The 144179-nt window shown below is 47.2% G+C and overlaps 3 protein-coding genes and 2 non-coding genes across 5 annotated transcripts in view; 2 read left to right on the top strand and 3 right to left on the bottom strand.

Moving 5' to 3' along the window:
* LOC142573203 (solute carrier family 22 member 7-like) overlaps nt 1–144 on the top strand; it is an 11828-nt gene extending 11684 nt beyond the window's left edge. The window contains exon 4 of the mRNA XM_075682825.1: nt 1–144. This exon is cut by the window's left edge and continues 468 nt beyond it. Coding sequence (XP_075538940.1) covers nt 1–144 — 144 coding nt within the window.
* Nucleotides 145–6714: 6570 nt separating this feature from the next.
* TRNAT-AGU (transfer RNA threonine (anticodon AGU)) lies at nt 6715–6788 on the bottom strand. Its single transcript has one exon. It is a non-coding gene; the product is annotated as a tRNA-Thr (tRNA).
* Nucleotides 6789–9491: 2703 nt separating this feature from the next.
* Nucleotides 9492–9565, bottom strand: TRNAT-AGU (transfer RNA threonine (anticodon AGU)). The gene has a single exon. It is a non-coding gene; the product is annotated as a tRNA-Thr (tRNA).
* Nucleotides 9566–32487: 22922 nt separating this feature from the next.
* Nucleotides 32488–103335, top strand: LOC142573140 (neprilysin-1-like). The gene is made up of 3 exons (XM_075682714.1): nt 32488–32757; nt 33229–34227; nt 103292–103335. Exons 1-3 carry the CDS (start codon nt 32488–32490, stop codon nt 103325–103327), a joined length of 1305 nt encoding a protein of 434 aa, XP_075538829.1. The 3' UTR covers nt 103328–103335.
* Nucleotides 44282–89387, bottom strand: LOC142577324 (uncharacterized). Its single transcript, XM_075687090.1, has 8 exons — nt 89083–89387; nt 53589–53789; nt 52344–52709; nt 50998–51275; nt 48792–48895; nt 47261–47505; nt 45737–45900; nt 44282–44773 (listed from the first exon to the last, which is right to left on the bottom strand). Exons 1-8 carry the CDS (start codon nt 89204–89206, stop codon nt 44609–44611), a joined length of 1647 nt encoding a protein of 548 aa, XP_075543205.1. The 5' UTR covers nt 89207–89387; the 3' UTR covers nt 44282–44608.
* Nucleotides 103336–144179: the final 40844 nt, after the last annotated feature.

The raw sequence follows: 144179 nt of genomic DNA, 5'->3' as shown, positions 1-144179 counted from the left end.
GCTATTCGCCTCGTCGGCCTTCGGCGAGTCATTGTCGGCTCGGCGCTCATTTTCACTATAATTTCACTGTGTCTGGCCACCACGTACCGCATACAGACGCCGTTGAGCGAAAGCATCGTAGTCGTCGCGTTACGGCTTATGTGAAATTTGGCACGACAACGGCACGGTGTACCGGCTTGGTCTTTGCGATCTCCGTGGGCAGTCTGGCCGGTAGCTGCGGCGAAATTATGTTTCACTTCGCACCCGTACAACGCAAGGACTACCCTATCACTGCCACGACAATCGTGATGGCGACGGTTGCGGTTGCCGCTAAGCACTTACCCGACATCGCCTTTAGCTCACCATCCTCGGTGAATCCTGTGGGACCGTCTCAGAAGTCCAGCGTCGCCGTCAGCCCTGTGCGAACCATGCAGGACACGCTGGACCTCATGGCAAAGAGACCTGTCGGAAGGGCCCGCGGCAGGAGAGCTCTCAGGAGCCAAAAGAGGGACTCGGAAGTTGAGCAGCCTGAACAAAGCGAACAGCCTCGCTTGTAGATTCCGTGTTTCCTCAAGAACACGGCCGGGACAGTCGTCCAGACGTTCCTCGGCCGGCGCCAGCAGCTCAGCGCACTGCTAGCACCTTCGCTTCGGATAAGCGCCTTGTTCCGGAGACATTAAACAAGGCACGTCATGAAAATTTGGTTTTGTTGTGGTTACGTGTCATTCGTGCTAGTGCATGTGCCTTTTGCAACTACTTTTCCCATGCATCCTTTAAGCGACTTTGGCTTGAAGCGGCGCTACTTTATATGTATTACGTTGTGGATCGCTTAAAGAGCAAGCACCTGCTTGGAAAGATCGCGACAACAGTATACACATGATTCTGGCTTAGATCTACGCCATCTGCATAGAGAAGCAAGATGGAAAGATGGGACTTAGCATTTGAAATGTCGAGGGCTATAGATGCTGATGTTACAACTTTGGTGAAGCCTACGTGAAACGGCGTCAAGGGGAGAGAAAAACGCCCGTGAACCGTTTAAACTGCGTCATCCTGAGCTAATTGTAGGCATTAGAAATATAGGAATAATTTAGAATTTTGAATTGTTCGGAGACCAGCCGCATTAGTATATCCTATGTGCCAAAGTGATGCGCTGTGTGAACTTCTCGCGTGTGACAGGCTTTACTTCAATGGAGGGACATCAGAGTGGTATGGGGAAAGCTATATTGAAGGCTGAGAGCCCTCGCTCCATGTGTGTGCACGCTGTTTACCGCTGACGCTCCAGGCGGACTTGTCTGTGAGCGGTGCTACACAAATAAATGTATACATGCTTGTAATACATGCACGGAACGGTTCTTTCACCACGAAGTTGTTAATGCAACTATAGAATCGAACTAAAACGTGTAGAGAACTAAAAGATGTGAACATCAAGCGTCTGCGACCAGTGCAAGAGAACTGAATGTTGGATCAGGACGAAACAGTCCAAGTAAATACAAGGCATTAACTACTATTGTGAGCATTATATTACCCCTTGATCTTCATCTGTCTATATTCATCATCATGGTCAGCGTCATCGTCTTCAGCGCGCGACCTGCGCAATAAACAAGGAGAAAACCGCCTTCGCCACACCCGATGGACTTCGCGAATTTAACGTAATGCCTTTCGGCCTGTGTAATGCTCCCGCCACATTTGAGCGGATGATTGACACCGTACTACGGGGCCTAAAGTGGAAGACTTGCTTATGTTACCTTGACGACATCATCATATTTTCCTCGACCTTCCACCAGCACTTGCAGCGCCTCGACGAAGTCCTGACATGCCTCTCAGCTGCTGGCCTTCAGCTCAATACAAAAAAGTGCCACTTCGCCAGCAAAACCATTAAAGTGCTCGGACACCTTGTCAGCAAGGAGGGCCTTCGACCCGACCCCGACAAGATTACCGCTGTCCTCCGCATTCCCAGGCCTCAACGCGCCAAAGACTTGCGTAGCTTCCTTGGCCTATATAGCTTCGTATTTCCGGCGCTTCATACGTAACTTTGCCACCATTGCGGCGCCGCTCCATCAACTCCTTCTTCTGGAGCTCCCTACGTATGGTCGGACGAATTCCAAACTGCTTTTGACGCCCTCAAGCGTGCCCTCATGTCCGAACCTGTGCTTTGTCATTTCGACAACACCACACCCACTGTTCTACACACTGACGCCAGCGGACACGGTATCGGCGCTGTTCTTCTGCAACAAAATTCTGAAGAACGTGTGGTTGCATACGCAAGTCGCACGCTAACAGCTGCAGAGAAAAATGATACCATTACCGAGCAAGAGTGTCTCGCCGTTGTTTGGTGCGTCCAAAAATTTCGGCCTTATCTGCAAGGCCGCCACTTTACGGTCGTTACTGATCACCACGCCTTGTGCTGGTTGGCGACGCTAAAGAATTTAACGGGACGTATCGGCCATTGGATACTCCGTTTACAAGGATACTACTTCGACGTCACCTACAAGTCTGGAAAGAAACACCAGGATGCCGATGCTCTCTCTCGTTGTCCCTTACCACCGTCTTCAAACGCTGCTTGCTTACCACCTTCCGTGAGGAAACCGCAGGGCGCGTCGCCTGCATTCCCTTCGCTCGCAGCTCTCGACCAGCTCCCATCCAGCCATTCTTATACGTTTGCCTCTAGCCAACGTAATGTGACTCCTACTGCCACTCCGTCATGGAATGTATTCGCGGATCATCTCGCACACCTAACGCTCGGCTCCGTCGGCAGTTGAAGAACTTCAAGATCGAAAATTCGATATTATACCGGCACGTGTAATTCATCCCGAAGGGCACCGTTGGGTTCCTGTCGTTCCCCGATCACTTCGGGCCCAGATATTGGAGACCTTTCACGACGATCCCACTGCCGGTCACTTTGGTTTCCATAAAACCTACGAGCGATTTCGCAGCCGCTTCTCTTCGCCTGGACTTGCAACCAGCGTAGCGAAATACGTGGCTTCCTGTTCGCTCTGCCAACACCGCAAACGACTGACCTCACCTCCGGCTGGACTGCTCCAACCTATCCCGTGTCCTGAAGCTCCTTTCGCAGTCGTTGGTATCGACCTCTATGTACCGCTACCCTTAACCACTGGCGGTAAACGATGGATCGTCACAGCTGTAGACCACTTGACACGGTACGCTGAAACAGCCGCACTATCTTCGGGATCCGCAGAGGAGGTTGCAGCCTTTTTCTTGGAAGCCGTCTTTTTACGGCACGGAGCCCCACGTGTCCTTTTGAGTGACCGCGGCAGGACCTTTCTCTCTAAACTTCTCGACGATGTCCTCCGTGCGTGCAATACCATCCATAAAATGACTTCCTGCTACCACCCTCAAACTGATGGTCTCACAGAGCGCTTTCATCGCACGCTGTCCGACATGATATCTATGTACATCAACCCTGACCACACCAATTGGGATGTCATTTTACCATTCGTCACTTTCGCATAGAACACGGCCGTCCAGCGCACAACGGGGTACTCGCCCTTTTTCCTCGTGTATGGTCGCCAAGCTCACTATCCTCGACGCTTCTTTCTTCGGTGTCCCCGTGCCTTTGTTCACATCAGTGTGTGAGCAGTTCGTTTCGCGCATTGCCCGGTGTCGCCAACGTGCCCGCCTGAACACCGACGCCAGTCAACAAGACCGCAAAATTCGCTATGGTTCACCTCACCGTGTCGTTTCCTTCCACCCTGGAGACGAAGTGTTACTGTGGACCCCAGTTCGCGCTCCTGGATTGTGCGAGAAATTTCAGTCCCGTTTTATCGGGCCCTACATTGTTCGGGAACAGACTTCGCCAGTTAACTATCGTGTCACTCCAGTTGTTCCACCTTTGGACGGCCGCTGCCGTTCCACAGAGATTGTGCATGTTTCGCGTTTAAAACCTTGCATACGGCGTTTCCCGCCATAACCAGCGGCCAGGTTGGCCGCTTCCACGCGCGGGGGAAATTGTGTGAGCATTATATTACCCCTTCATCTTCTCCATCTGTATATATTCATCATCATGGCCAGCGTCATCGACTTCAGCGCGCGACCTGCGCAATAAACCGTTGAGGCTTAACAGCTGTCTCGCACTATATTAATGCGAACTTCTAGAGGTCTGGGCCTGTATGCACAAAAATGTTAGGGTGAATCTGTTAAGAGCAGATGCCACGAAGCCCACCATGACGTTGGGCACATTGAGTCGACTCCCGTGAATGCGACCTCCGTTAAATAGACTTTTCGCTTAATTAGAATGCACTGGAATGGTGGGCGAGAAACCGTGCAATGCTATGGAATAAAAACTCGTTTAGTTCGAACTCGGAAGCATGCAGCAACGGGTAATTCGACCCCTGCCGGCGTTCTCTCACCACCCGCAGCGGTTACTAAGGCTTGAGAAAGCACGAAATTCGGCAGATAGTGCTGCTGCTACCGTAGGCGCGCCCCGCTTGTTAGTTTACACATGCTTTTATTTTCAGAACTTTCAGAACTTTTTCTCGCGCTTTAAGATCAAGGAGCAGCAAGACATTATAGACAACTCTGAGCAAGAACAAACATTCGAATTCGTTAATTTTGCCACTGTTTGTTAATTCGACCAAATCGTGGGGTCCCGCAAGAGTCAAATTATAATGGAACTTATAGCGGCAAACACCACGAAAAAACTGTGAATTCGGTCCCTGTTTTATTGCCCGAGTCGCAAGAGATTCTCAAAAGTTATTTGCAAATAACACCTCCTATATATATATATATATATATATATATATATATATATATATATATATATATATATATATATATGAAATATTTTCGTCCACATTCATTTCCATTTTCTTATGTACATTTCAATTTCCACCACACAGAGGCTCTCTGCAGGTGAGTGAGGGAGTGAAAAAACTGTATTGGAGTTCCGGCGAGGACGCGAACTCGTCGCGCACCCGGCTAGACCCACGTCGGGACCGGCAGGTTTAGCCCACCGGCCCGGTCGCGGGCACGCCGGACAGCCCGGATTTGCGTGTCTAGAGCGGGGCTACGTAGAAGCGCGCCCCACTCCTCCTTGCTGAACTTCGAGTATCTCGACCCGCACTCCCAGAGCATGTGCGCTAGAGTGCATGGAGGCCTGCCCGCAGGACGGACAGGCGTCGTCGCGGTAAACGTCAGGGTAAACTTCGTGTAGAACGGCCAGACATGGATATGTGCCGGTCTGTAACAGTCTCAGAGAAACGGCTTGCGCCCTATTCAACTTGGGGTGAGTGCGTGGAAATACCCTTCTAGAGACGTAGAAGAATTTCATAACCTCGTTGTGAGTAGCGGGAGCGTCCCTGTGGCCGTAGGGGGGAGGGGAGTCGGCGCTCTTTACAGAGGAAGACTGTCTGTGAGGTCGCGCGCAGCCTCGTGAGCACCCTCGAACGACCGTATACTTGAGCGGGAAACCAGCGAATCGAATGATGCGTGAGACCATACGGACTCGAGCTGCTAAGAAGACGAGCAGCTTGCTTGGCGATGCAACCCTTCTGAAAAGCCCTAACTGCCGTTTTGGAATCGCTATAGATCCTCGGACCCACGACCGTCTAGCAGGGCGAGGGTGGCGGCGGCTTGCTCGCCGACTTCGGGGTCTAAAGTGCGAATTGAGGCGCTATTGGAAATCTTGCCGCTGGAGTCGACGGCGACAACGGCAAACGTCTTCCCATCGCTGCAGGTAATACAACGTACGGAGTATGCGCGCTCCCCAGATTAAAGATTCTGGAATAAGCCAGGAATAAGGATCTCAGAATAAAGATGGAGTAGGCGGGTGGCAGTGCCCTTTTAAACGTAATTTCCAAAGCGCCAGTTAACAACGCCGCCGCTATCAGTGGCGACAGATATACTTCGACGCCCTCGCCACACGCACGAGCGCGCAAAACGGCCCGGCACAGATTAGAAGATTTATCAGCGAGAGCTAGGCGCCCCCCTCTTGCTCGCTGTTTTCCCGCCGGTCTTTCTGCAAGATTTTGTTCAACTCGACACCTTTCTTTACTCTTCTTTTTCTTCCATGACAGGAAAGAGAAGCGTGCTTTACGATCGGTCCTCGCATTGCCGCATTTAGAGGGCAGTATGAATGACAAGCCGAGATATGCCTTTATTCGCATCTGTATTTTTGCAATCATCGAGCAGTGGTTGAAATATGGGACTTCTGTTCCGGGTTCCGGGTTTTACAGGGACTAGTGCGCAATTCCAAATGCATTGGTGTGCCGCTTCTGCTATCGGTGCATCAGCTTCTCGGAGTTTGAAGGGAACATGATGACGTCGGCAGCAATGTGCTTGGGAGTGTTCTTAACCCCCGGCACTTCGCATACTTGATCGATCAGTATACTCGCCTGCACACGGATGTTTCTATCTACCAATAAGAGATCGCGGTCATAAAGTTTTTTTTTTGGCAAGAGCTCTTTGTCATAAACAAGCTATTTTGCTATCGTTAGATGCTCTTTCGAGATTGACCCGTTACTCATTCCTGTGGCAGCTGTCCTCCGCGCACTAAAATAACACTGAATTCAGACCCGCGCAGCTCCTTTCCGTTAGTAGTATACGCGGGGCCTGCAGAAAAAAAAAGAAGAAAAAGAAACACTGAAGAATAAGGAAAAGCGGGAGAGGTTGCTCTTCTAATATGCAAGTTAACAAAAAAGTCATGACATTTTCTAGAGATGCTGTGTTGCGCACCCTGCAATTGCACTTCACTAACAACCCGGGAAAAAAATGGAGGAAAGGCACCGGCGAGATTCGAACTCGCGATCTCCTGTTTACTAGACAGGCGCTTTAACCAACTAAGCCACGGCGCCGCCGACGCCAAGGCAAGCTGCCCAGCTGATGCGCCGATGCTGACGCCAAGCTGAGGAAGCTGAAACCCTCGGCTTCCTGTTGTTCTAGTGCGTAAATCGGATAATGCAATATTCAGCGCTTTATTACCTTGCAGCTGACACGCTTTCCACTTCCCCTTTTTGCAAGCCTCGAAGGTCACCCCGCTCAGAGGCTAATTCTGTACCAAGAGTGTTCGTGTGTTCTTGAGTAACGCTCTCTCTGTTCCGTCACTTGAAAAGTTATTGTCACCCCTTCATTTTCTTTCTTCTATCTTAAGTTCATTTGTAACGTCGTATTTTGTGGGATAAAAATTTCCCTTGCTAAAATAAAAAGAAAAGTAAAAAGTAAAAGAAAAAAGGAAACCGAAGTATTGATGTTTGTTGCCGGAAAATGACACACACGCATTTACATTTGCTCATGTCGAAGCTTGGAGAAAAAAAGTCGTAATGCCTAGCTTTTTTTCTCGTCACCGTACAAGTTAATCTCTCACATTCGCATATTATCACAAACTGATGTTTTGCAGCGCTGTCACTGTCAAGTGTAAGCAGTATATTTGCAAGATTTCACAAGAAGGCATCGGTTCATTGCAATACGCAGTTTTTCTTTTTAGCCCTGATGCCTGGCGACGGTGGAGACATCCGTTTCAACGCCTGGAATATTATCCATTAAGAGATACGCGCGATAAGCCCACATTCTTTGGACATTTCGGAGGTGTGGCGGCTCGGAGAGGTGGGAGTTCTGTGCAAGTCGTCAATTGTACTGTGAATTGCTGAGTTGCTTGTGGTAGCCATAGCGCGACAGACACAGACAGAGGGAATAGAAGAGGGCAGAGTACGGCGCTAAGAACTGAAGTTTAATAGAAGAAAACAAACAACCAATATATAACACGCATCACATGATCAACACCCCCTCCCCCGGCATACGCAGATACAATATAAAAACAACAACCTTCATATCACAGAATGCGCATACTTCGGCGGTGATACAGATGTCATGGCTCATTAACCAATGTAACAAAGAAATTACTAATGCACGAGACAACTCAGTGGCTTTACTAAAGATCTAACGAGGCAACCTCGCTATCTTGCAGCGAAATGAAAGGTGGATAACACATAGTGAGCCTTTCTTTCTAATCTGATAAGACTCCATTAATTCACGTGAGATTTTCGCGGTGTCTGAAAGAAGCACAATAGTGCTTCTGAAAACCGGATTACACCCACTGTCACGACGATGCATAGAAAGGTGCGAATGCGCAAAGCCCTTCAAAGAACTGCGGTTTTCCCTTAGTCGAATGTTCAAGCATCTTCCAGTATGACCGATATAGTGTAGGCCGCAAGAAGGAGGAATCGAATAAACAACATTTTGTGTGCAAGGGGCAAACTGTCTGCCATGTTTCACTTTGCAGTCCTCCCTATTCAGACATTGTTACGTTGGTTAATCAGCCGTGACATGTGTGTCACCGTTGAAACATGCGAAACTGCTCTAGCTATACCATTACTTACACGCCTGTTTTCGACTACAGCACTCGTCTTTGCAGCGGCGGGCATCGCAAGCTTGCTGATCTTACGAACAGCTCTAGCTTTGTGAATACGCTTTTATCGTAACATTTTTCTTACGCCAAAATTTGTTCGTAATCTTGCTTAGTGAATTCCGCCCAAGTGCTTAATAATAGATCAGTACGCAAGAACTGATCTAGTTTTCTTGTTCTCTAGGACTCTTGTTCCGGATATTACGGCGCTTAGTGCGCGGCCTCCAGTGCTAGCCCGGGCCCCCTGCCGACGGGATGACGCTGTTGTGCGCCTGCGCTCCAAGCATTCACATTCACATATTCACATGCACATTCAAGGTGTATTACGAAGACCTTTCGGTTTGACTCAGCGGAGTGTTCTGTCGCGAAGCGCGAGTTGCGGGTGTGGCTCCCGGCTGTGGCGGTCACCTTCCAACGGCGGCAAAACGAAAACATTTTCGTGGCTCAGGTGCCCCTTAGAAGAGCACTGAACTGACTTAATTTTGAATAATAGGAGCCCCCACCCCTCCCCTTTACTAAAGAAAAAAATGCTGCCATAAAACCGTTATATAAAGCAAAAAAAAAAAAGTTGAAACTATCATGTCAGAACTCCTTTAGAGAACTTCATGCGTCCGCAATTGATCGAGAACTCGCAATAGTGAAACTCTGGCTGGGGTGCGTAAAAACTTATAAACATTTAAGTTGATTTTTCGAGTAACGCCCATTATACCTAGAATTTATTTCACAGCCCTTTTTGTGCCAGAAGATGGCTACTAGAGGATCAAGTAGCGGGTCAGTCATGATAGAAAATGTAAAGGTAGTGAAGCTGTTACTTAGTGTTGTCAACTCTAGTGAAATAACAGCCCTGTAAAAGCAACCACTGCTTCGTATAACCATGCGAACCACCATGCGAAGTGCTGAGTGTTTGAACTCGAGGAGCTTTGCTGCCATGATTGTTATACGCTTACTCTCGAAAACTCGGGCATCGATGCGAAAGCCGGCACGCTAATGCGCTGACTTCACAATAAAAAAGAAAAACAGAAAAGCGAAGTTTCCGAAACATAAATAACAAAAGACACTGCAGGTAGTTCTTTAGCACTTGTTCTTCTTACCTGCGTCCTGCAATTTCATTGCAATAACATCAGCGCAGAAAGGAAGTAAAACAAGCGTTTGCCCCAGGCACCGGCGAGATTCGAACTCGCGATCTCCTGTTTACTAGACAGGCGCTTTAACCAACTAAGCCACGGCGCCGCCGACGCCAAGCTGACACCCCCAGCTTCTGGTTTCCTGCACTGGGCTAAAATCGGATGACCCAATTTTCACCACTTTATTCCGTTGCAGCTCACGCGCTTTCCGCCTCCGCTGCCCTGACTGGAAGTCTCGAAGGTCACCTCGCGCGGACGCCAATTCTGTGCCAAGAGTCTCCGGGTGTTCTTGCGCAACACTCTCTCGGTTTGTTCCGTCGCTTGAAAACCGAGTGCCGCAATACACGGCTGACTTCTTATATCGATTTGTAGCGTCGCATTTTACAGAAATGCGCGCGCGCGAGAGAAAGAGACAGCTTGCCCTGGTGTGTTGAAAACTAATAAGCACGCATGTATTAACAACTTGTAGTATTTCTTCCTTACTCGATCTACTAACGAGTGAAACAATTCACCTATCCAGGCACTTCCCCGGAAAACCCTATGGGGTTGCCTTGTAATATGTGTAATTTTTCTTTTATTTTTCAATTAGTAAACGTCCCTCTCTCTCTCTCTCTTTCTCTCTCGCTCTCTCTCTATCCTTGCGAGGAAACCATTAAGCCTAGTTCTATCGAGTCATTGCACTATTTCATTTCGCACATTCGTATATTACCACAAACTGATGTTATGACGCATACCCAGGTAGCACAAAAGAGATACGTAACGTTTTCGTAGCGTTTATCCAAGACGATAAAAACGGGTTAAAGAAGACACGAATGAGAGAACTTCGGCGGCAAAACGTCGGATATATCTGCTAATGTCCGGCTTAATTACTTTCTTGAGACGATCTAGAACAGGTCTGCAAGACGTATTCGAAAAGCTGGTCTAGAAATAGGATTGGGAAAGACACAAGTAATCCCTTTGCCAAAACTATTCGTAACCAATTTCTAAACGTTTTTAGGACGTTATCAAAAAGCTGGTCTAGAAGCGGTCTTGAAAGGTTTACGATCATCTGAAGCTAATTTTCGCGGGTGACGGGCGCGATCAGACATCGTTGTTCAAAACACGCGTTTATAGTTTCGCCTCACGCGACTGGCCTATGCCGCGCAGACGTCGTCAGCCGCACCCGTTGGTACGGCCTAGGCCAATCGCGTGAGGTGAAACTGATCGGGCGTTTCGAACAACGATCTCCAATCGCGCCCCAGATGAGTAGAAGCGTCGGTGTTGACTGTAAGAGCCATGGCGCAGTGCCAAGCACTGCTCCCCGCATGGCCGGCGCATCCTCTACCAAGTCGCACGAAAATGAGCCTGTTAGGAATAATAAATCCTTAATACCGCCTTTAGTAAGCTACGATGCTTACAACCACAATGGGAATGACATCCTGCAAAGAACAAATGGCCACGTCTTGGCAGGTGGCCAGACCAAGCCCTTCATGCCAAGAGTGCATGAAATGAGAACATTGTGACAAAGCAAGAACACCTTTATTAAAATGTAATGCTTATGCAAGGTTCGAACAAACTGTGTGAGAAATGCAAATAGAAATAAAAGTACATCAACAATGACAAAAGTCGCAGAAAGGATTCGTAATGAACTCGAAAGTGAACATTCACTAGCACATAAACAAAATTCCAAGTACACATACAAAAATGAACAGAAAAACCTGGAGTGTACTAAAGTGTCTAATTTATCATAGTAAAGTGGGCGTGCTATTAGATGGACTAGAGTTATGCAGAAGTGACATCGGAGCGAATGGAAGAAGTAGACTGACAAATGCAAGAGTATGAATTGGATGGTAACTGCCTCCAAGCAATGTTACCAATCATCTAGAAGCTTGAAAAGAGCACAAAAAGAAATACCACCGCATACCATCATAAAACAATCCTGTGACAGAAATAAAACAAAATGGGAACAATGCAAAATTGGAAATATTGCCTTTAGGATATATCAAAGAAGGTAATGGCGAGAAAAAATAACCATACAACAAAAAAGCAATAAAGTGAAATTAGTACAGAATACTTAAACGGGGGATTCAGTGTAACAAGTGAACACTACTGTAGTACAGCGAACGATGAGACAGTAATGCTGCATCTTGCCACTCCAGAACGTGAGAAATGAATATGCAAGCCTCATATTAGAAACTTACATAAACATGGAAATAAACTGGAATGCACTGGAAGCTGCATTTGTGTAACAAAGGAAGTAATGGTCATAATAAATGGTAAGTGTTTTATCTAAAGAGCCCTTTACAAGAGGCAAAGTTGTACCTCTCTGGCAAAAATAAAGTTGCAACGAATAATTTGCAAACCAGCAAATACATTAATTAGTACACTGACATGTCACACTTTGCGCACATCTCCAGTCTCCTAAAGTAAAAAAAAGCACTCTGAATGAGAAAAACGTTTAACACATGTAGCCCAGAGCAAATTCTTTGCCAGTTCACTCACACTTTCACATTCAAAAACATTTGCTACAAAGTCCAGGCACAGTTACACTGATGTTTACCAATTCACCCCCACTTTCACGTCCAAAAATATTTGGCACAAAGTCCAGGCAGAGCTTCATAGATAAACAGCTTGAGAGCACCCTACTGATTATTGTGCAGTCCCGCTGCTGGAAATAGAACTGCCGCACATGCTGGTAGTGGTTTCAATCTAGACACACTTGCTGCCCTGGACAGGTATGTTCAGATATCTGCATTGGTGCTCCATTTTGTCGAAGTAGACACATTGATGCACTACGCTGATAATTGAAATGTTTTGAATGCACAAGTATTGGCTTCACCAGAAAGACTTGCCCACATACCACCACTGGCATATATATGCACTTGCTCTTCACTCAGTAGCATTGAACTTAAAGTGTTCCCTATGTGGGAGCCATGTGTAAAACCGGTGTCACACGACCACTCTCGATCGCGATCAAGCCCGATCCGGATCGAAATTATCGATGTGGCTGGCTCACTCTCGTAGCTTGCGCAGAGGAGCCATCACGACCGAGAAATTCGATTTGTAACGGACTGGATAGCGGCCAAAAAAGCCACGTGTGAAACCGGTATCAAATAATGCACAGACGTACGCTAGGAAAATGTGTTGCACAAGGACAAAGAACTGCGACATGCCCTGTTGTGCGAAGCGCGCGAACAGAACACATGTGCATATATATTAAAAAAAAACTGCGAGAGCGCTTCGCGAACTCCATGCGCACACATGGCACCCGCACGAACTCGGCAGGCCGCCGTAAAGCGCGAAGGGCGCACAGCGTACATTCCGACACATGTCCCAAACTGCAAACAATGGTACTACCTAAAGGATACAAGTTATTTTATACCAAGGGCTTACTCGGCTCACGTATGCAGTATGCACAAGCGAGTTATGCAGCGTACATGCTGTATCCATTCGCCAAATAGTAAAATTGATAACAAGCACAAAGCTACAAGGGACTCAACACATTACTACCATTTGAGGCGTCAAATAAAATCGAATTTGGCCGTTTCATATATTGGACACAATATATGGACACATGTGGTACCCGGTAATACCATGAAATACCCATCACGTGGGTAAAGGGGGCGAAAACACAATCGAGAACCTGAAGCGCAAACGATAAAAGCACGGTATGGTGCACGCAAAATTCTGTCAGTGCGCTGTAGCGCGAGGGAAGAAAATAGGGCGAGCACTTGACCTCACCTTTTGGGATACCGCACTAGTAGTGAATCATTAAAGAAAAAGCCTGTTTGAACCAGTTCCCTTGTCTGCAACACTCTTGCTAAACGGGAGACTAAAATACCACGATGATGGCTCTATTGCTGCGATCGGCAAGGTGCGCACAGACAGAAATTTTGCCGCCTTTCTTCGCATTCTGCAAAATGCTTTCTTGTTAGGATCACGCATAGCGGCCGACCCCGACGCTAGGGACACACAGGCACGATTTTGTCCCTCTAACTTTCGTCCTCATACTGCCCTTAACGCCTTAATTACAGCGTCAGTGAAAAGGCGCCTCACATAACATGACAATGAACTTGAAGAGCTGATTAGTGCCCTCCACTCCGCGCCCTCCAATTGAAAACACTACTGATTTCCAAATTAAACTACATAAACAGATCGCACAACCCAAACTAATCATAGAACGTCGTTTTCTTGACGGCAAAACCCTGCAACACTTACATGACAAAGGGCAGCGGCAGCACATTCAGAACAGCCGCTATCATACCACAGCGCAATGCAAGTGCGATAACGTTATTATGCCCGGCTCAAACAGATCGCACAACCCAAACTAATCACAGAATGTCGTTTTCTTGACAGCAAAGCACTGCAACACTTACACGACAAAGGGCAGCGGCAGCACATTCAGAACAGTCGCAAACAGACCATAGTGCCATGCGAGTGCGATAACGTAACTATGCCCGGCTTCACGAATAACGTGGCCGCCTTGATCACATAACAATTGAAAACACTACTGATTTCCAAATTAAAACCACAAAAACATATCGCACAACCCAAACTGATCACAGAATATCGTTTTCTTGACAGCAAAACACTGCAACACTTACATAGCAAAGGGCAGCGGCAGCACGTTCAGAACAGCCGCAAACACACCACAGCGCAATGCGAGTGCGGTGACGCGACGACGCCATGACGACGCGACTATGCCCCGGCTCGCCCGGCTGCCCGGCATCACGAATCACGTGGCCACCTTGGTCACATGATTTGACGACGGTATCGCCACCTTGCGCAAGGTTGGATCGCGTTGATGGGTTGTTGAATATTGTAGAAGCCGCTAAAGAGGCTGACGCGCCGTGGCGTGGCGGTGGCGTTTTGAGTCGTTTGCAAAACGTATTCACCCCTCGTTTTTAAGCTGTCTGGCTTCCAACGTTATCAAAACGTATTCACCCCTCGTTTTTAAGCTATCTTGTTTGGAACGTCCTTCACGTGTCGATTTTGGTCAAAAATCCGTTTGAGACGTTGAATCCCTTAATACGACGTTTTCAAGACTTTGTGTGCTACCTGGGTAGACACGTTGCTATAGGTACAGAAAGTATATCTTTATGATTTCATCATCTGCAGTCTTATCTTTATACCTACCTCGCCCCCGTTCCACAGTAGGGTAGCAAACCAGATTTTCTGTTCTGGTTAACCCTCTGTCTTCTTTTCTTCTTTATCTCTCTCTATGACAAACGGCATTTACGATCCAAGAACTTTGTGAATTCAGCCCTTGATTTCCTGTGCATGATAGATCGGGAAAGCACTGTCAAAAGTGGGGGTCGGAATCGCTGCGCGTGCAGTTCGACGACAAAGACAGCCCAGAATTCAGCGCACTGAACTAGGGTGCCTCGTTGTCCTCCTGGCAAGCGGGGGGAGGACGTGCGCCTTGAGGCACCCTACAGTGGACGACTCCGCGCCCAGAGCAGCAGGAGCGGATTTCCATGACCAGTTCGAACGTTGTGCGTTACTGACAGGGAAACGAGAGAAGGGGAACGGTATTAAAAGAATTATGCAGACCCCAAGCACTGTGGAAATCGACGTTATGCGAAGCATTTCGCGGGTACCTGCAGCTATCCAACATTGTTTGGGGTACCGCAAAGCGTGGACCAACGTGCTTGTGAAAATTGAGTAGTTGTGTGTGTGGGTCGTGAACGAACGTGCCTGTGACGACTGCAGCATGACGACCACGTTGAACACGATCGTATGGTGGCAGTGGCATGACTTCGAGGCCGGCCGTTCGACGCGAGCTTACATGAAAATTGTGGGTTTTTGCATGGGTAGTGGAAGAGCGTGAACGAGAGAAACACAGATTGTGACGTCGTCGGCGACTACGTGTTATGCAATCGTGCGTATATATGGCTACGTCATGCGGTGCATCCAAAACGACGATGACGTGCGCACCGCAGCGAAGAAATATTAAAGCATGATTGTATTGGGCGATCATGGATTCAGCACAACGCTGCGCAATTTCTACGTAGCGTAAGAAATGCGTGGGTCGGCCCAGGAGTCCGTGCAGTCTAAATTGACGCCTCAGAGCGCGGGAATCCACAAGGAAAAAAAAGACGAGGAAATGGCACGGAGTGCACGCGCCGAGTGTTTCAAAGAGCTGGCTGGCTTTGGAAGGAGAGAGGTATACGCAGGTGATCGTGGCCTAATGGGAAGATGCAAGACCTCTGCCGCCGGCTGTGCTCGGCGGCAGAGGTCTGATTCCACTATCGGTGTCACGTTACTTGCCTTTTTATTAAAGCGAGGCGAGACAGGAATCTTACTTGACCCGCGCACGCTTTTCGTGCGCGGGTCAAGTAAGCGTGCACAAGGCCCGCACCAATAGAGCACTTACACCGGATGTAATATTTGCACGCTGGCGTGCATGCCTTCCTGACAACACGGCGGAAGAGCTAGCATACATACGAACAGGTTGTCCGGTTTTGTGCTAGAGCTCCCAACAAAAGTTCGCTTTACCGGCATGCGGCTGAAGCCGGGCGCCGAGCGAATTGGCCGGGTCCGACGGCGAGTCATGTTCGGGTTACATCCGGTGGCGCCGCCGGAGCGGCGCCGATGAACCACTTCACCAGGATCGCCTGATGCAGGTGCCTCTCTTCCATTTGTCGGAATTCGCACAGCAACCCGCGGATGGTCCTGATTGGAGGAGTTCGAACCGCTGACAACTGCAACGACTCCTGGGGTTATAAAAGCCCGAACCACGGGATGCCGGCCGGACGACGACGACGACAGCGAGCAGAGGCGTGCTGCCGTTTCTCGCCGCACGCTTTTGTGCGAGTCAGTTATGCTCCAGGCCTCTGAGCCGTTCTGAGCCCTTGTACATACTGCATATAAATGTTTCGTTTAATCACCGTCGCCTTGGATCCTCCTTCGCAACAGTGGCGGCAGCGTTGAGACGTCTCCGTCACAACACCGGCATGCAAAACGGCAGGTGTGCCAGCCTTCAGGCACTTGCTGTGAGAGTGTCTAGAGTATGCAGCCCTTCGGCGGAAGCACCAGGGGCAAGTGGGCAGCTTCGAGGAACGTATCCGTCCCTCGGCAAAGGCCGACAGTGTCCTGCGAAGCGCTGTTCGCCTTTGTTGCGGAATCGGGCATTCTCCGCATGGTGTAACCATGCGGGGAAGCATTCATCGGTGGCTTACCCTGTCCTCAGCTCCCAATTCCCCAACTACATTACCCTTAATAGGCCGATGAGTGATCCCTCTTTTAATAAAGCTGTACCATCATCATCACTAGATATGATGCACGTGTCTGCTGTTCTGTTCATTCATTCATTCATCTACGTTATGCATCGTCAGTAATGCATAAATATTCGTATTTGGCGATGCGACTAACCATACAGGGCCATTTAACGCGGTTGTGCCTCGCATCTTTCGAGTCATTTCTTATTGATGGCGTTGCTTACTTGTCGCAACGGTGGTAAATGTTTCGTGCGTCAAGAAATATGAGATGCAGCGAGCAACGTTAAACATATCGATTCCACGTGTCTCTCACTGTCGGTTTAATGTAGCCATTCTATTTCAAGTTCTTTTCCTTTTAACCGTTCGTCAGTGCTCCACGAAGCACTCCATCTGCGTCCTCACCTGAATCGGCCGGTCAGGAGTGGTGGATGATAAGAATGTTATAGAATCGAGTGATAGAAATTGCTACGTTGTATCCATCCCGTGATAGTCACGTTCCTCACTGCCGATGACCGTCAAGCGTCATTGCTCTGCTTCGCGTTTACGGGTCGGTGAATGCTTACATTCTGCACCACGCTTCGCAGCGTAACGAAGACGTTCTTGTTACTCTCGACGCTCCTTTTGGGCCTCCTTCTCTTCCACACTAAATGTTGTTGTTGTTGTTGTTGTTGTTGTTGTTGTTGTTCAGTGACCTTGCACAACCAACTTTGGAATATTCGCCATGAATCGGGGGGTGCAAGGCTTTCAAAGAATTAGTACTAATTTTGAGAAATGTAATTACAATAAAAACTGGTTACTGAAACTTCTGCAAATAAAAAAATTACCTTACATATATATATGGGAACTATATTGTATGTACATGTTACAGAATATTTAAAAAAATGTGAATTACAAAAGAAAAACGACACGGAGAATTTTAGCATATCATTATTTTTGTCTCGCACAGGAAATTGCAGAGGGCGTCACAAACATACATCTGGCTAAAACCCAGTTTGGTAATACCAAAGCAAAGGACCACGGGAAGAGGCAATGTCAAGTGAAGCTTACGTAATGGTTATTCCAACAATATTTTCCTTTCAGCCATAAAACGTCGACATGCTAATTGAAGATAAATGTTCTGGAGATTCATTGCAGAGATGACTCAATGGTGATATCGCCAGACCAGACTTGTGTAGGTAACGGTTTGGTGGGGTGGCCTCGACAACGTAGTCTCGTAAGTGACACCGCAGCCTTTCTAGTGGAGCACCGTTGATTGTTCCAAGAAAAAAATTAAAATTCAGAGGCAGTCAATGAAGACTTGTGAAAGTTATTTAATGTTGCGAATTTTCTGGATCGCACCGCTGTTACAAACGCAGACGGCGGTAAAATAAATATTACCGGGCCATCATGTGATGCTGCGGCGAGTTCATCAGCAGATTCATCTAGTATTTCCATACATCTAGTACTAAGCCTTCGTGTCCAGGCACCCAGACCAAACGAACGAGGCGTAAATGTCTTGGCATGGACGAATTAAACACTCCTAGGCGTTTCATGGAGTAGGTGTGTTTAGAGAAGAAAAACAGAGAGACAATCTGTTAAAGTTACGGCATCTGACAAAGATGAAGGTAACTTACATAAGGCTAAAACTATTTACAAATTTCGTTTAGAGTTATAATTCCTTTTTCTTATTATATGGAACTACCCGGTTCTTGGCCAATCCCCCAGAGTAGGTATGTGCCACTAACGTCTAGGATCTACATCTACATCTACAACAATTGCCAATAATTCGGCCTGATAAACAGGCGTGAAGTCAGGTAGTCGGATTGAAAAAGAACATTTCAGAGATGGGGATACATTGCCCACACCTGTTTTCTCTTCACAGACGGAAACGACAGTCACTATCACGGTCTGTATTTCTAGTTGTGCAAGGTGATCTTCTAACATACCACTTAGGAATTGATAGGGCAAAAAATGTAGCATTATTTGGAGAAATTTCATCAAACTCAATCTGAACGATCGGAGCAGAGCTGCTTAACAAGTCTGAACTTGAAAGGGGTCTAGTAGAGTTCGAAAAAAAAAATAACAATTTGAGGGCACTGTGAACGAGACGACTGAAAAAAAAAAAAGAGCCCGACTCATGAATGAAAACATACCGAGATCTCCTCTGCGACGACGCATAGATCTTTAGAAAGGTTTGCGCTGATAGCATGCGGAACCGAATGAGAAGAGAAGGCAAGCGCGCTTTTTGATACCAGATATTATTCGCTACAAATTTAAGGACACCAAGACAAACGCAATGATTATCGTTCTAAAAGAACAACGGGCTAAATTTTGCAAGCAGGTCCGTCAGAGAACAAAACGCAGCCGAACTCTAATACACGGCAGAACATACGCGTAATAAATAATTACAAGGACATCCCTGTGCTTTCCGTAGCGATAGTTGCTAAGTACGCAGCATGCGTATACTGTGCGTGCTCCCTTGGGTGCAATGTGTTCTATATGTGTGGGTTCCAGTTAAGCTTTTCGTTGTACTGTACATAACTTCCAAATATTTATGTGACTCCACTTGTGGTATACCCTCGTGTCGGTAGACCAGCGAAATGTGTACGGAATGGTTTTAGGAAAAACTAGGAACGCACCTTTGCTGATATTAAGAGATGTTTAATGCCATTAAACCACTTTTCAAGGCTACTCATGTATAGTACAGCAGTGTTTTGTGTAGTGTATGTATGTCTACTGATGCAGCAAAATATGCTATGTTATTGGCGTAAGCATACACGTGCACATCCTGTTGACATGGTACAGAGCTTAATGAAACATTAAACGAAAATAGTGACAGGTCTGAACCTCGGGTGAGGCCTCTAGTTTGTTTACATTTTGAATCCGCATCGGGAGCAGTAACACTTCCTGACGTCCGTATACCCACGCTATGGAATACTTTGGAAGCCCTCATTTCTGACGTGCCTTTATTAAAATGTTCTACAACCTCATAAGCTTTAGCAATATCTAAGGTGACTAAGGCGGTATACTGTTCCCGGCATCGAGCAAGCTGTATTAGGCTTTCTAGCTCAAGGTGCACACACCAAATGGAGCGCCTACGTTTGAATCAAATTTGGCACCGGCTTAAAATCATATTTTTTGTCGACCAATGATCCATGTCGCCGTGTAATGTTCTTTCTATCAGTTTTAGAAGAATGGATGTAAAAGATATTGGCCTAATATTTTCTAGGGCGCAACCAGCGCCTCACGCAGAAAGATGCCGAGGGCTTCGCAAACGTTCCGGTGGCAGTCACCTAGTGCGGTAGCCCCAAAGGAAAGAATTACAAGAGGAGTCAAATTCAAGCCAAGCTTTTGGAAGGGATCTTCTAAAAATTTTTTCCGTTGAATAATGAAACGGCGACATGCCAAAAAGAAGTGTTCAAGAGATTCCCTCTCATTGCATAAAGGGCACAAGGGCGATATAAGCCAGACCAGACCTGTGGAGCTAAACATTCAGTGGGGGGACTCGGCACCGTAGTCTTGTAATCGTTACTTGAACTTTTCTAGTGGCGCACCATTTGTTGTTCCAAGGAAAATTGAGATGCGGGAAATCAGATGCTGAGAACGATAATTGCGCGAAGTTATTTGCAGTAGTACATTTTCTGAATCGCGCCGCAGTGATGAAGGCTGACGTAGGTAAAATGGGGATTATAGGACCATCGTGAGATGCTACTGCGAGTGGATCTGCTTATTCGTTTAAGGCTATACCTTTGTGACCTGGCACTGTTGTGATCGGCCGTTCGCCACGCGACGCTCTTTGGTCACGGTTCGCACGACTATGGGGAACGGGCCAACGGCCTCGCCAAAATGGTTCTCGACACAGATGATTTATGACCAGCGCGGGAGTACCTCGTTCAGGAGAGGTTTAAGTAATTAGCATGATACGGCCATCACCCATCAGCCGCACAAATTGGCATGTCCAATCCGGAGACGCGGTCAGTGCGATGATACGGCCATCACCTGTCAGCCGCACAAATTGGCATGTCCAAGCCGGAGACGCGGTCAGTGCGATGATACGGCCATCACCTGTCAGCCGCACAAATTGGCATGTCCAAGCCGGAGACGCGGTCAGTGCGATGATACGGCCATCACCTGTCAGAATACGAAAGTAGAATAGAAAGTTTCTAATGAATCTGACAATTTGAATGTGGTTAGTGAAGAACAGACAGATAGGCAATCCGCTAAGATTACGGCTGATGCCAGACATGATGGTAATTTGCATAAAGCGAAGATGGCACGAAAAGGATAACATACACGTGACGACGACAACTGCGATGGCGGCAGGACGACTATGACGGCATCAAGACGACGATGACACATCGACGAAGATGACACAACGACACAATGAAGACGACTGTAAAGCGTTATAACCACGACATCGTCATGACGACAGCGATCTCATGACGACGATGGCATGACGATGACGACTCCGACAACGGCGAAGATGACTGCATGCTTCCGAAGTGAAAAAAAGAAACAAGAAAAGGAAGTGTGCCCACAACATCTATCCCTTAAGATGATATACAAAATAATTAAGATGTGTGAGAATGCGCTATAAATAATATTTAAATAATAAGATATTGCGAATAAATGAGTATTAAGGAACACAAGATAATCAATAGATCGTACAACTAAATGTGCCACATACAGGACGTTTTTTTAGACACTTACACATACTTTTTTTATAAAGAGGAAATGAGCTCAGCGAAGGCGGCATTTTTGCAAAGCAGTTCAAAGGCGAGGTGTACAAACTTTACCGCTTGAGCTTCAAAAGAAGAATGAGTAAAAATGTATTTTTAACTTTTTTATTATAGCCTTGGGGGCCGTTGATTAAATAGCGAATTTGAAGGCAATCACAGTATTAAGCACCCTCATCTTTTTTAAATCTGAAAAGACCCACCTAATTCCGTACATTTATCATCAGATTTCGACGGAAAATCTAAATAATATCAAAATCTAGTGCGCCGTAACGCAGGAAAGGTGGCCCCACCATCATATTAGACGAAAACGCCCCGTGACGACAAGCACGAGGAAGCTTAGAAGCGATCGTCTCGGTCAGTCGCGGCAGTTACTGATACGGCGCGCTTTGACTGGCCAACATATGCGGCTGTGTGTAGGGTAAGGATTTGTCGCGGGATGGTGTCATTCAAACATCGCCCCACACTTCCTTACGGGGCGCTGTAGTCTCACGCTAAGCGGGACACGCTCGGTCTCGATTGAGCTTTGGAATTTGACAATGAATATCTCGAATCAAGTGCGACTTTCAAGGTTTTGCAAAAAAAAAAAGTGTGCATGAAAATGTGATTTCCTCCGAATTTGTCATTTATACAACCGGCCCCAATGCACTAACAAAAAAGTTCAGCGATGCATTTTTGTTAATTTGTCATTTTAAGCTCTCGTTATGAGTTTCAAAGTATTTTTACCTCGCCTAGGAACTCGTCTGCAAAATGCCACGTTCGCTGCGCTCATTGCTTTTTTATATAAAAGGTGTAGGGGGTATAAAAAATACAGTATATTATGACAGAGGAAAGTGAATGACGAAGAAGATGTGCGTTCACGAGGCAGAGAAAAAAGACGTATGCCACGGGAAACCTCATTATTATTACTAGGTCGCAATATTTTCCTAATCTAGTATCTTCGTCGAAATTGGCATTACAACTTTTCTAGAAAAGAAAAAAAATGTTATAATCTGTATTAATTAAATATACCTAGTGCTGATCAATTAGTTAAGACGAAGCAATAACTTCATGTGTTTGCATTGCGAACACTGGCCAATCTCCCCCTCGTGAGTAGGTTCCATATGATGAAGGAAGAAGAAGCTAAGCCGAACCAATGCCGGGTTTCGTCCCTTTCTCCACAGGACCTAATGAAACGTGTCTCGGAGAAAGCTATGCCTCTCGTGTGCAATTCCTGGTTGAGTTTTCATCGAGGTCCATCGCCAGCACCCGGTCGAGCTGCTGTGTAGCTGCTGGAGCCTCTGCTGCTGCATCGGCACGCTCGCCTTTCCAACCGCTCTCGGACTCCACAAGCTGGCGTGGTTCGTGCACAGCTGTGATCCGGACTCCATCGTTGCCCTCTCTCAAGTCTTCGTCGGCCCAGCCAGAATGCATAGCATGGCTGGCCCTGCTCCAGCCCGACTCTGTTGTCGCAACATTCGGGCAGCCAACTGTAACTCAACCAAAGACGCCGGTAAGCGTCGGGCTGGGGATGTCCACACTGTCACCACAGCGCGGCGCACCAGGCCGCCCTGCGCTCGGAGGTTGTCGAACCCGCCCTCTTTGCACCACGGCCACGATCCAGCCCAATGACACCGGTCGTAAAGGACGTTAATGCTTCTACCATCAAGCATCGGCAGGATTGTGACACCAGCGTTTCAGCTGACAGGAGCAAGTCCCTCTGCAGGAGCGGTAGCTGCTGTTGAGGAATTCTTAATTCGAGCTTGTTGATGGGTGACTTGCATCGGTTGCAATGTTGACATCAATCAGATAGTGCCGGTTCGCGTCGGTGACTACATCGTGTGTTCCGGTCATCGCCTTGTGTTGCGAGAGAGGACGACCTGCTTGCCACCGATGCAATGTGATCTTTGCGTCTTTTTATTGCTTTCAAGTTTGTTGCATAACTATAATTACTAATGTGCATAATTAAATGTTACGTAACGAATTCTGTTGATCTTGTCTTTGTGAATATCGCACCGGCAAACTGCATCCACTCGTAGATGCGCTATACATTGGTTTGTATATACGGTGCTACTGTTTTCTTTCAACAAGAATATGGGAGGTTTATAACTTCGAGCCCCCCGTATACGCGTATAGTTTGCCAGAAAGCCCTCATTTTCAGCTACAGAACTCACTCGAAGCCAAACGATGGCCTTTGATGTTGTTAGACTCTCTATGCACGTCTCTGCAGTCTTCTGAGCCATTTACGATCACAGTTTACTGTAGCAGCGTTACCTAAAAGCCAGCAGATTGAAAGGGTGAGCAGCATTTAATTGTAGGAGGGGGAGGTCACGTTTCATATGCATCAAGCATAGTGTTTTAAGAATCCGAAGTGGATGAAGGCTGAACCCAATCAGTGCATCACCATATATTTTAGAAAAAGTGAATCTTAAGAAAAGATATATGTGTTTGCGTCTGCTATAGATACCAGGGACGCTTCTATTATTTTATTTTGTTACACAATGCTCTGTACATTAATGCAATAGTTCTACGGAAACCCGCAAAGTGGAGAGAAGTAATTAAGGAAAAATCAGACATCCACCCGTTCGTTGCAATTGCTACAAAGGAAACCCATACGGGTTCCTCGAAAGAAAAGCCTCACAGTTGAAGAAAAATTCGCCCTGGTCAGGGACTCGAGCCCGGGACCACAGCCTTTCCGGGGCAGCCGCTCTACCATCTGAGCTAACCAGGCGGCTAGCAGATAGTAGGGTGGTAGATGGCGGTGCATTGCACGAGCACTTATGCATCTGCCCAGATAAGGTTCTCTCCGTGAGTGCGGATGATATTAGTTTTGATTTAACTGCTCCACCATCTTGAGCTCTAAGAAGAACGTTGTTCTAGTCTTGCATGCAGTGGCGTCGCAATGACGAAGCAAATTTGACGTGCCAAACACGTACAAAGTGTTGCAGTATTTGCAAAAATTTGGTGCAATTTAATTCATTGTTCTTTATGGGCCTAGTGGCTATTACATAAGGGGAGGGTAAGAGCATGTGTTAATTTTGTGGTATGTGACGACAACTACTGGGCACTGAAACAACACAAAACCTATTAGACACACCATATCCATAGCAGTTAGTGAGAAAACGATGGGAAAATTCCTAATTTGCTATGCACATTTGTGGACGGTTTATCAGTTTCTCCGCTGCTGGCCTGGAACTCTTCGTACCCGCGCCTTGTTGCATTTTACTCATTCCGTCTCTTTTCGCGTACTCAATGTACTTATCGTATTTTTTCTCTTCTTTTTGTAGTATTCCTTCGCCATAAATGCACACAGAACGCGCAAGCGTCTATAGAGGCTGTGCAACAGGGTTTTTAGTTTCACACAACGCTGATAACGCCGTTAAGACGATGAAAAGTTCCATTAACGGCCTAACGTCAGCAAAAGAACATGCCTAAGGTCAGTGAAAGATGCTAGTGACACTCTTTCTCGGTTATGAGGTACTGCAACATCCCCAAACATAGAAGCAACGACAGAAGTCAAGCTCTCCAAAATGGAGACCGCAGAGCCATTCTAGGAAGCTAGCATATGCGAATTAGTTATTTCATTTATAAATAGGCTGTATTCTCACCGAATTCGCAGTAAATAAAAAAATCCGAGGACACCTAAGCACTTCTTAGGAGTTGTGATTCCGAAAGCATTTTTGTCCAATCGAACATCGCTTCGCGGTCCTTCGAGTTATGGACTCATCGCGGGCAAGCGAGTGCATGGAGAGGCTTGGCGCAATTTGCTTTGACCTTGCCGAGGCGTAGTTTGGAAACAAGCGAGAGCTTGCGTGAACAAAGAACGCGCTGATAAGGCAGGCTTCCGAGAGCGAGAGCGGTCGTGACGTAGCGTTGCCCGGCGATGTCCTTTCCCCTCACGCAACACCTGGCGCGCCAGCAATCCAGGAGGGGTTCCCTGTCGCTGGCTCTGCTCCGCCGAGGCGCGCTCGTGCCGTGGCGTGGCAGCCAATGGTAATTTAGGCGCCATTTCGCTGCTACAGACGCTGGATTTCTCGCTCAGCGAGCTATTTGACGCTTGCGCACCACTAAATTGCACAGCGATGTTTTATAGAATATTGGAACACTTGTTGAGCACACGAACATCTGCTTACACAGCGGCAGGGCTACAGGACGTTGCCGTCCAGCTGTTCGTGCGGCAAGGTATAGGAGGCGTTGAATACTTCCATGGTTGGAACCCGAGATACATCTCCGAAAGGCGGATAGAGAGTGAGAGAGAGAAGTTGTAGCAGAAACGGGCACTTCCACGTACATGTGCACCACCACTACAGTGTTTCCGGAAAGAGCCCCTGAGGCTAGGAAGGATGTATCGCGCTTACTCGTCGCGGTGTCGTGAACGCCTGGTGACTGGCGTTTGTGTCTCACTTGCGCGGAGCGCTTTCCGGTCTAGGAAATTGCTTGGCCGAATCCACCTACCACCAACATTAAATTTAACGACCGTTCCGACGTGCTCCTTTACACTTTTGCGACAGGCTGTACATTTGTACACATCGATTCAGTGGATCTATGCTTACGTGTAGATTTCGTAAAATTTCATGCCATTTGCATAAACATATACAGATGAATTCGCTAACACGTATCTCTCTGTAAAACTATAATCCCAAGAAGAAAACCTTAATGTTTGAATATGAGTGTGTGACGGAATCCGATCGGGTCGGAATGGAACATGGGGAAAGGAAAACGAGACACCGGCAACAAAAGATTTGATAGGGTTAGCCTTATTCACAAATGACACTAAAAGTGATAAAACAGTGTTAAATAAGCTTACCTTTGAGCAATCAAACGCTGGCATTATGCCCTATATAAAATGGGGAAAGAAAAGAAGATGAAGAAAAAAAAAAGACTATTGTGCATTCCGGTCTCGCAGGATGGGTATGTGCCACTTTTGCAGAGGAACAACAACACCAACGCCAGCATTCCGACAGCGTCGCTATTCTCAGGTGTCATCGGTTCCGTTCATCGATTCGGAATCAGTCAACTCGATGCCACCTCGAATCGTAAGTTTGGGCATTCAGCAAATTTGTTGTCAACTTTATTCCTACTAATGAGTTAGGCACGAATGCGAAAACGCTGTGCAGGAAAATCGACAATAATGAAGTCCTATTCAACCAGTTTCACTTTATATAACTCCTCATTACACAAGGAGATGTGATGGAACGCCTGAAATTTACGTTCTACTTGAGTTAATGTGAGCTTCATCGATGTGTAAACGGTGCTCCGCGGCAATCGCTTCTTTCAGACCGGAGATCGACATTTTGTTGCGGAAAAGAGCGGTGGAAACCGCCTGAACACGACTGTCCACGGTAATGCGTTTATCATTGACTAAACATAGCCAGCATAGAAACTAGATTCGTACGAGGCGTGTTCTGCAGGGGATTCCACTTTCTCGATTCCCTAAGAACACTCGGCGACACACAGCCGCTGCGAAACCTGCGCGGGGCCTGCGAAATGTATGGCGCGCCGTTGCGTGCGAACCCTGAGAAACGCGTCGTGCTGCAACCGGGTTCGTCGCTCGCGCTTCTTTCAGGGCGCGCTGTGCCATTTAGGGGCATTGCCCAAAAACCTGCGCGTGACCTCCGATACGAGTAGGGCGGCGCACCGGTGCCTGCGATCGCTGAGAATTGTTCCCTCGCTTGCCGCACACTCAGTGGCACATACTCAGTGACCCAAGGTGGCGAGAGGTTCATTGAAGAGTGGCACACGCCCACTGCATTCATAGCACAGCTCGCTAAAGCTCTGGCGTGAAATGCCTTGATTGAAAGCGGCACATAGCCGGTGCATTTGTGGCGCAGCCTGCTAAGGCGTCGGGTTGCTGTCCTCGAGGAATGCTTGTGACGTGGGCTCGATTCCGCTCAGCATGGGAGAAATTTAAGGGATCTTTTTTCGTCATTGTGGAGCTGCACATTTCCGTGCAGTGGTGCACACCTAGTTACCCAAGTGGGCGTGGAAGAGGTTAATTGTAGACCAGCAAAGATCGAGTGGCACAGATCCAGTGCACCAAGTCGGTGTCAGAGTTCCATCGAACAGCCTCTACTGCGACTCATCTTGGCAGTTAAATATGTTTCTTGAAGAGCGGCACTTATGTGCACACCGGCACACACTTAGTGACCCAAGTTGGTCTGATGGTTGGCCTCCAACCTTGTTACGTCAGCACAGCAGCGCGATGCGCTAACCATTCCACCACGGACTACGCTGTGACCCAGGTTGGCGGGGAAGCGATGAGATACAAAAATACACACATACACACATACATAAATACAAATATAAATATATAGATCTATATATAGGTACATAGCCTCTTGATATTGCGTGAAGTACCCTAAGAATGCTAACGCATTAATAATCAATTCTTCTAGAAGCTAGTTCTGTTGGCTAGATATCACGTACAGCAACAAAGCAAGCTACGCGCGCGCACGCACACACGCGAACGTCTTTGGTCATTCCCAGGAACCTTCAAATTACTGTGAGGGATTTTAAATTATTTTGGAGGGCTAGAAGAAAGTACCATGTTCGCCCACAATCTCTATAGAGCGTTGGAGCACCGCAAGCAGTGCATACACCATAGAAGGTGGCTCTTCAAAAGTTATGGTTGCGCCGCCGCCCACTGACTTAGCAACATCCAAACTTTCACTGCTTCGACACATCCAGCGAACATTTGCTCCCCAGCATTATCGCGGTAGTTCATCGCCCGTAATACCGGCGTCTGAAGGCGCGAACAGTTCAGTATTTCTCTCAGTAATATTGTGAATTTTGAAGAGCACAGCATAGCACAATTACGTAAGCAAAAAAAAAAAAAAACGCACACGGTGCCCTTGTGTGCCTTTGTGCTGTGTCACCATGTTCATAATCCAAGATTATCAACGAACAAGCTCAAATTCTGACTATAACATTTGTATGAAACGCCTTGCTTACAACCCTAACAATTGCGTTAAGTTTAGGAAGCAAAGAGCAACGTAGCGGTTGGTGCGCGCAGCATTTCCAGGCGACGAACGCGGTGGGCGCGGTCAGCGCCAGGGCTACGTCACACATCTTGGAGCTGCGTCGCAAATGGCGCCGAGAGGGCTACACCGTGGCTGGATCCGTCGCTTGCGCCGTTACCATAGTTGGCTGCATGCTTCTCGTTGTGGCCATCCTAGCGGTCACCAGGACAAAGCCCGTGCGTTTGAAGGGCTGCGACACAGGTGAGAGCAGTCTGGCTGTGCTAGCTGACGGCCTGTTCATTTTGTAAGCCTTAACAAATCTGAATTCCAATGCCAGATTGTGAGCACTTCTGATGTGCCCTATTGCGCTAATTTTTCTTCTTGAAAAAGGGAGAATTAAAGAAAGCAGCATTTGGGGGTCAAGCAGTGAGGACTCCTGCTGAGATGACGACATCGCACCTAACGTTCACAAGAGCGCGTTTGAGGATTTCTTTGCTAGCCAACTCACGAGGCGGGAACTTGTGGTCCTCGCTGAGGTATTTCACTCCCGCCAGCTAAAACAAGCAAAAAGATAAGTTGCACATCGATAGCAGTAGCGACCGTGTCATTTACTGATGCAAGCAAGCACATTGAGAAGCACTTCATGTAGTGCGTGTTCGGTTCGGTGTGTGGTGTGCGATCTAGAAACTCTGGTTTCTGTCGGACGTGTCTGCAGTGTTGAAGTGCCACTAGTTTACGTTGAGCGAGGCGTTTCCCATTAAAAGCTTGTCAAACTTCGTCGTGCGTCCTATTCACCTTAAAATTTTTGCTAAACAAGAACAGCGTACTTCGGAACAAGACAGAAAGCGCTGCTTAAAGCGATTTCTGAAGTGCTTGGAATCTGCAGAATAATTATTTCCCAAAATGACCAGAGTTCCGCAATCCATTTAGCATGCTACGACAGTGTCAGGCTCTGGCGCTGAGGACCAATTGGCAACCATGCACGCTTGCTGCATGTCTGAAAGAAATGTTGATTCAAAATGTGGACGATAAGCCCAGGTGTGGCGTGAAGATAGCCTCTTCGTGTCGTGTTGTAGCAATAGCCTACCGCTTGCTTTGGCTCAAGAGTTAGTGTTCCAAACGCAGATTCGGAGCGAGTAATCTCCGTGGAGGAACGGCGCTTCTTGATAAAGATGGCAGGTATTTCTGGATCTGCCATTGCATGTATCTAAGATGTATCTTCGATACTATCTTAGATATTCTTTGGGTATCTTGTATCTGTATCATGATACGTCTGGTAAGACGTGTATCAGTATCCGCATTTCCGATACACGAAAAAAATTGGTCGTGCATATTAAGATACAAGATACTGCTGTCACAGCATCACCGTGCAAAACTACAAAAGTTGGCTGAACTCCGCTTCTCAAGCTGGCACTGCTGCCACTAAGCCACCTGAATAAAGCTAAAGGCAGCGACATTCTTTTATGTTTCCACCACAACCCTCCAGCGAGGCTAGTCGATGAGGCCAGGATGAGATAATGAGTTTATGAAAGGTCATGGCCACTTTATGTGCTCTGTGTATACAGGATGCGTCACGTCAGGATGCGTCACTACCAGCGTTGTTGGTGTTGTACACCTGCCCAGTGATCCGCTATTGCGCAAACGGTAATACGTTTGCGGACAAGGTAAAACACCACAACGGTATTTGCGCCATTGTGCAGAGGCTTCGTATTGACGGTCCTGTAGTTAGATGGCCACGCGCTAGCTGATCGGCAAGCAGAGCAGCGACTCCCATCAATTATAAAAGCGACAAGCAAAATCGGCTGACAGCGCAGTGTATAAAGAGCTTTCATGTTAAGCATAAAGCAACTCCAATAAATTGGGTCGGAAGGAAAATATACTTCGAGCAAGAAAGACAAAAAATTTGAGATACTAAGAGACATTTCATTCAAGCGGAACGAGGTTGGTCGGAATTAAGAAATTTCTAAGAAGCAGTTGTGTGCATACGCTTTTGCTGCTACATTACATAGATCGATAAAGAGAAATTTGTGAATGAATCGAAGTATCTTAAGATACAAATGTATAGAAAAGTATCGTATGGGATACAATAATTGCGGCAGTATCTTGTATTTGCATCTCAAATACACGTTGAACGAGTATCTTGTATCGTATCGTGATACAATTGCAAAAGTATCTTTGCCCAGCCCTGGCCGTAAACACTTTATTATCCTGCTTTGACCAATTCGCTGCTATACTTTCTGCACATAATGAATTTACGGGAGTGTAACTTGGTTTTGCGATTCTTTCTATTTCTTTCTAATTAATTTTCTTACCTGAAATAAGAGGTGACGCGCAAAAAGTTACAGTGACGTTTCACTTCGTGAAAGCGAGTTACGCTAAAGTACGAGTGACGTTTTGGAGTTTCTAAGCTATGCCATCTTGCCTGACACACACATTCTCGCAAGCCACCTAGCACGTTCTTCGCGAGTCTCCTGAGCACGCCGACGACTTCAGGTATGGTCGACTCGCGCTCGGTCTGCCACCGCTTTCGCTGCTGCTGTCGTGTCAGAAGGCTGGCGTGATGAGCGCGCCAGTAGCGTTGCAGGCGTCGCGCCTCCATGGCGCACGAGATGGGATCAACGGGAAACGCACAGACGCTGCTTGGCGCCGTCGGCACTCTGTGCGTTCCAATCTGACCGTACCTGAGCTTGAAGGTCAGATTTACAGAACCAGTCGTTTTCTGGGTTTGTACCTGGAGTAGTAGAGCTATTGGTCTAATAACGACAAGACAGCGCGAATGCTTTACTCTCGGCATGAGATGAGACGGAGCGATGGCAGATTTTACTATATATTTTTTTGCTGTTACGGCAGAGAGCGCGCTGCAAGAGCAAATTCAGATTGAGGGCTCTATTCTAGACACGCATGGCGGCTGCACCAACGTTTAAACACCGCGCCAACGGCCGCCCTTATCCGCCATATTGACTCTATGATTGGCTGCCGAAAGCTCATGTGTTTTGAAATTTGTGGCGGGAAGCGGAAGTTATACAAAATGAAATTTCGCTTTTTCATCAAAATGACGAAATTTGACGAGAAGCTACAAATTCTATCGAATAATAATTTTTTCTGGTGCTTGGCAGCTATGTTGCGACGTTAGCGCTTTAAAAAGAAAATGAACGGTATTGCGCAGAAGCCCGTGCAGTGCATCTGCAATTTCGCGAACATGCGGTGGCGGTCCAAGATGGCGGCCATGTCAGCTTGTTGATGGGCTGAAGTGATATCACTGGTGCAGCGTCACAGGAAGGGCCGGTTCGTAAACGTCACTTTGGACCGACATTGCGCATATTTTCCGCCATAACTTGTGGTGCGACGAGCCGCGCGAATTATGCTAATGAGCGGCCATATATGCAATGGCGGCCGAGAAGCATGTATCGCTGCATTTTCCCCGTCGTTTAGGGCCACGAAAATGTTTTGTTCATAGCATCTGCATCGCTCTCGGGGGGTTCTGGTATTTGTATTTTGGACCATCATTCATTATAAAAAACGCGTTTATTTGAAATAATATTGGTTGAACGTTGTAAACCTTCTGCGACCGTTTGCACTTTTCACTGTTGCTTTCCTATTGTAATCAAGATTATTAATTTTTCGCCCCATCAGAGGTTATGACAACGGCGGCTTTTTAATTTATAAAAAAAATATGTACGCCAAGCAGTGCCTTGAAGTTTCCTCACGCGGTGCGAGTAAGCAGCGTAAGTAACGAGAGATAGCAGCGCCGCCGTGGCGTCGCACAAGCGCGGTCACCTGTGGCGCGCACATCGCTATAGCTGATGAAGCGGCCGAGTTGGACTAAGTCACTTGCTTTTCACGAGGCGCTGGAAACGCGGCCCAGAACGGATCACCCTCCGCGACGGCAAAACCTGTTGCGCTGTCGGTCGAAAATCGCGTGCGTGCGCTCGCGCCTTTCGGGTCGGAATAACCGAGCTTTTTGTTTGCAAGTGCTGTTTACCATTCGCCGGCCGCCTTCGCTAATGATATGTGCGACATCGCGATTTCCTAAAATCTGCTCTGGTGAACAGCTTTAGAGTAAGGGCTCTTTTGTGAGCGTACGGTCAGTTATACGCCTTCTTTAGAGCGCAGGCACCACATATGAAAGACGAACACGCGTAGTAGACTGACCGCGAAGCTGCCATTCTGCCCCCTATGACAGCCACATGCAAACTGTATGCCGACCTGGTGAAATTCAGCCTGGAGCCAGCGGTGGAACCGTGCCACGACTACTACCGCCACGTGTGCGGCGGCTGGCTGCGCCGGCGTCGCGACACCGTACTCGAGGACGTGTTGCGCACGTTCACAGAACGTTCCACGCAGCTGGTGCGACGTCTCAGCGTGCCGGCTCACTTCCAGACCCCCCAGGAACGCGCCGCTAGGGCGTACACGGCCTGTGTCGACGTTCAGTCCAAGGTCAAGAAGGTGCGGTATAAGCACTCACTCGCTCGCTCGCTCGCTCACTCACTCACTCACTCACTCACTGCCGGGTATGGTCACGTCATCATCATCATCATCATCATCAGAGTCGAGGTGGGTGTTGAGTGGAGGAACGTTCTTTCATGCGGGTGATTGTTAGCCATCACTATTGGATATCAGTGGAATTCACGTAGTAGACTAAATTTGTGCTGCTCACCGTTAACTGAAGACAGCTCCTATGTATAAAGACCGTGAGCTCATGAAAAACTTGTGGCCCACGGAAAAAGCGATAGGCCATTAGTCGCACATTGGGCCTCGCGTTCGCCTCGCAAAGTCACTTTAGTTTCGATGTATTCCTAAATAAGTTACACTGACATGCCGGACGTAGCGCCATTTTGGTTGTCATTGCTGATAAATAAACAAACAAATAAATAAATAAATGGAATGTCTAATCACACGAAACCATGAAACACGCAGGAGGACGATGACGTGAAAAGTGCCCTGCAGCTTGCTGGGCTGTTCTGGCCCCGCCGCGGCGCAACTGCGAACCCTCTCGTCACGCTACTCTCCCTGACCCGAAACTGGGGTCTGGCTTTCCTCATTCGCTTGCACAAGGGGAGAAAGCGACGCTACGTGATACAGCCAACTGACCGGTACCGCGATCTTGTGCAAATCTGGCAGAGGGCCCACGAGCAAGCGCTTCACGAGAGCCTGTTCAACGAGCTGCGAGCCCGCTACAACAGGCCCGGGGCAGCGCTCGTGCACTACGGCATGCAGGCGTCTCTCGAGAACAAGACCTTGCTCGCGCTGCGGGAGCCATTCCGGGACGTGGACGCGCCGGACCTGGAGCTGGACGGCAGCACCGTGTGGCATTCGCTCGTCGAGCAGAACGCCGCGAACGTGAGCCGCGACGCGTGGAGGGTCGCCTTGGCCGAGCTGTTCGCCATCGGCCCCGACTCCGACGTGCAAATGGTGATCAGGAGGCCGGACTTTGTCAGGCAGGTTTTTCACCTGCCCTCCCTGCTGGGCGACGAGGGGTTTGCGCTGTCGGTGGGATGGATGATGGTGCAGATCCTCTCCTTCGTTGCCAACCAAGAGGTCGTGGTGCGGGTCCTCAGCGGCGGTTATCGCGAGGACGCCAAAGCCGCGCAGCTGACGGCCTGCTTCGATCTCGTGCAGATGACCATGGGGTTCGCCCTCAACGCGGACTACGTCAAGCAAGTGGCGACGCGAGCGACGCTCGACGACGTGGCCATTATCGTGCGCCGAGTGAGCCAGAATATTCGTGAGCAGATACGCCTGTCGCCGGACTTTGGGGACGTCAAGGTGCCATCGTACGACAACCAAACGGGCGCTGTGTTTCGCTACTTGGAAAAATCGACCGACACCCATCTGGGCAGCGAGTTCAGTGCCTTCACGGACATGTCGCCGGTCCTGCTCAAGTCGCTGCACATTCTGAGCCGAGGTTTCACTCAGGTACTGAGAGTTGATCAATTTATTCATGGCGTTTAAGGAGCCTTCGGCTGCGTGTGGGTTGTGAGAGATACTGCAGTGGAGGGCTCTGGAGCTAACTATACCTGGGGGTTCCTTACAGCATACAGAAATCATGCAACATATAGAAGAATTCTTTTAAGTTATTTTTTATTTCGACTTTCTTACGATGCTGACGCCGTTGCGGGAAGGAAACTTGTGACGTACCAGCTGGACATCAGAGCCGCGGCGCTGCAGCGTACAATAAGAGACAATTGTTGGGATGGTAATGATGCTAACAATGATAACAACAAACATTTCAAATGACTTACCAAACACAATTTGCGGCTGCGGATGTAAAATTCTGCTTGCTATTTTATTGGACGGCATTATTTTTTTAACTTCTGGTAAGAATCAACGGTCAAAACGCGTAAAATCTATGTTAAGCCTTAAATTAGATTACATTAAGCTTTAGATTACTTGAATTCCCGTGTCTGAAAAGGTAGCTTATGTGCAAAGCGTTGGCTCTTGCAAATTTGAGCATATTAGAATGATAATCCCAGCTCGTAGAGCACTTGCCTTTAAATATTTGCCCTATATTGCTGCCGAACACGTTGGAGAGCTCACTAATAAAAAAAAAAAAAGGTTTGCGGGGCTTATTGCCGTAACCTACAAATGAAGTTTTAGAAGCTGCATCTCTGCGGGTGCTCGCGCGTCTCTTCTTTCGCCACTAGCGGTCGTATCGCCTGCTTTACGACATCACTACGCCTCTACAAGGCGCCGCCATCGTCATCAGCGTTCAGCATGCGGCGCGCGCACCATACTCTGTATCGGGAGACATTGTATTCGAAAGGTACTGAAATCGATACCCAAGATCTTCGCAAGATCCGATTGTGTTACTTGGCGAGCTATGTTGTCGACTATAAAAGAGCGCAGCTGCAGGTAAGGTAGAAGTTTCTCTTCTGCGATGCCATCATCCGTGTCCCCTTGTTTAGCACTGATTGTTTCTCAGATTCTTGAGTGCCTGATCGTTTTTGCTACATTTCTATTATGATGACGCGCACACTTTCTATGGTAACGGGATCGTTTACACGCGCGCAAAAATAAGCGCTTCCAATATACAGACCATGATCTAACGAATGTCGAGAATGTCTGAAGGTGACTTCTCCCACTAGGTAATCTTATTGCGGAGAAGCCAGCTTCGACAGGTGCTTCTTAGTGAGTATTAGGAACGCACTCTCATTGACGCTGGTAAGTGTTTTCTGTTCCGATCAAGTTGACACGGACGGCTCAGAGCGCCTGTGTGGTTCACAGTGGCGTTAACGCGCGCACTAATTGTCTCGGCAGCCGCCTGCTTTCTTAGACCGCCACTTGTGGCAAAATTTTGTGCAGTTCTGATGTGGTTGTGAACATCGCGTTTGCTGGACTAAAATGCCCAGTATATAAACTATATCGCTGAGCATGCAACATTGCAATTTCCATATCCGTTGAACGGTCTGACGTGGCAGATCCCACGTCGATGGGATTCGGCACGTGGGAAAAGCTGCTTTTCTCGGTAACTGCAAACAAGGGTACCGTATAACTCCGATAGCCGAAAGGGATCGCGTTAAGAAGTGGAAAGAGAGTTCTACACTTGTCCAAAAACACGATCACGAGGAAGGGACGCGGCGCGATTACATATGCACTAATTCGGGCAGAGGGCTTCCCGGAGGTGTTTACTGGCATGCATGTCAACACCTGTTAGAGAGCAGAGAGCCTCGAATCTCCGAGCAGCGACATCTCAATAGCGAAATATGAAAGACCATCGCACATTCATACAAAAATACTGACCAGTGAGCCGCGAGAATATCATTGAATTTATTCGTGCATGCGTGGTAGACAAATTAGCCTAATAACATCTCATAACAGCATAACAGTGGCATGGTGGCGGATGTAGTGCGGCGCTCAGTCGCCTCAAGCACCCGTAACGCCTTTATAACCTTTTATTCCTAAAAAAGTAATCCACGTGGTACGTTTACCGAAGAGTGCCCTGTAACCACCGGTACGTTGCCAAATTTGCGGCTGCAAGTATCTTAGGAACCCCTTCAAGTCATACAGGAGTACGCCACGCGTATGGCGTAAACGATCACAAGATGTATTCGCCTTGGCGCGCCTAGGTGGTGCCGGAGGACGTCAGTCCGTGGCCGTACGTTGTCAAGATGACTGCAGATGCCAAAAAGGTGACACCTCTCCTTGCCCGCGTCTACAGGGAGGAGCTGGACTTCGCGCTCATGCCGTATGCGCTCGCGTTTCCCGTCTATGAGCCAGACGCTCCCCTAAGCGTCAAGTACGGCGCCCTCGGCTCCGTCGTCGGCACCAGTCTCGCCGAGTTGTTCTTCGCCAACGGCTCGTGGACCGGGGCTGCCGAGGAGAGGCTGCACCAAGAGATCACGTGCTTCTTAAGCCACAAAGAGAACGCGAGCTCCCTGAGCTTGCTGGAGTGGGAGCTGATGTTCAGGTTAACCTCTGTTCAAGCAACCTGGCGGGCGTACCGCGTGGCGCAGGCTGACGACGACGACCTCGAGTACATAGAGAACTTGCCGGACATTCGCGGCGACAGGCTCTTCTTCTTTGCCTGGTGTTACCTGAAGTGCGGTGACACGTTCGGTAAGGACGCCTGCAACGGGCCACTGAGCCACTCGCTCGCCTTCGCCGAGGCTTACAACTGTACCAGCGGGGCGCCCATGAAGAAAGAATGGCGGTGCGGAATGTTGGACAACGCCGACTGACTTAACGCTCCTAAACGACGCAGCTATGCGCTCGTGAAGCGCCCTTTCTTGACGTTTGGCGCGAATGCCTGGCTTGGTCTCTTTTCCAGTGAGATGCTTTACGATATAACTGCAACAATGATAATCGGCCTATCGTAGAAATCTATATAATATACATTGGTCTCTTATCTACTATAAGCTATTGTTATAAAATGTGTTTAACAGTATTATTGGTAATTTTTTGGCATATTTTATCATATGTGTGTTTGAAAACCTACTCAGCAAATGATCTGGCATTAGTTGGCACGTAGTTTAACATGAAAGTGCAATTACGTATGGTTGTTTAGATTATGTGAGAACTCCAGGTTCCTGGTGACTTACAAAGACGACCGACCACGACGCAGTCCCACAAATGTCAAAGAAAGTGCGCTGGGCTGCGTTGTAATTTGAACAAAGGACATACTTAAGAAAAAGAAGTATACTTTGCACAAGAATACATTAAACTTTTAAGAAAGTTTGTTGAAATACAGATGTTTCAGTATACCAGAAGCCGGCGAGTTCGCTGCTGAGAAGTGTTTGTATTGCATATAGTATATCGCGAAGGAAGCGCATGCATTGTACCGGAGCGCATAAGCTACAGACCTCCTCTGGCGCTGTTAAAACCATGATGGCACCTGCCTTGACGCATGAGTTCCCGCTAATCTTTGAGCTGTAGTGATGCGCTTGAAGAGCATCACAAAGTAGAAACAACGACCTCCTTTCTAATACCTACCGAAAACTACGGTCAAAACCGGAGGAATGGGAGTGTTGTGACTTGTATAATATATATATATATATATATATATATATATATATATATATATATATATATATATATATATATATATATATATATATATATTAGCTTGTTGCAGGTCACACGGGAACGACATTAGGGGAAATGGGAAGCTTACTTGGCGCTCAGGGAACATATGGTACGGATAAGCCTTTGACACTCAAAAGGGCCCCATGGACCGCAGAACAGATTTCTACATCCTCTTTTCGACCCGCAGCATTCTTTAAACCAATAGTACACTTTGCGGGTGGCTGCTGCCGTGAAGTATCTCGCCTCACGGGGGTTGCGTGCCGCTAGATGGCGTAGCTTGTCCAGAGGACAGCAGGTGGGTTGTCAGCAGTGGCAGCGGGTGCGCGGTTTTGCCTCTGCGATAACGACTCGTCCAACAGATATCGCAATGCTCTCCATACACTGCGCTCCGCCCGCCGCCGCGCCGCTAAACACGAGGTCGCGGAATCAAATCCCGGCCACGGCGGCCGCATTTCGATGGGGGCGAAATGCAAAAACGCCCATGTCCCGTGCATTGGGGTCATCTTAAAGATCCCCTGATGGTCAAAATTAATCCGGACTACGGCTTACCGGATGATCAAATCGTGGTTCTGGCGCGTGAGACCACACAAATCAATCCGGCACGCTGCGCTCTATGGAGTTAGCTGCAATAACGTATTAGAAAGGACGTGCCTTTGCTGCCAGCTTTCTTGCGGAACCTTCACCAGTTTTCCTGGGAGGGCAACCTTAAGCCAGAGTTGCGCCACTATATTTCGTGCCACTCGCACCGCCATTCACCGAGCGCCATTAAAGGGAAGCTGAAACGGTTTTCAATTTCCATGAATTGCTGGGATTGGGAAGAACAGACCTAATAATTTACGGTTCCGAATTTTTTTTCTTCGTTTTGTTAGTACAAGGGGCGGAAATCGCTTTCTAAATCACCCCCGCGGACACGCCCCCATCGCTTCCCGGAGCGCCGGGTGAGGTGGTTGCCAGAGGAGAGAACCGGCGAGAGTGACGTCATTCGCGGGGACCGAGCTGCCGGACCGGCGTGCTGGCATGTACTGGCATGCCTCTTTCCGTCCTGCGCTTTACTGAACGACGCTACGAGAGATCTGCCGCCGCCGCCGCTCAAGTTTGTTTTCTTTTGCGATTTTCGTAAACTTTTCTTTCCTTCTGTGCTGCGTGAGTGCCTACAGCCAAGGGCACCCAACATGCCCTCGTTCTGTGCAGCATTCGGCTGCGCGAACACAGGCTGGCGAGACGATGTGGTGTTTCACAGATTCCCGAAGGACAAGAAGCTTGCAGCGCAGTGGGTCCGTGCGGTGAGGAGAGATAAGTTCGTGCCGACGAAATCAACTGTGCTGTGCACCGACCATTTCCGCGATAGCCGAATAGCCTTACGACAAATGCGGAAACGCGTTGTTGCTAGCGTTGCTACACTCCGTTTCATACATTAGGTGCAACGCTGTGGAGGCTTGAGATACTTCTTCCAGTGGCTGAGTTCGCACTTAGAAAAAGTTCGGTGTTTCTTGACCCGATTTTTGAGAAAATTTTCTATATATAAGCTCAGTTCTGAATGAAAAAAAAAAGAGTTTACCCATAGAAACAATCCGTGTACTTATATGGCTGCTAACACGTTCTTTTAAATCAATTTCCTTTTCGGCATTTTTTTATTGCAGCCCGTCGCGGCAGCTTCACGTGCATGCTCGCGCGAGCAAACGCCGCTGGCACGCTGCGAAGCATAGACGGAAACGCGCGCAGTAATAAATTTTGGTGACCGGACTTCGCGCGTAGCTTCCACAGCGTTGCACCTGAGGTATGAAATGGAGTATAGGCTTGCCTAGTGACATTCGACGTACGGTTGCAGTTATCGTGTTTACCACACGGCGGTGCGAAAACTGCCTAATATCTTTATGTCAACACTAGCATGGAGCACGCATACCGATTCTTAATCGAGTCACAATCGCAAAGTCGTCGAACTATAGTGTGAATATTGCACATATAATACCTCTGGCCATCTCTGGATGTCTATGATAAGCAACTTCCATGACTATACCTCGCAGCACTGCATGTGCGCGCTTTGAAACGCGGCACTTATGTTCGCGATCGTGTATCAACACTCAAAAAACCACGGGACTTTAGACAAGCAGCGGCAAGGGCTTGACATCGCGGAATTGCACCCGTGTTTACAATCTAATGAGAAGTTAGTGCGTCGGCATTCTTCCAGCAGCATGTTCCCAGTGACACTTTAGCGCATTTTTCTCCCGTCATTGGAACGTGCAGCTATATGAAAAAAAAAAACCATACGTACCAGCTAAGATTTCCAACGCACGAGAAGGTGCACACATCGCTCTCGCTGTTGGCACACTCTACATCGTCGTTGCCGCCGTTGCCGCCATCGTTTTCCGTATCGGCTGTCGGTTCGAACATGCACGGCGAAAATACAAGCTGCCCGAGACAGCGAGAACGTTCCATAATGCTTACAACTCAGCTATGAAGCCAGAACAGAACAGCGTGCTACGCTCTGAAACGGCGGCGCCGACCGGCGACTGCCGCGAATGACGTCACAGCGGCCCCGACCAATCACGGGCAACAGCGGCGTTCGCGCGATGCCTTGAGGCGCTCGTGCGCGTTTTCATAAAAAAAAAAAAAGCCGCTTGCGTTTGTTTCTGCCCTTTTTGAACCAGATATTCGTGTTCAGGGGACTCAAAACTGTAGAATGCAGCAGAGAACTCATTTTTTTCGAAAAGTGTTTCAGCTTCCCTTTAATGTGTCAAAAATGGGCTCTGCTGAGCTGCGGAGAAGCCGACTTGTTGGGAGTCATAAACACCTGACCTGGCTTAATGGAAATAAAAGAAGGACGTCTTCTCCATTATTACCGGTCTGAGCTCCCTTTGAACATGATAATTCGCCAAAGGCCTGATTCATTTGAAGGGTCCGTCGCCAACATTATTTTTAATGCATGCTTCTCACCAAGAGGAAAACGTCGGCGGGAACTAGCAATTTTCGCGGCATTGAAGACTTCTTAATTTTTCTCGTACTTCTAGAATATCGTCTACCTGGGTTTGCTCTCTAATGGATGCTGTCGTCTTTTTTTTCTAAGAGAGTTCCATGAGCTTTGAACCTCAAGCCTTTATTTTTTGTGCGCACTGTTACGTTCAAGTACAGTTTCTTTCTGAGAATCAGTAATAATCATTGGGATTCATTATTAGCTGACAGGCGTACCTTACTACTGGAGCAGTTTATATAATGCATTAACCATATTTAAAGGGACACTAAAGGCAAGCATTAAGTCAAGCTAAAGTGATAGATTAGCGCTCAAGGATCTCAAAGGCGTCAATATTATCGCGAACGCAGCCCCAATCATCGAGAAATCGAGGTAAGTGCAGGACATGGTTAGAGACTCCCCCGGGACATACAAGTACTTGCCCGATAACGAAAGCGCTCCCCAGTTAAATTGTGTCACTAGTACTCAACTATTTGTTGCAAAAGATATCCTTGTATTGTATTATAAGACGAAACAAAATCCTACTTGTCTGGCTCTCTCTCATTTAAAAAAAATTAACTAATTGAAATCACCCTTGACAACGACGCGGGCAGCCGAAAGGTTTCGTTTTCGCTCGCCTACGTGCCGCCCACGCTTTCGGGTTTCTCTAGTTTCGTTATCGCGTAGTGCTGCGCTGGTCTTTCTGGCTCGCGAAACTCGCACAAACTGCAAGTAGCAGAGAATTCAACTTCCATGTGATGTCGCGGGATACCCGAACGGTCTACGCCACTTCACCAAAAGGCAGCTGCAGCGGCGAATCCTCCGCTCTGTCTTGGCTCGGTGCTGCCGTCTGTCGGGCGCCGTTTTACTCACCGACGGCAGCAACACCACTCACCCCGGTTGGCTGGCGGGAGACATGAATTTCAAAAAAAGGCATTCGGACCCTTCAGATGCAATCTTCTCGTAAACTAAGTCTTTTCTTGGCTCGAAACAAGCGCTGCGAGGTTTCTCGAATGGTATTTCAACAGTCCACATCAACTTATCTTTTGCCTTTACTGTCCCTTTAATGAGCCATTTTTGGAGTGATTTGTATTCGGCTATGTCTTGATTTCATGCGTGTACAAGTCTAACTATTCTTTTTTTTTCTGTATATGTGTTCCCGTCATGCCACAACCCCAGTAGGTATGTATGTATGTATGGATGGATGGATGCATGCATGCATGAAAGCGTGCGCGTGTGTTTTCTGCTCCATCGCTTTTTGCGCGGCTCCCACATAACGTTCAAGTTGCTTTGTGGTTCTGTATGTTTCGGCCCCAAGGTTAATACAGTCGGTATGCTCTGATTACATACCTTTTTTTAAGAATATCGCCTAGCTATACCTTTACGACTTGAGAATACCTGTCCATTTTTATTCTTCTGGATATGTCCTTCTCGTGATCAGGATCTGATGCGACTACTTGGCCTAGATAAACGAATTCCTGCACAGCTTCAAGAGGACGGCTACCAAACGCGAACTCTCGCTCTGTTGCCAAGCTATTGAGCATTGTGCAGCTTCCTGCATATTGACTTTAGAATCTACTCTTACACTTTTCTGATTCAAGTTCTGAATCATTTGTTGCAAGCCATCTCCTTCTGCTTATGCCGAGGTCATCTTCACGCGCTTATGTCAAAGAGACACTTAACTCACTCTAGAGATATGCGTATGAAGGTTCCGTAGTGAGTCATACAGGCCTCATACCCATTTCCCCTAATAGCTGCCTCAAGAAATCATTTAGATATGCTATGCTCTCTGCTCCGCCAAACCTGCGTCGAATGCGAAGAGGCACTCGCTGACTGAGTCAAATGCTCATTAATGTTTTGGAACTCCAATGTATCGTATGTAGAACTGTCATTAGTTGACTCGTGCAAGACGTGAAGTAATGAGCCGTAATGGTTTTGAGGCATTGCGTTATCCGTCTGTTTCATAATCTTAGGCTCGTTGAAACAAAATCTAGCTATCACGGTGGTCACTCTACACAGTGCCACTCCCAACGATTGACAACCGGCAATGGAAGAAATGATGTACACAGCGGGTAAGTGGGAGGAAAAAAAAGGGGGAAAGGTGGGTGGGTAGGTCGAGTTTCAAGGTAGCTTCAGTTTACTGAAACAAGAGTTCTTGGGCAAATCAGTGTATCGCCATTTTTTCGTGAAACGAAGAATTGGCGATACATTGTTTTCATTCTTTTCTTTTTGTGTACAGCTTGCATTCAAGGGAGAGGCACACAGCCCGACAACACAGGTCCGTTTTATTTACATAAGAGAAAATAAATAAACTGCCAGCAGCACCAACTGTTCACTTTCATCACCAGCCGTCAACAGCATCAACAGCAGCATTCACTCCACCGTTCATCATTTTGCGGTCCCACCCTGGCCACTCACAGCATCACTGGCGTTACAGAGTCACGCCGAAGGGTCAGCGGTCCAGCCAAATGCGACCACGACGGCGCGGCATGGGGCGATTGTACGAAGGCGGTGCGCGGGGCTTCTCTCCCGAGGAGGGCAACAAAAGGCCTCTGCATTGCGTCTGACATCCTTCACATGCTGGAAGCCCGTTAGAACTCGTTTCTAGTACGAATCACATTGATGCTTGAAATTAAATTGAATGGATACTTTAGTCACGAACTACGATGATATGCGGAGTCCTTATTGCATTCCTGGAACACAAACTCCAACGTGCACCTACAAGTGCAATCTACGAATGATTATTAAATAATCAAGCATTGGCAATGCTTCAAAGCAACGTCCTATGGCAACGTCTTTCGAGAATGGGACCAAAAAAGATAACGATAATTAACGAAGACGAACCTGGGTACGCATTCGAAAAAAATATACGCTAGAATATTTCGCAAGAGTAGGTGCCAGACAATCGTGATGCTGTCCATACTGTTAGCGAAGGTGACCGGCCAACGCCAAGGAGCACTTGCGAACAAAATATTTCGAGAATTAGATCTTAGAAAAACCTTTTCGGACTCTGAATATTCTTGTTAGCGCTTATTAAAGAGCGAGAAGAGCGCTGGTACGTGAACGATTGTGGACGAGCCTGCGTCCGACCGTAAGTCCGTATAGGTATGCGCTAGCGCCCAACGTATGCCACGTGCCTCTTCGTTAGAGCATTATACGGGCAGCTAATTCTCTAGGCTTCCCGGGAGCTTCCTGCAATGCGGCTCTATTGTTGCGCTGGCCTACAGTCAATTAATTGTATACAGAACTAGGAAAGGCGTTTGAACGAGAAATCCGGCAACTAAAGTCTGCTCGTACCGTCGGCGCTAGGTTCATTTGGTAACCGATCAGAAGTTTCTCGAAATTACTGGGCAAATGACAGTAGTGTAAAAAAAAAAAGTTGCCATTTGTAGGACGCATTGCTTCCACCGAGTTCCAATTCATGTATCCGCCCTTTTCGTTACCGTTTAATCTGCGGCCACTAGTACTTGAATGGCATGCACGGCCTAGCATGAACTAAATATCGCGAGACAATGCAAATATTCCATACTTTAGCATATTTTTTCACGGCAGCCTTTATTTAACGCGGTAAGTTCAACCATTGTTTCCGTGCGTTGTTAAAGCTGCTACCCGCTACCCGACACCGCAACTTCAGCGGAGCGCCGATCTGAGCTATTCGACGCTCGGCGCCAACGAAACCGTACAACCCATTCCCGAACTGTCCAGCGTGTGACACGAACGTTAGCATAGTTGCCCACGGGGCACCCGTCTGCGAAAGTGCACCGGCGTGACGGCCGCTCGTTCCAATGGCCCGACGCCGTCCGCTTCGTCGTCACAATGGCGTGTTCATTAGCGCAGGCCAATCTTCTCGTAGATCCAGGTGACGTACGGTGACACGCGCGTGAACACGGTCGGGTACTGCGCCTTTCCGCTGCACGACACGCCGAAGCTGTACATCCCTATGACGGTCCAGTGCTTTCCGTCCTGTACCATCAGCGGGCTACCTGGGATGCCCTGCAACAGTGGAGGTATATATATATATGGAAGGAGCGGACAGCATAACAGTCGGCGCCTGTCGTTTTCGAGCCCGTTATCGCAACGTACTCTCACGCCGGAATGAAACGCGCACGGAAAGAAACAACGTAGAAAGACACACGAGGCGCAACTATTTCATATTGCCACGGACGATGTTGGTGTAGCCGCCAACCAAATGCGCTCTAGCAGTAGACAGTGTGGTGAATGGATCACGCCGTTGCCTCGCACATAGGTAAGAGAAGGCAAACACGCCTTCTGGTTTGTCTTCTCGTGTACACGTTTCATTCCGGCACGAAAGTCGATAATTATGACTCGGGCTTAAAAAACAAAGTGTAGGTACACAACGCGTGAGGTGCGACCGCCGAAGGCTTTGTTTAGGCCGAGAAGTAAATCGAGTGGTTAAATGTATGCTAGCTATAGAGTGGGGGGGGGGGGGGGAGGCAGAGAAATCAAAGAAATGTAACGGCGTCCCGAACGCAAAGGAACGCAGTGTCCTACATTACATTGCTTGAGTACGAGGATGAGGCATGCTTTCACTCGCACTCAACCAGAATAAGAAAAGAAATTATTTGCTACTTTGCGCTGAAACGCCTCCGATTGGAGCTATACATCGACGTGTCAGGTGTTTCGCCTAAAAAGGCCGCTAGCTCTATGCACGGGGAGGTTGGCACCATGATCATTATTAGCAAATTATATTGTGCCACTTAAAAACATTAATATTCTAAGCTCACTTATCCAACTGAATCCCAGTTTCAAATAACGTTTCGTTGCTGAATGAGAAAAGTGCCGTAATGTACTGACCACGAATATAACCAGTCAGCGAAACTTAATAGCATGAAAAGAGAGGGGGGGGAGGAGGAGAAAACACGCACTGCGTCCGGTCGCAGACTTTATTCCCCCAGCCGAGGGCCTCGAAAACGAAAAAGGGAAGCGGGAACTCACCACACATTCATCGCCAACGTTTGCGGTCAGCTGGGTGCAGATGAAATCGTCGTGACTGATACCCGCCGGGTACGGGGACAGATCAACACCTGCGTATGTGTGGTTGCAGCTCGACACGTCGATCACTTGGTAACGCTTCTCGCCCATTGAGCCTGGGTGGAAGTCTGCGACGTCAGACAGAGAGAGAAGGCAGAGGTCGCTGTTACTGTATGCGCACAGAGCCGATGGCAGGCTATTGGCGAACTCTCGATGAGGACAATAATCAACTTGCGTGTACTCGAGTCGATAAACGTCTTAATCCTGAAGGATTTTGCAGTGTAGGTGAGCTGACATACGCGAGGTAGTTTACACACGCGCATTTTACATATCTGTGCCAGGTCAATGCTTATAGATACATATCCAAGAAAATGGACGGAGGGCAGCCGTTAGCTCCGCACGCGGCCTGGGCACGCATGATGCGGAGGTTGTGGGTGCGCGTTCCAACGGCGGCCAAGCGGTCTTTTTCCCGATTTCGTTTCTTGTGTCCCTTATTAAGGGTATGGGCTCCCGTATACACACAACAAAAAATTCTTACGCTAGAATCTTTCATAAAATCATACGCGAGCCAATCATGACTGGGCATATTTTCAGTAAAGGCAGCCAGCCGATTGCAAAACTGAACTTACGAACTAAAGGCGGAAAACTTTGTGAACTTGAACTATGAAGTTTACTGTAAATTTAGGAATCATCTTTAGTCATTTATACAGTTCAACGAAATGCTACGGCTAGGAATTAAAACGGGAAAAATGACAAAAAGAAGTCCTTCGCAAAGATACGCAATTGAAAAGGGTTGCCACAGCAACTTCAGGTTTCTATTGTACACATTTTTCCCTGACGTGTATACGTGCTCTTGCTCATGAATCATCGTTTCCGCCCTATATTGATGAACTTGCGGGTGCTGCGGCGGGGCGTTGGGCCGTTATCCAAGATGTGACTGCAAACGACGCCTCAGAGATTTAGGCGCACACCTTTAAGCCTCGTCCGTCCCTAATGCTTTTTTTTGCGTGATTATACATATGACATAAAAGGGCTGCAGACAAGGCGATATGAAACGGTACGAAGGACGTTAAGTATTACTTGCGACAGCAAGTAAACTTATGCGTGATTACACATCTTGTATTCATATTATGACGCACAAAGATTATGACACACAAGCGTATAGAAACCAGAGGCTCCACTCACAGAGGTTTTCTGCCGCATATGAACATTTCGTCACTAGCCCGCTGCCTTTTCTAATATTATGACCACTATTGCGATTGACCATGGCCTGCTCTCGCGAACCGCTCCAGCGTACGAAGTGATTTGTGAACGCGAGCCCCGATTCGCGCGCAAGCGAGCACATGCAGTTGGACTCTATGGCTAGGTATTACAGTGCGAGCGGACAACGGACAAAACCAAGAGGAGATTACCAGCACGCCGCGCTGCCGCGTAGGACTTTCAAGAAGGAAGATTCTGATTACGTAGGCTGCCTGTCGAGGTCCTTACCCCTCTGTCGATTGGACCAACTGACGGCGTCAAGAACGCTGCCGTTGAGCACACGCCTGGCGTTGAGCACCGTCGGCAAGCAGATGGGCGCCAGCTGTCCAGGGGTGAGCGCGGGCTCGAACCGCACCACGGACAGGTCGTGGTAGCCGTCCGGGACGCGGAAGTGCGGGTGCGCCTCGACACTCACCACTCGTCGAAGCGTGACCGGTGCGTTCGCAAGGTTCAGCATCACGGCACTGTTCCTCCTGCGACAACGTTGTTGGTGAGAACGTTCGTCCTAAAGCGGGCAAAGATTAAGGCGATCGAAATTTAGGCCAACGTTCTGTGCGTGACTTTCGTGTTATTCTGAACCCTGGGGCCTTACGCGCCAAAACCACGATTTGATTCTGAAGCACGCCTTAGAGGGGTACTCCGGGTTAATTTTGACCACCTGGGGATCTTTAACGAGCCCCCAATGCACGGGAAACGGGTGTTTTTTTTGCATTTCGCCCCCATCGACATGTGGCCACCGAGGCCGAGTTTCGATCCCGCGACCTCGTGCTTAGCAGTGCAACACCAAAGCCGCTAAGCCACCACGGCGGGTTTTGTGTTTTTCGCGGTGTTAACGCAGAAACGCTTACGTCAGTGTCATAGGCGCGATCGAAGTGCTTGTCTTGCATAGAATTTTGTTCGGAAACAATATTGAATGCGGCATAGGTTGCTGGCCCTGAATTTCTCGCTCTGATATATATAGTTATCGCATATAGGCGTTATTCGGACTCCATATTTGAGCTATAGCGTGACGTTTTTGATCTTTCGTTTTAACCTTTCGACATTTTGATAGCGCTATTCGGCATATGTTTGCTAAGACGCGGGAGGAGGAGGAGAAGGAAAGAAAGAGAGAAGGCAGGGATGTTAACCAGAAATGCATCTGGTTGGCCATACCCTACTCTGGGGGAGGGGAAAGAGGGAATAGAAAGATGAGATAGAGAGAGGAAGAGGGGGGTGGAAAGACACGGTGAGATCGCGCACGCATGCGTAGGGCCTGAGCAAGTCAAAGGCGTTCACATAAGCCACTAAGACGCAACCAATGAATAAGGCAGCAGATCGTTTATGGGTTCGTGTTTGTAGAACAGGATAGTAAAGAAACATTAAGGAGATGTGGCTTAAGAAATGCTGGAAACAATGCTAGCATGTGAGAAGAAAGGAAGCTGCCTTGTATCATTTTGCTATGACTGGCAGGCATATGAAGTTGGCGACACTTTGACAGCGCATAGCATGTACAAAACTATTTTCGACCACCTTTACACTGCAGCTGACGGGAGTTACAGAAAACATCGGCGTGACACGGTGTCACATAAACAAAATAAATTATTACGTTATCTGCGTCGCATGAATACACCTGGCTTAGTCGTAGAATACCTGGGTCGTTTCATTTCGGTGTCCTTCCTTAAGCTTGGACACTGCGGCGTAAGTGAAGAAACCAAACTTTGTGCTCATGCACCGACTTGGCAGCGGCAGTCGTCTCACATCTAGAAAATTTTCGTCTCACCCGTTGTCCGGTCCGAAGCATTGGGCAGCTGTCAGCACATGCTGCTGGTCGAGCAACACGCCGGCACACCGCCTTGCGGGGTTCACTTGGTCCACTACAGAAGCCTGCGAGTAACGAATCATCTTTCTCACACAAGCTGCAGCGAACGGTGCTTTAATGCAAATAGCAGGTCGCCTTTGGTGAAGGTTCTTAGTTGTTTGTCGTGAGTTACTTCAGTTGAAAGAGTTTATAAGTTTATAAGAAATATTTATAAGTTTCTACTTTCGTGGTAAAGGTTGATGATTTACGGAGCTCAACGTCCAAGCGCAACAAATGGGCTATGAGACACGCTGCAGTTGGGAGCTGCGCATAAATTTTAACTACGTGGGGCTCTTCATTCAATTGCTCGGAACACGAGTGTCTTTGCAGCCGGTCTTCAGCAGAGTGCGGCCGCCGGGGTCGGAAAGCGAGCACTAATGACACCAAGTTAGTGTAGGCCGAACAGACCTCTCGCTTTGGCAGGGCCTACGGAGCCAGCTTTGACAATTCTATTTCTCAAGTTCATCATGCGTTCTTGTATTCTATTGTTTATGAACAATTCTAACGTAAGAGCGAATGTGAGCCAATCTTGATGCTGGACGTAACATTAGCGGAAGCTACCGGCGATTGGCAAAAAGAATTTACGAACGAAAAGCCCCCCCGAAAGAATTTGTGATTTCAATCTTTAATCTTTGCGTATTTTTTCGTTTTCTTCTTTTTTTTTGCTTTAAGATATATTCAAGATATAGTTGGCTGCGTGAACGTGCGTGAACGTTTATACAGACAAGGACGTGTGGCGAGTTCATCGTGTACGTCTTGCGGCTGCTGCGAGACACTTCAGCACCTGATATTTGAGTGTCCCGCTGTCAGTACGCAGCGCACGTCGCTAATGAGAAACTATCATCTCCTTGGCCTGCGGTGTAAGACACTCGACGAATGTTTGTACCCCAGCGGTTGTGCGTCTAAATGTGATCAGGCTCATCGCGCTCTACTTACTTTTCTAGAGTTAACTAACATTTGTAGCGTCGAAACTATTCTATTCAACATTCTGTCGTAGCGTGATCTTCAGTGACTGGCCCTACTGTGTGTGATCTGTAGTGTGTGCTAATTTATTCTTTAGACTTGTCCTGTTGCTCTTCCTTTCCTCTTTCCTCCCCTCCTTCCTATCTTCCATTTCTGTGTTGCTGTCACCTCCCTTCTGAAGAGTAGGCACGCGTTGTGCTCCTTCCGGTGGCAGTTACCAGCCTACTCCTCGCTTTCCCTTTCCTGTTAATTGTATGTATGTGTTCAAAACGAATAATAATAATAAGATATATTTTTCGGCACTTAAGCAGAACGGCCAGACTCCCCATCTTTGTCTTACCCTCCCTCTATCTGAATTTTATCTTCGCTCTGGTCCCTGTTCTTGGTAAAGTTAGCTTGCTGGTGGTGTCAAGTTCGTAAGCGAATCAAAGACTAGCAGACGTTTTCTAGTCTTTTTTTCCCTACCGCAAGTAGCTATATACTGCAGCACGTGGAACACAAGCGCGTTTAATTCTATATCAAATGAGTACTGACGGAATGTTTTCTAGTTTTCTTTTTGTTATATTTAAATGAAGCTGCTGTACGTTTAAATAGCAGAAACATTACTGTCAAGCCTCACAGCACCACGAATTATTTGATATAATGGCTCCACTACAGCCAGTTTCGGTTTTGTTTCTACTCTGTTGTGACATTATGACGCAGTATGTGGTCACGTGACAGCCGGACCTGGCCACGTTTCCACACTCGCTTCGCCTCACTCGGTCGTCCGCTATCACATCGGCTCTAACAACGAGTAGCAGCATACGAGGTGACCGAGCGCGCCGAGCGAGTGTCCAAACGTCGCAATGCCATACTCCCTCGTGACCACATACTGTGTCAGGACATCACAACACAGTACCCTCCTGGGAAAGGAAACAGAAACAGGTTGTAAAAGAAAGCTATTGTATTATACTGTCCAGGGCGCTCTGAAGCTTATTATTATTGTTTCTAAAGTTTACAACTCTAGGATTTTCATTTAACGAAACAACATGAATAGGGGGAAATGTCACGTCAGTATCAATTTAAGCATTTATTCGCTGTCCAAACAATCTCGCTATAATTGTGCCATCAACCATTCGTTCGAAAATGCTGACTGAGCAGATGCACAGCATAGGCGTCCACTTACCATCCATGGCCAGACATTCTCGGGTGAGGACGACTGCGTCTGCTGCTGCTGCTGCTGCTGCAGCTGCTGCTGTTGCTGTTGGAGCCGGCCGTTGGGCTGCTGGCGCGGGAGCAGCGACAGCGCGTTGAGCGGCCGCCGCTTTCTCAGTCCAGGTCTTCGAACCCTGCGGGCGTCCAGAGAGTAGACGGGCTCATCCAAGAGTAGCCGCGCCGGTCGTAGCCGGGACTCGGTTTCCTCGGGTCGCAATCCGCAACTCCTGACTGGAGGCGGAGTTTTGTCTGCGGGGCCACGACGGAAGGGTGAAATTAAGGCCCACTATAAACCGACGGGGACGCGTGCAAGTAACGCCGATATACGTAGAGCCCTGACTGCAACATCGCCTAGGAAAACATAGTCACGACGAGGCCAACTAACCCTTCCGGAAACTGCACGCATCGGTAGAGGACACACCATGGCCACGGATGTCTACAGGCGTGTTACTTCATACGCATAGTGCGCGTCGTCTGCGTGTTTACATATCAGAACATGCTTTATATGTATATCAGCGATGGCGCCGCAGATGAAATGCTTGCGTCGCATCTCTTGTCTATGCATTATTTTCCAATTTGAAAATGGAAACGCGGTGATAAGCCTTATCAACTGTTTTATTGGTAAACATTTTCGCTGGTGTATTCTCGCAGATTTTGGTGCGCAGTTCCGCAGAGGGTCACTGTTGACGCGTGGTGGCAGGAAGGTTCTTTCTGCCTTTCTTTTTTGTACTTTTTAGAGCGTGGCTTTAGCGCTCGCTGTGGTCCGTTACATGCTTCGATTGAAATAAGTGCATCAGTATGAAGTTGTGCTTCAAGCAGACACACGGCTTGTATGGCGCAAGCATATTTTTTGCAGTAGTTGGCCGTTTTTACTTTTCAGCACGCATAAGTAAACTTGCATGGGGCCGCGCTCATACTAATAGGCGTATGAAATAGGAAATTTAGTCAGACCAGCATAGTCGCAATATGAAATGGCGTTTACTGTGTATAATGCACACTTCCAATTTCTTCGTTGTCTGCCTGCTCTTGCTTGCAACACACCATTCTGAAATGCAACATCATTCGAGGAAATTCACACTAAGGCCATCTGTCGTCATTACTGTCGGCTCGCATGCTGTTTAGCGCAAATGATTTCGTTGCAAGAATGAAGGCAGGCTGCGATGACCAAACTGACGATTTGAGCTCATTGAATTATGAATTGCCTGAAGAGAAATTGCACTAACTGAAAAGACGCGAGGAATTTGTGACTCCAACCACTCCAATTCACCGCTATTTGTGAAGTTACGCCTCGTTAAGTAAGCGATGCCAAGAGCGAACCTTCGTCGCAGTCGCAGCTGTCGTCTGCGCCGCCTTCTGAGGGCTCACGGCCGTCCGACGTTCCACCGGGCGCGGTCGCGGGCGAACCGGTGCCCTCCACAGACGGTGGCCCTGTGACCGGAGTCCCGGGGTTCGGCTGTGGCAGAGGCGGGCTCACAGGAGCTACAGGAGGTTCCACGGGAGGTTCCACAGGAGGTTGCACGGGAGGTTCCACAGGGATTTCCACAGGCGGTTCAACAGGAGGCTGCACAGGAGGCTGTACAGGAGGTTCCACAGGAGGTTGCACAGGTGGCTCTACAGGAGGTACAGGCGGTATCACAGGTGGTTGCACAGGAGGCTCTGGTGATGGAACGTCAGGCAGTGGACCTGATAAAAGAGTGGCAAGATTAGGCTTTTTTGAAGGCTAAAGATGATCGAGAGAACAACAACAACAACAACAACAACAACAACAACAACAACAACAACAACAACAACAACAACAACAACAACAACAACAACAACAACAATAATAATACTTACTTGTTTGGGAAACATATATACATTTGACAAGAAAGGGAAATCGAATAGCAGGCTGCCACTGGAAAGGGCACAGCGCCTGCCTACTCTTCAGAAAGGAGAAGACAGAAACACAGAAATGAAAGAAAGAAAGGAGGAAAGAGGAAAGAAAGGGCAAGACGACTAATGTGCAGCCAGGGATTAAGAAGCAGCAGCGTGTCTGCGAAAGAGAATGTGCGTTGCATGTGAACAAGAGTCGGCTCTACAATGCGTTTTCGATGCCCTCAAGTGTGTAAAAAGAAAGCTTGTAACATATGGTGTGTATGCGTGGTGCAATTAAGGCACTGCAGGACAATGAGGGATGTAGTTCAGCCGACCGAAATCATGCAATATTACGCGCGCGACCTGATTTGCGTCATATATATTTCACGGCTTCCACGGTTTATGATTGCCAATTGCATGGCGTAGTTGTAAGATTCTCCATGACTGAACTTGACGGCTGACGAAAACTTTACAAGGCTTTTCGCTTTCCTCCCTTCCAGTGTGCGACTGTGTCAGTGTTCAGTGGTAGAGGGTTCCTACATGATTTCCACTACAGTCTTTGTGTTAATGCCCCTTGCGCTGTTCGTGCCTTATGACACCGTGTCACATGTTATGTAGCGTTGTGAGCCGATGAAAGAGGGAAATCAGTTCTACGAACATTGGGAAGAATAAAATGGACTACCGCAAACAGGCTGCGTGCATACGTACGGGGCTGATCTGGAGTCACCGGAGGCAATGTAGTGGGCTGCGCGCAGCAGACAAGTGAAACGGTTCCCCGCCAGTCGCAGATCGTCGGGTGCAGACCGCGCCGGATGTCCCTCTGGGCCTTCGGACAGTTGGCCACGGTCACGCAGTACGGCTCAGTCGGCGCACACTTGTTGCCTTCGTCGGTTTCAAAAACCACCTCGCCTGAAGTGGGCACAAAAAGACAGAGACGAACGTCATTCTCGGCAAAACGTTACGGTGGGAACATTATTCCCCTGGCGCTGATTTGGCCTTTCTTAAAGAAGGATGCGATTTGCAAAATTTCACCTGTTTTGCGTAAGCAGTTGTGTGTCTTTATTTACATTCGGAAGCACCCGGCGGGTTGACTGACGCTGTGCATGTGAACAGGGGCGTCCCCATTGCAAGAACTTTGACAATTCTCTTACTCCATGCGAAATAAAAATTACGCTCCGGCCAAATATCCAGTAGTGAAAACGCTGTGCTGCTGTCTTTCCTTTCTATAGATAGAGCTGTAACACATGTTATAATGGGAGCGAGGTGTTTCTGAGTGGATGGTCCTGCTGTAGATATAATTCGGTTATACCGCTTACGCAGGTGGTCAAACAGTGCCGTTGTCTTGAAAGAGGGAATAGCACATTATGGGGTGGAGATGAAACGCGAAAGTCATCCCGGTGTGTTTCCAAATACCAACTATAGGCCTTACGCAAAGCGCAAAGTACGTGTGCAATTGAAAATGACACGCCGAAAACGCTTGTTTCTGCCACTAAAATGAGCGAACTGACTAACAGCAAGTTCTGTGATATTTTGATGAATCCCGCGTCCTGCGATCAGTATGGAAGTTTCTGAGTCACTGCGCCACCGGTCGAGTTGAGTCAGAGGGAAGTGAGAGTTTCAAGGCATGAAACGACCTATAAAGATGATCCTACCAGCGCAATGCATACAAACAGAACGCGCCAAATAATTTGGCTCACTAAAATTCTCCCTGCTCCTTGAAACGGGTATAACTTGCCATCTGTCCATTTAGTTTCCACAGTGATGATTACTTGATTGTAGGCAGAACAATACGGGAGGGCAGTATTAGTAAAGTGAGTAATGTCACCGCCAAATTGCCGGAAACGTTGAGTATACGGCTGCGCATTGGGTGATAAAGGATCAGTACGACACAGCGAGAAGAATAATGGAAGGCCATGACCAGTAAGCTGTCCGGACAACAATAAACCAAACCAAACACGATTACATTCCATGGCGTTCCCGTTTCCACTTACGCCAGACGATAGCAATCTAGGGATACTAGATGTAGGATGCTCTAAAATTTTGTTTTCGGTGAAACATGTATTGCCTTAATATTTTTATCGCTCTCTGCGGTTCATATAAGCCTCTGATGGTGTTATCGTCTCTTAAGAGGAAGCTTTAGCTCGGGCTCCAATTTCTACGCGGCCTATTAAAATACATGTAAAACGATGAAACGCTTTTCTGAGATAACCCCTGGGCCGATTTTAATGAAATTTGTTGCATTTGAGAGAGAAAGGTAAATTATAGTGTCTTTTTGAAGCGAAATTCCGATTTAGGCCAGAATTTTGTTTCAAACATTTTCGAAATTCGGAATTTCGAGAGAAGAAAGAAGCACGAAGTTTACAAATTAATAATTCTGCATCAAGAACAGATATCGCGGTTCTGTCAATGGAATCCATTAGATCATTCAAAGCGAACAAATTCCATAAGTCAATTTATAGCTTACGTGAATTCGTTACGTTGTGTACAAGGGTTCTCCAAAGCCTGTATTTCCATATTAGTAATGTTTTTGAGATTATGTGTAACATCAATTTTGTTCGCTTTAGATGTACTATTAGATGCAATTCACATAATTGTGATATGTTTTTCATTGCTGAGTTACAGAATTGTGAACTTGATAGTTTCGGTTCCTGAAATTTCGAGATTTTTGCCAATTTTTAATAAAAATTGACGACCTAAATCAAAAATGCGAAACCAATAGTCACTAGATTTTAAGTTTTTCTTTTAAATGCAACAAACCTCGTCCGATTTGGTGCAGTTTTAGCAAATTTAGCACGAGAAAAACGAATGATCCTTTTACATGTATTTAGAGCTAAAGCTTCCTCGTAACAACTTTCCTTTGTAAGGGTGGAGACTATACTCGCGGACGACTTTCTGTGGCAATGAATTAAGGGAAAGCTACGGAGGCAAAGCGCGCACAAGTGACAGCGCTTCTGAAAAGAGTCCCGCGTTTCAAGCCGCGTTCGTTTAGGCTGGGGAAGACAAAACACAAGCATCTTACTAGCAACAGTTAAATAAGACAGAGCACACCACTGAGTGTAGAGGTTTACTTATTTTGCGGCTCTTTCCTTCCGCGTCTAGGGAAACGCGAAACCGTCGCACGTGGAAGCTGCGTCGATTCAGCGTCTGTTCCGAGCCGCCAAAAGCACTGTCAAACGCTGCCGGACTACTTGGCGCGGTAACACATGAGCAGCAGGCACGCGCCCGTAGCTTTCCCTTCATTGCCACAGAAAATTGTCTGCGAGTATACTGGCGTAGTCAGGAGGGGAGGGATGGTCACAGGGCACGCCCCCCCCCCTCCCCATTCGCCCCGAAAATTTCGTGTTAGTATGTGGCCTGCCCTGCCCTCATCACCCTCGCCGTCTCCGGTCAAGTTCGTGCCCTCCCCAAATAAGTGACCCCAAAAAATAAAAAGCTGGGCCACTTAATCCGCTGATCTGTCAAGAAAGTTGGCGTAAATTTTCATCTGAAGAGAAAGTATGACAACGAAACATTCTTTCCAGCCCCTCAGTGATCGCCGTTTACGTGCGTCTATATCACATGCAAAAAAAAAAGAAAAGAAATCAGTGAGACGAAAGTCATGGTAAACGCATACTGACAAGCGCAAGGTGTCTTGTGGCGCGAGTTTTCTTTGCAATTCGCGAATTCGAAGCACTCGCAACAGGCTTGACTTTTTGTTCTTATATTTTACACGCCCTAGCACTGCACACGCCGCTCAAATTTAGTGATGATGCTGGACCGTTGATCCAGTCAGAGAAAGGAAATGACTAATGGTGACGGGCTGATAAGTTATGGGCCCTGGAACGCAATTCGCCCGCCTCACCATTCATTATACTTCTTTCTCCGCTTTTGCCCTTATTGTTCTGAGGATTCATAATTCAATGAGCGTTTTACTCCGATTGCTTTACAAGCGTGTATAGTGACAGCATGTTATTTTTTTTAACGTATATCTCCTTCAATTTCTGTGCGGGAACGTTATCAAAACTAATGGACAATGCACCTAAATTGTTTGCATTGGAGATTTCCGCAGACAGCCTAACAGGTTTGGTTTCTTTTGCTAAGCCGTTTAAAGGCAGTCATCAATTTTCACCCTTGGTCTACAATTATTTAAAATGAGACTTAAAGGTAAGAGAAGCATATATAACGTTAACCCACCCATTATTGACGAGTGTTGCCTACAGGTAACTTACCAGATAACAATTTTTGTCTCACCGAGTTTCAGTATTGAGTGCGAAGTTTCTGGCTAAATGTCTTCGGCCAACACTGAATGACAGGCAGCAAGCGTCATTTATTGGTTTGGAGCAGGAGCACAGGCTGAAGAAGCTTGGCATAGTACTCGCTTTATTTTGAATGCACTATCAGAGGAGACAGACCAATGTCAGATCTCCGGCTGCAGTAGTGTCACAAACGCGATGTAAAGCAAATGAAATGTACGCCTATGGTTCACATATGATGAGAGCTGCCTGTACAAATTCCAAATGAAGCCTTAGGTGGCTTGGGGTGAAGCCCACTTCCAGTTTTCTGCCTGGGGGTCTTCCCCCTATTGCTGAAAAAAATTCGGCAAAATATATATTTTTCTTTTTGTTGATCATGCTCATTCTTGATATGTTTTGCACATTTAGTTAAAAAATAAACATTTCTTTTTCTGGGCATTTGCATGTCTCGTCCATAAAGGGTTAAGGAATTGATAACGGTGCATGATTACATATTACAGCTGGCCGTACTGCAGCTATTTTAATCAATACAATTGTTTGTGATTTTCAGCCGGCTGGGAATAATTCACGCGTGTTCACAAATCAGTTCGTATGCAAGGGCGCCAACCAATCTTGATATCGAACATATTAGTGAAGAGGGTGGGTTATAACAGTTCTTACGAACCAAAAAGTTCATGGATTAGGCTCGCGGTCGTAGCTAATTATTTCACCAATAAACGGTTGCCGCGAGCGTGTGTGGCTCTATACGTCATAACTATATGCAGCGAGGATGACAAGGCTTTTTCCTACTTCTTTCTAGTCAGTAATATTCACCATGGCTCATTGCCCATGAAAGTAAGTACTATGCCAAGTCATTGTAACGCGAGCAGCGGTGTGCGTGGCCCTTGCGTGGTCCTTGCGAAAGTCATGAGCCGTGTTCTGAGACACATCAGAGTTTGTCGTACATCTTCGCCCCCATTGCTTTTGGCTAGGATAAGCAAAAACAACGCGCCCCGCTGTTCGCGTTGCAATGGGTTGTTATATAGTATGCATCGAATTCTGCCCAGTGCCGCATCCGCGGAACTTTTCCTTCGTATGCTTGCTTGTCAGTGGCGAGCGGCCTTCGCTAATAATATGTTAGCTATCGCGATCGACCGGCGCTGTGTTCCCGAGAATTGTCCGAACGGGCGAACTGCTTTGCGAATGCGCCACGAGGTCTGCACGACCACGAGGTCTGCAAGCATTGTGCCCAGAGGCACACACAAAAAAAGTTTTTTATGGCTTTGTCATCACAAGAAAAACTTTTCTGCATTATAAAGTTATTCACGGAGATGTGCGAAACTCGTGAGCAAGCACTACGCAGTTCCGTATCTTAAATTTCCAACGTATATGCGCCTGCAACTTCAGAGGAGCGCCGCAGAGCAAGAAGTTGGCGTGATGTGAGCTTATCATTAAAAAAAAAAGAAGGAAAAATGAAAAACCGAAATAGCCAGGTGCCGAGAAATTCGCCCTATGAAAATTTTTACAAGTGGCCGCTGTGCTAAGCACGAGGTCGCGGGATTGAATCCCAGCCACGGCGGCCACATTTCGATGGGGGCGAAATACGAAAACATCCGTGCACTTAGACTTAGGTGCCCGTTAAAGAACCCCAGGAGGTCAAAATTTCCGGAGTCCCCCAGAACGGCGCGCCTCATAATTAGATGGTGGTTTTGGCCCGTAAAATCCCATAATTTCATTTGTTTACTCGCCTTGGTAGTTCAGGGGCTATGGCGTTGCGCCACTGAGCTCAAGGTCGTGGGTATCATCCCGACCACACACACACACACACACACACACACACACACACACACACACACACACACACATATATATATCGTTAGGATAGGCTCTAGACTTAGCAATTAAAAGGTAATTACATAATTTAGCTAGTTAAGTTATTGCTGCAGTACTTTGTCGCGCACATAGCGCCTATATCTCCATACATCACGGGGCCTTGATTTGTTCGTTACACTATATATATATATATATATATATATATATATATATATATATATATATATATATATATATATATATATATATATATATATATATATATATATATATATATATATATATATATATATATATACTTACCAATTGAATCAAAGATATGATAAATTAATGGCAATGAAAGCGGATGAAAAAACAACTTGCCGCAGGTGGGGAACCATCCCACGTCTTCGAATTACGCGTGCGATGTTCTAACCAATTCAGCTACCGCGGCGCCGTTTCCCCATCCACTTTCTTGGGTATTTATGTTTCCTAGTAGAACCCTGGGAGTGTTAGCCAGCGCCACCACTCGCAAATCTTCACAGCGGATGTGGAACGTACGAGTACGTGACGCGTAATGCGAAGACGTGGGATCGTTCCCCACCTGCGGCAAGTTGTTTTTTCATCCACTTTCATTGCCATTAATTTATCATTTCTTTAATCCAATTCGTAAGTACAAGTGATTTCCCCTATGTTGTCCTTGGCGTCCTTGTTTGTTGGCTTCTTATGATACGTACCCATATATACTATATCCAGGGAACGCGTGTGTCGCCTTGAAAAAGAAGTCCACTTGTCGAAACGTTAGCTACGGCCTTCCCCTTGTTCTCGTTTTGCTCATCGTCTTGAATTTACATCTCCCGCTTTCGCCGTGTTTTCTCTGGATTTGTCGAGTTTAGGGCATATGCTATAGCAATGCCGATCCGGAGCCTATGATTAGTAAATGCCCTTTCGCTTTCTACAAAAAAAAAAGAAAAAAAAATCTATCGAAATTGAGCGTCAAGATACACCTAGTAAACGATTACTCTAAGTGTATATATTTCGTTTCGGAAAGCAACGGCTCACCCGCCTTGCTCGTCACCAGCCTGCTCGCTCGCGGTGCAGGTGGGTGGCGTGATAATACTGAGCCTATGACGGGATTTATTTTCATTTTCTTACTACATATATTCCTATATTGTTGTTCCTGCTATGCGAAAAGGAGTAGTCGTCACCATCATAAGATGACTACATCTCTTCCTTTTATTTTCAGTTAAATAATAATGATAAAAAACAACAACTGGTGCGCTTTACAGTATCCGCGTGCGCCGGAGCTGACAACTGCTCACAAGCTAGTTCGCTGAAGGAAAAGCTTAGCTTAGGTTTGGATCGTTTAGGTTAGGTGCTGGCAAAATGGATCAGGGGCATACAGTGGCGGGTTCAGCTCCTTTAAAGAGCGCAGGCAAGCGATTTGAAAGCAGTTTTAACACAGCGTACATATAGGTGCACAGCTGTGCTAGAAATTTGTTTAAGGAGAAATATTTCACGTTCTGGGATAATAATAGGCTTCAAACCTTCATCGTTAGGATAGGCTCTAGACTTAGCAATTAAAAGGTAATTACATAATCTAGCTAGTTAAGTTATTGCTGCAGTACTTTGTCGCGCACATAGCGCCTATATCTCCATACATCACGGGGCCTTGATTTGTTCGTTACACTTTTATTCGTTCCCAAATTATTTTTCCCCTTCATTATCGAGCTGCACGACAACGTGCTGCTATTATCTCTGGAATTAGTGACTCTGCGCAACGGATGGGACAAAGTGAACGCAATCGGATGAATCGAATACTTACAAGATACGGTCTGAGGTCGAAAGACAGAATTAGGCTGCATGTGTTTCCAATGTGTCATATTTTCTTTGTTTTGAATGCGAGCGATGCGGGCCATGTAGTGTGTACACACAAGTCAGTAGTAGCCTCTGGTGGTTTCGTTTTGTAACTCGACTGATGCAGTGCGGTCGTTATTGCAGGGAAAATCATTCCTATAGGCACCATGCGTTTTCACAACGAGCGCATGGAGTTGTGGAAATAAGACTGCTTCTCTTGCATATAATGGTATGGACCTACGAGATCCACTCTTAATACATTTTAGGGAAGCGAATAAGTGCGTCATTGCGCATACATTTAACAAGCCTCACGCCTACAAGAGCATGCAAGAACATCTTATTTCAATATTCCAAGCTGACCTCGAAGTTCTCGAGATGCGACATCAAAACATGATTCCCTATGTTCAAATTTAAGAATGAGTAACACGGCGGTCGACGAGCCTCGTTGTCGTATTATAATTCGCAGCCTCGCTTGTGTTCTTCAGAATTGCAAGGCAGCCATAACGCGACCTTCGCACACCTCTGCACGGTGAAAAAAAAAATACATCACCCTACCCACCTCACGATGAAAGTCAACGTTAATGCGATTAGCATTCAAGCAACGTAGCGACACGGCATATTACCACCGCTGAAACACGCCATGCATGAGGCGCACATGCAGTCGGGCTCCTCTCTCGAGCTTCCCTCCGGACACGCTGCTCCACCTAACGGCGCCGCCGCGAGGACCGCACATGGCGCATGACTGAATATATATTCACAAGAGTGTCTGAATATATACGACGCGAATTCGATCGCGCCCAGCACTGGAAAAAAGTTTAGAGGATCTTTTTTTCTCATTAAACAGCGGCACATACTCCGGGACCCAGGCTGGCATCACATAGTTTCACTGAAATGCGGCACATAGCCAGGGGCCCAATTTTTCAACGGTTGGTTTCGAACACGGTTCCCTCAGTGCAGTATAGCTCGATGCTCTACCCATTAGACCATGGACTACCCAGTGAACCAAGTTGGCGGGAAAACGGTTGGAGACATAGAAACGCAGAAACATCCCCGAAAGTGCATGAAGTGTCGCCAGAGTGTTAGTGGCAATAAAAAAAAAAAAGAAGCGAAATACAAGAAGACCGGGTAGAAGTTTCAACAAGAACATCAACAACCTTTATACACCCCCCCCCCCCCCCCCCTTCGCCTAGTACTTACCCATCTGTTTCCGACCCACGAACCTATTAAAATTAAATCGGGTTTCGCCTTATCCGCCCTTCCGTCGACGCTCCGATGCCTTTAAACTGAGCGCCCTTCATTGGTGCCGTGTTCCGTGAATTGTGTTCTTTTTTTGTGGTCGCTACTTTTGCTCAGTGAAACGCAGTCGCTGTTTGTTCAAGCCGCCGTAATTAGCTTCCGCAGGCTCGCTCCGATTGACGTCGTTAATGTGGCTCGGCGGAACCAGAAACTGCGCGACCATGAAAACAATGCCTGACAGATGCTAATGGCCCCCGTTATCTCCTCCCTCACGCTCCGCGTAGCAGCGCAAGTTTTCTTTTTTTTGTCTGCGCACAGAAAAAGGGAGAGTACTTTTTGGCTGCGGGCCTTCGCGACAGACGTGTCAGCAGACGCCAGCGGCTGCTTCCTGATTCACAGCAATTCATGAAGAAGCTTGAAAGCGCTAAGCAAAGAATCGGCTCAGCTCTTTTCTTTTCTTTCGTGCGTCCTTAGCGGCGTCCATGCCCGATAAGCAGCGAGCCGGCCTTTTTCCTTTCTTTGCTCGGAAAACACAGTCAGGGTGAAATCGCGCGACCTATAGGGGACTGACTTGCATGGCGAGTAGGCGATGGAAGGCCGCCTGCGTAGCAAGTATTTTTCATAAGCGGCGGCGTTGGTGTAGTGTCGTTGTGCCGCTGTTTCCTCAAGGCGCGAAAGCCAGCCTGTTGGCTTTTCTTCGCTGTACTTAGTTGCAGTTCAAGTGGCTCAGGAGCCGGAGCCGTACTCTGAGACATGAATTTCTTTCAAGCGAATGGAAACATTGCCGCACATCTCAAGGAAAAGCAGATTCCATAACCTACCACTTCAAGGTATCCTCTGGAATAATATATCAGGCGCGCAATTAATGACGGCAAATCGGTTGGGGGGAGATGGTTGACTAAGGCGAGTGGCTGAAGAAGGCAGAATGCTTCGTATCCTATATACAGGGTGTTTCAGCGAACACTTTCAAAATTTTTTAAAGGTTGCCTGTGGCAGATAGCTAAATTCTAGTTTATGAGCCGGCCTACTCGAAGCGGCGAACACTAGTCGCACGAAAATTGATATGCAAAATCGACTAATTAACAAGAAGTCACTAATTAACCTTTTAGCTAATTGTCTTACGACACATATTGCAATTTACAAATTCTAGCAGTATAGTTCGCAACGCGGATCCACTTGGAACGAATTCTCAGGACGACACCAGTTTCGAGATACGCTATACGATTGCGTACGCTATAAAATAGTGGGTCGTCACTGCGCATGCGCAGAACGCTAAACGACCCATAGCGTGTAGCGTACGGACGCTATTAGACAGTTTTAGTTTAGCGTACGCAACTTATAGCGTGCGCTATACGCGTTAGCGTTAGCGTCTTAGCGTGGTTTGCGGAGTTTGCGTGAAACATGGCGGCGGTCCCGGCTGCCAGCTTCGAATTGAATTTGGCGTTGCTTTTGCTTTTTCTGTAAAACATTTCAAGCGCATCAATAAACTGAAACTGAAACTAGAAACTGGAAAATGCACCTCGTTCGTAGCAAATGACTGTGTAAACGGCTTTCGCTTAGTCTCAGGCCGCTTCGACGACAGAGTATTATGGATATAACCTCGTGGTGTTTTCTAGATCGCTTCTCGTTTCGAACGGGTCGAAGCCTAACCAAAGAAACATTCGAGATGTCAGCACCACCTATCGATACTGTCGGTAGATAGCCGCATACGGCATCTGAGATCCGAAGATCTCCCAGGTCAACTAAAACTGTAAAAAAGAAACGTGCGCTGCTTAGCGTACGCTATACTGTAGCGTATGGCGTACACTATAGCTGCGTACGCTAAACTAAAGCTGTCTATAAATTCCCGTACTTTGCGGAGAAATGCATTGGCCTTTCAGTGCATGAAACGACGTTTTGTTGGCATATTAACTCAAAAGTGCCTTCACTGTCTTGTGGCGGCTGTGTATAGTGGCCGTTCTAGGACGATCTGCTCCGAAAGCGGCTGGTCGTCAAGACGCGTCATCACGGTCACGAGTGACTGCCTGTGCTGGAGATTTTTACGACGGGTACCGACAGAATTCAATTGTTAGGCGGACTGCTCGTAACTGGTTTGACCAATTCGATATCGAAGTACCTCCCTAATTCTGGTCGCAAATCACACTTTAACGCGAACCGGTTGAACAATCGCATTAATGAACTAATTCTGGCGTTTTGCGTGCCAAAGCCACAACTTTATTATGGGGCACGCAGTAGGGGGGGGGGGGGGACTCCGGATTAATTCTAACCTCCAGGGGATCTTTGACGTGCGCCCAATGCACGGGACACGCGCGTTTTTGTATTTCGTCTATATCTAAATGCGGCCGCCGCGGCCGGAATTAATTTGATCCCGCGACCTTGTGCTTAGCAGCGCAACACCATAGGCGCTAAGCCACCGCGGCGGGTGAACAATCGCATCTGCAGGAATCGTCGCCTGGCCACTTGCGAGTACGAAAATTCTTATCTCGGCTGCCTTATGTTGAAGTAAGGACCACATGAATCAGCTGTTCGCTTGCTGTCGTTCGTTAATTGTGAATGCGCGCAGTAACACAATTTTCCTGTAGTCAACAGTCACCACAGAAGAGTGGCACCTACGCCAATTTCAGCCGAACCGGGGCATGGCTAGGCCGACAAAAAAAAAAAAGAAGCAAACATCATGTTCGTAACAGGAGCTCCGTGCTCAGAACACCACGTTTCCTGCACGGGGTTACACTGAGGACATTGTCCACAGAGAAATGGTACAGAGGAATCAGACAGCGGTGCGCGGTACTCTGAGTATCTCTGCCGCATAGAGACACGGGAAAGCGCTCATACCACATTGCAAGGATATGCAAAGTATCCATACAAAATACAAACTGGCACATTTTTTTTTACATTAGTTTTATACATTAAACGTTGCGCCTTCAAACTGCGCCCTTTTCCGTCGGTTTAGTTGGCCGGCAAGATACTTCAATAAAGGAAAAAAAAATAGTTTGCTTGATGACTACTTTAAAGCAAAGTGAGCTTATTTTTCTTCGCAATGGCATAGAAAACTTTCGCAGATGCTCAGGCAGCATCGTAGGCATTCTTGGTGATGTGCTAACAGCACCGGCTCTCGAGGGTGAGTCACAAACCGGTGGAGCAAGTATGGCTTTTATTTAAGGTATCGGTAGCGCAAATACAGTTACAAGTCCCCTAGCCAACGATAACTGACATGACATGTTACGAATGGGATTTTAATAGAGGGGGATGAAATCCTAAAATCCTGTCCATCAGGTCAGTAGCCAAACCACTGTGTCCGATGTAGGATATTTGACATTATTATTTTTTAAAGAAACCCTGCAGGGTCCGGTACATTGACTACTTCAAATATTTGTTGTCTCGAACTGCTGTGCGGACGTTGTCGCATTTTGCTGTTCCCAGGCGCGGCCGAACGGTTAGGGAATAGATTTGAAGTTTATGGGGCAGGTCCTGTACGATAAAGTTTTGATGTTCTCAAAAGCGCAAGTTATCTTTCTTTTTTCTTTCTTGTTTTGTAACAGAAAAACGTATGTGAGCAGTTTCGCATAAGGACTGAAGAAGTGACGACGATATCTTGTGCAACTCTGAAGGACCGTGACTGGTTAATAGATTCTTTTTTCGATTTCAATTAGTTTCTTGAAAGGCGCTGTTGAAACGGTTCCCCTTGAGCCTGTTTCATCTGTCCTTTGAATTTTTTAACCACCCTGGTCTTCTCGTTATTTGTTGTCGTGGAGAAATAACTGGTTGCAATCAATCAATCAATCAATCAATCAATCAATCAATCAATCAATCAATCAATCAATCAATCAATCAATCAATCAATCAATCAATCAATCAATCAATCGGTATTTAATTAGTATATTAATTGTGTACAGAAGTGATCGGTTGTAACAATTGTTACATTTGAAGAGACAGTGCCGGCAGTTTCGTCGTATAAGATGCAATTACCAACACTAAATTTCCCAACTCACTAAATCCGTGCAGGGCAGACGAAAGCTACGGGTTGCATTAGCAATTCAGGAACGAGAACCAGCTCGGTGCCTGAGTGTAAAGAAAAATGCTTGCTCACGGTGAGCCACTTAAATGCTCCCCTGACGTATCCATTCAGCCCGCGTCGCGCACAAGGGGATGGGGAGCGGACGACGCTGAGGCCCTTCTTCCGAAAATAATTGGGGCGCACCAATAAGAACACGGGCGACGGAAACAACATGGACAGGCGCACTGTCTTTTATTTTCGTCCGTGTTCTTATTGGGGCACCGTAATTAGGTTAAGAAAAACGTGCGCTAACCAGCCCGACTTGTTTTATTAAACCCTTGTTCTGGTTCTCATTCCTGGTTGGCTGAATAAACATGCAGCTTTCACCTCGCTGCACCAATTTGGCGAGGCGGAGCGTAGTATTTGTGGCGCAAGCTACCGCGGTGATGTGGCTATACTGGCCAGCACGCTCGACTGCTCCGAACCGGCCCGACGATTTAATCCAGAGACAGAGTACAACTTCGTTTTCTTCTTCTTTTCACCCAAACGGACGATATCAGTCACGTTCAGCACCGTATATCAAGACGATCAAGATGGAGAGTCCGTTAGTAACAGTCATTGTTGTGAAACGAGCTGAAGGTCAAGGATATGTCGTTTAACATAGGCGTCGTCCAGCGGAAACACTTTCGAAACAAAGGCCTGAAGAGTTTGCGTTCAGCACCTGCTTATGACGCATTCAAGAGAAGCATTTCCTACGCACGAGCACCTTGCTAGCGGACATTTGTCAGCCTAACAGGGCGAGTGTGAAGAAAAGGAACAAGTTGGACGTGAAGACGAAGCAACGACTTCTTCGCGTACGTGTGAGTATTGTCAGAAGACGTATTAGTGGACAGCGCCCGATAAATGAATTTGGGCTCTTCGACAGAAGTTCCACAACGTAAAAAAATAAGAGAGAGAGAGAGAGAGAGAGAGAGAGAGAGAGAGAGAGAGAGAGAGAGAGAGATTGTTCAAAGCAAGAAACTGGTTGGACGCAATCTGTTGGGCGTTTGTTCTCCAGTACTCGTTTTTTTTTGGCAATTACTCATCGTTTCAGCCTGAAATATTGCGAAGTATACAATATAATCTTTTTTTCAACGTCATTGTTTATCCTTTCGGTAATGCTGTCCGATACGAAAAATCTGCGCTAAGTTTGCTTTACACGCACTTAGCAACAGCTGGTAGAAACGTGGTTTAAAGGTTAACGGACAGGACGTTCAGTTTTTCACCTTTTATTTATGTGGCTTTGTTGCTTGTTATTGGTGGCATAGCATTCGTAAAATAGTCCCGAGCGCGTTTTTTCCTTTTTTTTCACTAACATGTCATTCACGTACTGTTCGCTGCAGTAAATCCACTCTGCGCCAGTCGTCAGTGGAGTGACATAATTGGTTGTGGATCATGCAGATTGCAACCGGCATATCAGTTTTCCTTGCGAGTCCTGAAAGTAACAAAACTTCTAGGATTTAATACCCCTATAAACATTCGCTGCTCCGACTGTTGGTGGCTTAGGCGCCAATTCGTGTGCGTAACATTCCTCTGTCTCTATCTACAAGAACGGTCTTTTACACGTTACTTTGTGAAAACTTGACTCTCAGAACTTGGCTAAGTTCCAGAGGCATTTTAATGTAATCCATTGATTGTCACCTGTGTGACGTACCCTGAGAACCATTATTCATTGTTTAATAAGCTGCAGAAATTTTATTTTGGAATCTGCTTCAACAAAGTCTTCAAAAAAAAAAATTCGACACAAATCCTCATTCCGTGCGATATCCGGTGAAGATAAAACAAATATTTTTCTTTCTTTTGGTTTTACGTGTCATAAACCCCGATACATTTATGAGGCACGCGATAGTGGGGCTCTCCTGAATAACTTTGACCACCTGAGCTTCATTAACGTGCACTAATGATGAGCACGGTACACGGGCGCTCTTGCATTTTGCCGCCATCGATACGCCAAGATACGTAATCTCTTTGAACGATTAAACTAAGTTTTCGTCACTAACGTATCTATTGCATGTTGCCATTACATATCACCGCTTATCACTACGCGATTCAATTGTCAGTGTGTGTCGCATTTCTTTTTCTGCTGCTGCTGCTGCTGCTGTGGTATATTACGGTTATGCATGTTGTGTATGAAAGTTTTTTCCGTTGCGATAAAGAAAGCTAAAGCATCAGATGTAGAGACATTCCCACAAGCCTTTTTTTCCCTGCTGAATTTACCACGGTCATCTTGAACAGTTGTGTATTCTGTCTCTCATTGCAATTTTCATGCATCACGTGTATCATGCATGACGCATATTTCTTCTGTACTTTCAGTACACTGATATATGCCAAATAATTCTTTCTATTGTTTCCTGCACTGCCGTGTAAGGGGAAGGCCGGCGCCTATTGCGCTGCAGTATGTATAAATAAATATAAAAGAGAGTGAAGACCTTTTGTCAAGCCATTGCGGCGTTTAGTCCTGGCCTCCCCCCCCCCCCCTACTGTCAAATGAAAATAACCTTGATTGCTTGATTGATTGAAAACCAGATGTAATTATGGAGCACGCCTTAGTGGGGGACTCCGGGTTAATTTTGACCACCCGGGGTTCCTGACGTGAACACGATAAATTGTCGCACAGAGCGGTGCCATAAGACTGCTCCACGACAGTATTCAATATCTACGCTTAAGGCAAACGAAAGAACACGTTAGACTAATTTTATGGCGTGGAAAGTTGTCGGTCGCAAGTTTTGATGACACTATAATTACTGAGAACCTATACCGTAAGTCTAATTACCATAAACTGTGTAAATGAGAAGTCATGCGTCCAGAAATAGGCAGCACGGGCGAAAAAGAAAAGGAACTCTTGATGGGATGTGTATACACGCGCAGCACCTCAGAACGGACATGCCTTTCAGGCTCCTTCCTAGAGGTATATGTGTAGGAGTAAAGACGCTAGCTCTTAATAAATGCGGTCTCTGAACTGCTCACAATTGTGCCCGCAACTCTTCAAACATGCCGTCACGCGTTCCGTTATCTTTACTCCGTCGCTATAACCGAGTGCACAAATTATAGACTATACAGAGAAAATTTCTGATCTGCCCAAAAGTTTACTCTCGTACCGCCGATTTACGTTCGCTTCCAGCGACCCCGATCTCAATGCGAGCAACATACCGACGCTCCTTCTGCATAGAAAACTACTTCTTAGCGTACAGTACATGTACGAAGAGCTCCCTTGCTTTGTGTCTGGCATAGCCACGTTACGGCATCGCTCAGAGCCAGCGCGGTTATTTTGGCGCCGAACCTTACGTACTTATTCAACTTCGTCGTCCGTACAGTCGTTTACAGCGCTCATTTAAATATCATTACGCCGCCGTGCGCCTAGGCGCTTCACGCTGTGCGGTGTTGCGCGACGTGTGCTTACCTTTGCGTTGTCGTGTGTTCTTACATATCTCGTTTTACGTTCCTTAGAGCACTTGTTAACTCGCCGTTCAGGTTTCAAGAAACGCCTCAGGCTCTTCTGCGATCAGGCGTGTACGCCGGCAGTGGGAATGACGGAACGTTGTTCAATTTCCAGTAACTCGACGATTCGAGACCGGATGAGACTACGCGATTGCATTTGTATACCGTTGACTCAGGCCAGCGAAATTACGGGCGCATAACGAAGGGGAAGATGGGGGGGAGGAGAAGGGAACGAGGCACCGTGTTTTCCCGCGGGGTCTCCCCCGCCGCCGACAGGTCAACATCGCGCGCATCCCAAGTGAGAAACGAACCAAACACGAGGAAGAGACAAAAAGGCACTCGGCTGTATCCAGCAGTCCCGTACTCGTATAGTTTACCGAACGCGTCATGGTCCGGCTCCGATCAGAGCTCGAGGAAACACGCGCCGTATATAATGCGATCAGGGAGGCGTACATGCCGTCGTGTGCGCCAAGAAGTGCCTCCCGGGGAATTCCCGGGTTATATAACGAGTTCTTTGCCAGAAGGAGCGTATAATTCGAAGAAATTAAACGCAAGAAGAAAGTGAAGTTAGGCTCAGAAGAAAGAAAAAAAAAACGTGCATAAGAACAGAATGCCGCGAGGCGAGCTTACGGCGTTTCCGACGTGTGATTTGTTGCTGGTGGCTTTGTTTTATATTCTTTTTTTCTTGGTTGCTTCCTCGCATTACCAGAGGGCAGAAGGATCGGGGTCAGGTTAGGTCAGGTGAGAGGACAGCTAGCCGGTTAACGATGCAAGCGTGGTCGCGATTGTGGCGGTGAAAACGTTTTTTTTTTTTTCCTTTGAAGGAAAGAGCCAGAGTGATAGAGCGGGAAAGGGCGCGATCGCTCGCAACGACGATCGTATTATAGACGTACGCGTTGCGCCCAGGATGTTTGGTAAAAAAAAAAAAGGACAAATAAAGATAAGCGAGTCAAAGACCAACAGAAAACGACACGCGGTGCTGAATCAGTTCAATGTATAGGAGCAGCCATGGCGCGCGGCGGTTCTTTGAGAGGCGCGACCGCGCTCCAAATTTCCGGGATGCGCGCGCCTCCTCCCGATATGCCTTTGTCACGCGGACGATGCGGCACACTTCTGGGGCGAGGGCAAGGTCGGCGAGGGCATCTGGTCGGCCCTGCTGTCGCGCGTGCAAGCAGAGATACCAGAAGAGGCTCGACGCCACGCAGGGGGAAATAGTGCGAGAGCGCGCACCAAAAAACGTTCGCGAGGGCGTGCACATACAGAGAAATGACCGGGTATACGTATTACGCCTACGAATCAAAATGAGGAAATAAAAGCAGCCCACCTACGCGCTTGTGCATGCACAGCCGGTGTCAGAAGTTTGCTGACCACGAGATCTGAGGAAACTTTGAATCTCCGAGAGTTTGCGGCCGCAGCCAGTCATGTTATTCGTATATGCTGTGGGGACTATAGTACAGGCTGGAAATATGAATAAGCAGGCTGTATGACCAGGCTGCGCAAATAACGAGAGACCGAATTTACCAAGATTTTCGTTCGTAAGTGCAGTTTGCCGTTGGCTGGCCTCCTTGGCAAATAATGTGTTCAACATCACGATTAGCTAGAACTTTCTGTTTCGAACAATTGTACATCATAGGAGCCTTTTTTTTTTGCGAATACGGGTCCAGCTTTTTCTCGAGTACCGCGTTCCACAAGGTTTTGATGCCGACTGTATAGCATCTTTGTGGTGCGTCGCTCTCACCGCGTGTCGCGTTTCTTTATTCTGCTCTGGAAACAGTGTGAGTTTTCGTCAAACTCAATAATCCACCGCATGTCCGTATTGCGGCTCCCGTTAGGAGAAGGTAGCGGTCGGTGAGACGAGTAAGCGCATGGACGGCTCAGGAGCAACGCAGATGGGTTGCCGCTCTGGCCGGACGATATAGCGCTTCCTCATAGAGGTTCCTTCAAACAATGCTAGAAGGGAACTCTGGCGCTAGTGCATGTATGCGGAAGCAGCCAGTATGGTGGTTCAGCTATCACGGCTACAATGGACGGCACATTCAGCGCCCGTCCGGTCGTATGCGTTCCTTTCGTCTTGAGCGCGTTTTATGAACACTGTTGAGATGAATCAAGCCGCCCAAATCAAGGTACTGTTCCCACCATCCACAGATTTGCCCATAAACTTCCTCCATCTGGCTTCAAACGGCTTTTTGACTTTGCATATGGATCATTTTCGAGTAAACAATGGATTCTGAATGCAAATCACAATGTTACGTGCATGCGCGCGTAGACTAGGTGCTGCTGTGTTTAGAAAACTGTGAGCCTTTGGAAACTTAGAGCACAGAAAAAAGAAAAATGGAAGTGACGAGAGCGCTTGAAGGTCACAGGCACATAGATAAGACCAATCCATGTACTAACCCATCATTCCCATGACAACTGCACGACAGCAGCGCCACAATTCCCGTCAGCAATTTTTTTCTAGGAAATTCTATGCGTTCCTAAATTCGCGCGCGTGCACTTGAAACGCTCGACAACGCGCATCCGAGAGTTAAAGGAAATTGATTAAATTGCGGAGTTTAACGCCCCGAAATTGCGCAATGACTTACGAGGAACGCCCGTTGTGGAGCGCTTTTAATTAAATTTGACCGCATGGGGTTCTTTACCGTGTACCTCACCCCCCCCCCCCCCCAAAAAAAAAAGAAAAAGAAAAAGGACGGCACACAATATATCTTTTTTTTTCATTCCGCGCCCATCAAACTGTTGCCGAGGCGGCGGGAAATCGAAAACGCGACTTCGAGCGCACCAGCGCGATCTCGAGGACGAAGAGAAAGGCCGCACTAGAGAGCACCCCACAAACTGGGTGAGTAGGTTTCGGTAGCTAATCTAGGGGTACGCACCACCGTCTGAGCGGGTGTTTTTTTTTTTATTTGAATTTCACGTTCCCTGGAAACACCGCGTAGCCAAGAAGCCCGCGTCACTGCCGGAGCCGCAATCATTTGCAGGTTTTTGCTGCGGGCGAGAAGGTGTGGAGAAGGTCGCGAGCAGAACTGAGTACTCACGTGTCACCTTTTTTTCCCTTTATGCTTTTTTTTTTGCCGCGGCGGGAAAAAGAGAGAGAGGGGGACCAAAATAGCTTTAATGACAGCTGAACGGGTAAGCCGTGGAGGCAGCGATGTGACTGTTGCTGCCTTGCGCGAGTGTAAGTGTTGGAAAATTGGGCGTTGGAACGAGGAAAAGTGAAGAGGATGGGTACGTTCGCGCGCAATGAAAGTGAGAAATCCAAGCTGCTCTATACAGACACACGCACAAACGCGTTCGCGCACCCACACCGTTAGAACTGAAGTATTATTATTATTATTATTATTATTATTATTATTATTATTATTATTATTATTATTATTATTATTATTATTATTATTATTATTAGGTATGGAAACACATGAAACAAAAAGGAAACAGGGAGGGAGCAAGCTGACAATTGCCACCGAGAGAGGCTCAACGCCTGCCTACTGAACTAAAGAACAACAAATGCAGACATATATCAGCGAAAGCAAATAAGGAAAACTGCCAGTCTAACTCCATTCCGGTGAAGTAGAAAAAAAAATTGGTGCGTAGGAAAGTCTAAAGCACTAGGTATACTTTTTTCGCGCAGGGATGCATGTATGTTGCATGGGCCGCCGTGAGCCCCTACAGCCGCACTGAAGTGATGGGCGACTGGAACGCCTATCAGTGGAATGTTTGTTCGCTTGAATACCCATAGTATTCCTGCAAAATTTCCAATTGCAATTAAAAGCACAGCAAAAAAAAATGAAACGAAAAAGAACTCCCATGTTACTTGTAGCAGTGTCCTTTTCAATTTTTTTTTGAGGGGGAGGAGGGGGGTAAGTGATTTCACTACTGCTGACTAGCTGCAGATACACAAATGACACTTAAAGCATTTTTGTTAGCATGTATGTCTTTGCAACATCGATATGGGAACTCTGGAAGGTGAAGTACACGCGGGCGTATTTTACAGCGCATGAGTCGCGCCACACTTTCCCCTGTATGCACAGCTTCTCTTGGTGTATTAACCTGGCTGTTCTTACGTACAACTAGTGCACAACTGTACCTTAGCTTACGGCACTCGGTATACGTGCGTGGGCGTTTCACTAAGCATGCCGAACTTCTACGCTGTATAGAAGAGTAAGCAGAGGTGTTTTCTTTACCCTATGTCCTTGCCATAGATCAGCAGCTGTTGTTTTTATTGAAATGAATATTAGGAGAGGTTGGCGCCTTTATGGCGGCACCGGCTACTCCTTGTCACTTAGCAAAGAAAGCAAATGTGCCCAAAAAGGGAGAATAATATCACAAAATATGGCACTCAGTTGAACACCAGATGAATAAGAACTATATAGTCTTACAGTATATACATGAATCGCAAAGGTTTGTGCATGAGTTCAATATACATTCGCATATATAGACAGATATTTTGATTAGCCAAAACACACAACACATGTAATTACACTGCAAGCACAGAACACAATTACACATTGTGTAAAAATTACTATCACCACATAACTCAATTTTAACCCAGAACAACATTCATACCACTCATTTAGCTTACTAGGATAACTGAAACTTAATATTTCCTCAAAATGTTGGTGTCCGCGAAAAACTTCTTCAAAGCAAGAAGTGTCCTTTCCTGAAGGCCCGCATTGGCCATGAACCAAGCATCTGTTTTAGAGTGAATGGTCTTCTGCCTATCTTCCGTCTAAAAGCGACAAATTTTCTTGCAATACCATTCGTCGCGGATCGTATTTAGTGCACTCGAGGAAGAGATGATACACATCTTCGTCTGGATGGCCACAAGAACACTGCGGACTAGAGGACGTTTTATCCTGTATAAGAAGCATCTCATAAATGCAGTATCAAGCCGCAGGCGGGGCACATTCTTCAAGGCTGTGCACTTCGTTGATTGCGCTCTCGGCATGTTTGCTTCGTTAGATCCACAGCGTACGGAGTTATGCTGGAAATCAACCCTACACACGCAGCGTCCACTCCCCGTGTGCGTCACGTGTTCGTTGGTCATTTGATAGGCGGAGTGGCCTTCTTTTTCCGCAGGTTTTCATACTTTGCGTCTCAGTACGTCGGGTTAACTATATGCCCCAATTCGCCCAACATAGTACTCTGCCGGCCACCCTCGAGTGTTCGAGTGATCGAACATCGCTCGAATGAGCTACTTGTGTAGTCGAAGAACTAATGCACCACCTCGCTGATAAAATGTGTTACGTGTGCTTGAGCCCTTTCTTGATGTCCTTTGAAGTTCGTTCTTGCCATGTTTTACTGGGTACGCACGTGCGTCAGACGGGGCCTGTTACATATGCGATCTCGCTTTGGAATCCACGCTCACGGGTTTTTCCCCATCACGATGTGCTTCGTCTTGCTAAGTGCTGCAGTAATAAGGAATCACGGGCACAGATCGAGATGCATACCTACATAGTGTTACATTATATACGCGCTATGAGTCGTTTTTACAGTCAGGTGCCATGTAGTCAACGCTCCCTTATCACCATGTAATAAATAACAAACAGCAGCACTGAGAACTCTAAATGCTGACGGCTTTAGGCGTTTAAGGTCTTATTGCTTTCTTGCCCCCTCTTTATTATCATGGCTACTTCGCAAAACTTGAGGAAAAGAGGGTGGCGGCTGCTTGGCTAGGTTACGCGTGACGAATTCCAGTCAGGTCCAGCGAACAATATACAGCATAATGAGGTAAACGCACATTCCGCTTCGCAGGACATTCGGCGTTTTAGGAAATCAAAGGGCACCGAGTTCTGCATTCGGGGCTTCACCGCACCAAATGCAGCACGTCTACCCAGAATGATAGTTCAATTTTGTGCCGAAAAAAAAAGAAGAAGAAAAGCGTGGCGTGGGGAGCATGTATTACTCTTCATCGCGAAGCGACGTCGTAATTTAATACCCATGTTGCGAAATTCACGCGATGTCAGATACGGAGCCCGACAGCGCTAATCTGACCGCAAGAGGGTGGGCGTATCCTCTTAGTGAATGACTCAATACCGATCGAGACGGTATTCTCGGTACGCAAATTACGGCGCGGTTCGTTTCGCGTTATTTTCGAGTAGGCTTACATCATCGGCGCTTTGCAAAAACGCTCTCCCGTGAGTGAAACACACCCACCGTGGTTGCTCAGTGGCTATGGTGTTAGGCTGCTGAGCACGAGGTCGCGGGATCGAATCCCGGCCACGGCGGCCGCATTTCGATGGGGGCGAAATGCGAAAACACCCGTGTACTTAGATTTAGGTGCACGTTAAAGAACCCCAGGTGGTCAAAATTTCCGGAGTCCCCCACTACGGCGTGCCTCATAATCAGAAAGTGGTTTTGGCACGTAAAACCCCATATATTATTATTGAGTGAAACACGCGCGCAACCACCGCGTAGCGTCCCCATTCCGACATTCTGCGCGTCGATTGAATGGCAGGAGGCATTAAGCGGTGAGAAGGAAATCACGGACGCGTGGCCTTGTATCGACACATCTGACAACCTTGTTATTAGCGAACACTTTCGACAGCATGGGCGTAAACATTTATGAAACATCATGATGGGAATTCCAACATTTTGTTTATTGCTTAACCTTTTCATCTACTAAAAAAAAGAGAAAGATCTATCTGATACGATTTGTATATAGCTGGCACAAATTAACCTGTCTTCGATGGAACGTCAGAGCCCCGGGGCAACGAAGTGACTTCTCAGTAAAGGAACAGGCGCCGCAACACAAGTTACTGCTAACCTCTGTTGTCACGCATTCAAGGATAGAGCAAAGCAGTGAACTTTTATCGAATAATTTGTCCAGCTGGGACTAATTTCGTAACAAGAAGAAATCGCTCCAAGTTGTGCTCGTATATAGAACTGCGAAAACCTTGCTTCCATGCCACATTATTCCTTTCATTGGCCACACCGTGTATAGTCGATTTCTCGCGAAACGTGTGGTGCTACTTGGGTTTGCATTCCTCGCGATTCGGTTAATTATCAGCTACGAGAAAACGATGCAAATATTTGGAGCGGTCGGCTGCATACTTTCTGACTATATACCGAAGAAACAGCCTTGATCGAAGTCGGCTCGCTCAACACCCCTCGCACTCCGACCTCCGCAAAAAAAAAAAAAAAAAACACAAATTTGCATGCTTCGCCTTCTTCCGCGCTCTCTCAAACTAACGTCTCATTAAAGCACAACGTGGCCACGCCCCAACCCGACTTGAGTTACTACGGACGGGGAAATCCATTTGCGATCTTACGGCGAGTTTTCGGTGTCCTAGCGGCGAAAGTTAAACTACACACTACACGCAATGCCTTTCACTGCGGCCTCATGCTTCTCCGTCTTGCCTGAATTTCGGCAGGGCATGTCCATGTCAGGACAATGACTTCATGCAGCGCTAGGTCACAACCACGAAGTAGCCACGAAGTATTACAACCACAACCACGAAGTACCACAATCATTATCACAACCACGAAGTATTAAGTAGCCACAAATGCTACTTAATAAAAGATTCTCGGCCTGAGAAAGACAAATACGAGAGGGTATCTACAGGAAAATTGGCAAACTTTCAAGTAAATTTTACTGCCGCCAGTGGCCTCAATTTAAGGAGCTGACACTGACGGAAGAGCAGATGAAAGCGCTTTATATTAGACAGTTTTAGTTTAGCGTTTGCAACCAAACGTAAAGAAATAGCGTTGTCATCATTGCGCATGCTCTGAACGTTATTGGATTTCTGTGGTTTACGTGCGCTATGATAACGTATGTTATTTGGCGAGTTTAACGTTCGAATGTTTACGTATACTCTAAGAAATAGTGTTCTCGAATGTGGGCGGCACCCATGGCTCCCGCTTCAGCGTGAATTCTCGTGATGGCTGCGCTCTGACTCGCGTTGATCGCAAGCAACTACTGAAATGAGCTTTCGCTTTCCCTAAAGTCACCTGAAACGTTAATTATGCGCGCATAGCGCATCCAATTTCTGAGAGTGTTCAGCAATTCCGGCGCCCGTATGCTTAACGAGACCCGTCGGTATAGCAACAACAGGACGATTGGTAATGGATTGTCTTGGCTTGGATACGTTTGGCACGAGGCACCAGATTTCACCCTGTTTTACAACGTCTTCCTTACATTTGCGTTCTAAACTAAAACTCTTGAAAGGACGCGCAGCGTAATGTCCTGCAAAGGTGATTACGTTTAACGTACGTAAGGCGACAAACGCTATTCTAAACCTGTCTATTTCCTCGAGAGACAACTCATGCGTTAGCGAAGATCCTATTTCTTCGTCTAGCGGCGAGGCAAGCTTTATGCGCGGTATGTGGCGGTGACGCATTCATCATGCTCATATTTCACTGGGTTTGCTTGTCTCTTGCTTCAGTGCGCATCCGTGGTCGTTCTTATATTGACGCCTCTGACGGAAATAAAAATCACTCGAAACTTTTTGCACTTGTACGTGTCGATACCCTTTCGTCCTTGTCTCTTTGGCCCAGTATATTTTTTCTCAAGCATCGTGAATCAACTCGCTCATCAACAAGTTTTGTTGAGACACGCATGCATATAGCGCCTGCGACGTCTGTGTCTCCTCCTTCGTGGTTGCATCCTTTAGCGCCTCGTTACGTTTCTACACCTGCGTTTCTACACTAGAGCTAATTTTTTTTTTTTGCGCACGCAGGTTAACAGCTTCCGACAAGCTGCATGCGTGATGCCAGCGAGCACCAAATGCGTGGCGCTTTCCTCATGTTCAAATTCTCATCTTTTATATAACACGCGCGCAAGAGCGAGCGTGCAATCTTTTGCGCCCTGTTACCATGTGCTTATGAGCTCGTTTTTTAACTTTTTTAAAACTTTTATCCCATAGAGTGGCATCGTCTAGAAACCCTTCGCCACGCTGTGACAACGGTCACATAAATGCTGGCACGGGACACTTCGCACAGCCTGGTAGTGTGAATTGCGATGGTTGTATTAAGCACATCTAGATATGAGCGATGGAAAGAGAGAGAGCGGGAAAAATAAAGTGGTACTTGACATATTAGTCGAACACAGTTATTAAAATAACGCGCGCTCATGAGGATATACCGATGTTTGAGATATCGCTAAAGCAGCCTAGACGTCGGATCGGAAATTTAGACAACCAGAGAGAAGCATCTCTGTCTTCACTGCTGCTGTGATATAAATATTATATTGCTGAGTCAACCAAAGCGCAGATGTTGCGTAGTTTTGCAAATGAAGTGATACGAGCCCTGGGAGGCTAGTTTGGCCGATACCTTCAATACTTAAAAAGTTCAGTCGTCATTTCAGACGGTGCATGGCGTTGCTAGTAGAATTACAACGGAAAGGTTCAACAGCGTGTAGAAAAACTGTCGGTCAAATTGATCGATTTCTATATAGGCCAAGTAAGGGAAAGAGTTAAAAAGAAGTTCCCTTCTTTGCGCCCCGTTGCACGCGCACGGCACGTTAGTGCCACGCGTGCGTCCAGGTTCTGTGGTCGAGTATGCGAACGAGCAGTACTTTTCCCGTGACACCTACACACCTGTTTCTACGTTGAAACCAATTGATTTTGTACACATTTACTTCATTCGTACAAGAACGGGCTTTTTTTGCAAATTTACGCTCCTGTCTTTTGCCTGCAGGCGAGCATTCGACTCCGAGCTGCATATCATTGCTTACGCGTAAGTGGAGAGGTCATGGTGTGTGTGATGTGACTCAGTGACGACACCGCGCCTGTCTCGCAGGTGTTTTGTTTCCCACACTAGACCGACTTCGGATCTCGCCACTTTGTGACGTCGTGCCCATATTACTCCTGGTAAGTGATGCCGTTGAGGTCTTTTTTTCCTTACTTTTTTTTTTCTGTAGCGAGAGCGAGGTTCCAGCACGAGGGCAACATTTCTTGTCGCGACCAGCGCACCGATGGCTCACCGCCCTTTTTTTTTGTCCACGTGCTGTCAAGAACAGGATACTCGTTGCGCTCGCAGCCAGTAATCACAAGCGTCCAAAGAAAGAAGCGCACCATGAAGACATGGCGCGCAGTGCGGAAAACACTGGTTTCGAAATCGCATGGCGCTGATGTGTGTAGTCGTCGCTCCCTGAAGCGTAGAAAGCTAAGCTGCGGCGCACCGCTTGCTTGCCTCAGTAACCGATCGGTTGGCGGGGAGGGGGCGGCTCGGATGTAAGATCGTGTCCAACAGTGATAGGGTGCAGAAGGCCTGCAGCATAGAGCGGGCGACCACGTGCGACGCGACTCCTGTTCGCGATTCCTGAGCGCCAGCGTCGCCTTTGGCTGCGGTTGCTACTGCCACGATGACGCAAACGCCTGCTTTGCGCTGTCCCCGCTGTCCTCGTCTTCCTGTCACGTGTTGCGTACGCGTGGCCTTGAGCCATTCGGCGACCGCGTGGTTTCGACGCGATGAGCCGCGGAACTGCCCTGTCATTTAAATACGACTCTTAGTTGGCATTACGAGTGGACAGGATCATCGCTTTGTTACGGAACGTGTGTTGAGCGGGCACTAAACAACGCGAATAAAGACAGAAATAATGGAGCACTATGCGCTTGAATGCGAGAGGGTCAGTTCTTGTACCTTCTGGAAAGCGCTTAATAGCGACGGACCTCGACGCGTCACACACAAGCGTCGTTTATAAAGAAAGAGAAAGCGAGACGTCTGGAGAGCCATTTGCGATGACGTGAGTTAAGCTGTCTTTCTAAACTGGTTCACGTTAGATTGAGTTATTTATATCCACATCATTTACATCCGCACGGACCTCAAACATATTCCTCATGCGGCGCAGCCTCATGACGAGAAGCAATGTAACAAGCCCGGAAAGCGACACGCGAATTGCTCCAATCCCTGAATTCGGCCTACGTCAGTGACCAGCTGTATATATATAGTCCCGATGTGCAACTTCGGATGAAGTGGCACCTTGAGTGCTCTCTTCTTTATTTATTTCTTTTCATCCTTTAACCCCCCATCCCATTGTGTAAGGCAGCAAATCGGACGTGCTTATGGCCGAGCCTCCCTGCCTTTCCTTACTACGTTCTCTCTCACACATCAGATTCGTCTTCTGGAGGCGCTGGAAGCGGAAGCGTTGGCGCTCCCTATGCGGGAGAATTTTGCTTTTCTTTGTGGCTTAATATCTACGTTGTTTGTGGCAATCAAACGGGCTTGTGCGGTGCACGCAATTCACTACTATTGTTGATCCCCTTCAGTTGATTATAACTAGAAGGCTTTTTAAAGGACATATTGCAGCTTAAACGACTGCTTTCGTTGATGGGCTTTGACAAGCTTGATATAGGTGTTACTACACGCGGCCATGTGACGTCAATTTCCACGTATCGAGTGGTTTCGTAGGTGTTGAAGGTCTTTATCAAGTCTTGATGCCGTCTGTCCACCGTTCAGTGTAGCGTGAGATGGCGTAACACACCCGACAAGCGCCTCCCGGCAACCAGCCTGCCTCGCAGCTGTTATTAGGCGAAAGTTTACGCCACCTTCACACGCGCATGTGCTTTGAGTAGTGCGAACCTCTGACAATTTAATACGGCTAAGTAAAATTCCTAAAGAGCTATAACATAAACACAAAGAAAATGCCGTAGAGAAATAAAAAAAAATGTATAGTACGAAGCAGGACTGAATGATTGCGTTCACAACGCCTTTTAACGTTTTGTACAGAAGGAAAGCTCCAGCACGAAATATTCTTCTGCTCTAGAACTGATTCATAAAAAAGGCACTCAGGCACGACGACGCGACCGTGAGACAGTAGATCCCGCAAATTCTTATTCTTTCCAAGGAGACAGAGAAACGAAACAAATAGGGATACAAAACGACTGCCGCAAGAAATGAAAGTTGGGCGAGTGCCCAACTTTAAGTTCGCGTTGTCCTTCGGAAAAGCGCGAAAGAAGGGAACGTACAGAAGGGCGACGTGCAGAGAGATCGCAATTGCAACCGAACAGACAGTACACGAATGTCTGTGAAGCCACAAGCAGCGGACTGCATTGATAGAATGAGGATAGACATGAGGATGATGCCCGAAAATGTTCTTCCAGAGACATGGTTTCGTGGAAGAACTCGGACAACCAATAACTTATTGTTTTTCCACTGGGCATTATTACTCGTAACCTAATATTTAGGCTGATTTAACTATAGTGAAACCTTGAATATGATATTTTGTCCACGAACTGCAACGGTAGTGGGTTCACAAGCCGTGGTGTACAGATGACATACTTGTGTTTGTGCGTAAGGAGAGACAAGGATGGAGTAACGTGCCTAGTTTATCTCCCAGGGCTGGAGAAAATGATATAAATGTGAAGGAAAGAGAATAGGTAAATAGGAAAACTTGATCACGCGCAAGCTATCACGCAAAACAATCCCATCATATGGCAGGCCTGAAGACCTTAGCATATGAAGTGCTATATTAAGAACCTTTAGCGCAGAGGTCCGTAGTGACCACTGTCATAGCATACATGTACGTTGCCCTGATAGTAGACGACAGCCCAATCTTCAAAGCGCATGAAATATAAGTTGCCTCTCCGCACTGTTGCTTGAGGCGATACAAAACAGATCCGTCATTCTCTCGTCACAAGAAATCACAGGTATAAGACTATTGGTTAGGCCAATAAGAAATAAGGCCTAAGTAAACGCAGCACCAATCCACGAATGACAGTACAGGCGAGTTTGTTACCGTTGCTGTAGTCTATACAGAACAGAAAGCTGCATGTCAGGAACCAGCTATTGATAGGCGACAGTGTGTGAACACGGTTGAGTTCCACAAGAGCAATGTATGAGCACATCCAGTGTAGGCCATCAAGTCGAATCCATTCTAGAGAAATAAACTACACAAGTGCGCGACGCTGGGCTAATTGGTTGAATATGGCAAATGCAGCACATGTGGATGTGCTTACGAATTTTTCAAGCCCGAAATAGTAGGACGACGGTGCCGGACATTTTCTCGCCTGATTGCCGAACCACACGCATTAACAAAAGGCGTGATGCTTACGCAAGATCGCCATCTTTAGCGTAAACTAAATTAAAGTAAGCACATACGTTGAAGGCGCAATCTAAAATCAGTGTGCAGACAGCCGCGTCTCTTTTGTTAAGCGATATGCTTTCTCAGATTATCCTCACGGATACCGCGTTTCCTCGTCTATATCGGACAATGAGTTCACGTTTTCGCGTGTAGGCTGTTGACGTTGTTTACTGCTCCGCTAGCAATAAAACATTCTACTTGATAGTCAGCGCTTCGTGATTGGTGTTCCTTCTGTGAGTCTTCACTTTTCTGCGCTGTTTTTTACCATAAGCCGTGTTTGAGAGCGTAATCGAAACACGCCAGCCACTGTGACGGGCTTGACCTACGCGACCATTTCAAATGACACCACAGATATGTGACGGCAGCGCCATTGACAAAGTATGTCGCGTCCTTGGTTTCACTGCACGACGGCTGATCTGCCTGATTTCTGATACTGCTTGTTCGTCACATCCGCGGCGTATTTCTGTGTCGTGCTCATGTTTCAGTGTTGGTTCGCGGGTCTAAAATAGTTCCACCTTAATGTGTCCTACATTGCAGGGAAAGTTATCACGGCCTCGGAGGAGCCGGTTTTATTTTATGTGGTCAATGGCGTCCTTGCTTTAAAATAAGTATTACGATTTCCCTTCCTCAATGCAACTATCGCCGCGTTTTCTAATGGTCGGTGAAGCAGGAGCTCGAATAATCTGCTTTACGAAAGGGTAGCTAGGCAAATGATTTGAGCTTAGGAATATTTTTCTCGCAAGTCTAAGGCAAGCACATCGCGCCATGCTGCGAGCCTAAAATATATTTTCGCTCAGTATCAGGATGAATTGAACGTCTTTTTTTTTTCTCTGTGTAATAACGGACACCTAGTAAGGTAGCGGCAGGCATTACCACTACGTGAACTTTGGTAGGCGCGGTTATTTTTGTTTTTCCACTTGGTTTGCTACTTGGCGTAACGTCAGCATGGAACTAACATAAGCATGTAGGCCCGTTTCATAGAGATACTGCAAAGTGACTTCTACAATTTGAGTTAACATAGAGGGATGTAAAGGCCTCGGTCAATTCATGTTCATTTAGCGAAATGCATGCAAAACAATTGTTCTCACAGAGTGGCGTTGGTGGCTTTAACCATATCGCCGTCGTAATGAGGCGCAAACTAATACTTATCGGCACCGATTGATTCCCCACTTCTCAGCGGATGACAAAAACAAGTGCACGACAAAAGAAGGAAAAAAAAAGATAAAGGTGAAAAATCTACAAGCGTTTCATCTCAGACAGGTTTGAAGTCCTGCAGCGCGCAAAACTCCATCGACAGCTTCCCGTTCAGTGCGAGAGGAGAGCGATGCAAGCGATGCGTGACGCGCCAGGGATGAGTCAGCGGTGCTGTTTCTCACTAAAGATCACGGACAGGAAGGCCATTACTACTTCAGAACAAATACATGGACGCACAAGGAAACGGACATTAGGCAACTCAAGGGCAAGGTGCCCTATCGTTTTGTGTAGAAAAAAAAACATAAAACACATGCAGGAAAATGCCCTTCACGCGCTCACGACAATCCGGATTGCGGAAGCAGCTGCTTGGGGTCGCTGAACTCCCTTCGAGCGCAGTAAAAGAAGCCGTTATGAGTGGTTGCCTTTGGTAAGACCATCCTCTATTACGCTTGTTCGACTTCCGCACCACTCGACCTTAAAGATCGCCTTATCTTTCCTACAGCTGGACGGGGTCGGACATCGTCCCGCCTGATGGCCACAAAAATAGCGCGTGCCAGTTAGAAGACAAACGCGTGAAGAGAGCATTGCCTAGCGCGTGCCTTAGCATAAACTTCTGACGAAAGGAGGAGTCCATTCGCAGAGAGGTAAATCGCATGATATGCAATCGCTGCTCGTGCCTTACGAGTCAAAAAGCTGTCGCTTCTTTTCCCCGTCGCTGTTATCACGGCCTGACCAAAGTTGAACGTCACTGCACTGCTATCAATAACGACGTGTCCGCCACGGTGGCTCAGTGACTATGGCATTGTGTGATGAGGTCGCGGGTTCGATAGCCGCTGCAGCGGCCTCATTACGATGGAGGCGAAATGCGAAAACACGCGTGTACTTAAATTTAGCTACACGTTAAAAAAATGCCAGGTGGCCAAAATGAATCCGAAGCCATCCCCTATACAGTGACTCTCATAACCCACTGCGAAGTTTAGGGACGTCAAACCCCACAATTTAATTTTACTAACGACGTGAAATAAGCGATTTTTCTTTGTTTAAATAATAATGGGCTATTGTGGATTATGGGCGTTGGGTCAGTAGGCGATCAAGTTGCAAACTTTGTGCGATTGCCTGTTGCTATGGTAACATGATATTCATTTTCGAATAGTACCCTAATATAACGAGACTGGCGAATGCTATAAAACACTGGGATTGATATCCAAAATTAGCGACGCCGTAAGATGTCCTAAACGGTTAGCCACTTCCCTGTGCTTAGTTGCAGTTAGCACGAGGACGTGGCTTTGATCCCGGCCATGGCAGCCGCACTTCGATGGGGCCGGAATGCAAAAACGCTCGTGTACCGTGCATTGGGTACACGTTAGATAAATCCAGGTGGTCAACATTAATCCGGATTCTCCCACTACGACGAGCCTCATAATAGGATTGTGGCTGTGGCAGGTAAGAGCTCAGAATTTAATCTTTCCACCCGGCGATACCATGCAGGAAGAAGCGGATTCAGAGGAAGAATCGGAAGACCAGTTGGGAGGCTCTCCTGGTGACTCAAGACCCTGACAACCAGCTACGGTTGGTGAACAAGGCTCGGGCGGCGGCAGCGAGCCATGGCTACCTGGACTGAGGAGGCCAACCACCTTTGGGCTCAAGAAGCCTGGTCTAGCAATAAAGTTTATTTCTCTCTCCCTCTCTCTTTAGTTGCGGTTGAGAAATGGCCTCTCTGATCTCCTACTTCGTCCCTTAATTCGAACCGCGACCAGCTCGCACGGCAACACTTGTGGGCTGAATTCACAAAGCTTTTCCTTTGTAAGCGCTGTTCGTCATTGTCCGGCCACCTTGAGTAATGACAAGGCGGCCTAACGACGGGGTCGATGGCATCTGCTTTTACGAACGCTTCTGGCGTATCAACATTCTTGTTGATGCGGGCCACGATGAGGTGCTCAACTGAGTCGCCGGCACATTACAACCATGCTAGATGAACGCATAGTTCTTTTCCCATTTGCTTTTCCAACGTTCCTGAAGATACAGCGGCATTGGGCCTTTGTGACTAATCATATTTGACACGACTAATCCTACGTAGCTACTCGAGTATTCTTAAGATCCAGTGATCCAGTCAGTCAGATCCAGTCAGCGACGGTGGCGATTTGCTCTGGGAAGAAAGGGAACGTTGTGCAGGCATAATAATAATAATAATAATAATAATAATAATAATAATAATAATAATAATAATAATAATAATAATAATAATAATAATAATAATAATAATAATAATAATAATAATAATAATAGGTCGGTAGAATAATGACGAATGTGAATACTCCGCCCAAAGATGGCAGCAAAGGAAAACTTCAGGGTAGCTAGATCCTCGACATGCTATCTTCTAAGGCCCTGCGGTGCCTTTGCCGGAGACCAGTGTCGATTGCAGCTGCGGAAGCCACGGTGACTAGCAAGGCGAAAAAAGTGTTGGCATGTGCCGTTAGTGTAACTGCGCACGCTCATATTTAAGCTGTCTAAAACCAGGCGTTATCGCAAGATGTCGCCTCGGCAGTACAAAGGTCCGAAGCACGCCGTTAGAGCAACTAACGAGCGCTCTATACAACGCCGCCCCCTGACTACTATACAGAAAAAAAAGAAAGAAAACCAGATTAAATTATGTGGTTTTACGCATCAAAACCACGATATGATTGCCAGGCACGCCGTAGTGGGGGACTGCAGAATAATTTTGACCACCTGGGGTTCTTTAACGTGAACCCCATGCATGGTACACAGGCGCTTTTGCATTTCGCCCCCATCGAAATGCGGTCGGCGCGGCCGAGATCGAAAGGACAAGATTTTTGGCGAATGCAAAAGGCCAGCAACAAACACTTCTTACGAAATAAAAGCTTTGTGAATCCTGTTAATTCAGACGCTAAATTTTATCTGTTTGAGTCCATTTCTTAGCAGCACAACGCCAAAGTCACTGCGCCACCACGGCGGGTGATACTGTGCACCCGTGAGGGAAACATCGCCGAGCATAGGCTCAGCAAGGGCAATTTGGACGGCTGGAAAAGGACGTCTGACAAAGCAGAGGTAGTCTTGAGGATAAATCGCGCTACCAAGAAGACCTGGTGATCGTGTCACTTTACAGACCGCATGACATATCAACGAAATTTATAGCGCCGCTCGAGCAGAGCATCTACCGAAATCACGAGGCACTTTACTAAGTAAAAGCTACAGTAACCCCCCCCCTCCCCCCCCCCCCCCGGTGTGTACGTGCGATGTTGTCGACACGATCTGACGCCGGGCGTTGACACCAATGACTGTCGGAGGAAACAGCTCACCCTAATAAGGGAAGAGAACGCCGACACATCAGCAAATGCCGTAGTCGTTTTCATATATAGATGTTACCTCTCAATACGGCGATGAGCATTCCTTAGACGTTTACCACGAGGTAGCCCTGCCATCAGCGCGTGCCCAGACGACGACGAGGCCCGACATAGACTGTGACGCGCAAACAATGGGGCTCACTTCGAGGTGACACCAGCCGCCGCCCTCCGTAGGATTGGTGATTACCGCGAAGATCGCTCTACCTGAACGTTACCCTGGCAAGCTAAAGTAATTGATGAAAGGGGCCAACGTCGAACGCTATAGTGGGACCAGCGTCGACCTCGGATTCCATGACTGCTACACGCTTGCGCCATATGCGGGGGCGAAGGTGCAACATCATGGGAGGGATTTTGCGACCGATTCGATGATTGTGATTTGCCGTGATACAGTCATCAGTTTCCCTAGTCAAGCCTCCAAGGGAAGAAGACGGTATTGCAAGCGGATACCTTTAATGCAGTGAGTTGGGCTGACGTGTCCTGGTGTGTCCTGTTTGTATGCTCCTGTATGGAGTGGGCTTCCGTATCTGCAGCCAGGGAACATGATGTAAAATAAACCCTTTTTCCTTCATTCCTGCTGCCGGACGTACTCATCCCTGAGCCGGCTGGATTCCTGGCCGAAGCGCTACCTCGAGCCGCAACAATAGGCTACAGCTATGACCTCCACATGTGCACAGAATTACCTGGCATCGTACCGCAAGGTCGAGATTGGAGTGATTGCGGCACGTGGGAAATGGCTCAGCGAGGGCACGCACATACGAAGGCACAGTATCCGCGATTTTCAGTTCACCTGTAATAATATGCCTCTTGCTCACATAGTACTTCGCAAGGATAAGGCAAGGATTAAAACGTAGTCATACGTCGGATCTGAATTAGATTTCGCAAAGAACAAAAAAATCACGGATACTTGGAGCTGCAAGGTCTGGATAGGAGGTTCTGCAAGCTACTGGGTAGGGACGTAAATCAACAAACAAAAAACAAGCAAACGAACAAACAAACAAAGATATGCGTCAAAATATTGGCCTTGTGCCTTTTATCTGCTGCTGGGCGACATGTGTATGCGCGGCGCTCTGTGTATGTCATTGTTTATTGGTCGTTCTGTATCGAAACCTGTCGTTTAACGATAAAATGATTGCACGTTCCGAGTCTGATATATTTCGGCACTGTAACACCGCAATTAGAGGTTACATAAGGGCTACACAGATATTAGACACCTACAGGCCGGTCATATCACTCTCACAGGCGACATTTCCGCTCTTTCAGATGGGCACATGAAAATACACAGCAACCACGCCGCTTCGCAGATCGGAGCGAAAGGTAGGACTGCGTGAGTCTTACCGTTAGCCGGTGCTTTTCTTGCGACTCGAGGTTTGGAAGCACAGACCAAAAAAGTCAGTCTCACGCATTCGTTTTCTTTCGCAAATATCAATCAATGTATAAAATCAAGATGGATGAAGATAACAAGAGGGAACACCAAATATACCGGTCTCTGAGAAAAACTGGCCACCGAAGCCGCGAATGTTAGGCTGCTACGAGGGCAAAGAGATCTTACCATGGCTATTTCTAACACGTTTAACTGGTAAAGTCTTGTACAGGGCAGCAGCCGATTCTCATTGCACGTACAGCCGCGGACAGACATAACCCGAACGATCAAGCCACATCTCTAGAGTGGCTTCAATTTAACGAACGCAGGCTGTAAGGAGCAGCACACATGGAATTCTTCGGAAAGCAGTCACGTCAGTATTCAACGCATTCAACGCACACCAAACCGGAAATCTCCAGCATCATTTGCAGGAGAAGCAAAGAGATGCCAAAGGCGTGTTCTGGTTAAGTATGACGGTAGCTCTACACCATGTCGTCCGCGGGTAGCATCCTCTAAACTGACGTTTTCGTTGCCGTGGTGTAACCATCACGATTGATCAACAATCCGAAGCATTATTATGCAACGAAGGAACGTCGCTAAAGCTTTCGTTGACTGGGAGTAATCGGAGACAACACAATTCGCGCCTTCAGTACTGAAAGTGACGTCCGCTGAGGCGCTCACCTGGATCGGATGCGACACACCCGGTGTGTCCCACAAGGAGGAGTAGCGCGAGGACAGGGCCTACCACGACGCCAGTAATAGCGCGGGAAGTCGTCGACTTGCTGGTCGCAGGTGCCGATACCATGGTTCGCGATCGGTGCTCTCTGTCGCTCGCCAGCAGCTGACTCCTAGGGGGCCGAACGACGAGCGCGCATACGCGACGTCCACACCGTCACGGGCCGAGGAAGCGACTGGCTGGCTGGGCTGGCTGGCAGGGCTGCTTTTTTGCCGCGAGGATACGCCGCCTCCGGCGGTGCCGTCTCGACCGGTGCGCGTTCGTTCCTTGTGCCCTTGCCCCCTCCTCCTCCAGTCTTCCGTTCTTTCGCTTTTGTGTCTTCGTTGTTCTCGGCTACGCGTACACGACGTCGTGGACGGCGCGGCAAGGTGTCGCAAAAGACTGCAACAGCAGGATAAAAGTACTCGAACGCGAAGAAGCAGTCTCCACGCCCAGTTGGGGAACGGACGATGGCTCCCGTTACAGGGATTCGTGGTGTGTGCTAACGATTGCGTCACAATAATAATAAAAAAAAGCTTGGGAAATTTACGAAAGCTTAAAGTGTGAGCGGCATGCTCTATATTGGTACAAACAAGTAACGCTGCCGGATTGTGGGCACACAATACCCCAATGTTTCTTGCCCATTTAATGCCTGCGAAAAAAAAGAAGAGAAAAAAGAAGACTGGGAATACGGATAAAAGATATATAATGCACGTCTACACGAGCGCATACGCTACGGAACGTTCAAACGGGAGAGGCAATGACTAGACCAGAACAATGGCAAAAAATCGACCTTTATTTGGCCTGCAGCGTTACGTTGAAGCTCGGGGCCGTGTTTTGCAACGATTCTGTTCCTTTTCAACTTTTCTCGTCCTTCGAAATTTGCTCAAACACCGCTGCGCTGCCGTTATAACTGGGGTCAACCATTTGGCGTGACGTATGATAAAAAAAAAGTATATTCTTACAAAATAAGGCCACTGGTAACGAATTATTCAAATGAGCTTGACCACGTATAAACGAAAATAATGCTCAAAAGACAGCGAGTTTCTGTCTCCATAACTGGGGCAGTCTAATATATGGTGTCCTAGTGTTTAAAGAGGCCCCGCAGTCGATTTCGAGTCGAAGAGGCCAAAGCCACATGAAAGCAAATCTATACACGTTATTTCACAATATGTTCACACAGTAGTCGAAAGAGCACCACAGATTTGATCTATTGCGTACGAAAAAGAAAAAGAAGAGAAAGAAAAAATTGAGAAGTACACTGTAAGCTGTATTGGGAACGCAGCTACAGTGGTGCGCGTAATATGTCTCGTGCGTGCTGGCAGAGGGTTTCTTGGCACTAGGGTTAGAGAAATTACGTAACCAAATGCACAACTCGTCCACTAAGACGGATGTGAACCGCGCTGTAGTCAGCTCCCTGCGCCTGTGGTGCTCAGGCGCGCGCGTAGTCTGCTCTCGCAGTGGTCCCAGACTCGGGCTGTTGGTTGTACCCTAAGGGGATGCTGATGGGCTGGTTTCGTCGTCTACCTCCACGGCGGTCGCAGACCCTATGCTGGTGGCACCCAAGGCGGCCCTAGCTGCGAGGCTCGAGCCCGCCGCAATCGTAGAAGGTTGGGGCTCTGGAGCTTGCCTCGCTTTCGTGCGCTTCCGCCCCCAATTGAGATGGAAGCGTTCCGCCATGGTAAAACCAGCGTGTGCGAGGATAGAATCCCTCTGTCTTGCTGCCCGGGTCTCTTCACGCCATTTCTGGAACGTGTACGTCTCGAACGCGGGGCGGCGTAGCCGAACGACCATCGAATCTCTGTACACCTGCAGCATTGCACACTTGTAAGCATTATAACTCCTGATGAGCACCGGTTTGAGTTATACGGATTATACCTACTATGGCAGATGGACTTCTCTCAAACGCGATTACTACTGCTCAGATCGACAAACGTACTGTCGAGCTACGCCTCTGTAAACGCCGCGCGCGAGGATGAGTTCAGCTCCGATTTCGTCATGTGTGGCGCGACAACGGTGCCTTCTGCGCTCGCGACACATGCGCTATCGAGTAATGGCTTCTTTCCACTGCACAACGATATCAAAGTAACGCGCGCGGGCAGTTACAGTTGCAAAGATATGAGCGATATTAGCGTTGCATGTTTTCGATGCATGCAGTTTTAGTAAGCGACCCACTATACTGACCGAAACGAAGGACGTTTCGCGTCAAAATAGAAATGGCAGAGGCTGTACATTGACTCCCATTCAAAGTGACTGCCATTCTTTGAACTGAACAGTAGGGTTTTATGTGGCAAAACCACGATTTGATTATGAAACACGCCACAGTGGGGGACACCGGATTAATTTTGACCACCAAGGATCTTTAACGTGTCTCCACGGCACGGGACGCGAGCGTTTTTGCATCTCACCCCCATAGAAATGCGGCCGCCGCGGCGAGTGACTAAACTACATTTGCTCCAAGACACGACTTTTTACACGCTTCAATCGAAAAGCTTGCGGGGCCAGATGGAAAAAAAATTAATCTGGGCATGCGTCAAATTTAAAAGGAAAATGTGTTGTCTGTAAACTCAATAGCAGGCTGGATACATTGATTATAGGCTGGGTTCAGCTTCGCTGGCCGTTGCTCTCACTCTTTTGGGCACGGTCGTTGGCGGTAGTCAGTTCTGCTGGCCGAAAACTAGCTGCCTGTCGTGGAGTAGAGGAAATCAAAAAATTTAAGAAAAAAAAACAGAGAAAATTGTGCAAGTCTCGCTCACTGCGACATTGGAACCACCTCTCGAGCTTTATTAGCACAAATGAGCGTTTCAATTGGCTCAAAGCTCTGGCTGCCATAAGTCAAGAAAAGAGCTACAGGCGAGAGGTAAAGTGCGCCATTCAAACCTTCCACGCTATGTCGTCGTTTCTTTTGTTTTGATCAGCTGCCGCCACACACAACTGCCGCCTTAATTGTGATTATGCAGCGTACGCGAGTTTACATTATTATATAAGTGCTTGTAGACGCGTTCGCGCGTTTATAGGCGTCAATACGGGTTCCAATATACTCCGAAAGCATTCACTGCCACAAGCGAAGAGTGGCAAAGCTGATAAGCGTGATTTAGAAATCTCTGCCTGTGGTCAATGGAAGAGCGTCGAAATACTGTTCCTAGGGATCCTAGTTGAAATCCCACCATCGAACATGTAGTTTTGTTTTACTGAGCGGCAGCTTCTGTTAACCCGACCAGCGATCGGCGAACGACTGGCCCGCACCAAGCTCACAAACAAGTAACGAATGACACGTACTGGAACAGTGCCCCGAAATTACGGGCTTGACATATTCGCCAGTGCCCGGTTCTAGCTTAGAGGACTAAGCTGTGAAAGCAGTCCCTCATGCTGAGAAAAAAAAAAAGAAATTTCTCGTTCATAAATACAGTTCAAAAAGTCCAGCAGGCATAAAACCAATCGGAACTTTAATGAACGAGACATCGAGGCGAGGGTCAGAAAACAAGATACGTTTATATATGACTCAGCTGGGATAACGTGCCCCAACTCTGAGAAGCGGGTAGACCAGAGAGCTTCCGAAGAAATGGTTTAGTGAGCAACGGTCCACCGCTGAGCACGAAAATGTACCACCATATCCGGGGGAAAAATGAAGCAGCACGGCAGGCGCTACCAAACCAGCGTTATATTCGTGAAGTGAATGAGTGCCCGGGGAAGGCCGGTCAACACCCATGACCGATATACGTCCGCGTTCTCTGTCGTCGTCCGCACTTGCGCAAGAACCGCACAGCTTCGCGGCGAGTCAGTTTGATCGAGTATGCGCAACCCTCCACTTTCCAAATTTCCCTCGAACCGTGCGTGTCTCTGGCGTCCATTACATGACACCGAGGCACTCACTGTTTGGTGCCGGCATGCTTGGGGAAATTCCCTAACGAGAGCAAGGACTCTCGTGTAACAAGGATGTTGGCACCGATTCTAGGTGTCACTGTTGCACGCAAAGACATTAAAATTAAATAAAAGAGAGGGAGAGAGCGAGAGCTGCCTTGGTCCAATTTGTCCAGCCTGTAAAGAGACGACTGAAAGATAAAGAGAATTTAGGATTTTTTTTTTGCAAGTCAATTCACTTGCAGTTTTTATCGTGAACTACCAAAGAAGGGCGACCAATCAGGAAGCGAAATTCAGCAATCGAGAAAATACCGTCTTTCCTCCAAGCATCGGAGAGTTACCGCAATTTCAAACGTGTGCGTCTACCGGCAGGTTCAACGAAAGTGGCATGCCTTTTCGAACGCGCAGGCTTTCTTTGTTAAAAAAGATAAAGCGATGTAAATGTACACCAGTACCTCCTTTCTCGTTTTGTACTGTGTGGCTTTCTTCGTAGTGTTGACATTGTAAAGGATGCTCCCCTTGATGTAACGGATAATACTGTCGTCCCGCGGCAAAAAACTGCGGTTTCAACAGATAGCGGACTTATTCATTGAAGCGGAGCACAAGCGACACCTTACAAGAAAAGCAAAGGAAGGTAGTGCATGCAGCTGACACTTTATTCGCTTCAGTTGCTGCGTGCAGAATTGTGCGCACCAAGATAACGAATCTAAATCCAAGGCACTATTGAAAATAACGGTTCAAATTGATTCGCATGCATTTTAACACCATATTGAATAGAACTGTGCTCCAAAATTTATTCATAAACGCACATTGTGTCACAGAAAAGACCAACAAAAACACATGAGTGTTTGCTACGAGAACACTGCGTCAACACGCAGTGTTTCTCTTTTGTTGTTTTTTTGACAACTGTTTTCACTGAATGCCATTTTTTTTGACGCGGTTCAACAGTGTCTTCAAGCGAAATGTTGCACGAAATAGTCGATATTACTTACGCACGTCAAGTAATTTTTAATGTTAAGGCGCGGAGTGCATGTACTAGTCGAGCTGTGATGTTCATGTGGTTACACCGGCAAGCGACAGCTATCTCCGTCACGTGGCTCGTCGTTCGCAGAATCACTCAAATGGAGTTTGAACTGCATACTTTATTGCTTGTGAGCTACTGAACAACAATAACATCCGAGGCTATTGGATGGTAGCGAAATAAAACAGAAGAAACAGAAAAAAAAGCCAGCAAGATATAAGCAAATAAAATCTCGGGGCACCTCGAAGGGGTTGATGAGCACGTGCTCTACGTGGAACAGCATGTATTCGCTGGTTGCGATGGATCTTGGGGACGCTGTACCCAAGTCGCGCGCCGCGCATCCGCAGCTGCCTGTCCGCCGTCTATACCCACTGCGGGAACTGCAGTTCTCCACCATGGCAAGTCTCCACCGTGGTGGAGACTTGCCGCTGCGCGAGCCAAGGCAAATATACCTAGTAGCGCAGGTTCCATATAGGAGCCCATACATTCAAAACATGGCGGTTCCTCGGCGGTTCAAGGGGCTTGGCGCCATCTCTGTGACGAGGAAACACTTTCGGCGGAAGGGAAAGAAATAGTGTTACGCCACGTTCGTTAAAAACAGAAGCGACCTCATTTTGTTCTCGAAGGGGTGAAATTTGCCTTCCTGGCCTACCATTAGAGCTGTATATTTAAGATACCCCGCAATTCGATTCGATGGGCGTTTCGAGTTTTCAGCGTGGAAAGCGATGCAGGCAAAAGGTCAAGCCGCACGGGTTTCGAATTTGCGCCCTTGCCAGAGTGTACTTTCTTTGGAGGCCGACTTTGGGTGCAGAGTGCTTTGGGTGCAGAGTGCTGGTCCCATCGTCGGACGCCAAACCTGTCGGACAGCGCAGCCGCACGAAAATAGCTAAAGTGAGCAATTATTTGGTGGTGGTAACTCACTAGTTTTTTTTTCCGAACAGGTTAAGAAAGTATGAAACCACCCGCACCGCCAAATTCAGACGAGCGTTGACAAGAAAAACAACACAACATGTGATGGGGACGTATTGTAACAAGTGAACTTTACGAGCGCGCCTTTCTGCCCACTTCAAGAGCTCCATTGCAATACAAGTGATAGCGGTGTTAGTGATAGTGCCTCGAGCAGCCAGTCGTGCGACAATATAAAGTGTATTCGCGGGCTTCTTTCACGCTCGGAAAAACATTTTTATGTAGCACGTATTGACCAACAGAAAGATGTATCGGGAGTTTCTCATGTTCTACAACAATTTTCTGATTGACACTTTTCATCTAATCATAATATTTGTAAAGCTGATTAAAAATGAAGACCAATTATGAAATTAGGCGGAATGCAAGAAATAATTTCAGTACCTCCAAGCGACGGCAAACCATTACCTTGATTCTGTTGAGCTACGGGGCATTTGCATATTTTTAAAGTTTGACTAAAGTAACCTGGGACATCCTGTATAGGGAATCAATCGGAGACTTCATGTATGTTTCGCAGAATTACCACTAGAGGTGCACTATGTAAGACACATTTCGAAAGCGCCACAACCATATCGACATGCGTAAATTTGTCTTTTTCCGGCGACCACTTTTTACCAGCGAGCAATTGTTACAAGGTTATCCGTCGGCGCGAGACGCGCCTTCATGTATCGGAACTTTGCTCGAATCTTGTCGCCGATTCTATAGCGAGAACCTTGTCTAATCAGATTGTGTGCGTGACGCGCATAGGGGTGTACATTATGGAAGATTCGCGGGCACTATGCAGCGACCCTCATGGAGCGGAATTTTGTCGCTAGTTTCGTCTTTGATCGCCATGCCACTTGTCGTATACCAGGCATAAAAAAAATAATGTTTCCGAATATGTCTTACATATATTGCTGCCGCTTTTTTTTTCACGCGCCTATTATTCAAATGAGAAAGACTGTATAGGAGAAGAAATGTTTAATAATTTTTTTGCTTTCCCTTGACTTCTCGAGCTCAGGCATCGTGCCCAGTGGCACAGCCATGAATTTTTCTCCTGGCATAAGAGGGGGAGGGAGGGGGAGGGCGAAGAGGTGGGGGGAAGCTGGGCAGGCTGGTGTCGTTTCAGCACGTCGTTGTATGCCAGGTATCTTGGTGCGTAGAAAATTCAGGGGGGGGGGGTGAAAGGGGAAGTACGTGCCTGGTGTGCCCTCCCCTGGCTACGCCCCTGGGTTGGCTTGAAAATACACTCTAGCCGGCTGCTCTGTTCAGTGGGAGGGGGAATAGGAGAAAAAGAGGGACACAAGGAGTGACGATGAGGATATGCAGAAGGGTGCCATTATATACACGTTCTTGCTCAGAGACGAACAAGAATCGCAGCCTTCCTCTTTCTTGTGTGATGTTCCTCGTGCTCTGCTTCAATGAATAGATTGAGGCTCGTCCGCTTTGCGATTCTCTAAAAGCAGTCTTAGTGCGGATTTAGAATTACCTTGCATATTGACTGACGCTACAGCGGCATATAAATTATTCCAGTGTAACTTATTGCGCACTTTGCAGTATTATCGTAATATTACAAGATAATAAATTTTTTATCGAGATATAGACGGCCCTAGCCCACTTCCCGTGTTCAAAGAGGTAGGATCATGAATCCCTCGATGCATGCATGCGAAATCAGCCTGACTTAGTCGTTATTTGGCGTAGGTAAATCGTTATTTGGCGTAGGTAACTGCAGCAGCAGAAATCGACGCCTAGCTCCCAGGCAGCAAGAAGCGCGGAAGCTCAAATCCATGAAGTGATGTTATTGCGCCGATTTTTTCTCCCATCAGTGATGACGGCATGAGTGCTTTAAGCGTTTCCGCCATTTCGCCGGTATCGAAACTTAAATGTATAGAGGCTATGTGCGCAATAGTCAGCTCAGAGCTTCGAGACAGTCGAAAAATTGTCTAGATATATTTGAAGTAGTGTGGTTTGTTTTTTCATGGACGTGGTAGTATAATTTCAAATTTGTTCACTTCTCCAGGCAATAATTGTATTGCCTACGAGCCAAGTCTAAAGCAGACGGATGTATTCTGCTTGGAGGCTACCTTCATATACAGCAGCAACATCCTGATTCCGGCTAGTTAGTTCGTCGTCAAGGTCCATTGAAGCAGTGCAATGGGACCAGAAAAAAACATACACATGACGACTAGCGCTGACTGCCAACTAAACTTTATACGGACGGATTACAGGCTAAAGTGGTTAACAGGTCTCTTTGTTTCGATATGAATGAGCTCCATAGTTTTCTGAACAAGTGCATGCAGAAAGTCTACAGGCACTGCATGCACCTTTGGAAGCCTTAAGACTACAAGCTCTCTGAAGGCGCTGTATACACTTTGCAAAAAAAAATATACATTGAAATTTGTTATAGAGTTTCTAAATATGATTTTGCGAGGGAAGTCTCATGGTTTTTTCTTTATGGCATTTGCGGCATCGTTAGCACAGCAATTGCTACTTGCGTTACCTAAAGATGCCAGCTTTCTATATTTGATCTTATTTCTCCTAAACGTTTATCTTAGCCAGTTGTTATAGTGGCGGATGAAGAATGTTGTTTTAGTGGTATCTTTGTAACGAGAAATGTCAATAATAGTTCGACTTCTTCTTTTTTCTCCCGTTGAAAGCCCCACTAACATATACGCTATATACTGTCACTTCGCCTTGTCGAAACGTTGGTTCCAGACTGAGGCCTCCCTTGTTCCGAGCCACTGTCGATCACTTCTAGCTTGTATCTTCCAGTGAGCCATTTGTCTTATTCACTTATGTTATGTAGTATACCTGCAGTAATGTGTTTCAATTATGCGCTGCGTACGAGGTTCTTTTTTTTTTTTTGCTCCGTCTTTTCCGCGTATTGACAGAGCCTCGGTTGTACTGATGGCCCGAATGTGCATATAGTGGACGTCCAGGACACATTTGAATATATTTAAATGATGGCTTGAGACCTATTTCGGGAAGTGGTTCAGGGGAAGGGAGATAAGGCTAACTGCGTTTCCCGCTGGTCGATCTGGATCACGATTTTTCGCTGGTGGTGAATCCGGTTTGCTCCGGTCGGTCTCGACCGGCTTCGCGCTTCCCATTGGACGTTTAGAATCAACTCACTCCGCACCAGATCACTCTCCCTCGCTCCGTCACCGAGGCAGAAATAGGGCGAGAAGCGTACGTGACTCCCGTTTTCGCGTGAAATCGGTGCGCAAGACTGTACCTGCTGTGGGACGGTTGCTTTGGTTGCCGTGGAAACGTACAGCGCGGAAGTCAGGAACTGTTTGCGGAACCTATTTGAATTACGTGTGCTCTTCGCCAGCACACTTGAATTGATGCAATCCGAGCGCTCGCTCCAAGATTTCGGCGTCCGCTTCAGATAGACCATTGGAAAACATCGTGCGTATGACTCACTGTGCAAGCTTTACATGCAAGGCTTCATGATGAGTCAAGCGTCCCTTTAACATTAGTCCGTGCGGGAACCTAGTCCTGGACGTCACCGTATATGGGCCGTTGACTGTCGCGGAACATCCCGAGTGCTCAGCATTCGTACACGACCTGATGCCCACGTGAGAGTTGCCTAATTTTCGCATTTATAGCATTTCACTTTAAGTGGGGATTACGCTGGGTGTCATCGCGTTGCTGTCGCCACTTCATAAGACGACGATACCATACGTCATGGCAGTTCCTGCTTTGACTTTGGTCACGAATACTTGGTGCTAAACAAGAAAGGGCGTGTTAAACAGGCTGTTTAAAAAACTAAGAGTGTGGTAAAAAAAATAGTGCACTTAAATTAAACTGCGGTGAAATATACCTCGTTGATTGGGCATCTCTATAGCGCACCAGTGCCAGTGCGAAGGATCGTGATTTTCACAGAGCATCAGCCCAGTGAGCAAGTTCCCATCCAGATGCATGTTCCAATGTCGTTAACTTCAATTTTACCAAATCCCATTTTCTTGTTCAAATTCATCTCTCTTGTGGAACCATTGCATGAATAGAGAAGATATGTTGACGCGGTCACCTGTGATAATTGCCTCGGATGACGAGCGTACAGCCGACTCAAAACACTTCTAGACATAGACCGTGCGCATTGTATTGTTCGGTGCATCATATCCGTCGAAATCACGGTGACACGTTTAATATAAATGCGCTCGATGCGCGCAACACATTTTGCACCTGTGGCGCACTAAGCCTTCAGGCTTAGCGTTGAGGTCACCATTGAAGATTTCGAACTTTGTTTTATATGTTTAAAACGGTTTCACTTGACATAGTTTATCCATTATCTGCGTCGGAGAAGCAAAAATAAGCGCCTGTCGCGGCAGGTGGTGTCAACATTTCCGCGGACGGACCACTCTGCCCGCGTTGTGCTAGCAATGTGGCCGCTGGCGCACTCTTGCTTAGAGCAACGAAAATCGCGCAAACTTTGCTTTGTGACTTCAAGCCAATAGCACAATTAATCGCTTCCACATATCGTTCATCCTAATGAAGAAATTTCGTACGCCACTGCACACGGTCACGCGTCGCGAAAGTCCCTGGTGTACTCTGTGCTGGAGCGATGCCACTGGAAAAAACAGCTACAGTGTTTTATCGGACTTCACCACGCCCTATATTTTCATATTATGCTTTGACTGCCTGCGGGCACGGCTCGGCTTGGTACTCAAATAGCTCGCTCTTTCATGGCACTTCTTCGACGCGCTTGCACGCCATCGATATTTGGCTCACTTTTGGTGACTCAGATTGACTAGCCTGTTTTCGAGCTGATGCTCGGAGGTAATGAGGAAGTGTGCTTACAGTATCGACACCAATAAAATGGCAGTGCATTCCTCCAGATCACTGCTACGGTCCCCGCACTTTGATGAACGCGAAAGGCAACATTTTGATTTCGGGGCTCGCTATAGGGTCAACGTTAATCAGGAGTTTTGCACTATACGGCCCGCCTTACAACCAACAGTGCACTTCTGGCGCATTATTATGCACAACAACGCTGCCACAAATCAGTGCCAGGCATCAGGCTCTGACGACCAATAATACAACTCATCTCGAGTCGCAAATCACACGCACGCTAACGCACGCACACACGCACGCACACACGCACGCGCACACCAAGTGAAGCTAGCAAGTTTTATTTTTGCAGCTGAACAAGACTGTCTGTGCCATAGACGGTTAAACCGGTCGTAGCAAATATGGAGCATCAGGAAACTCTAAGCACTGTGTAGAAGTTGCAATCTGCGTTAATGACAATGAATACCAATCATCCATATGGCAATCACAAGAATAGGGCGATCACCAAAAGCAAACGCAATTCATCAATGCAAATTCATCTCGCAGCGCTCTTCCGACGGCCTGCTAAAATCCGTGTACAGTTCAAGACCTGACCCACCATAGCAAACGTGGCAGTTAGTATGGCAGCACTTCGATCTCTGCGCACTTTCTCAATGCATTGTTTCTGATGTGTTTCACATTTGTTACCGAAAAATCGCGACTCCAGGAGGTTCAGCCGCACGTATGCCCATAAAAAAAAGATATCGTGCTGTTACAGTACACGACAGTAGCACGGTGCGCGCTGACAGGTTTCAAAGCCGCCGACTGCGCAGAATCGAAGGATGTTACTTTCCCGTTTCGGCACACGAGTCTCCCTTCGCGTAGCCTATCGCGCTTGCCCTCGGTGCACCTTCATGGAAACGCATCGCCCACGCTGCTGATTTCTAGAACCTGCGATGGTCGCATCGATGAGCGACCACGAAGGCTGAGCGAACATAGGTAGCCATTCGAAATATATTTTTTCAATGGAATCGTTCGAATACGTGAATTAGCCATGCGTGCTCTCACAGTTTCATTCTTATCTTGAATGACGAGTCGCACTTTCTTCTTCACAGGTCAATTCTAATCACGTCAACAACATTTTTTTTTCTTATTTAGGGCCACTTACACTAGGCCGATTGGTATTGCGAATTTCATTTGGTGTTCGATGCGAGGTGAGCTAAGTCTACTGGGAGGACTGAAAAGACGTTGACCGCAATTTTTTTTCGCAAATTTTGTGCAAGGTGCGCGGGACGAGAAATACACTGGTCAATGGTCACAAAGCTGCAACGTTTTGTTTTTAAGGGGTCGTCGAAAGAAAGTATAATAAGGCAGACTGGGGGGTGGGCCAAGCCAGCTGTTCTCGACAAACACTTGTAGCGTGCTCAGCGATACATATCTCATACAAATGTCAGAAAGTGTCCCACAAACAAAAGAGATACTATACAGCCATGAACGCGTTAAAGACTTTTACAACGCTTGTTTTGGTGAAGTTGTAACAAAAGATACTACGTTAAAACAGAGAACGCTGACTGCATGGTAAGCGTTTTGTTATCATACATCACCATGTTCCAGGAAATATTAGGAGTAACGTGGACAGCAAAATGTTTTGCGACTCAACACATGTACGGTTCGTATCTAAACAGCGTCGCAAAAGGTATGCAGGTCGGCTGTAAACTGCTGTAAAAGCTTGAAAAGCGCGATATGCAGAAGATATTTTTTCTCAAGAAAAGTCATTGCTCTTAAGCAGCTCGCGCACATGCGAAACGCGGTTAGCCAAGAGATACGACAGGTGAACACGCTAGTATACGATCAGTTCCTACCACAACTATTATATAAAGGAGTGAAATGTTACAAAGTCACTGTCGTCATTCACACGGACAGAGGTGTCGTGAGAACAGTAAAGCGTGATTTGTTATTCAAGATAAGCTCGAAACTGACCGCATGCATAGCTAATACACGAGTTTGATAATTCGATAAAAAAAAATTCCTACGGCACCTTAGCACTTTTTACGAGTTGCGGATGCGAAAGCATCAATATCCGATTGAACGCCGCTGAGCTGTGCTTCGGGTTTTGCGCTGGGAGCAATTTTTTCGTGTTATGCGACAAATTTCGTGCGGATCATTTTTTTGTGCAGTTTCTACGTTAGCATGTCCACTGTGCACCGGAATAATCTGCACGATATTGCTGAGAAATGAAGTGCATTTATTTTCACGCTGTGCGTTGGCCAGTATCTATGGCGAGAGCCAAGCTGACGACGCCTTCTTTGGTGGCCACGATGCCTTCATCAGCTGGTCCGCTGCCTGCTTCTTCGATCGTTTTTCGAGTCGATCATTGACCTGACCATTGCAGGTTCTAGATGCCAGCAGCATGGGCAATGCGTTGCGATGAAGGTGCACTGAGAGCAAGCACTACCGGAGAATAGTGTGCCGCAACCGGTCATCCTTCGAACCGGAAGCGCCGAGCAGACGACGCGTCCCATGAGCCTTTGCGAGTTTACGCCTCACCTTTTAGATGCGCCCGTTTGCACGTGGTTCGCGGAGGGCTACAGCCTGGTGTTGCAAGCTTTGGAATGCTACGTGTGCCAGTAAAAAAAGCAGATCAATGAGGCTCACCACTTTGCGCATACTTAGCGGAAGAAAGCCTGGCGATGCAAGCACGGCAACTATATGCCTCACAGGGAAAAGACGTATTTGTTTGTGCGGCCTGGTTAGTTGTGCAATAAATAATAAACATGAGAGGCTTGTCACAGGGAATGCTAATGGGTGGGTGAGGCGTTGTCAGCTGCTTTTGTAAGTATATTTTTCAGACGAAACGTTCCCTTGGCTGTCGTGAGTACATTTCGTTTGCTCTCAAAGCGACGAGTCGCTTACTTTTTGTATATAGGCCTAAAAAAATTCTACGTACACCCTGCTTCAAAAGATTCCAGGAAAAAGCTTCACTCTGCCAAATCTGATTGACTTCGGATCCTGCTGTGAAGCTTGCATAGCAGCAGCTCCGGGCGGCGCAGATTAGTGCTAATCTTCCACGGCTTTCTGGGCGCTATAATCTACGAAGGAGCCCCAGCGTGCGCCCCGTCAGTATCTGTAGTGGTGGTACCAACGGTCTACAAATTATTAAAAGGAACTGCATGCACCAGAGCGGCTCTCTGTAATATTATAAATTGTGAAAGCCTTGGCCATCACCAAATTGAACGGAAAACAGAGCCTGGAAGAAGACAGCTCCGAAGAAGACAGCGCAGAAATTTGGGGGAACGCAGAAAGGAGAGATAGGAATAACGGTGCTTGGAATGCAGCTAGCTCCTGACTGAAGTTTAAGTAACTTCATCGTGGGGGGGCACCTCCGAACGTGGCGGATACACCGAGCAAGCGCTTTCGAGTGAGCTCGTCCGCCAAATCCCACTGTCGCGCTTATCGATCTTTCGCATTCCTGAAGACAAGTGCGCCCAGAACGCAACCACTTGCTCTGTTATTGCACATTAGTTCCGAGTGTGTGTCTCACGCGGGGTATTTACATATGCCTTTCTTTTCTTTTGCAGCAGCTAGTACTGCGGTGGACGGACGGCCGCCCTTAGCATTCCTGCAACATTCCAGTGTCTCCCCCTGTCTCGTCCGAACATCGACTCAAACACCACTCACCCGCCCTTCCTCTCGCACGTACACACGCACGCACGCAAGTGAAACTTGCGAACCGGCTAATAAAATAAAGACCAATACAAGCAGTCGACGCTGTGTGGAAGCACCAGAGGTCAGTAAGTAAGAGCTGTGAAAGCGGCAGCGACGCGTACGCAGGAAACTGTTCACGATTGACTGCGAAAAACAAAAACACCAGTCCTTCCATCTCCCAACTCATAACTCGAATGCGGCTCGCGCTGCCGAGGGCCAGCAGAAGAAATGTCCGCTCGTTAGGGCGTGCCGGCGCAATTTGGGCTGGGCGATGACGCTGATTCCGCTGCTGCTGAGCTCTCCTCTCTCGGTTGGCGAACAGACGGCTTGGCTGCTAAGGCGAAAGGGTTGAACGCCCTGTACGATTCATTTGCTCCTTTTCCCTTCGGAACGAGCGTGTGGACGAAGTCCGGCCTGCTTACAGCGTCAGGGCCGCTATTTCGTAGCGATGCCTTATGCCTTATTCCATGCTATTCTTATCCTCCACCACACACTGCCGTCCGATCCTGTTGATAATGTGGGCAGACCATCGCTCTGACCACTGGCCAAGCGCGAAAAGCGTGAAAAAGCATAGAATCGGAAAAGTCATCGCTACAAAATACCGGCCCTGTTTGTTTTTGCCTGCCGCTCCCCATTGCGTGATGAATGCGGCGCGGAAGGCAGCGATCGCCGAGCTAATGACGAAACCGGCAGGTGACTAACTCGCTTTTGTCCGGTTCGTTCGGCGTATCGCAGCGAGCCCGGCGATAGCGAAAATCAGTTGCACCATTAGTCATGGCTCGGTGTCACGGGTCTGCCGCTGCTCGCGGTTGTCCCACGACATGCGAGCATCAGTTGGCAAGCCTAATGGCCGTGCTTGGTGGCCAATCGCTGGTAGATGAGATTGTGTTCACGCAGTTAGGAACGAGGCTATAGTGCGTCAAGTGAGGGTAGGGATACAAACTACGATGTAGGCATTTCGACACTACATGCAGTCGTTCCTTTTGGTCTAATGACAGAGTCAAAATAGCTTGTCGTATCCTGCCTCAGGAAACCCTGAACACGGTGGCTCATTAAGCAGGACGTGGGACTGACCCACTGTTCCTTATCACCCAAAATCAAAAGCGCGCGGTAATGAACCACATGAGCAATATTAGACCTTCATAACGTAAATATTTTTTTCGCAGCATCCACTTTTGGGCGAGACAGATCAGAAGCAGATAGAAAGAACGGAAAGTTTAGACACCGTTAATTTAAATTGAAGCATGATTAAAAGAAAACGACATAAAACAGGAAGTGTGGCTCCAAATAGTGCGCAGTTATACTCATTACAATACTTCTTGCCAACGCTTGGTACAGCCTTCTTTCTTCATAATTACAAAAATATACACGCTTTGTCTTTACATTTCGCGCATTGCATCTGTGAATAGAAACCAGCCAAACTGCACTGGCGTTGCTTCACGGCTCAACGCTCGGTAGACGTGCGTTCTCGTCAGCGTCGAGAGTGCCAGTCTTCACGACGCAGGACATTATATTTGGAGGCTTGTGCTCTCAACGGAGGAATACCACGCCCCCATCCCCGGACAAGAAAGCGAGCGCAGTAGCCAGATGCTCGCGCATGTGGCATGCACCCTCAGCGCACGTGTCCCGCGCACTGACCCCCCAGGGGTTGCTATCCCCGAACTCTCGACCGATGTCGACGGTTGCTGGCAGGCCGGCCTGACCATAGAGGGCAGGACGGCTGGGAAATCACCCGGGTAGGCAGATGAAACCCATAGGGGTGAGTCTGTGTCCCTGCAAAACAGCCCGTCCATCGTTATTGGGAAAACCCTGATAATGTTCACATGTCGCGTGGGGCGAGGAGGAGATCGGCGTGCGCTCCGCGGCTGGCGTGATCTGCCGCTCAGGTCATCCAGCACGGAATTTGCGCGGCGTGCCAACGACAGTGTGCCCATGGACTGGCCTATCCATTCGTAGTGTAGACTAAACGAGAATAGCGCGAAATTAACGAAGCCACAGCCACATGTATATTACGTGCTATACAATATTGTAACGATTTGCTTTGGAAATGTATATGTGGGAAATGCGCCGTGGGAGAAAAAATGCTTGTGGGGAGAAGGTGTCACGCGGTACTTTTGTCCTTGCTCACCGTGGCCCCTTACACGCATCAACTTTGAGCGTACGCCACGATACTCAAGGAGTGCCCTCGGCCCTCGCACAAAATTATTCCCTGCACCCGCAAGGCCGAGCGACACCATAACGGATCGCCACCACTTGCTATGAAGATGCGGCCTCTAAACGCGAGGCCTTCGTCGGCAGTTGCCTGCTGGCTCACAGATGTTCTGAGCACATATTTCCGACGATCGATGGAATGGAAGATAATTTTTTCTAGCAGTTTGGGGGCCTTAAAGGGAAACTCCGGCGATTTTTCGATGTCCACTGATCCTAAAAAAATTTTGAACATAGGTTCTCTTTTGCACTCTCATTATATGCGCCAAACAATATTCCTGTAAGTAATTTAGTTTTCCTAAATATGAATTGTAAAGATTGGTTGCGTTCCCGACTCATGACTTTTTACTGGCCACGCTGTGTTTGCGACGTCAGAGACTACACCGCCACGGTCGCTGAAATCGTCGCCGAACTCGCCGCTATCCAGTTTTGAAAATCTGTAATATCTCCCTGTGTCGTCAGGAGACACCATCAGCTTCGCTTCTTTGGCGTTAGCGCCACGTGTACTGCGTGTTTAAATTATGGTAGTGTATACGATATGACGTCATCGACTCATCGTGACGCCCCACGAAGCAGTTACCCGTTACGGTTTCGGTATCTCGTTTATTGGTTATTTAAAATTATTGATGAATTCTAAGCAAATTGAACCACCCTACCGGTGACAGGACTGTCAATGCCATTTGAAAATGACGCTATCCTAATATGGTTAAAAAAAAAAATAAACCGCCGCAGTTGACCTTTAACATTGGATGCATGGGAAGGTGCCGTGGATAAGCGGCCTAGAAACAAAATGGGGAACATACGCGCACATCCTGGAATTTGCGCGAAGCGACGCTTTCGCGCAGCGGTTAACCAAACGCTATTAATTTGCCCCATTCCTTTCCGACGTCCTCCGCGCAAAGGAAACTGGCGCGCATGCCCATGTGCTCTCTCGCGTACCCGTGCTACGCAATATGCCACAAGCGCGGCGACCAACTCGAAGAGTTTTAGTTTGCGTTGGCACGATAGAAGTGCACCTGCGATTGTGGCCCAACGACCGGCAGTAATGGAGGAAAAGAGGAATGCTGTGGCTCAACGTTTGGAACGTCGGGGTGCTATGCTGGAGGACTGAGGTTCGATCCCACGATCGAGCACGATTACTAATTTTGTTTTAAGTGTGAGTTTATTCGCCAAGACAGCAGCATCCAGCCACGGCCAGGAAAGTCCTGGAGGCTTCGCAGATATTGAAGGGGCGCAGTGATGTGCCAGATTAATAACTGTAAAGAAAAGAAGGCGTCAGAGCCTGGCGATAAGCACCGGCGCGTAGGCGGCTCTAGCATATATCGGGAGCCTCGGAGCGATCGGTGCGTCCGTGCCTGACTGGGTTTCCGGGAAGTCCCACGACGTGGCATTCCATTTGACGACCCCGTGTAAGCGGATGGCCTCAAAAGAGAGAAAGGAAAGGAAATAAACAAGTATACGCGTCGCGATTTCGGTTGCTGCGCACTAGCCTATACAGGATCCCACGACAATGCTTCAAAGATACGAGTCGAGGGCGCAGCGCATATACAGGGAGTTTCACGTAACTTAAGCCAAGGATTTTGAAAAAAAAAAGTGGTTAGCTGCAGCCAGTGGCGCAGCCAGAAATTTTGTTCGGGGAGGGTGGCTCAACGTTGCAGCTCGGCCTCCTCACAGAATTGTCGAGTGATCAATTACATGAACAATAACTGCATTGCCATTGCCAAAGGTCATGTAAACGAATTCTTGCACGCTACGCACTGTCATGACAAGTAGAATATGTATTGTTTCAGAAAAAAATATACTCGTATGTCCCAAAAATTGCAACCGAAAGTACTGATATCACTGCTTTTATGTTTTTTTTGCCCATTTAATAAGTAAAGAAAACATCATATGAACTTTAGAACTACGTCAGTTTGGAACCAGCAAAGCAGTGCATGCCGCTGATATCAAAAATGTAAAGGACATGAAATGAACAAATTGAGAACAAATATTTTAATGAAACTTTGTCATTCAAGAACCTTGTTTACATTTTTGTACACATGCAACGGCCAGGGAAAAATCTGAATGACGCTGTCCTTTGTTCCAATGTATTGCGCAGAAGCAGCTGTCACCAGTCGTGTATTGTAATTGCGCCGAAATTATAGTCGCAACAGAGAGCACATATAAAAAACAGGAGTTCTGCAAAATATACGAGGTCGAATGAAATGAAAGTGAGCAAATGCGAATATAAGACAAACGAGGTACTGTATTTAAAAGAGCTCTCCACGAACACTTAGACATTTGTCCCACTGACTAACGAGTCGCCTGTTAGCCTATAACTGACTCCTTTCCGTCATCGTCCGTCACGAATCTGGTTCCCTTGCGCTGTTTTTTCAATTGCCCCAAGATGTGCCAGTCGCAAGGCGACAGGTCTCGGCTGTATGGCGGATGTTGCAGCGTTTCCCATTTGAACTTTGCCAGTTTTGTGTTAACCAGATCAACGACGTGGGGACGGGCATTGTCGTGGAATAAGATGACCCCCATTCGTCAATTTTCCACGTCGTTTGTCCTTGAATGCGACACGCAGCAAATCCTGCGTTTCACAATATCGGAAACGGTTGATAGTCTCTCAAGGTTTAGGAAATTCGATCAGTGTTGGACCCTGACGATCGAAAAAAAGTCAACAAAAACTTTCCGGCGGGAATAACGGCCTTTGTTTTCTTTGGGTGTAGTGAATTCAAATGTTTCCACTGTAAGCTTTGCCGTTGTGTTTCAGGCTCGTAGTACTGACACTATGATTCGTCCCTGGTCAAAATTACAGACAGGAAGTCGTCACCCTCATTGCGATACCGGATCAGATGAGTCAAGGCAGCGCCGAACCTCTCCGTCTTCTGGCGGTGGTTCAGAATCTTGGGCATCCATTGCACACACAAGAGCCGATAACCGAGATGTTCATGAATTATGGTGATAACCGAACCGTGACTGATGTTCACACCCTCTGCCAGTTCATCGATGCTGATCCTCCGTTCTTGTCTAATCAGCTCATCAACCCTTGCAATTGTGTTGGGGGTGACTGCACGGTGGCTTTGGCCCGGACTTGGATCGTCTTTTCAACTTTCACGTACTTCTTTGAACCGTTTGCTCCAACTCTTCACAGTGGCCAATGAAATACAATGTTCTACGTACACGGCAGCCATCCGGCGACCAAGTTCTTTTGGGGAAACACCTTCAGCTGTCAAAAACCTCACGACACCACGCTGTTAAACTTTTGGAGCGTCCATCATGTCACGCAACCTTGTTGAACCCAGTGCATGGGATCATTAAAGAACATTTATCCTCACACTTGCATGTTACTTTTGTAAATGAGAGATACCTGTGTGCTACGCGCATGCCTCGCAGATAATGAACCGAACCATTATTGGTGGGGTGGGTTGGCTCACTCTCATTTGATTCGCCCTCGTCCATTAGAAATGCGAAGATACAATGGAATCTACGAATGTGAAGACACAGCTTTATAAAGAGCAAGAGAGTGCCACTGGAAACAGGGCTCACTACACGCGTATACACAAAACTTCGCAACCAGATATTTAAATATACGTACAAGTCTCCAATAAATCTACGTATCTCCGGAAAAGCCACTGTATATAATGCGTCAAACAAGGCAAATAAACATGTTGCGCAATCACAGATTCACAGATCACAGAATACGAAGGTCCGCCCCCCTCGCTCCAATCCCCCCGATGTATCGCGCGCGACGGAAGGCCGCGCGCTTCCTACCCGCTTTTCACTTGTGCACACAAGACTGAGCCACCATCGTCGGCTCCCCGCCCCCCCCCCCCCCCCCCGCTTTCACTCGCACATACAGCATGCGGCGCGCGGTGACGATGTTATCGCCCTTGGACTTTATACGGAACATGACGGCGATGGCGGGAATGCGCCTGCACGGTCCATATAATTGCTATCGCAATAGTATAATAACGGTATCGGGCGACTGAAGAGTCCTGTGACCCATTACTTTCCGCAAAAGAAACGTAACAAAATTGAACTTTCACCATGCGACAATTCGCTGCACCGCAACAATGTCTTTTGTGTGTGTGGGGGAGGGGGTCACCGAAATAAAAAAAAACGCTAAGGAAAGCATGTTGGCCATAATCGAACGCCTACTTTGGGCACCTATAATGTGGTTACTGAAGGAATATCGAAGAAAGCGTGAGACACTTGGTCCACAGAGAAGCATACGCATCCTGCTCGGTATCCTATATCGGCGAGACAAGACTTTCCAGAGAGGTTGCGCTCAAGCGAAAGCATTGTAATCCGTCGAGTCCCCACAGTGATGCCGGCGAGCGACCATTGTTTCTTTTTCTCGTCTGCTAGCCAGAAAGCGTCCAAAACTCTGCCAGCGAAAATCCACTCGGCCAGGGAAAAACGAACGCGCACCGAAGTGCGCCACGCGGTGGTCGGGGCAACACGAGAAAAACGCATGCGCTCTGGCTGGCTTTGGCAACCCGTGGGTAGCGAGAACAAGAAAATTGAAAGGTATCAATGTGGTCCTCGCGTTTAAAAGTCAAAGTAGAAAAATAATAAGAACGCAGTTACCTTTGCTGGCTTTAGTGTCTTGACATGAATGCTTTGGCACAGGTAAAAAAAAATATGTTGATATTCTTTTCTGCGACATGACGGCACAAATGAACCACCACAATGCTTCGTCTGATTGGACCTCGCTGCGTGCTTTGTCAACTTGCCTGATAGTGTGTTGATTTGGCTTGCTTCGCTGTATGGTCCGATGTACGGCTTTAGAAAAGTTAATGCACCTTTCGCGTCAAATGTTTATAACATTGAACCCACAAAGTTGCGGAATTGAAAATCTAAACGACGACTCTGGAAATGTCAATGCACCTTTCGCATCAAAAGTTTATAAGAACGTTCGCCCATAAAATTTCAGAATTGAAATCCATGCGCTCCGTAGACTCCGCGGCCTCCGCGAGATGCCCCGACGAGCCCGCCCGCCATCAAAACGCCCTTGAAACTTTGTGCTCGGATGGGGCTCCTTGCGTTATGCGACTCCGGGTGCATGGGCGTTGCCGCGAAATCCAGCTCGAGTTCGCAATGTTCGTGCCGAAATGTCTTTTCGAGCGTGAAAAATACATTTTAGACAAAATCCAGAGTGATTTCCGGCGTCGTGGGTTGTCTTGGTCGGCGGTGCATGACAGCACAAAAAAATTTCGGGGTGGGGGGGGGGGGGAGGGGCTGAAGCCCCGTAAGCGCCCCCCCTCCTGGCTACACCCCTGGCTGCAGCTGAACGAAAGCAACGGCATATGGTTTGCCGTCATATGGCGCGCCATATAGCATCTTTTTATATTCCGCTGAATTATTTAATTAATTAAGATCGATTATGCAAGAGAGAGAGAGAGAGAGAGAGAGAGAGAGAGAGAGGAATATAGGAAGGCACGGATGTTAACCAGTCAAGGGTCTGGTTGACTAGCCTACGCTGGGGGAAGGGAGAAGGGGAAGAGAGAGAAGGGAGAGAGAAGGTGTAGATACGTGTACGGACACGGACACGGACAGTACTTGAGTTAAAGCCACTCTCGCAAACCAGACGTTCTGAGAAAGCCCAAAAGTGCCTTCACTGCCTTCTGAGCCGATGATCGATGGGGACGGTGCTCTAGTAATGTCTGTTCACTCAGAGAACGATCATCGAATTTCCTCAATGCGTTGGACAAAGATTGCCTTTGTGTTTGAAATTGAGGACATTGGCACAATAAGTGGTCAATGTTCTCCTCGCATCCGCAAACATCACATGTAGGACTCTCGGCCATTCCAATTAGTGCTGAGTAGGCATTCGTGAAGGCAACTCCAAGCCATAACCGACACAGAAGAGATGCTTCGCGTCGGTGCAGACCGGCTGGAGGTCTGAGTTGAAGTGACTGGTTTAGTCTGTGCAGTATTGTGCGCCTAGCATGTGCGGTATTCCACTCTGCTAAGGAGATCTTGCGAGCTAGATTGCGACGTTGTCTCGCGGCATCGGTGCTTGAGAGAAGAAATGGGGACGCAGCGGTCTTCTTGGTTTGACGTCTGAGCTGCCTTATCTGCCCCATCATTTCCAATGATACCGCAATGACCTGGTATCCGCTGAAAAGATATATCATGGCCGTGTTCTCCTAAGTGATGGAAAAGTTCCCCGATTTCGCACGTGAGCTGATCGTGAGTTCTATGTCGGAGAAACGACTGCACACGTTGCAAGGCTGGCCTTGAATCGCAGAAGGCTGCCCATTTTCTAGCACTTTCAGCACTTATCAAATGAAGCGCGTCGCGAGAGCCGCGAGCTCTGCAGCTGTAGACGTAGTGACATGGGAAGTATTGAACCGCTGGGTTATTCTCATTGTTGGTGTAACTACAGCGGAACTGGTTGATGTAGTTGATCCATCAATATAGATGTGTGTGCAGTCGCTGTATTTCTCGTACAAAAGAAGTAAAGTTAGGTGCTTGAGCGCTGATGACGGCAAGTCCGACATTTTCTGAAGTCCTGGGATTGTAAGGTTTACTTGAGTACGGCGCACGCACCATGGAGGAATGAAAGGGCTTGCCGCAGGTGTGTAACCTGACCTGAGAGACGAGAAGAAAGGGGGTTAACCGAGGGGCCCGATTTTTATTAGTCATATCATGAGAAGCCAACAAACACTGACACCAAGGACAACATAGGGGAAATTAGTTGTGCTTAATAAATGGAATGAAGAAACGATAAATTAATGGAAATTAAAGTGGATGAAAAAATAACTTGCTGCAGGTGGGAACCGAACCCACAACCTTCTGAGCTGAGAGAAGTAGCACGGTGCGCGAGGACAGTCGCACTGAATGTCGTGTGGGGCCTATATACTGGGAGACTTGCGGAGGTGGTGGGTAGGAGTCCGGGAAATGTGTCTTATCTGCACTCGTATTGCTTCAACGCTACCCGCCGTGGTTGCTCAGTGGCTATGGTGTTGGGCTGCTGAGCACGAGGTCGCGGGATCGAATCCCGGCCACGGCGGCCGCATTTCGATGGGGGCGAAATGCGAAAACACCCGTGTGCTTAGATTTAGGTGCACGTTAAAGAACCCCAGGTGGTCAAAATTTCCGGAGTCCTCCACTACGGCGTGCCTCATAATCAGAAAGTGGTTTTGGCACGTAAAACCCCAAATATTATTATTGTTTCAATGCTAATGTGCGTTCTAAGAGTGGAATCTTGAGCGACTGCAATAACCTCAGTCGTTGACGCACCCCGCGGTAGGCCAATGCATATCTTGAGGGCTTGGCCTTGGATGCTTTCGATTATATTCAGGTTAGTTCTGGAGGTGTTGGACATGACCGGTAGGCTGTACCGCAGGAATCCAATAAAGAGGACCCTGTACAGCTGCAGCATAGATTGTATTGGCACTCCCCAGGTCTTTCCTGCTAGGAACTTAAAGATATGGCAAATTCCTGTCAGACGTTTTCTCACATAATTCACATGAGGGGTCCAGGAGAGATTTCTGTCAATGACCACCTCCAAATATCTGTCACTCGTGCTGTACGAGATCAGTTGTCCGTCGAGGGATATCACGTATGGAGACATTGATTTCCCGGTAAACGCCACCACTGCACACTTTTCATATGATATATGAAGTCCTTGTTCTAGAAGGTAGGATGATGTTAAAGTGGCTGCCTTCTGAAGCCGCGCGCGAAGTTGCAGTCGCGTCACAGCCGACGTCCAAATGCAAATGTTGTCGGCATAGATGGAGAGCCTAACGGTGCATGGTAGGATGTCGGCGAGTATAATGAGTGTTAGACTGAAGAGCGTTGGGCTCAGTACTCCGCCCTGAGGCACCCCAGGGTTACTGTAATGATGAGAGGTCGGGCCATACTCGGTAAGTACGAAAAAAGGATCTCTTATGTAGATAGTTACTTATCCAGAAATAGACCTTGCCGCCAAGTCCTACTGTCCCTAACGCGTTGAAAATCGCTTCGTACTTTACGTTATTGTACGCTCCTTTAACATCCAGAAACAGGGCAGCACATAGTCTTTTGCAGGACTTCTGGTGCTCGACGTAGTCACCAAGTCGATAACGTTGTCAATGGAAGAACGGCCACACCTTAAACCGGCCAATGCATCTGGATATACCTGGTAATGTTCGAGGTACCATTCTAGCCGTTCTAGAACCATCCTATCCATTAGTTTTCCGATGCAACTGGCAAGCGCAATCGGTCAATAAGATGCAATGTCTACAGGCGACTTGCCAGGCTTGAGCAGTGGAATTAGGCGACTGGTCTTCCATTCCTGGGGAACCGTACCTGTCTGCCAGGAGTTGTTGAATAAGAGCAGGAGCACTTTACCAGCCTCTTCGCTAAGATTACATAGGGCAAGATAGGTTATCCCGTCGGGTCCTGGTGAAGATGAACGCTTGCACAAGGCCAGTGCAGCTTCGAGTTCGTCCAGAGAGAAAGGACTGTTCATGCGGGGGTCGCGTGAAATTGTTGAGTGGTGGAGCGTCGATGTTCCAGCGGAACTAATTTTGCCAGCAATCCTCCTGCAGAAAGCTTCAGCGACGTCAATCTCTCTCCATTGTTGGTGAAGGGTCAAAGACTTGAAAGGGTGGGGCTGCTGAGGGGTGCCACGGAGACCGCGGACAGCTCTCCATATGGGAAACAAGGGCTTTCTTGGATGCAAAGATTCGCAGGACATCAATCTTTGTGATGCGATTTTGTCCATGCGACGCTGAATTTTGAGTTCTTCTGGATAACCTCAAGCCGTATACAGACTTTGTACGCCTGTATCCTCGGTCTGCACGGTGACGAATCGCACGAAGCTTCTCCAGCTCAATGTCGGATTCGGTGCGCGTAGACGTTCTCGAAAGCGAATGCGTGGCAGCCTCTAGGACACTCTTTATAGTGTCCTCTAGGCTAGAGGAAAAGCCATCACGATAGCCGTCTTCGACAATTGATTTGAACATCTGGAAGTTGATATAATGGGTGGCACCGGCTAACTTGGAGCCCGTCAGCTCTTCAGTCCTAAGATAAGTGGGGATGATCTAACCTTTCTGGTGAAGGAGCGTGAAACAAAGGTGAGTTCCAGGCAGCTATTGTAGGCAGTTCCACGCGCAGAACGGTGGGGCTTCCTTCATTTAACGAACACAGTTCATGTTCGAAGGCAAGTGACACTAATCTTCTGTCCTTCGAGTTTATCATATAGCTTCCCCAGAGTTAGTGGCGGCCATTAAAATCTCCAGACATCACCCAAGGCTGCAGAGTCGCTGTCGTGATTCGCCGTAACCGCTCGCAGTTCAGCCGACTCGAGGACGATATGTAGGCTCCAACGACTGTGAAAGTGAGCTTGCCTTTCTTCACTGTCAGACATCCGTACTGGTTTTCTTGGTCAGGTGGCACTGGATGATGGATATACGTAAGATCACGTCGTATGAATACGATGATCTTGCTGCAGTCTCCGTGGTTGGCGGACGTGAAACACTCGTACCCGGATAGTCTCTTTGCTTAGAGCTTATGATGTTGGGCTGCTAAGCACGAGGTCGCAGGATCGAATCCCGGCCACGGCGGCTGCATTTCGGTAGGGGTGAAATGCGAAAACACTCCTGTGCTTAAAATACACGCCTGCGCGCGTTAAAAAACTCCAGGTGGTCCAAATTGTTCCAGAGTCCCCCACTACGGCGTGCCTCATAATCAGATCGTGGTTCTGGCACGAAAAAACGCCATATTTTAATTATTCTTTCAGTTCTCGCCGGGAAAGAACCCGGGCACTGTTCTCGGGAGTCAGCTACTCTACAACTGCGCCACGCCAGCTTTTCCTTTTTCTCTTTATTACATGGAATTATGAGTAGTGTCATGCGAAAATTTATTATATTACAATAGGCACAAATGAAAAACAAATGCAAACGTGCTACGCAGTCCAATGAAAGCTCAAAAATCGGGCAAACAAACACAAGCGTCCAGGTGCGAAATCCATTCAGGAACGGGATCAAAGATTGTAACAACACTACGCACTTGAGCAGCCTCTTCTCGAAAGACAAACCTTGCCGAGCGAGGTGGCTCGCCATATATGTCGATCATTCGGTTTCTCCACAATGAATAGAGTCCTAATAGCATAAACAAATCATATGGTCTATTACTGATTCTCTTTTTGAAAGGAACGAACCGGATACCGTAAGATGTGTGAGGAAGTTCTTTTTTGATAGTTCTTTGTAAAATTTTCCAAAAATAAAATGCGTCCCGACTGGCCGCGCCAGCGCTTGCTAGCTGCTGCGGAAACAAACCCTATGCATGCGTCCAAGCCCGCGAGGAGTCACGCGATGTGAGATGCTAGCCGTGTAGCGTCGATACGTGCACACTTTGCATTGCAGTGGCATATCACTGCACCAGATGGCACGCCATGTAGCAGTTGCATAGGTAGCGGTACAAGGTAGATAGAAAAGTTTTGAGGAGGAAGAAGAAGATTAAGATGTATACAGAAATGCTAGAATGAAAAAAAAGGAACTTTGTAGCATACCTGACTAAGTCAAGCAGGCTAGGTAACCATTTGTCACGGCCCCGTTTCAAAGGGATACCAATAAAGCATCATCATCAAAAGCAGCAGCAGTAGCAGCATCGTATTGTGCCACTTGTCACGCGACGTGAGATGCGCTTCGCCTAGCGTCGATGCGTGCAAACTTTGCATTGCATTTGCGTTCCATTCCACGAGCTGTCATGACATGTAGCAGTTGCGTCGTATCGTGCCACGTGTCAAGGGATGTGACATGTGCGCCACGTAGTCTGCATACCTGTGTTTACTCGTCGATACACGTTATGGCGCCTCCTCGCAATGTACGAACCACGGCTGAAGAAGCAAGTCGTATACAGCCATGCGCGCGGCTACACCTAGGCAGCATCGGGCTCAGCAGACCGCTGTGAAGAGAGCAGCACGAGTCGCAGCTCGCCGTCGACGGCGGGCGCACGGTTGAGTTTATTCTCGTGAAAACGACGCAACGAGATTTGGCCGCAGAGAACCTCTAGTGCGTGCTGCCGTAAATGGAGCCGCTATAGAGCTGCTCCTCCAGCTTACGCTGTGACTGTGCTGCGTGTGCCGCGCAGGCTTGTGACTTTTTTCAAATAGCCGGCAGAATTTAGTGCGACCTGGTGACATCCAACATACAACCAATTCGACAATAGGTGAAAGTCGGCTAGCTTTCTACGCCCTGTTCTGAACTTGTATAAAACTAAATAAGAGTATTCTATTCGAGTTCTACCCATTAGACCGTTTCAAGCGTGCACAGCGGAGCTTCCGTGGATATCTGTAGGGCGCTCCTAGGGAAAGTTTCTGCAGTGGTACAATTATTGCGGGGTTCACCTCAGATAAAGAGGTATTTGGAAACACACACACACACACACACACACACACACGCACACACACACACACACACACACACACACACACACACACACACACACACACACATATATATATATATATATATATATATATATATATATATATATATATATATATATATATATATATATATATATATATAAATGAGAGAAAGGGGGTTAAAAGAGGGGTCGATCTTTTAAAACATACCATAAGAAGCCAACAAATAAAGTCAGGAAGGACAACACAGGGGACATTATTGGAACTTAATAATGGAATTTAATAAATCATAAATTAATGAAAATGAAAGTAGATGAAAAAGCAACTTGCTGCAGGTGTGGAACGATCACACGTCTTCGCATTGCGCGTGCAATTATCTACCAATTGAGCAAGCGAGGCGCTATTTTCCCATCCACTTTCTGGGGTATTTATGTATTACTACGAGAACTAACCCTGGGAGTGTTAGCCAGCGCCACCACTCACAAACCTTGGCGGCGGATGTGGAACATCCTTTCTGCCGCAGGCGTCACGAGTACGCTATCTTTTTGGGTCAAGGCAACTGGTCAATAAACCCACACATGCTACTTGAAGGCATTAATGTTGCCGGATGCGAGACCTTCATTATGTAATAATTTCCACGGTTAGTTCTTGGTAGTAATACATAAATACCCCAGAAAGTGGATGGGAAAACGGAGCCGCGGTAGCCAAATTGGTAGAGCATCGCACGCATAATGCGAGAACGTGGGATCATTCCGCACCTGCGGCAAGTTGTTTTTTCATCTACTTTAATTTCCATTAATTTATCATTTCTTTAATTCAATTATTAAGTACAAGTAATTTGCCCTGTGTTGTCCTTGGCTTCTATTTGTTGGCATCTATCTATCTATCTATCTATCTATCTATCTATCTATCTATCTATCTATCTATCTATCTATCTATCTATCTATCTATCTATCTATCTATCTATCTATCTATCTATCTATCTATCTATCTATCTATCTATCTATCTATCTATCTATCTATCTATCTATCTATCTATCTATCTTTGTCCCGCATGCGTACGGGAGACTCCGAAACCACGATGTTAGAACCATTGAGAAATACTATGTCGTGCCACCTGCCGCGATCAGCAAAACCCGTACACCACGGATAATTCAGGCAAGTTTTCAGGCGTGTAGGATCGTCTGGGCTGGTATTCTCCGACATAAGGTGGCCTGACAGCCCGCAGGGTTATCTGACTGAGCTAGCTTGGATGCTGGGTTGCCACAGTCAGAAGTTCGAATCTTCGCGTTTTTTTCTCTTCCTGAAGATGGGAAACTGGAATTCACCTCCCGGAGTACACTACATTTCCAGGCTTGGAGTGGCGCCTGACATCCGCAAAAACGCCGAGAGCAAAATGGGGCTATACTAATTCAGGTACTACCAAATTAGTAATACCCACTAAGCTTCAACAAAACACTTCCTTCAACAAATTGGCCTCCCTGGTGCAGTATTCGATCACTCCTTCCCCAAATGACTCATTCAATTACCCAATGACCCTCAGTTCCCAGCAGTTACGGAGCACCTGACCAAGGTGGCGGTCAGACTTGTTACGCAGCAGAGGATGCTAAGAATCCCTTGATCCGGACAGGCCACCAATGGAAACTGACCCTTGCAACGTTTAACATCCGAACCCTCTCAACTGAAGCTAGCCTAGCAGGACTCTTTGAAAATGTATCAGGCATTGTTTGGGATATTGGCCTTAGTGAGACTAGAACTGGTGAGGTTTATACATTGCTGAATAACGTACGTATATTCTGCTATAGACGTCTCCTAGATAAGAAGCAATACGGGGTAGGATTCCTAATCCATAAGGACATAGCGGGCAACAATGAAGAATTCTATAGCCTTAATGAGAGGATAGCTGTAGTCGTAATCAAACTTAATAAGAGGTATAGATTAAAGGTAGTACAAGCTACGCTCCAACATCCAGTCACAATGATGAGGAAGTAGACCAGTTGTATGAAGATGTTGAATTAGCGATGATAAAAGTGCAAGCTCAGTATACTGTAGTCATGGACGACTTCATTGCAAAAGTGGGGAAAAAGTAGGCTGGTGAACAAGCAATTGGCAACTATGGTGTCGATTCTAGGAGAAATGCTGGTAGAATTCGCAAAAAGGAATAATCTGCGAATAATGAACACCTTCTTCAGGAAGCGTTGGAACAAAAATTGGACCTGGAAAGGCCCTAATGGTGAAAGAAGAAATGAAATTGATTTAATATTTTCTGCCGATCCCAGCATAATGCAGGATGTAGAAGTGTTAGGTAGGGTAAAGAGCAGTGATCATAGGTTAGAGAGGGCTAGGATTCATCTCAATTTGAAGAGAGAAAGGGTAAAATTGGTCAAGAAGAAACAGGCCAACCTAGACGCAGTAAGGGTAAAAGCAGACCAATTCAGGTTGGCACTTGCAAACAAATATGCAGCCTTAGAACAGAGAGATGAAGAAGACATCGAGGTAATGAATGAAACCGCAACTAGGGTGACTTCAGAAGCAGCAATTGAAGTGGGAGGTAAGGCACCAATGCAACCGGTAGGTAAGCTCTCCCAAGTCACAAAGGACCTAATAAAGAACCGACAAAGAATGGAAGTGTCCAACTCAAGAGATCAGATAAAATTCGCGGAACTGTCAAAACTAATCAACAAGGAGAAAATAAGGGATATTCGAAATTATAACGTGAGAAAGACTGCGGAAGCAGTAAAAAATTGACGCAGCCTGAAAACAGTGAAAAGAAACGGGGCATCGGACAAACCAAGATGTATACATTGAAAAATAGACAGGGCAATATCATCAGCAATCTCGAAGATGTAGTAAAAGGAGCGGAAGAATTTTATACTGACCTGTACGGTACCCAAAACAGCCACGATACCTCCATTCGAAGCAGTAATGAGAAGGTTACAAACGCTCCTTCTATAACTAGCGATGAAGTTAGGAGGACATTTCAAGACATTAAACGGGCAAACGCGGCAGGAGAAGATGAAATAACAGTCGATTTAATCAAAGGCGGAGGAGACATAATGCTTGAAAAACTATGGGCCGTTTACTTTATACAGACTGCCTATCGACTTCAAGGGTCCCAGAGAAATTGAAGAATGCCAACATTATACTAATCCACAAAAAGGGAGAAATTAGAGAATTGAAAACTTATAGGCCCATTAGCTTACTCCCAGTATTATATAAAATATTCACGAAGATAAACTCCAATAGAATAAGGGCACCACTGGACTTTAGTCAACCAAGGGAACAGGCATGTTTGAGGAAGGGATACTCTACAATGGATCACATACATGTCATCAATCAGCTAATCAAGAAATCCGCAGAGTACAATGAGCCTCTCTAATGGATTTCATAGATTACCAAAAGGCATTTGATTCACTCGAGATACCAGCAGTCATAGAGACACTACGTACAGGACGCTTGCGTAAATATCTTGGAAAATATCTACAGGGATTCCACAGCTACCCTAATTTTCCACAAGAAAAGTAGAAATATAATCATAATCGGGGGCCAGACAAGAAGACACAATCCCTCCAATGCTATTCACTGTGTGCTTGGAAGAAGTATTCAACTTTTTAAACTGTGAGGCTTATAGGAGTGAGGATCGACGGCGAATATCTCAGCAACCTTCGCTTTGCCGATGACATTGTTCTATTCAGCAACAATGCAGACGAGTTACAAGAAATTATTGAGGACCTTAACAGAGAGAGTGTAAGAGCGGGGTTAAAGAATACTATGCAGAAGACAAAGATAATGATAAATAGCCGGGCAAAGGAACAAGAGTTCAGGATCGCCAGTCGGCCTCTAGAGTCTGCGAAGGAGTACGTTTACCTTGGTCAATTACTCACAGGGAACACTGATCATACGAAGAAAATTTACAGAAGAATAAAAATGGGTTGGAGCGCGTTCGGCAGACATTGTCAGATCCTGACTGAAATCTTATCACTATCATTAAAAAGAAATGTGTACAATCAATGCATTCTACCGGTGCTGACATGTGGGGCTGAAACTTGGAGACTGACAAAGAAGCTTGAAAAGCAGTTAAGGACCGCTCAAAGAGCGATGGAACGAGGAATGTTAGGCATAACGTTAAGAGACAGAAAAAGAGCAGTTTGGATCAGAGAGCAAACAGGGATAGCCGATATTCTAATTGACATTAAGAGTAAGAAATGGAGCTGGGCAGGTCATGTAATGCGTAGGTTAGATAACCGGTGGACCAGTAGGATTACAGAATGGGTGCCAAGAGTGGCGAAGCGCAGTCTAAAACGGCAGAAGACTTGGTGGGATGATGAAATTAAGAAATTCGCAGGCACTAGCTGGAATCCGTTGGCGCAGGAGAGTGGTAATTGGGCATCGCAGGGAGAGGCGTTCGTCCTGCAGTGGACATAAAATAGGCTCATGACATATATATATATATATATATATATATATATATATATATATATATATATATATATATATATATATATATATATATATGTGTGTGTGTGTGTGTGTATGTGTGTGTGTGCGTGCGTGTTTAATAAATTGAAAGAAGTGCAGGCGCACGTAGAACAGCAAGAACGCACATGTATTTCGACGTTTCGTTAAGGCTAGAGTGCGGGCTTCATATATATATATATATATATATATATATATATATATATTGTATTCACGCCCGCGTCGTTGCACTCGAGACACCATCCTGCCTAAGTCGACTACTGACGATCAATCTATACCTTAGGGCACTCTGTCTTGCCGAGGAGGCTCGTCGGCTTGCTCGTCTACGCACGCTAGGTTCGCAGGATACATCAAAGGACAATACACGACAGTCGCCACCAACCTGCTACCTATGCCGCTGATGACTATGCCCCATTACGGAAGCGCGATGTGTGCACAAAGCTTTTGGCACACTATCATGGCCCATTTGTCATACTTGACTGCCTCAGGGAGGTAAACTGTACCACAGCGCGCCTCATCGCCAACGGCCGACGTTCTGCCCGGACTCAAGTAACGCACGTCGCCATGATAAAAGCGTATACACCCAGCGCAAGACCACTTGACTCGCCCAGCGGGCTTTGTCAGCGCGAGGAGCAATGGAACGGCGCGTTTGTACTCACAAAGAAGAGTAGGAATTCAGGAAGAAAAGAAAGACAGGGACTTTGTTTTTGGTTTAGCTGCCTCGCCCCATCTAGTGCTTTGGCGCCAAGCTTTCTAAATAAACGCCTCCCACCTTGTAACAACAGATATATATATGTCTGGTGTTGCGTGCGTGTGTGTGTGGGAGGGGTGGGGGGTGTAAAGAATGGATCGGGGGCTGTTACTGTGCGTGATAATATGGAATGTGGTGGAGCGGCGAGGACATTCACAGTGCGTGAGTGTCGCTCAGGATGGCGCCCATAGGCCTGACAGATGAAGTGCCTAATCTGCGTTCTGTGTGATGGATAATGACGTCATTACGAGAGTGAGGGCCTGACATATGTCGAATGAGAAATGTTCCTGCGCGTGAAAAGACAGGAGAGCGCCAGGATGAATATTCGAGACTCGCGGACCTCTTTGAGCAGAGCGCGGCGTTGCTAGCGGTGCTCAGCTGAGCGACAAGTTTTAGGTAACTTCCGATCATCGGAGAGGGGCGTTCGATATGTCGTCAATGCCGGCTAGCCATTGATGTTTTCACTGCCTTGTATCCCCGGATGGCCAGGAATCCATTCCTACAGGACCCGGATGTCTGAATGTTGGGACACGTGTGTGTTTAGATGAGCCCGAAGGTGACAAGGAGGTGAATGTTGTGTGAGATTCCGGAGCCCGTTCTGGTTGTCGGATCGTACGCTAAATGAGTCGTGGGTGTGTGTGGGCTGAAATGGCCTGTGTCTGAAATGGCCTGTGTCAGTGCCCATGGCAGTTGACCTCTTTAAATAAGAATATGTAAACGAACAGTATAGGCCTACTACTGCCGTAGCCGTCCGTTTGTTGTATGGGCAGTACCTACATAGTACTCGCTGTGTGCCGGTGAGGTGGGTGGCGCGGGAGTGTGGACGGCCCTGGTGAATTTCGGCGTTGATATTGCGGAAGATTGGAATGGCACTGATCCGAGGAATCAGTGGTAGAGCATGGGGAATAAACGGAAGATGGCGGATTTCGTACCTAAGGTTAGCCAGAATGTCCCAGCCCTGAGCAGACGCGGCGAGCCGTGATGTGTGCTTGGTGGCGCACTTGGGTTTTTCTTCCAGTGTATTACCGAGTGATGCATCCTCTACGTAACACGTTCACGCATACGGGGTAACACCAGGTTCTTTTCGCCAGCAGTTGCAGAGTACGGCCTGGAGCTACGCGAGCTGTGTAAGTGTCGGGGTCACGTTTCCAAAGGCATACATAACGCGATAGTAAACGGTCACTTGCATTATTAACGCGACAGCGTTAAGGAGCTCGTGTCGCAGAAAAGCCGGTGTCGACGGCGTTGGCCCTGAGCGAAAAACCCCGGAAGGCAATTCATAAATAAAAACAACTTGCAAGATGGGCCTGTTGGGAATCGAACCAGGGTCTCCGGAGTGTGAGACGGAGACGCATACCACTCAGCCATGAGTTCTTTTTTTTTCTTTATTACATGGAAAAGAAAACTGAAGGTGTATTACAAAGTGGACACAACTACACACTTAAAACTCAGGCAAACACACACATGCATCCAACAAGTACATCCAGTCTGGCGGAGGTTCCTGCGCAGCGTACACACTTCTTACATAAGCAGCATTTTCGCGAAAGAAGGACTTTGTAGATCGCGGGCTTTCGGCATGGCGATCACACAGTCTACTTCTCCATAGGCTATGTAAACGAAATACTATGAACATGTCATAGGGAGGACCACACGTAACCTTAAACGGTAGAAACCTAATTGTATATGGAGTCATGTCAATGTCCTTTTTAAGCGTCGGTTGGAGAATGTCCCCAAAAAATACAGCGTCCCTACACTCTATGAAGCAGGGATCTATGGTTTCGGAACGTGGACAGAGCCGACAGTTTGTTGACCACGGCACAAAGCAACCCCTCAAATTCAACCAAGTTTTAACAGGGAGTGTTTCCGAATGTAATTTAAAGAAAAATGTTTTTACTCCACGAAGTACACACATTTTTCGGACGCGCTTAAGTACATCCTGATAAGGTCGGCTTAAATAAGGTGCACGATACAAAGGATCTGGGAAAATATAGTCCACCAGTGCCGCAGAAATTGCTTTTCGACTCGCAGTGAACACGTACTCCAGGCTGAATCTAACTTTCAAGAAATGTATCAACAACCTCCTTGAGAAAGCACCAGGGAGTCTGTGGGACATCTTTGGCATTTGATGACACTACTATACACTACTATATTAGGAATATAATGAACTAAACGGAGTTGCAACATTTCACGCAAAAATGGATGGTCATTGTCTCGAAAGAAAAACAGGCGTGAAACAATTTGCCTGACGAAGAGGTGGACTAATCCTAGACCACCACGTTCAAGGGGGAGGAACAGATTGTCGCGCCGCATCGATTCACAACTCGAGCTCCAAATAAATGTTGCAAATACGCGATGCAGTGCCTGAAGGCGAAGTCGTGAGCAGTGCAGTACTTGCAGCACATACATAAGACGGGAAGCTAAGAAAACGTTACACACTTCAGCACGAAAGAACATTGACAAATTCCGCCCTCTCCACGAATTCACTTTACGTTGAATTTTGCCAACTTCCGCCGACCAATGAGCGTTGCTATTTCTATACTGTGAGAGAGGCACACCTAAATAACGCAGATCTTCTTTCCATTGAATGCCTGCGTAATGTGACGGCATTGTGGCCCATAATCCAAACCAAAAGCCTGAACTTTTTTCAAAGTTAACGCTTGCACCAGAAGCCGCACAAAATTCTTCTGTAATTGCAAGAGAAGTCTTTACACTCTTTTTATCTGTACAAAAAGAGGCCACATCGTCTGCATACGCAAGAACCCGAACCTCATTAGTCAGTAATTTAAACCCTTGGAAATTTTGTTCTTTAAGAATGCTCATGCAAAGTGGTTCTAAATACAAGCAGAACAGAAGCGGTGACAAAGGGCATCCTTGTCGTACTGATGATGCAAGCCTAATCGAATCGGAGAGAGAGCCATTTACTATCAGCCTCGTTGAACCATTAGCATAACATATCCTGAGAGCTCTAAGGAGCAGGAATCCGATATTTATATGCTCTCAGCCATTAGTTCGATGGTTCGATGACGTTTCCGCTACATTCCTTTTGCGCTTGGCGCACCCGCAGAGCCATCTTGCGGCAAACACACAAGACCCCCTCCTCGCAATGTACGGTGCTGCCCCGACAGGTGGCGCGCCACTCGCCCGCTTCTCCCCTTCATCTCGTCGAGAGCATGCCGAGCGAATGAGTGGGCGGTGCGAACGGGGAGCGATAACGCTATCGCGTTCCACTCTTAAAGGCGAAGCTTAAGCGTCCTCCAATTTTTTTCTTTACTCAGGCTCTTTCAGTCCCCATTTGTACTTAGTCAGCCGCATCACCACGCGCAGAACGTGGTGGATTGGCTGTGTCAAGCTCTTCATCTACTCCGTGTAATCCCAGTCTCGTTGACAAGTTAATTACAGGATACGGATTAACCGACGACATGGAATTGGTTATATATTGTTAGCCTGATTAGATAACGCGTTTTCTCGATTTTAAATGTAACTTACAATGAATGTTTGAGCGTTTTCAGGTGTCGCTCGTGCAACTTTCAGCTCCACATATCACGGATACACGGCAGCCCCCATTTTCCGTTACGCGAACCACTGAATTGTGCCGACATGGGTGTTCTGCCTCATTATAAAACACGACCGACATCCCACAGCACCCAGTTTAATAAAGAGAGACAGATGTGTCATTTACAGAATTATGTAATGATAAAATAATATGCTGCCGACCCTTGAATATTGGACGACGAATTCTATGCGTCAACATCGAGTTCTTGCATTTAGTGATGTCAAATTATCTGTGGAGGGCACGTATAAAAACGAGATATGTTCATGGTCTTTGCTGAGTATATGTCGCTGAATGAGATGTATATCTATCCTACACCTTGGCTATATTTATGTATACACAGGTGGCTAGAGGTTTTCCGTTTCCTCTCGAGGTTGGTGATCCTTCATTTAAATGCACAACAAGGTATAGGACTATCATGTGCAATATGGCCGACAATAATCGAACTTTGTGATAAACTGTCTGCAGTTCCATTTATAGCACTGACTCGATACGGACATATATGGCCTATATTCAGTGATGCACCCGCAGCACTTGCATCCCTTGTCAACTTAAACCTAAACACACCTTTATGGTATAGTGGACATTAAAAGCGCTTGCCAAAAGAAATGAGGCTCAGAATATCGCAGTCTTTCAGTGGACAAGCGAAGGTAACATTCCAAAAAATTTATAATACTGCAAGGCGACAGGCACATAAAAAAATGCCCGCGACGATCGAACTTTACAAAACTAGATCTGAAATACGTTGCATATTATCTGACGAATCAGCCAGTTTTAGTAAGAGGCTATAGTTCGACGGAAATGGTCGAACTTCTGATCAATATTACGTTCATCTCTTTAGCGTTCTACATTCAGATAAAGCAGAACAGATGTGACAAAATCTTTATTCAGCGTTTGTGCCTTCGCATCAAGTACACAAAGCAGTTTCCACGCGTGCGTCGCGCTAAACACGCTCAGTGCGAATGTGGCATTGAACATGCGAACGCAGGAAATCTTCCTTGAGAGTCCTGCCAGCATTGGGAACCAAGAAGCCGACTGGCGTCTAAGTAAATGAGGCGACACACAGATAATGTCGGACCCAAGGCCAACCGCGCCTATACTTCTTGCTGTACAGAAGTCTTTGAGGGCAGTCGTGTGCTCGAGAAATGCTAGGATAAATGAGTGTGGTGTATTTTTTCCGATGAGAATCAGACTGTATGGCACATTCTATTTTCATTACATGTTCCAGCAACAACATGTGTCAATATTTATCGTTTCTGACGTTTTGTTTTAAGTACATAGACCGTTTGTGAAATTGTGAGCTGTGATGCTATTTCTTTTGTGAGATTTTGTGCTCATGGTACTTATTGTGTTTATGCCACCTTATGATGTCTTTCTTTTACCTTTGTGATGATTTGTGACATGATCTATGCCGATGTTTCTAATAAAGCCGGCAACATATTTTGGTATTAGCCTCTCCATAAATAGTCATGGTAGTAAAAGATAATGCTGTTAAAAACAGGTTAATCGTGTTTTTTTTTTATGCATTGCCATATTTCAAGCTAATCGCAACCTTTTGAGCATCACGTGGTGTCGCCTAGCTACTAAGATGCCGAGTTTATAAAGCTATTTGCACTTAGTCAAAGACCAGCGCTCAAACCCAGCACTGGCTTTTATTTCAAAGTGACACGTTTGAAAGACGGAACCACGAAATAATAGACCTGCGAGTGTTATCTGCCACAATTCTTTATCGAAGCACAGCACTGCTGCCATGCCGGATAACTTGTTACGCAAGCGTGGTCGAACTTTGCCTGAAAAGCTTAGGTGAGAGTATCACCGTGCGCTGGGGGGTTACAATGCTGGGCATATTCTCCCTGGCGGACAGGTGTATACACTAGAGATTAGTAGAGAAGGCAAGACGGGGCGTAACTGTTTTTGCGTCTTAATTCCCTGTGTGGTAATAACGCTTCTACAAATCCGCGCTTTTCTGTGATTTCTTCTTCCTCAATCAGTGAGCACAAAAAAGAAAGAAAGAAGAAACACCGATGCACGTCTAGGCTTCACACAAGGGGCTTCCATTTATCTGTTTAATGGAAGGTATGTTAAAAGCTACATCACTTGAGTTTCTATTCGCCATCGCTTCTATTATTGGGCATTGAGATTACTTGGAGCAAGTCAGCAGGCATACCCACACTTACTCATTCGAAGTACCAGTAAGCGGATGCCGCTGGAAGAAAGCAAACATGACCTGAAGGCGAGGTGCCAAGCACCCGTCCACGCACACACGCGTTCTCCAAGGTCGCGTGCCCGATCTGCGCAGCTCCTTCCTGACCCGGTAACCCGATTGACGTGGCTCGTAGCGATTATGGAATCCCGATGACGTAGCAACGCGAGCTGTCTTTCGAACCTGGGAAGCTTGTACTGTTGTACCTGCGTGAGTAACTTGGAAAAATGCTGGCCGTTTACACGAAGAAACGGAATGGTGAGAATGCTTTTCCTCGAAACGCCGAGGAAGGTCTGAAACGCATGGCGAGGTGTCGCTGGTGAGTGACGAGTGCTAAATATAAAATGAGATAATTGCGGAGCTGCGAATAAAATCGGCGACAGGAATGGCGACGAGTAGGTCGTCATAACAAACTTTCTAGAATGAACGTCATGCCAAAATGAAATGAAGGAATTTCAGCCAGGCAGTCCCCTGCGCGCCAGCCTCTTCGGCATCAGACAAAAATGACTGACATTGACTGACTGATTTATTGGTTGATTGGTTGACTGTATGAGTGGTGGATCCCTCGATCGATAAAATGTTTCATTTTATTTTTTCTGTTTGATATGAGCTTGTCATTAGCTGATTACAACGCTTGTGGTTATAAGATTGCTACGACCTTCCCGCGCCGCGATTTCAGAGTGTGGTACCTCAAAAATGCGAAACTGAAACTAACTAGATTTGCTTCTGCGCGCAGCGCCTAAGGGAAAATATGCTTTGTTTTTCAATAAACGAGAAGTGGCAGCGCGCTTACGCTAGTAAGTTCACCGTTTTCTGTAAAACAAAGTAAATTTTCAATTAGGCGCTCCGTACAGAACCAAACCTAGCTGTTCAGTCTCACTTTTTTCATGTACCCCGCTCGATATCGATTCATTCACCATCGGCGTAATTAAAAAAAAAAAAAAAACATAACACAACAGCGGATAAGATACAGGTGGTTGCACATGCAACAATGCAATTGAAAAAAAATAAAGAAGCAGACAGAGAAAGGCAAAAACTGTATAAGATTCTACGCCTGATGCACCTGAGCAGAGCCGCTATGCTGTAGTGGATCACGCGACTTCTAGATCAGAGTCGCTGTAGTTCTGCCATTCTGGTACGAAGTCAATTTCGTCTCGCTGATCAGGTAACCAGATATTGTTTCGAAAGTTGCGGGCTTCGTGTCCCTCGACATGTACAAAGTACGAGGTGCCACATTGAAAGAGAAAAAGGGAATTAACACGGTAACGGTGGAGTCGCAGCTCTCATTAAGAAGCAAATGCGACGTATTTCTCCTGCACGCTTTCCGTATACGTTGTCTCCGTACCTCGCAGGGCGTTGGAGGTTCCAGGTGGCACTGCCACAATGAGACCGACGCTTCTAATCTGGCAGAGAAACTTGGTAACGTCGCCAGGCAGCACACGGTCGGAACACCTACATGGTCGTACAACGCCATGTAAACACTGGTGGTTCACGGATTACCACTTGAGTTTCAAGACAAGTTCCGCGTCATCGTATGGTGTTTACGTCGCGAGAATTGAGCCGTTGCTAGGAAACATATATTCAGTATGTTTTCGGGAAACTCCCTGAAAGTCTACCGAATGCCTTCGTCGAACCCGTCGTAATTTTGCGCACTGTGTAGACCGCTGCTTATGAAAGCCAGCAGACGAAATGGTGGTGATGCCTTTGTCGGTAGTCACCGCAGGATCATTTGCTACAGTGTAGACGTTACGAAGTGTGCATTTTTGCACAGGTGATAATAAAGCCTCTCTCGATCGCAGTGCGGGAGCGAGGCTTTCGCGACAGGCTGAGCTGGTACATCAATGTATTTAGTAAACAATTTTAGGGTGGATATCTTGAAACTGGGGCCACTGTCAGATTGTGCACTTCATTCGAGCGACCAAATTGGAGCACGTCTGGGATTGTGCAATCTCAATAGTTACTTAGTGTATTTAATCAAAATTTGAATTAAGGACATTGCAATTAGCTCATTGAAAATCACATTTTCTCGTGTAATTAACGTCTGCCTCTTCAAAAACCTTGCTTGGACACACGAAATTGCACTGTATAGTATAGGTAATTAACAAACTCTGTTTCATGTAAAACAAAGACGTGATGGAATAGAACGACATTTTTTTAAGTCTTTAGATTCAAGAGTGCTATGAAAGGGGCTAGTTGGTGGCTCTTCATACACGCTTACGCGCTAGCACGTTACTAAAAGCACAGACACATAACACTGACAGACTATTACGATTCAGCCGTCTGTTAGTGTTTCGTATCTGTGCTCTTAGTAAAGTGCTAACGCATAACCGAGTATGAAGGAATTAGACTGAATGAAGAGAACAAGAAAAGTCGCTGGGTGGCTTAACTTGCCTGATGATCACATCGTTTTTTTTTCCCTTCTCAATCGTGTTCGCTAACCCTTAAGAAAATCTGCTACGTTCAATAACGGCTCCCAGGGATCCGTCTATCTCCATTAGCTGGACGACAGCTGTTGAATAAATATTGGAGGGCACACCCATCTGGCTGTGTGCGGCCGCAGTGACGGAGACTGGCGGGGGGTGATAAATGAACGCTTGTGTTGCCACCATTTGTTCAGAGTCACGTGATAAGTACGTCAGTATAGCGCCTGTCTCCTCTCGCCCAGTGCAGCATCGGATGTCTAGATCTGTCAAGAAGCTTGGCGGAGTGTTTTCCCCTCTGCCCGTTTCATATTTCTTTATAGCGTACCAAATTAAACCAGCCTCTTCCGTCATGGAATGATTTAGTGTATACCCGTTGTAACAGCGTAACGGGCGAGTTACAAGAACGAGAAACGAGATCGCGCGAGACGGTGAACGTAACGCCAGACAGCCGGCCGAGAGACGGCGAGAATATGACGAGTTGCTTGCGCTTTGATTTTGGGGATGCGCTGCCTTCTTCCAGCTGTTGTTATTCGTAAAAGTCAGGAATACGAGATACACGGTAATAAATCATTTCTGACTTCGTCAACCGTAATTTTTCTCCCCAAAACGTTCCTCCCTAAAGAAAAAAGAAAGGAAAATAGAATGACGGACAGAGAAACATTAGTTAATTAATTTACGAGACGGGCACCAGTTCTCAGTGTTGTCACATGGAGGCATGTAAACTGGGAGGAGGAGGAGAGAAAGGCTGTTCACGATATATGCAGCCGGAAAAAAAGTTATGAATGTAAGCTGAAAAAGAGTGAATTATTAAAAAGAAGAGAGTGATTTATTTACAGAAAGGCAGAGCGGTCGGCAACATTAACTAACAGTGAGTCCCTAGTATAGAAATGGAATTGGTCCAGCAAAGAAAAAAAAAACTAAATAACTTATGTGTGAACATTCCAAGGCAACTGTATAGCGCTCCTTGCGGCCAGGTCTGAGTGCACCTAAAGACGAAAGGTCGCCTTTAAACGCTTGAAGAATGTCCACAGTCGCCGCTGTAACCGAGCGTTTATAGCGAGACGCTGAATCCATGAGATTATTTTGTTCTTATAAACAATTTTGAAGACCAGGAAGAGGAGCGTTGCTTGCTGCAAGCAGTACAATTTTGAAAGCGCGTCGTTGCGTTCCATGAAGCATTACAACTTAAAGGGACTGACAACCAACTTTTAAAGACCTAGTTTTCTTATGGCGGAACGCAAAGCTTACCTTCGGTAGTGTTTACATGTTCAACGGTTACTTTGAAAAGCGCGAGGATATTTAGTAAGAGGAATTGTTCGATCTGAGCAACCTGAAAAAAAGTAAGAGTCCCTCCTCCAGCAACGCTGCCAAGTTAGTGGCTATGGTGTTGGGCTGCTAAGCACGAGGTCGTGGGATCCAATCGCAGCCACGGCGGCCGCATTGCGATGAAGGCGAGATCCGTAAACACCAGTGTACTTAGGTTTAGGTGCACGTCGGAGAATCCCATGACTACTAATTCCGCAGTACCCCACTAGCGCGTACCTCGTAATCGGATCGTGGTTTTGGCACGTTAGACCCCATAATTTATATAAGGCTTGTCATTGTGTCTACATTCACGCTCGAGTTTGAAGATCTGCCTCCGACATTTACTTCTTCGGGAAAACTTCAAAGAGGGCCTACGTCGCGAAATTACATTTTTTTTTCCTTAAAAAATATATTGGTGACGCCTAGCTCATTCGCACATTGCAACTCTTGCCTAGTTTTTCCTAGACAATCGGAGAGGGTCGCTTTTAGGGTCTGGCAGGCAATGCATTTGAAGGTAAAACTAGGCTATTCAAGAAATACGTTGCCGGAGAAAGTACTCCAATGCGTTCCGCAGGAGCGGAGTGATTGCCCATCAAACACGCACTTCGCGGTGCTTGCGCTCCTTCTTCAATGCCTTGCACTGCGAAGTGGAGCGGGGCGTGCCCACAACGGGCTCCGCCTACTGAAAGTCACCGCAGAGAACAGCGCATTTCTCATTCTTGCGCCTGCGACGCGTCAAACTTAAGCCAAACGCGGTTGCCTTCACCAAGCCGCAGTGCGCTTAGCCAGTGGGCTCGTCGCGGTACCTACGCTACGTAGCGGACCGCTGCTACATGCAACTGTAGTGCGTATGCGCAGTTGCACGACAGGGCTTGAGCGCGTGTTCGCGCTCATACGCTCGTCTGGCCGTGCTACGTGGTGCGGACTGGCTTTGTACTTCGCCAGCTTTACCGCCGGATTGTAGGCACGCCTAATTTCTGCATTTTGAAGCGCTATCAAATAACTCTGCCGAGGCGTCTAACCAGGAGCCACCAGGAGCGAGCGCGCGCTGGCGAGCGTGCGTGTTGTCTGGCCTTAAGTTCCACCTTGTTCGAGGCTAGTTCAACGTTCGAAACTAAATAGTCGAAATTAACCAGTCCCGACGGCTACGACACCGATAAGCAGGGCGGCCAAAGTTTAATTGCTACGTCGGCGACCGCGGTCGAGCGCGAGCGACAATAGTCGGCTTCTTCCGGAAATACGTAATCATTATCTAAATTCGAAAGCAGATTTTCGGTTGCTTGTTCTTGTTGATTAAACTTCGTCAGCAAATATAGACAGTAACAGTACACCCGAAGGTGCTGAGAGCAATGATGTTCAGCCACTGGCTCAACCAGAAAATGGTTAGTAGTAGAGATGTCGACTCAAGGCTCATGCTTGCCTGTTGTCTTAAGCGAATTGCGTTCTTGGACTGCTTTTCAGAATGATATATTTCTATATAACTTTAAGAATACATTATAGATTTCCCAATTAAGTAAATATGTGAAACGATTTGGTATGAAGCATAAGTCTTTTAAGTAAGCTCGCTGATCACTTATCATACTTTTCCGTAGATCGTGGATTTGTAGTCAAAATCTTGACTGTTGAGTTTTATCGAAGGAAGTCTGCAAGTTGTTCGCTTGTATGAAGGAAGGAAAAAAATGAGGAGAAGCCCACCCCCTCCGCGGACTAAGAGAAAAGTGTGGAAGAAGTGACGTGTATTTTCTGCATTTTCTTGCTTTATGTATTTTTCTTTCGCTGTATCGGCCATGTTCTCCGGCCGCAATGGCGGCTTCGTTAGGTTGTGTGCGCTCACACGTGTTGTGTGAGCGAGTTAGTGAGTGAATAAACTTTTATTGGGTCCAGCAAAACGCGATAAAACGCGCACCCGTGTATGAAGTGACCTTAAGGAGAATGGAAGAGATAAGTGCAGTGCCGTAACTGTCTCTCACAGGTGCACACCTCAACAGCATTGCACGGGGAAAGGGGTGGGGGGAGAAAAAAATTACCGACGATTACGTTACTTCCTAATGCGAAATTTGAGCGCAGCAAATAAGCTGTTTCACCTTTTGGATAGATTGAGGCAAAGAAATCGAGCAACACATGTATGCGCTATCACAGAATTTTTTTTTTTTTTTCACACGTATTCCTTTAACAAAGACTCCACTAACAGTTCTTGACAGTCATGAAGGAAGCTTTGTGGTCGGAGAAATAGACTGATATATGTTCGACTTGGTACACCAATGCTTGATTCTCAAAGACGAGATCTATACAAGTGGCTCGCGAGGTTGTCACAGCCGTGGGGGAAGCAGAGGCTAAGCGCCGCCGCCGAGAAGACCCTGCCGTTCGCGCCGCCGAAGCGGAGGCTCACCGCCGCCGTCGAGAGCAACCAGCAGTAAGCGAGGCTGAAGCAGAAGCTCATCGCCGCCGCCGAGAAGACCCTGCAGTTCGCGCCGCCGAAGCGGAGGCTCATCGCCGCCGTCGAGAGCAAACAGCAGTAAGCGGAAGCGGAGGGGGGCGGCGTGTACACCCAGCGGCAAACGATGGGGGCAGAAGCGCGCGCAGCAAGCGGACAACACGATAAAGGGAGGAGGGAAGAGATAGCAGCGACCCTTTTCTCCTCTTTCTGCATGGCGGCGACGGTGTTCTATGCAGTCACGTTATCTTGACTCTCTAGCGGCGTCAGCGGCATCCAGCGGTATCAGTCGGTCGCTGCTAGCGCTGGGGGGATGAAAGGGGGGCGGAGCTGGTTACGAGGCCGACGACAACGCCGACGACGACGCGAAACCCAGGAACGGACGCCAAAGAGCTGCGCTCTAAAAGATGAAGAGAGAGGAAAGGAGAAGGCGGCAAAAAAAAAAAAATGTGGTGTTCAGAGCCGCGTTGTTAGTTGCGTCGCACTGCAAAAGTCAAGTAGTGCCGCAAGCGCACTCTTGACGATAGACGAGTGGGCTACAGGAAAAAGCAGCGCGTTGGACGCGTCGCAAGGCAGTCCCAAACGCCGATACGATGAACACATGTCCGTGCGCTCCACACTGAAAACAGGACAGTGAAGTAGGAGGTGCCTGAGCGTCTCCACATCGGCGCAGTTGCTGCACACGAGGCTGCCTTTTCCCTGCAGCCTGTGTATTCTGGCGACTGTCATGTAGCATGCGACACGCAGGCGAAGGACGAACCAGCGGTCCTTGCGGGAGAGTCCGGCGCGGGGGAGGAGGCGAGGCGCACAATTGTCGTCTTGGCCACGTCGAAAGGGGGTGACCGAGGTCAACGTTACAAGATAGGGTAACGTTGACCGAGGTGGCGATGGGGAAGTGATCGGAGTGAGCCGTCGGCCGCCTCGTTGCCCGGTAAAAGCCCCGACCAGAACGTACGCGCCGAACCGCGACCCAGCGCGTACAGCGTCAGGCGCAGAGGCTGCATCGCGTGTCGACGAGCGGCGGCGTGGAAACCTTGCACTGCTGGGTCTCTTGCACCTGCGCCGGAAGCTGCCGTTCATGTCACCCGCCCGACGCGCCTCACGTGGCCACGGCGAACCAACTTGACTTCCGGAAAGATTCTTCGCGCGGCGTGCAGGCAAGCCTGGGCAAGCTGCCTGCGTTGTGATCGGAGTTCCGCGCGGGTTTTGGTATTTTATTATGGCAGCCACTGAAGTCTTCAGCCGTAACGGCTCCATTAGTAGTGAAATGTTCATCGCCGAAGTTCGGGACTTGACACGTCGTGCAGCACGCATAGGGCACATAGCGCGCAAGTGATGCTATGCCGATGCTGCTGCAGGTTTCACCGAGTTACCAGTAATCGTATTAAGTCGCATTTGAGCTGACTGAACCACTAGGAGTCCTGTATAATATTTTTTTGAAATATAGAACCAAATTTTAGGTTAAAACTCATTGTGTTTTATTGCCATCTTTAGCACATTGCTTAATGTGACCGTTAAGCGAAGGCTGGGCTGCCTTCAACACAGGAACATAGCAGCACTGCGCAGCCGCGACGAAACGCGCGGCGACGCACGGCAACTCGGGCATCGTTTGGTTGCGTGCCCTCTTGCCCTGTCGGGCGCGACGCGACGCGACGTGAAGTGAGCGCTGCGCTTGCGGATACGTTTTGCACACACACACACACACACACACACACACACACACACACACACACACACACACACACACACACACACACACACACACACACACACACACACACACACACACACACACACACACACACGCGCGCGCGCGCGCGCACGCATGCACGCACGCTCGCACACGGTAGATATATTTACAAAGTTTCGTTAAGGCTCGTGGCTGCAAGAACGTCAGCAGCGCCCTTGTGGCGAGTAACGCACAGGTGGCGCTTTGCCATGGGCCGAGAATGTGCTGTAATGCCAAGCTCAAGTTACGTTGAACGTGCAGTGACAGCTTACGGGGACAGTGTAAGGAAAAGCTCCGGATTAATTTTGACCACCTGAGGTATCTTGCCGTGCTCCTATAGAGCATGCTTACAGGGGTACCTGCATTCCTTCCTGATCTGAATTGAAGCGCCGCTCCTTGGCGGCTCCAGTGAGCCGCCGTGATGGGTATGGTTGATAGTTGTAGACGAAGTTCATGATGGGTATGGTTGATAGTTGTAGACGAAGTTCATCTTGCATATCGTTTAAAGCCAAAGTGTAAATGGGGCGCCAATGAGTACCTTCACGATAATGCAATACGCATGTTTTGTCCGAAGACCAGCCATTTAAGCGAAGTATAATTTTAGAACCGTGAAAATGTGATCATGTGTGCTAAAATGCTCGCTTTCGAGGAGTAATAAATTTTTGTGGCTGTTTGATTTACGAAAGAGGCACAATCATACGAAATCATTACATGCTGACTTAAGGGAACCATGCACTCGGCCACAACGGTACGTTGTTGTGCAGGTAAAACGGGGCGATTATACTTTCTGAGCACAGTTCCTAGATACTGTCACTTCCAAAAATAGCAATATACCGGAATTACGCTCGTGGCAATTTATACACAAGCAGCGTTGTTACGCCGAGAGAACGGGCCCCAGCGAGCGACCACTTCTAAGGTGCGACAGATGGGAGGGGCACTTGCAGTGACGTCAAGCTGTTTGCAAAGAGGGATAGTTCTATTCTTGTTCTTGAGCTGGATTATTCCGAGAGGCGGACATTACATGCATGAAAAGATGGAACCCATATTCGAATAATTAACGGAAATTCACTGAGAAGCATCTTAATTAATTAGTTTCCGGTACATATAGCAATTTATGCAATGTAGCCAGTACGTTTGCAAGGCGTGTCCACATGGAATGAATTTCCAGAATGACACCAGTTTGGAGATATGTGGAACCAAACTCACCGCAAAAGTGCATTGTTGTTGCTGTTGCTTTATTAACACAGTGCTATATTATGCATTGAAGCACAAAAGTACCTGGAACACCCATGCATTTAGTCCCAAACTTTGGGAAATCATATCGAGAGCGGTGGGATCCGGGAAATTAACTTCAAGTGGGTACGTCTTGCAACCTCACCGGCTACAATTTGTAAATTGCAATATGTGCCATAAAGTAATTAATTAGGATGTTAATTAGTTATTTTTGTTGTTTAGTTGAATATGAATTCCGTTTCTAGTGATAATAATGTCCGCCTTTCTGAATAATCCAGCTCAATGACATAAATTATGCTATCTGCCACAGGAGATGTTTCAAAATTCCGTAAAACTTGAAGATGATTGCCATGTACATGAGCATTATAGCGGTTCTGTTTGAATGAAATTGAAACATGGACCACAAGCTATATATATCGACTGCTAAATTCAAGTTCCTTCAGTACTTCCTCATCGCATTTGCGCGATATAGGACGACCATCCTAGAGTCCCGTAATTCAAACTCGGGATGCGTTGGAGCCCACTATTCAGCTTAGGATAACCGTACCCCTCTGCATGCTTGATGTGGCGCCTGGCGTGTAGAATATCTTTTCTCCCCTAAGTTCCAATTCGTTGCCTTTAAGGTTATATATGCACGATATGATGATAGCGTTTCGACGCCAGTCTCCGGCCCACTGTTTATTCTTCTTTAGAACTTTTGCTTGCTCATGCATTATTCAGAGGAATAGCTGAATGAGGGCTTTACCAAGCTTGAGTTACGATTCTGTAACACCGAGCTAGCGCTTAGCAATGACGTAAAAGCAAACGGCATTACTCTGATGTGTTCCTTTTTTTTTTGTTACGGTACAGAGTGTGTTGAAGGCACAGTTGTTTGTAGCTGTGCACAGATGGTCAAGATGGGAATCGAACTCCGAACTTCCGGCTTAAAAACCGTCTTTCTACTGATATAAAGCGGCAGTTTCATCAATGCGAGCACGCGTCCGAAGGAAATAGCTGTACTGCTGGTTACAATGACACACGGCACATTTGGACGGACGAACTATGCCGACGATGAACAGCAGCTTGGTGGTGATCAACTTCTCACAGCGTTAATTCATTAGTAGCGAGAAACACAGCGATGACAATGATTGAGGGCGTAGGACATGAGCCGGCAAGATTGGGAAAAAAAAAGCAAGGACGGCGGCGTGTACCATTTCTTCAGCGTACGGGATGCTTCGACGAAGCGGCACATGCATGCTTTTTTTTGTCTGCGTGTCCTCTTTAACTTGCGCAGCCAATATGAATGCAAACTGCAGAAACCAACGAGCCCACCTTTCTTCTTTATAGGCTGCGAAATATGAGAAGATTGGCCCAACTATCTGCCTTGACAGCGTGTGTCGGAGCCTCCTACGTTACACATGAATAATTAAAAAAAGAAACGCTAATGCTAAAGAGACGCCGTCAAAGAGGTGTATACGCTGGAAAGGCTGGAACGCTGAAGTTTCAGGCACTTTCCAAAGTGTCCACCTGTAAAGGGTCCGATATACGCTTGTATCGTGAAACTGTGGAAATGGGTTGTCGCCCTAAAGGAACGGCCACCCTAGTGGAAAACCGCGCGCGGAAAGACGCTTGCGGCAGAGCGCGCCAGCATTGGTATGGCCCCACTTGCGGGCGTCTTGCCGCCATGGCTAGCACTTGGTAGATTCGCTCCCGGCTGGAATCACTGCTGCTGCGATAATCGATGCTGAGGTGGGGGTGGTAGCGGTGGTAGTTCCTGGCGGGCCCACGGGAATGAATGGGCCGCTCCTCATTGGTTTCGATGGCGAGCAGCGTGCTGGCGCCGAGAGACGCTCGCTCCGCGGCAGGAAAATGTTGCCCGCTGGTCTGTTTTTGCGGCGCGCTTTCTTCTGCCTGCAGCAGGCCGTGCGCGTTTTTCGAGTAGTGTGGCCGTGTGCTTTGGCAATTTAAATCCTACGCCGAACGTTGTCTGCTCACCGGCAGTTTATGATGCAGAGGGGGCAAACTAAGGCAGGCAAGTTGGTGACATGGTATAGAAAACAGAAAGGCTCAACGCTGAAGAAGGCAAGGTCGTCGTACATATTAGCTCAAATGATTTCATGAGTAAATGTTTATAGCTCTATTCGTGTCTTGCTGTTCCTTTTTCATGTTCGTAATTCACACATTTCGTAGCCTATTTGTATCGTATTTCACACGTAATTACGTCGTTTTTGTCTTGTTTAGCGTCGACACTTGGCTGACCCTTTCTTTTTTTTCTGGAGCAAGGTTACAAGATAGCCAGATCCCAGATACGCCAAACCCGTGTCAAGTCAGCAAAGACGACTTTGTTTTCAAGAGCACGCAAACTCGACGTGCGCGGCAAAGCGTGGGGCGTGCGGGTACATCCGGGATGCTCCGTGCTTGCGTAAAAGTTCTTGATTACTTGGCATATGTCCCTAGTAGTAACACATTTTGTTCCGGACCGTCTATTTTTTATTCATTTTGAGTTTTTCTCATTCGCTTTTTATTACGCACATGTACGTCGACGTTGTCTTCTTTCGCAACGACTTTGGTTGACTCCCCTTTCTTTTTAAACGAGAAGCCAGGTGGGCCGATTCGGAGATGAAACGTTCACCTATTTCGGCCACAAACAAATATACAGAAATACGTTTCAGTCCGCATAAGTCTTGTGGCTTGCGCGCGTGCCTGGACAATCTCGGCTAATGAGATACTGCCGTCTATAGTGGAATATGGCTGATTTTCGACTATATTGGCGGTAATTACGTGCGACCATTGATTTTACGTATGCTCTGCAACTAAATCTCCCTTGTTGAGCCCTACATTTTGCTACTTTTTTTCAGGCTCGTATGATCCTAGAGAGTAACAAAAATGTCCCTTTTGTTAAAAAAAATTACATTCTGAAATTTTACGTCACACCACGACCTGATTATGAGGCAGGCCGTACTGGGGAACTCATGGTTATTTTCAACCATCTGGGGTTCTTTACCGTGCACCCAAAGCACGGTACACGGGCGTTTCTGCATTTCCCCCCACCGAAGTGCGGCCGCCGAGGCCGGGCTCGAACCCGCGACCTAGAGCTCGGCACCACAACGCTTTAGCCACTGGGCTACCGCGGTGGGGGATACGGTTTAGAAGCGTCCTACGTTTGTAGCTAATTCAGAGGTGAGGAACAGACGTTCATTACAACATGTTCATTTTCATTAGACAGTTTGAAGGGCAGATACAGACGTGTAGGTGTGATAATTGAGCAGTATCATATCGTAGGTTACGTTCAATAAGACGTCCGTTTCAAAGAGCCATTTCTTCATCGGTCACCACCTTCCACTTATTCTATCGTTTTCTGTCGCGAGAGGCTGTCGACTCCCATCAGAACTACGTGCGAGCGGCTTTGTGGGTACCGGCCCTAGTCTCTAGGCTGTCTTTCATTAATGAGACCTGCTAGGTTGCTTATATACCAGACAGTTTAGACACGAGAGAAAGTAAAATCTGAAGAAGCAATATCATGGCGCTGCCCCTGCTGTATAATATTACATGCCCGACGTAACAGAAGATGAGAGAACTCGGACAGCGTCGGCGTCGGCGTAACCGAGCGAACGAGCGCAGCGAAGGATGAAAACAAACGCGGATCGCAGCAGCAGATGAAAGGCGGCAATGGGAAGAGAGCGCGAGGAGGAGGGTGCAGCGGAAACCATGAGGCGGAAAGCGGAGAAGGAGGGTATGGCGAAAGCGTGAGAAGAAAATCGCAGGGACGCGCAAGACGGGTTCTGCGGCGCCTCTTCCTCTTCACAGCCACACACACACACACACACACACACACACACACACACACACACACACACACACACACACACACACACACACACACACACACACACACACACACACACACACACACACACACACACACACACACACTCTCTCTCTCTCTCTCTCTCTCTCTCTCTCTCTCTCTCCCTGCAGCGATGATAGCTACGAGGTGGCGCCAGAGTAGCGCGTGCCGCCTGGGAGGTCTATCTGCGGCGGCTGCTGTCGCGCCACACTTGCAACGTGCCGCACGAGAAAGCGGATTGTCTGCGCTAGTCAAGATATCGCAAAATGAAAAGAGCTGCGCTCAAATTTGAGATTAGGGAGTATCATAATCGCTGGTGAATTTCTTTTTACCTGTATTCCTCGGTAGTTTTTCTGTAGCTTTTGTTTTTGTTTTGTTTTTGCGTATGCATGGGCCAGCATTCAAACCTCAGGGTTGCTGCTGGGGACAGTAAATAATTGATTGATTGACTGACTGTTGAAACTAAACATACGTAAAGACCCTACACCTGAGAGAGTCCTCAATTGTACGTTACAATGACCGGCGCATGACGTTTTTGAGAGCGCAGTGCACCTTGGAGACACTCTTTATCTTCTCAAATGGCGACCCTGAAGAAGAGCCACTTCTGAAAGAGTAAAACATGTCTCTGCACAGATTCTGAGACGTCACACTCTTGTTGATAGCCCCGGTTTCGATAAGTAGTCCTACAGAAGCGGTAGTATGTGCATGTTTTTTTAGCTTCGCTTTTATAACATAAATTTTGTACATCCCCCAAGACTACCTCGCAGATTTAACAACGCAGAACGTTGATGCCCTCTTCAAGCGCCGTAAACCTTAGGGATGAATGCTTATCAAATTGTAGTAATATCAGGATCCTTAGTAAAGGAACTTGCCTCGAGCAAGGCAGACCTTAATTTGGGAATTGCAACAAGTCATCTAAGGGGGATTATTTGTGGGCCTTATCTGTCACACAATTACTGCGCATCGGATCTACCGTGGTGGTTTATTGGCTATCGCATCCCGCTGTTAAGCACGCAATCGCGGGTATCCCGCCACTAATGGAGCGGAATAGAGCAATGCGCTTGTGTCGTTTTTGGGCGCACGTTATGAACGCCTGATGGTCCTCAACGATTTAAAATATTCCAATTACGGCGTCTGTTATAGCTCAAGAATTGCTTTGGGAAAATAAACCCTATCAGTTAATTTAAATTTTAACTGCGTTGCTCTCAATACCCCCCTCGGCCCCTCCAAAAATATAACGGAAAGGTTTCTTTCTTTTTTCTTTAACTTGCCAATGCTCGACCGCTGTGCGCTATGCGCGCGGTTATTCTCACAGGAGCTGATGAGCAAGAAGCGTAGTAACCGCACAAGTGATGGCCGGCAAACAGAACATCAGCCATGTCTGACAACAAATAATAAAAGCAACATAGTAGTCAGCGCTCCTTTTTTACGATAAGATGCGCCCCGTACTGCTGGCTCCCGACAACGGGAAAGGCGTGGCTATATAGTAGGCTCTCAGTCAGGAATTTATCGTACTCATAAAACAGGCTTCCTCGATAAATGTTTTTTTTTAGTATTGGACCTTAGACTGATTTTAGAACTTTGTACAAGTCGCGATCGTCATACTATGGCGCCCGCGTAGAACTGCGCTGTATACTCACACGGCAAGATGTACGCCAAGCACGCATAACCATTTTGATGTACCGAGGCTAGTGTCTTGTCTCTAAGCAAGTCGGCCCAAAACGGATCGATTTTATCCGCATGCGCGCGGTTTCTGCTCGCGTCTTTGCCTCAACCGTACTCGACCTTCTCGCCTCGGCGCACGCGCAGGAGACAACCTTGAGTTGGACGCCGGGAGTATACGGTCACATTGCGGGTTTAACCGGTGGTTTTTACCTGTGTTCTTGCCGCACGAAGCTATTGCACATTTGAGGAGGTTCACTTATTTTCGTCGTGCAGAAATGTAGGATAAGAAGGAAGGAATAGGAAAGCGCCTCTTTCGAGAAACCAAACACTTGCAGCGAAATAGTCGCCCTCGTGGCCCCTAAAAGCAGCAAAACCGCCAACCAGCCTTTTCTGCAGCATACGCGCGGAAAAAAAAAAAGGAACTCGCTGTGAAATTGGCCCTTTGATGACAGGAAGCATAAATGATATGCGGGCGTACTTCGTTCATTAGAAAAGAACCTATAGTTATATGTATGACATTGCTATACAGTACCGAAAACGAGTCAACACGAACAAAAAAACAGGAAACCTGAGGCGCTGTTGAACCGGATGAAGGTGCGGGAGAGTTCGTGCGGTGCGCGCGCCTTCACGATGCTGCGCGGAACACTAAAGCGATACAGCGCTTCGTGTGTCCGACTTATTCGTTCGTGCCCAGTTTTGTTTCGCTCTGTATTGCGAAATTATGCTACACCGAATCTCCCATACCTAAAACCCTGCTCAGTTACGAGCAGCTATGGGTTAGTTATGTAGTTATGCACCGCAATTTGTAGTTCTCTTGTTTCACTTGTTTGTAAAGTTGTACATGTATGTGTGCTTTCTTCTGTTCTCGTCTGTGCATTCCTTTCACTCGCGGGTTGAACATTGTTTGTACGTTTGTGTTGTTGTGCTCTCATGAGTGTTTTCAAAACTTTTCTTTTCTGTTTGTTCTGTGACAAGAAGTAAATGGCGTTCAATTAAGATCACCAACGTCTCCTTCGAACTCGTATAATACGAATGGCACTAAAGCGAGAGACAGTAAACCAGTTGCACAAAAAAAGGAACCAGACTTGTGAGACTGAGGAGTGACGCTTCGCGATTCAGTCATCATCACAATGGCCGATGCGCCGGAAGCATTGAATGACTTTGTTGTTTCTGTCGCATGACAACTTTACAGCACCTTACAGACTCCTTGTAAGCTTATAGTTTCTTCTGTCTTTCCACCCGGAAATCGCAGCATGTAATGTGCGGAGGACAGGGTCCATGAGCTCTTACAAATCACCAATGTTCAAAGTCACTGGCCTTCGAACACACCTCCGGATGTGACGCGAGAAATTTGGATAATTTAAGGGATGCGATGTCAATGTGTCTTAACTGGCAGCTGCACACTTAGAGATGCAGCAGATAATCACGTTTCTTCTGTCGAAACGACAACCTTTGTGTTTAATCTAGCCTGTGGATAATTTAATCGCCTTAATTGGCGCAGCAGGTCTAATCTAATACCAAAAAAGCAAAAGCGGGAGCAAACCAATAAGAAAAAGGAAACTCCCAAGATCCGAAATTATTGGTTTATTTTCGAGACATGTAACTGTTATA

The sequence above is a fragment of the Dermacentor variabilis genome, chromosome 1 (genome assembly GCF_050947875.1).
Source record: "Dermacentor variabilis isolate Ectoservices chromosome 1, ASM5094787v1, whole genome shotgun sequence".
Classification (NCBI taxonomy): Eukaryota; Metazoa; Arthropoda; class Arachnida; order Ixodida; family Ixodidae; genus Dermacentor; species Dermacentor variabilis.
Note: the sequence above shows the minus strand (reverse complement) of the source record. Positions and strands in the feature narration are given on the sequence as shown.

Coding starts and splice junctions, on each gene's coding strand:
- LOC142573140 (XM_075682714.1), top strand. CDS start 32,488: ATGACAGCCACATGCAAACTGTATGCCGACCTGGTGAAATTCAGCCTG. Junction 32,758..33,228: donor TTCAGTCCAAGGTCAAGAAG/GTGCGGTATAAG, acceptor TGAAACACGCAG/GAGGACGATGACGTGAAAAG. Junction 34,228..103,291: donor TGAGCCGAGGTTTCACTCAG/GTACTGAGAGTT, acceptor TTTCTTTTGCAG/CAGCTAGTACTGCGGTGGAC.
- LOC142577324 (XM_075687090.1), bottom strand. CDS start 89,206: ATGGTATCGGCACCTGCGACCAGCAAGTCGACGACTTCCCGCGCTATT. Junction 53,790..89,082: donor GTGTGTCGCATCCGATCCAG/GTGAGCGCCTCA, acceptor TGCCCACTTCAG/GCGAGGTGGTTTTTGAAACC. Junction 44,774..45,736: donor ACGTTGGCGATGAATGTGTG/GTGAGTTCCCGC, acceptor CCACTGTTGCAG/GGCATCCCAGGTAGCCCGCT.